Here is a 144,179-nt window from a genome sequence, read left to right on the forward strand (position 1 = left end):
TAAGAAAACTCGATAAATTTCTTTAAAATATGTCATTGACTGATCCAATGCGTAATTGTTAGCATTCCCTAGTGAATGTTAAATGTTAACAATCACTAAATTTCCGAATTTCATTGTAACACTGTATACATACATATACATAGAGAATTTTATTACTGCTGTTTCGCTGTTTGTCGTCAGCAAAGTTCTTTCTGCTGTGTAACAAGTCGGGTCCTGAGCTCCATTAGAAATTCATTGAAAGTATAAAAATTTTTATACATTCAAGAGTTTTAGATCCAGACTGGTGTTCTGACTCTCCTAACGTGAATAGATGTAGCAGGTTAAATGAAAATTTGTATAAACAAGTGAAGATGAACAAATGTTACTGAATAAGCTGTGCTCAGGCTCATGCGTGTCTGACAATTTAATATGCATAGATTAACATTAAGTGGAAATATTATTGAAATAATAATCTTGTTATAAATCCAACACATATGCGATATTTAACAATAAAGTTAAGCTATGGTTGACACACCCTTACAAATACCATGTTTTTATTATGGTAATCCAAAATGAAAACTATGGGTTTGTAAAATTATAAAAGTCAAATAAATTTTATAATAAAAAAAGGAAAGAAGTATTGGTATAGTTCACTAGAGAGTAATAACCGCAGACACGTTTTTCCGGCTTATAACCTTCATCAGTACAGTGTTTCGAAGCGTCCAGTTTGGTAACACCACTGTGCGTAATAACAAATATCCAAAATATCTGGGGATTACTCTAGACCGTAAACTCTCATTTCGAAAACACCTAGAAATTGTTGCTGGTAAAACCAGAACACGAAACAAAATTATACAAAAACTTTGTGGTACTTCTTGAGGTGCAAAAGCAACAATACTTCGGATCTTCGCCCTTGGCCTGGTATTCAGTGTGGCAGAATATTGTGCACCCGTGTGGTTGAACAGCCACCGCACAAATCTTGTAGACAGACAGCTGAACAACACCATGCAGCTGATTACAGGGACACTCAGATGCACACCTAGTTACTGGCTTCCAGTTCTGAGTAACATCCTACCTCCAAATCTACGCAGAAACTAGGCTCTTCTTAGAGAATTTGATAAAATACTAGCTAACCCAACGCTACCTGTTCATGAAACACTTCATGCTTTACAGGTGAATAGACTGAAGTCGAGAAATCCACCTTTGCGAACAGCTAAACAACTAAAAATCAGTAACTACAATTCTCGAGAACAGTGGCTTCAGTTATGGAGAGAAGTGGCCAATGCGCACCTATACTCCTGGTTCAGAAACAACTATTGCCAGACACCGGGTACCGATCTAAACCGGAAAACATGGTCAACTTTGAATAGGATATATATATAGGCTCTGGCCATGGAAGATGTGCGGATTCTCTTTATAAGTGGGGTAAAATACCTTCCCCAGAATGTGATTGCGGATCCCTCACCAAACCATAATCACATAACTAGAGAGTGCAAACTACGCGCTTATGGTGAAGATTGAAGGGACTTTCTGGAGGCTTCTCCAGCAGCTTTGGAATAGATAGGGCATCTAGATGTTAATATGTAGTGTTCGTAAATACGTTTTTTTTATTGTCTTTTTATCATATACTTGTTTTTTTATATTTACATTGTAATGTTTTCACTTACATTGTAGTTTATTTTATGTCTATGTTTGAGAGTCTCGTCTTCTTGCATGTATATGAGCCATACGATAAATAAATAAATAAATAAATAAATAAGTACAGTGTTTCCAAGTTAAAAGATGATAACTTGAAGACGGAGAAAAAATTGGGAAGAATACATGGAAAAAACAGGAGCTTTTAATTAAGTATTAGTTCTAAAATCAAAATTTTGAAATAGATATACTAATATGTAGTAAGTGTTGATAAATAATTTTTTACATACCTCATTAATCATACATTAAGCAAGACTCTATAGAAAGTCACAAAAAAAACAAAGTTGATAGTAACACGAAATACCTCATTGCCACCTATTTTATAGTAGAAAAAATAAAACTAATATAAAGTTACATCAAAGAATTGAATACAACAAAAAATTACACAAACTGAATAAAACCGTCTATTGATGAACTATTTTTATATATTTCTCTAAACAGGCGTGGGTTGTTTGTACCTAGAGTTGCAATTAAATTGCCGTTGTCTCTGTTTACCTCATTTTAATGTTTAATTACCATGAACAATTTTATTCAATCCAGTTTAATTTTCACAATATTGGCGATGTAAAGTTAATTAACAGCCGGCGAATTTATTATTAATTAATAGCCCAAGTAATCACTGCTGCTCTAAAATGCACAATGTAAATGAATAAATGTGAAAGAAAAACTCACGATGTGATTAGTGCTGCATGCTTCGCTGCAAAGTTATTGAATTATAAAGAGTTATTCCTAATTATAACGGGGGTTACTATTATTTACTCACTTAATATACAGTTTTGATGTAATCTGAAATAATGAAGACGGTATATTTTTATTTACTGTTCTATGTCTAAAAAACTGTAGAGGCAACGGGTAGACGTTATCAGATGCTGATAACGTCGGAGTAATATATATGTTAAAGGCGGTAAATCCTAGGATAAGCGCGGCGAAACCTAGGATAAGCGCGCTAAACCTAGGATTTACCAATGAATTAACACCCCCCAAATAACCACGCTAACCAACTCGAAATGCGGTGAAACCTAGGATTTACCGCATTTCGGACATTTACAGTGACATATACATTTAATATACAGGATGGTGCGAACTGTATTCCGGAAACGTCGACAGCATATTCTGCAGATAAAAATAAGTAAAAAAGTTCGTATAAATGCTTAGTTTTGGAGATACAGGGTGTAGAAGTTTCATTTTTATTTCGATTTTTTCCAAATAATTTATGAAGTAATAGCTATAATAATTTTAAGCTTAAACATGCTTACTAGCAGACCTTGCAATCGAACATTATTCTTTTTAGAACCCCTTTTAGTGCGAAACGTACAAAATAGCTTAATAGCCGTAAAAGCTCATAGCAACTTTACTAGAATATTTTGAACGAAAAAACGGTAGTAATGGCGTTTTATGTACCTTAAGTGCTGTTAAAAAGATTAGTTTTGTTCATGTAAATAATAACAGTTTATACAGGTTACCACATACGACACGGAGTATTGTAACTAAACGACTAGATTTTTACAAATTGTAAGTTTTGGGTTCGTTTAAGGACTATTAGAACTACAATTCAAAAATATTTTTACAAGATACAGAGTGTCCCAAATAAGTAAAAAATATCAAAGTTGTATTTTTTTAAATGGAACACCCTATATATTATTACACTTTTAGTTCCTACGATTAAAATAAAGGTAAATTTGATTAAGGTTTATTACACTTAAACCTTACCGTTTTTGAAATATTTTTAATTTTGTGAAATTGCAGTATAAATTTTAATGCTTAATTTCTCCGAGGGTATCAAAGTTTTTAATACTAAATATTTACTGAAGTTTATTTATTGATTAGTTATTGTGTTGCAAGAATAAAAACTTTGCTACCTTATACAGAGTGTCTAAAAATTTATTTTAAATAATTAATAGCTTGAAATGGCAATAACTTGTTTAATTTGAATGGAACACCCTGTATATTTTATGAGAATCAGATGCACAATTTAATTGTCTATCAAATTGTACTATACCATTTTTACCTATCTCTTCAAGTTTCCGTAGAAAATGCATTTTCTTGTAATTTAGAACTCATTTATCAATATACCCATGGAATACTGACATTTTAGATTATTTTTAAAGATGTACCAAATTTTTAAAGAGTACAGATACTAATATTCTCGATATAGTTTGTTTATTTTATTAAAAAATAAAAAAAAACTGTTTAAATATTTGTCAAAGAGGACCAGTTAATATGATTCCAGTATTCAAACTACATTAATTGACTGTTTGCGTTGATTAATAATAATTGCTCCAAATACTAAAAAACTGAATTATGTATGTGTATTAGAGAGTGTGGTAAAAAGTAACACCTTAAAAATAATGATATTTAATTTTTTGACAAATGCTTATTTATAACAGAGACGTTCATTTTCATAACTTATTATTATATTGATTTCTGATTCAAATCCACATTTATTTAGAATAATTTATTAACGAACACAATTAAGTATGTAGTTAATTAATATTTGGGCGGAAATACTGGTGGTATATTTAATTAATGGTATACTCTTTTATAAAGATTTAAATAGTTTTCTTTTTGCATACAAATGGGCTAGTAATATTATCGTTTTACTAAAAACGATAGTATTACTAGTCTGTATATTTTGTACATTTGTTGTTTTAAAAACAATCTAAAATGTCAATATTCCATGGGTATATTGATAAATGAGGTCTGAATTATAAAAAAATGCAATTTCTACGAAAACTTGAAGGAATAGGTAAGAAGTGGCATAATACAATTTGATAGACAATTAGATTGTGCGTCTGATTCTCATAAAATATACAGGGTGTTCTATTTTAATTAAATAAGTTATTGCCGTTTAAAGCTAGTAATTATATAAAATAAATTTTTAGACACTCTGTATAAGGTAGTATAATTTTTATTATTGCAACACAATAACTGACCAATAAATAAACTTCAGTAAATATTTAGTATTAAAAATTTTGATATCCTCGGAGAAATGAAGCCTTAATTTATACTGCAATTTCGCAAAATTGAAAATATTTCAAAAACGTTAAGGTTTAAGTGTAATAAACGTTAATGAAATTTACCTTAATTTTAATCGTAGAAACTAAAAATGCAATAATTATACAGGGTGCTCCATTTAAAAAAATACAACTTTGATATTTTTTATTTATTTGAGACACTCTGTATCTTGTAAAAATATTTTTAAATTGTAGCTCTAATAGTCCTTCAACGAACCCAAAACTTACAATTTGTAAAAATCTAATCGTTTAGCTACAATACTCCGTGTCGTATGTGGTGAACAAACCTGTATATTTATAATTAATTTATGTTTGATTCATAAAATATTTTGATTAAAAGAAACAACGCTATGCCGGTCAAGCTTAATCGTGTGACTAAAAGTTTGTCTGGTATGAAATGTAGATAATTTTTCTAAAACTTTTCTATACGTTTAATTTACTGTTGTTATTGTAAATTTCATTTTTATAGTATTAACTTTAGAATTTTCATTACATTCTGATCTAATTAAATTAAACTTCCCCCGAAAACAACAGCAGCCCACATTTGTGTCTTCGCTTCCTACTTACACACTTCCCCACTTTATTCTTTTTTCCTTCCGTCCTCCCTTTTTCTCGCAACTCTTTCGACTTTTTGAATTGGCGGGCGCAGACGCATTTTACGGATTTTCTTCATTCGCGTCCGAGCGTTCGAGGGCGTCCGGTGCTGTTGTTGTCCCTACGACGCCAGTCAGCGTCCTATTGAATCGAAAATAACTTGCCGAACGACAGCCGACGACTCGCGGCGTCCTTTTTGCGTTCCGCCTGTCCTCTGCGACGACGCTCCGTCGGAAATGTACCGGGTGCTAGGTGTGAACTTGTTCCGTGTGACTATTTGGCTTTGGTTTAGTACAGGTGAGTCGTATATTGTTAAGTTATGTCAAGAGAAATAATTTTCAGCTGAAACAATTGAAATTGTGTAGTCGTGGTGTAGTCGTGTTCGGCTACTAGCTAGGTTATGATTTATGATGAGGCAAAAAAAATGTTAGAAATGTGTGTACCAAAATCTGCTTTATCTTACAGTTTAAAAGGGAAAGGTAAAGATTTGAAGGTACCGTCTCCTTTTTGCTGCCAGGGCTAATCTGGACGGGGCCTACTTTGTTTACGCGGAATACGAACCGCGGTCCTCGGCCATATCATGGTCAATGGCCTACCGACTTGGCAAGTGTCTAAATCGACTCTTACTCACGAGATATCCGATCTCATCCGGCCTCGAACCGGCGTGAGTGAGCAGTGTGTATCAATAGATTTTACACTTTTGCCTTTTTTGGACAACAGCACGATACAGAGTTTCGAACCGGTTACCCGTCCATCCACTAGTATCGCCTTACGTCGCTTAACTTCGGTGTTCTATGGGAACCGGTGTTTCGGCGTAGCTAGGCCGTTGCCCTCTTATAGTTTAATATCCGGCCACATGATTATTACGCTCATATTTTTAATCAAAACCTAATTTTTACTTATATCTTTGAATAATAGTAGTATTCCAAAAAATTCGGCAGCCTATTCTGGCAGATAAAGATAAGTAAAATAGTTCGTATAAATGTATGTCTTAAAATGGTTAGTTTCGGAGATAGAGTGTGTATTGTTGTATTTTTATTTCGATTTTTTCCAAATCATTTCGGAAGAAACGTCAATATTTCGATGAAAATTGGTGTCTGGGAGTTTGTTGACATGATATATTTTATTTTGATGTCAATATGATTCCAATTTGTAGGGGGGGGCCACCTAAATGTGTGTTAACTGTTTTAAGAGTAATAACTTTTCGTCCGTACCTGTATAAAACTACTGAGTGAAAAAATATACATCTCCGTGACTTTTTAGGTAAAAAATGTCTTTTGGTAAAAATCGCTGCGAGCAATCGTTCTCAAGATATTTAGAATGGAACCAGTCATTACATGTCATTATCAACAAAAAAAAAACACGTTGAGTAGATGAAACTTCTACACCCTGTATCTCCGAAAATAAGCATCTTAGGACGTACATTTATACGATTTTTTTTCTTTTTTTAATGTGCAGAATATGCTGTCGAAGTTTCGGAATACAGTTCGGACCACCCTGTATAAATAAAAAAATATTTTTTTTAGCTTTTTCTAAAAAAAATATTACAAATCAATAACACATAAACAAAAAATAAAAAAAATGTCCTGAAATGAAAATTATACTAGGTATTTATTATAGTTAGTGTGTACTTACTTTGTGTGTGCTATAAATATAGAAATCTTAAACTATTAAGGGTGTTCAAAATTCTATGATAAACTTTTTAAAATATAAAATACTTTTTCTTCGTTTTTTTTTAATGAAACACCCTGTTATTATCTTCTAGTTACATAGAGAATTAAAAAGGAACATTTTTTTGTATTCAAAGCATTTAGAATTTTTAGCGGTTTCATTAAAAAAATATTAATACTTAATATTATATTATTAATGTTTAATATTATAAAGTAGAATTAGTATCATCCATTTGACGCGAAATTTAAATAGAACGAGCATATAAAGAAAAACCCCGTGAAGAGCATGGTATAAATTTTCGAAATATGTGTTGGTTCATACATAACGCCACCAAATATCGTCGATACACAATAAACTAGAAATACATAACAAGGCCTTTAAATCCGCTTAGACTTACTGCATTCATTTATAAGAATAGACGATATCAGTTGTAAGAGATTTGAAAACTAAGTTGATAGTTGTTCATAGGTTTGTTCCAACCCACCGCAGAATCGTCACCGAATGATTACGCATGTGCGCAGTAATTCAAATGTGTTCCAACCGAGATTTGACGGTTATCGGACGATCCTATTTGCGTACCAACCTAACTTAGGATCATTTAGCTACGATTTTAGAATGGCAATTTCGGTACATGGTCCAAATTGAGAACTGTTTGGGTTGACTTGCGCATTAAAGCATATTGGCAGGGATTATCGATTTTTAACAGCTGATTCTGGTCCGGCGTCCGGCTGATGCTTCTGACTTGGTTATTTTTTACAAATTCGAATACGTGTGCATTATACTTTGGCTTGTGAGTTTGTGTGGTGTAAATCGTTCGGAAATGGATGAGTGACGATGGTATGACTGATTTCTTTACTTCCTCTTCAGATAGTGACAATTTGGAGTTGCTGCCTAGTGAAAGGGTGAAAAATGAACAACATTTAGGTAAGCTTTAATCGTATTTTCTTTTTTTCTCGAACAAAAATAAAAAACCGATCAATACACGCACGCTTAACACTTTTGACAATCCCGAAAACAACCCACAAAGCGTTCCAAGGTTGGTACTTTTTGCACCGTCACGAAACTATCCGAAGTCCGCGCATTCTAAAAAGTGCGAGAAAATGGATTCGAGTACGATTTCGAAACGATTCCTATATGCTGGTTGGAACAAATCTCATATTTTATAAGTTTTAGTAACAACATTTTTTAAATTTTTTTAAAAAATATAATTTGTGTTTTCATACATGATCCTTAATATACCGGGTGCGTCTCAAAAGTGTTTACCCCTATAACTTTGTATTTTTTTCAGATAAACGAGATTTGGTGTGTTAGTATATGACATAAATTAGGATTGCACCGGAAATGACTGCAAGTTTTAATCTTTAAATGACACTCATGGTATTTTTTTACTTCATTTGATAGAAAATGACATTGACAAATGAATAGAATGATATATATACACTTTCGACATTTTCATTTAAAAAAATAGCATTATAAATTTTAATTTAGTGTGCCATGGTCATAAATGTAACAACAATTTGACTCAAAATACTAAGTGTGTGGTAACAAATTATTTTTTAAAAAATATTTTTTTCCAAATGTGCTAATGAAATACTTTCGTTCCATTTGAAAAAAATTATATATGCAATTTGAGCATCTTTTAACAGGCCAGGACAAGATACGAAAAACATTAGACGATCAAGTCTATTTTTCCAAGGCTCCAATATTAAAAATTATTGTTTTTACCTAATTAAATAATTAAATAGTACTAATTTTCCATTTTTTTAATCGTATTTATTTAGTTAAAAATTTATTTTAACGGTTATTTTTTAAGCGAGAAAATGTTAAAAGTTGACATGATATGTCATTCCATTCAGAGTGTCATTTTCTATCCAATAAATTAAAAAAATACCGAGAGTGCAATAAGTTATAGAGGTGAGCCACTTTTGAGACGCACCCTGTATAAGTACCCTTATTAAAAATGCACATATAATAATTTCTCAACTTAACAATTCTTAACAGTACTGAAACTTACTGGAGGCTTTTTGAAGCGACAAAATAAAATTCTATAAGTGCTGCTAAAAATTATACCAATATACATATTTAATATATTTGTTCTTATTTATAATAATATTTTTAATATTCATATGACCATTCACGTATATTTTCCAAAGCAGTCCTATTACAATTTCATTTTGTAAGTGGTATATTACAGGCTATTTGCTTGTTTCGGCTATATATCAACCCCTATAATACTATCGGTAATATCTGTAGAGCATATCTATATTAAATGGCGGAAATAAAGCCTAGGAAGGACCCAGAACTAAAGTCGACGATTTATTGCTTAAACATAAATTGCCCATGTTTTCAATGACGCTTATATAGAAAAGAAAAATGTTTCAGAAATATAACCTAAATACATTTTATATTATGTTAAATAATTAGCTTATAATGTTAATAATTTAAATAAAAATATGATTTAATATAATATATATTTTACAGTGAAAGTAGGAAATTCAGTGATTGTTAACATTCACTAGGAAATGCTAACAATTACGCATTGGACCAGTGAATGTGGTATTTTAAAGAGATTTGTCGACTTTTCCAAATAATTTCTAACATTCACTAGTGAAAGTAACATTTACTAAAGGTTGCCAGTAAAAATTATTCTATTGTACAGGCCGAGTGTGGTAAGGAAGAATATTGTTGGAAGTTAGAACAAATAAAACTTTTAAGAATATTGGATCACCTCAATATTATTAAAATTATAATATTGTTATTAATTATTGTATTATTGATATTGCAAAGAATGAAAAACAAGCATTATTACATTCTTGCGAGTGCTTAGTATGGCTTAGTTTTTCACAGAAAATTTCTTCCATAGGGAAAATACCGCACAGCACTTTTTACAACGATAACAAAACAATTATAGATAACCACAAAAAAACAACGCGAGTTTACGCCATGTCCGTCAACGTTGCCAACGTTTAGCTTAATTTAATGTTATCCTTATATTGCCTATTATTCAACTTATCCTTATTTATCATTATATTTTTTAACATGTGGCAACCGCGCTAACTGAATCTTTCAAACTCACTGCTACTGTCCAGGAAATGCTAACATCACACTAACGTTCACTCGTAAAAGTTGATTTCAGAAATAGCTGTTGAACTTTTACTGGATGGCGTAGTCTTAGCAAATCAGTGAATGCGAGCTTTTACTAGTAATTGTTAACAATCACTAATTTCCAACTTTTAATGTAACATATATAAAATTCTCGTGTCACAGTTTTAGTTACAATAGTCCTTAGAAACGGCTTGACCGATTTTGATGAAATTTTATATGTATATTCGGTATGTCTGAGAGTAGGTTGTTATCTACATACTTTCTAATGATAAGGGTGGTCTCCTTAACTTTAAACCTAACCTAACTTAAACAAATTTAAATTTTTTGGGAAAAATTTTATTTTTATTTTTTTATGAGATGACATTTAAAAATACACACAACCCTAAATTTTCACCCTTCTACCATCAAACCCCATTTTTTTAACTAGGAATAATTTGTATAGCAAAATCTATTTATATTTCTTACCATACTCCTCCGAAACGGCTGGACCGATTTTGATGAAATTTTATTTTTATATTTAGTATGTCTGAGAATAGGTTGCTATCTATTTTTTATACCCCTAAGTGATCTTATGATGTGGCATTGAAAAATACATACAGCCTTAAATTTTTACCCTTATACCATCAACCCGTATTTTTTAATAGCGATATTAGTAATTCAATAATTTTAGTTTAACAATAAAGTTTTTTTAAAAATTGTTAGAATACCTTAAATTGAAAACAAGGGTATGATTGGGTGTATACCGAGTGCAAAAAATAATTTATTAGTTTCAATAGACTGGGTACTTGCCCATCATTGACCTTAGCCACAGCAACGCGTGGCCGGGTCTGCTACTATTATAATATTATATTCATTATGATGATAAATTTCATACTAAAAGTTTTTATACACTAAATATTTAATATTTACATGACATTTTGAAGTGTATAAATTACTAGTCGTTATAAACTTAATAAATGCTTAATTATTGAAGCAAAACTGTTTGTCAATTTTAGCTAATAAGGTTTTTTATATGTAGCAGTGACCAGATAAAAAGTCGTTTACATATCTAAAATTAAAATTCAAAATATTTTATTAAATAATTTACCATGGCTTTGTATTTCAAAAATATATTATATTTTATTAGTTTCGTAAGTTGATAAAATGAAATATTAAAAAGCGGTATCACAGATTTTATTCATATTAATAAAATGAACAGTTTATATTAATATTCCTCCCGCTAAAGCTACATTAAATTTAATGGATAATAGATAAACTTTATATGTTTATTACGTTACGTAAAGTAAATGAAAATTATAATTTAAACTAATTAGCCTTCAGCGTTCCAGGCTAAGAAGTTTATGACGGTTTAATTACTTCTTCACGTAGGTTATAACTTATAACTTTACTAATTTTCGTACGCCCACTAACACCAATTTCCGTGGTATTTTCAATAAATGTCTAATACATATTTTGAGCATTTTCCTTTTCGGGCTGTTGTAAGTGTGTTTGATATCTGAAATTTAAATTATGCTCACCTCCATCAGAAGTTTCGCTAAGTTTTGCTGTTACCCAAATATATGCTTATCTTATTTTCGGTTCCCACAAGATAAAACTTTTGATTAAATTTATAGAACTTGACGCCTTGCAGCAACATTCACAATTTATGAGAAACATGAATATATTCAATTTTAGTTTTTTATTGCATGAGTTATATTGTATAGGTGTGTGTGTGTGTATAAGTGCTGAATAGACAACAATAGACCAGCATTTTTCCAAGTACAGATTCTATTTTTACACTCTGTCGCACGAGCTCTTCAAGCTAGTTAGTTTTTAAAACAGATGTCAATTTTTTAGTTTTTTTATATAATTAAATAAAACTTAAATGTAATTCATTCAAAAATAAAAGTAGTTTTTAAAGAAAAGGTGACTTTGACATTCAATAAGTTAATTCATGAATGGAAAGTTATTTTTATTTTGTTGTTTTAAATTAATTTTATTCGAGTTATGTTATTTATTGAAAGGAAACTTCTTTACGCGAGATGGGAGTAAAAATTGTTCCGTGAGGCGGCCGGGACGATCGTGACACGAGACGCGAGAATAAAAGTGGTAACGTTGATTTTTAATCTTGGAGTGTTGTAACTTGGGCCCTACGTAAGTTAAAGGGCTGAAACTCGAAATATAGATCAGAATCGAAGAGCCCCATCTTTTATGATATTTTGAAGACGTTTTGTGCACTACGAAAGCCCTTCTTCAATGAGTCAAATCAAAAAATCGATTTAAATAAAATTGGGTATGTCGATAGATTGGAACAAGACCAACTTTACTATGTATGACACGTGTCACTGTGACAGTTAGTTTTGACGTAAGAAACGTCAAATATCAATCGCGACCAAATTTGGTGGGTAGGTTATATGAGCGACGCGACGGTGCCCAAGGTCCCATCCTTCAAAGTTGGATACGACGACGTTTCGTTTACATCTTCATCAGGGCTAAAGATTTAATATTGAAGGAAAATGTGGGTCGATTTCGGCATAATTGGGGACGGGCTACAGGATGACATCCTCGACGTTTCAAACCGATGCTGTGAAATGGACGAAATCTGAGTTTTTTTGAGTTTTAACGATATTTGAGACAGATTTATTAAAACAGTGCTAAACATTACGTTTCGGAATTAGCTCGGGAATTAGTTTTTTTTTCAATTTTTATTACTAGTAGTTATAGCTGAGCGTTATAGTCTGCTATACGATCACATTATTCTATGCGTCAATATTGAGTTAAACGTTAGTAGAAGAGCAGATATAGAGCAGTGATTGCAAACCTTCAAAAATTAAAACATAATTTTTGCGGCTTGGCACATATCACGAAAAACTAAAAAAAATGAAAAATAAAAATATTTATAATTTTGAATTTGGCATTTTCATATTAATATAAATAATTAATATTTTTAATTATTAATATTTTTCGATATTTTAAAATGTTTTTAATATGTATATTTGTTATACAATACTATTGTACTTATACATGCACGTCTAGTGTCAGAATTAAAATATTAATTATTATTCACGTAAGTAATAATAATAGTATTAATAACCAACTCTGGCCCTTATAAGAAACAAATCAAAAAATCAAAAAAGTTATGAAATTTTTGACGTTTGAAGATCCGTGTCAATAAAAAATATCCCTGATATAGTATTGTATTATATACAGATTTCCTAAATATCTAGTAATTTATACCTCCCTATAGTGAATTATCTCTTGTCAAATTTATTTAATTTTGACATTGTCTCACTGACACATTATCAAAATTCTAAGGTACCTCTAGATGTGTTACAAACTTCATATCTTAAAATTTAGGTAGCTAAAATATATCGAAATAACGTTAGCTGTCTAGCCGCTACCTGTAACTGACTTTCCAGTCGAGACTAAGGTAGAAAGCTAGAATTAATAGATTTGATCCCGTCTGATTTTATTTTTATATGAATGTAACGACGATAATTCAGGGATTATAAATTATTGCTAGTCAAGCTTCTTTAACTTCCACAGTGACTCACCCAACGTCATCAAAATACTAGAAGTGTTACAAACTTCAAATTTTGAATTTTAGGTAGAATTAAGCTTGTAATGGAAGGAAAAATTGAAAAATCTCAAAATATTCTTCTGGGTTAAAAGTTAACTCTCTAGTCGCTACCGGTAACTGGATTTCCGATGCGATGGTAATAGGTGATAAGATTGTTTTGAAAATTTGGATTCTTATATATAGGCACCTGCTCTGTCTATCTAAAATATTATAAGCGTTACAGTGTTGCCGGATCATTTAAAAACTGATAGCATCTTTGCTATTCTAAATTGAACGCCAAGTATATTCTTAGTTTTCTATTATACTAACGTAAAGCTGTGGAAGGTACCTTGGAGGATGAACAGTTGTTGTCAGAGGAGGATGGGAAATACCCTGTCCTCCCTACAACAGAAATATCCCCATGTATAATAAGTTATAGACTGTATGGTTATGGTGAGTTATAACTTAAGAAAGAGGAAAAAGCAACCCCCTTCCATTCATTATACATTCGAAAATATCTAAAATATTAAAAATGTGTACTAAAACTGAGTAAGGAAATGTTATTTTTATAGATTTTCATTAGGCACATAGAACAGAATAAACATTTTATAAGATATCTAATAAAGATTTTTTCAAACACCAACACGATAAATGGCTTGAAAAGACTAAAACTAAAATAGAAGTAAAATTATCTTGCTCTTAAGGTGGATTTTCTCCGACTAAAAAAAAACACGGAGCAAGTAAGACACGCCCCACGTTCAGGGAACTCGAACACCGACCGCACAAAAAGCCGATTTGAATTTTAAATTTAATTTAAACAAAAGAAACTTTGGCAAAGTCGTTGCAGTATGCTGCGCTGCAATTAGGATAGAAATGCGATAATGGAACGGCTCTTACTAACATTTCGCCCAGTTATTTTTAATCCTTTTTTTGGCAGTTTTAACACGAATAATTGAGCTTTTAGTGCTCGTAAAAATAGTAAAGGTTTACTTTAATTCTTTTCTTCAAGCTCGGTTCATTTTTACTAATTAAAAATGTACTCTAACAAGAATTTGAAATAATAGAGTTTTTAGTTATATAGCAGTTCATATATTTAGGCTTTAAGATAATTTAGTGATTTAAGATTAAATATACGTGATTTCAACTTTCTTAAATAAATCTTTAACGGATAATTAATTTAATAATGAATATTATTCAATTAATTATTTACTCTTACGTAATTACCGGTCTTAAAAATAGTTATTAAGATCTTAAAATATGAAATATTAAAATTGCACTCGGCGTAGTTTCTAATTTATCCAAAAAAATTTAAATGAATTCAAGAATAACGAATAAAGTGAAAGTTATGTTTATATATTTTCTTTTATATGCTTTGTTTTCCTTTATTTTCATTTCTGTGCACTACAGATTCAATTTTCTACGTCATATGCAACCAAATTACCTTTAGAATTTAACGTAAGATGTTTGATAATCACTGAGATGCAAAAAAATGCAACGAAACATTTTTTCGTCAAGTTTAAGGTGTTATATGTTCTTACTTTTAGCCCTATTTTCATGATTTTTTCAGGAAACTGTATATAATTCTGTCACCTTTAATTCGTAAACTTAGTTTTTAATAAACTTTAGTATTTGGCTTATTATACAAGGTTAATTGGAGGGTTGTTTTTTACCCTAATTTTGAGACACCCTGTGGAATAATTTTGTGAGTAGCTTTCCCTAAAACATTATTTTTCGATCAAAGCCATGTCTCCTGCATTTTGGTTTTTGACTCATGTCAACACATGTCTTGGTTAATTTTTTAGAGGAAAATGAACTTGCCACCAACAATTTGCAATCTTTTCCACTAACATTACTTCTAACATTACTTTATGATGTTATTTTTTAATATCACGAAGAGTGGCTTTGATGACTATTGTCGTAATTTCATATCAACACTGATTAGAACTCGAATAACTAAGTGTACAAACAAACAAAAAACTTGTAAAAAATACTCCAATACTGTGTGTTGCCTCCCCCGGATGCTATAACTGTCGCTTTATACTGTTAATGAGTTTGCAAATATATTGTGCTATGTTTTCCCATTCTTTTTCAAGGACCAAGCGAATATTCATAATTTCTGCCATCTTCAACATAATCAATGATTTTTGCAAAAATCTTCGACACTAAGAGCTATATTCAATTGTACACATCAATAATCACTAAAGCTACCTCATCATTATGAAGAATAATATTAAAAAGTAAAGTAACAATAATTGAAAACATTGCAAAATGTTTCTGATAAGTTCATTTTGCTCTTAGAAATTAACCAAAACATGAGTTGAGAAGGTTTTTAGTAAAATTTGCTCACGAAATTATTGCACAGGGTGTTTTAAGGATAGAGTAAAAAACAACTTTCTATTAACCCTGTATAATAAGTCAAATACTATAGTTTATAATAAACTAAGTTTAAAGATTAAAGTTGATATATTTATATACAATTTGCTAAAAAAATCAAGGAAATAGTGCTAAAAATAAAAAAATATATAATATTTTAAACTTTAACAAAAATTTTCCCGTTGCATTTTTTTGCATCTGAATGTAAATAGCTGGTTTTCATCTTCTGAATCGTTCAAGAACGTTGCGCCGTTCTTAAGTAGTGAAGATACCGAATTTATATTATTACTTCTAGCTTAAACAGTATTTTGGTTAATTTTTGTATTTTACAACAAAAAAAATATGTAGCATAATGTTGTGTATATATTCCTGAATCGATTTTTATTAAATGGTAAACAAAATTCTATTTATTGGTAAACAATTTTAATTTATACTAAATTTAATCTGTTTTCCATCTATTCCAGTTAAACTAAAGTTATTTTCCAAATCCACTTTATACCATTTTCTAATTTTCTCTGAAATAACTTTTTAAATACAGGGACTAAAATTCTAATAGCGAATTTTATTAGAAAATGGAGCAGAATCAAGTTACTAACTCTTGAAAAGCTTTTATTAAGCCAGACCAGTAAACACTTTTATTCCTTGGATTACTTCTTAAATACACTTTTTTATACTTTATACAGAGGGCCAATTAGTATAAAACTGTATGAGTTTTAAATGCTAACTCCTCTCTGTAAACATTTAATGAACTTAATATGAATTAGTGTTAAATCAAATATAACCAGGTATAATTTTTTAAATTCCGAGAAAAAAAAAGAGCAAAGGAAAAATACATAAAAGATATGAAAACTGTAAAACAATCAAATAAATTAATATTTAAATAGGTATTTAGAATATATTACATATAATATAATCATAAGACAAAGTTGACATTAAAAAGTTGCATAAATTATAACTATTAATGGTCATTCTAACACTTATAACATTATTTATTTTAAAGTTGTATTAATAAATTACACTATACACTCTAATAATAAACATATCATCATACATCACAATCTGTAATATGCTCATGTCTATAATAATAACAATGCTAGAAAATGCATAATGCAGCAATGCATTATTGTGAATGATCACCGGATTAGACCATTCGCATAAAGTAACAAAATAATCCCATCATTCAATAGACAGAGAAATAGGATTTAACACATAAAATAGGTTATGGAGACATAGGAGTGTTTTTATATTAGAATTAATTATTGTTTCTTATACTTTATTATTATAATTTTAGAATTTTATTGCAAATTTTTCATTACAGGTATAAAAGTTATTTTTAAAATTCCCGCATTCCCTTTTTTTTAATCTTTATATTTTTATTTTTTTTTTGTTTCTAATTAAAATAATATAGTTTTATACACTATTATATATATATATATTTTATATACTACTATAAAACTTTCAGGTTTCTAGTAAAGAATCTTGAAGAGAGTAATATTCGTAAAAATATTTTTACTGTCGGCCATAATTTTGAGAAAAAATAATATTTCCAAAAGAAAATCCGGCTAAAGAGGTTTCTTCTTTTAGTAGGTATGTTGAAAATTTTAATTATAGTAGTATACTACTGTACTACTGTATGATCGAAAAAAAGTTCCAGTTGGCTTGAAAACGACGATCGATGACATTCCTCGTATATTATTTTTTTCGATAAAATTGTATTACTATTATATTATTTTTAAATGTGATATAATTGTTAGATATATAATATTTTAACATCGGTCAATCCAACTATCATCAAAAACATAAGAAAAGCAACAAAAAACATAGGAGATTGGACTGGTCTAAACTCACACGCACTGTTTCGAACACAAGACAATGTTTGGACAGACTTTGTTGCTAACCTTCATTGAAGATGGCACCATAAGAAGAAGACGAATCTATCTAGTTTACATGTTACAACTTAAGTACAAATACAGAAATTAGATACCACCGTCGCGTAGCCGCGCCGCGCCGCGCGCCGTCGCCAAAATGGTCGCCAAAGTCGTACGTATAGACCTATCATCAAATCCTTCTTCATCTAACCGATGTATTTAGAACTATTATTATATTAGTATAAAACCGAGTATAAAACTCATATTTTTAGTATTTTTGATTGAGGCAATTATGAATTCTGACTTGAAAGTCACATTTCATGTGTTCTATATAAGGTCCTGGTCACTTTATCTCCATCGTCTGTATTTGAATGCATACTAAAGGGATTGTCAAAATAATAAGCGGCAGAAGGTGTTGCCGGTTTTCACGTGTGTAGGCAGGGATCTGTGTTGATAAGTAATAAACTTTGCATTTTCCTCTCCGACTTACAAGATCACCGTAGCGATTCACGTCTAGACATGTAAGTAAACGCCAAAAAATATTTAAATGCAACTTCCAAGAACACTTTTTTTTCAACAGATACGTCTATAAAAACCATTGACGTTCTGTTAGAACGGCATTATATCAAGATAAACTTCAAAATTATCAATTACTACCTGATAACAATTACTTAATGATGTAAAACCAAAAAACCTTTATCTTTCTGTATGATTATTTTTTAACTTAATTTTAATTTTTATTTATGTTATGATCATTAAAATCAAAGAGATGAATCCGCTACTGAGGTATAGACATTATATTACATATTTTACAAGACCCTTCTCTTGTCGACCTGCGGTGTAAGTATATTATTATATACTTACTTTTATTAAAAAACTTTCATGTATACTGAAATAAAGCTAATATATCTAAGCTATATGTAATCTATTACAGCTGTAGTAAAATGAGTAATTAATTGTGAAAAATAGAGTTTCAACCCTAAATGCTACATTTTTCGTAAACGTCTACTTGTGCGGTTTAAAATTTTGATGTAAAATCCGGCAAACCAAATAGGAGAAATGTATCAACAAATTTTTTATCTCTTTTATCCATCCGATCGGTATACATAGTAAGAAACTTTTCTTTAACTGTTTAAACTTCAGTTTACTGTTAGCTTATCCCATAACTAATCTCAGCTAGGCCATGGACAGCTAAATTTCTTTAGCAAGGTTCAAAGGTTCCTACATTCCTCAAATCTTTATTCAAATGTTCGTAAGCTTCGCTCGCCGGGCTTCTATTTGCCTGTTCTCACTTGACGGCAAAGCTGGAAGCAGTTAATTTACATATAAATGCACAAATTGTTCTGGGGGAAAACCTGGCATAATAGGGAAAGAAACGATTATTAGGTTTTTCATCTCTTTGAAATGATGTTTACTGGCAAAATTATATTATTTAACGATAACATTGTCTTCTCCTACGACCTATCAGGATGTGTTAAAGATAAACATCTAATTTTCTAAATTTGCTGCCATGTATTTTTACTTCATTATGAGTACAAGAGAACGGCAGTTAAATTCCATTTTCTCTTAATCTGTTTAGGGCATTAAAATGAGTAACGATAACTTGCCAACAATGTGGCGTAGGTAGTTTTAATGTTTTCGTTTCATTGTAATAAATGACATTTTTTTTGAAAAACAAAAAAGTTTATCACTAAGTTAAATAGGTAAGTGCCGCACAGAAAGTACGAGTTAAAGTTTTACCTAGATTCTTGTCAAAACCATGCTCTTCAGCTCGTCAGAAGCAAAAAATTACTAAAAATATAAAGAAAAGATAATAGAAATATAAATGAGTAGATTTTGCAATGCAATTTAAATTTAAAGGAATAATTTATTACTAAACGTTTGCTAACCCATTGTGAGTACATATTATCAAAGCAAAACCTTTGAAGGCGGGTAAAAGGACAAATAACTCACAATATTTAAGTTGTTTAATTTAAATTTTAATGGTTAAAAAAGCAAGGGGGCGACATGTTTCGGGAATTTAAAATATTCCCATCATCAGGCCCAAAAGCTAAAACAATTACAGAGGCCAAATTTATAAAATACAATCACAACAAGTTAAAAAGTCAAACATTTTTTGACAAAGTCAAAAAGTTATATCTATCACAAAAATTGTTCAATCACAGATAACAATATAGTATGCTAAATTTGAAAAATTAAAAACAACTAGACCAAAATCATAAGGTGAGGGGAGCCGTATAATCAGCTATTTTTCTTTCAATTTATCTAATTATAAGTTGGCGAAAATATTGAATTTTATGTTAGTATCACAAATTATATTTGAGAATAAGGTTTATAAAAAGCGTTAAACAATTATAATAAATTTTAAATTAACGTTCGGGTTAATTTTTGATTGATGCCCTCTAACGGATAAACAAAACACTTTTGTATAAAAGTAAATTATGTGTAATTAACTTATTTTTATTCAAAAAATATGTAGTTGTCCTCTGCCTATGGAATATTGGAACTCTGCCTATGGAATATATGGAATATTGGAACTGCTTTAGAACAATAAATTCTACAAAAAATTTCTCAAAAACTATGCGATTTAACTTTACATGCATATTATAGAGACATAAAATGTAGTAAATACTGGAAGAACCATTTTAAGAAAAGAAAATCTGTCGTCGGTGAAATGGGGAAATATTTATACTAAAATTTATGTAGGGGTGGAGGTAGTTTTTACCCTCCCCGTATTTTTTCTTCATTTTTGTGAAAGTCAAATGTTAAAGCACTTAACAAAACATAGACATCAAAGATCTTATTCAAATCGGAATAACGGTTGTTAAAATAACTGAAAAAATGCGTTTATTTTGATGCCCTCTCGCGAATCAACGAAGCACTTTTGTATAGAGGTAAATTATGCCAATGAACTTATGTTGATTCTGTAGTAGTTCTATCTCTACGGAATATTGGGACACACTGTATATTAGAAAAAAATAACTGATTCAATTTAAAATCTTAATATTCGATAACATAAAGGAAAAATATTAGTTCAAGGAAATAAATTTTTATCTTTTTAAGTAGATATTTTTCGATGACTTTCTAACCCATATAGTCGCAGTATCGGTGATCCCTATCTCTTTTCGCTTTGAAATATGCATTATCGCTAAAGATTTTTCGATTCCGAAGCACTGCATTCTTGGCAGTTTATGAATATTTATCAAAACGAATAAAAGGGATGCCCTTCATAAATAAAGTGGCTTAGAAATGTTGCTGTGCCTTATTTGCATATTCTCAAAAGATATTTCTCGACTGCTATATGATTTTGCTTTAAAATTCTCAATTTCTAAAGAAATAGTTGAAATTTATATAGGTTATTTATTGATTAAAGACCAGATTTTACATATTTCGAAGAATTTCTAATATGCGCTGTGTTAAAAAGATATTTCTATTTTCTATTCATATACACGTTACTTACTATAATTCAGACCAAATAAACTTTTAGACTTTACACTTTTAAATGAAGGGTTCCATTCCAAAACTCGCCTTATCCATTTGCAGTAGCTATAGCATCTTTTATTAGCTATCTATGCCTTAAAGCACCAAAGGCGTCAAAACTAAAAGCATACAGAAGTTCAAGCATCATTTCAAAACTTGCCTTATCCGTCGCTTCTGTGATATCTTGTAGTTCTTATACAAAAGTTTTTTTTTCTGAATTGCCGGAAATTATGTTAAGTAGACAAGGCGAGTTTTGGAATGGAACCCCTCATATTTTCTTTTAATCTAAATATTTTAGGAAACAAAAATAAATTAATTATAAATATATTATTATAAACAATTAGAATTTACATCAACAAAACACACCTTCTTAACAGTACTACGACATAAAGGACCATTACTACCGCTTTCCCGTTCAAAGTATTCTAATAGAGTTGCGATGAGTTTTTACAGCTATCTTGTACACTTTGAACTAAAAGAGGTTCTAAAAAGAACAATGTTCGACTGAAAGATCTGCTATTAAATATTTTAAAGCTTAAAGTAAAAACTCTTAATCCAAAACTAAAGTGGCAAAACGAATGATAATTTCAGGAAATAAATAAATAAATGTGACAACTTGACATTTTTTACAGCAGAGCTACCACCAGAATCCCGAGCGGAAAATTTAAATTCCAGTTAGTAAGTCCGGATACGAATATGTCCACGGTTAGCAACAATGAATTTAAAAAACACGCTCCCGATTACGTAACTAAAAGTTAATTGGTATGAAATATATACTATATAGTTTATCGATATACAGGTTGTCTTAAATAAGTGCTAGTGTAAAAAAATACGTGTTTTTAAGGCTGGTAAATCCCGATGAAAGAAATATATATTTCTCTTTACCATTTTTCAATTAAATCCCAATAATTTCCAAAATATTCTAGTTATTTGGCTTTAAATATTATTGAAATTAAAAAAAAAACATGATTTTTTTATTAAATTCTGAAAACCACCACAAGTATTTTGGTGTATTGTGGTGATTTATTGTTTTATTTTGCTGTTGTAACACCAAAGGTTCTAGCCCCCAAACTGTAACCGAAATATATCTCTCTTTATACTACTCCTCAAAATGTTTGCACTTATTTAAGACTCACCCTGTATATAGATATTCATATATTCAAAAACTGCTTTCAAGGACCAAACATTGCTTTTGGTTTAAATATTTTCAATTGGAAATATATTTTTTTTCTATTTCTTTCAAATTTCATTTTTAAATTTTTTGAATTTTATTAATACATTTTCTTTATTTTCTCTATATTTAAATAATGATAAACAGAATGAATATACAATATATTGGAATATTAGACTGTTTGTCATAAAATACGGTGTTTTGGCATTACTTTTTAGTATTACTAATATATCCTAGCTAAAGCTAATTTTAAGCTCATTTAAGTTAATTTTTTAAGCCTGCTAACTGCATTCCATGGTCAATTTCTCGCACAAAAGACAGACTAATTGACATTTTTGTTAAAACTTAATGAATATCCTTCCATGCGAATTAGACTCGGAAGAAATTCTAATTGATTTCCTCAAGAACCCAACTTAATTCTGTAAAATTCTTTCAAAGTAAAGTTTCTAGGCGAGCGAAGGAATTTTTAGTTTTATATTTTATTAAAACTTTGCCTATTCGGAGAAACCTCTCGTTCAAACTAATTAAAACATGTGAATTGAAGTACACAAAACTTTTTTTATTATACTTTTTTTTTAATTAAAATTTAAGAGAAATGTTTGTTAAGGTTTCATATACTTGCGGTAAACATAGCTCCGAGAAAAATAATCTCAGATTGCTAAAAACATTTTTTTTGTAAGAAAACTTTATAAATTATAATTGTGTTAAGTGAATTTTTCATCGTCAGGCCGGGAACTTTTAAATATTATATATATTTCTGTATAGTATACTGATAAAACCGATAATATTTTATTATCCATTTAGCTTATTTTCATATCACCCCATTCCATATAAACTCACTCAGAAAAAATTAGTAAATTTTAAATTTAGTAAGGAAATAATGTAATATTAATATATAGGGTGAGTTTTCTACAATGTTTTCTATGGGTGTCTCGGAAACTACTGGAGATAGAGAGTCATAAATATGCGGCTTTCAGATTTTTGAAAAATTTCATGGCTTACTAGATATTTCGAGAAAAACAAATTTTGGCTATTTTAAAAATGGAATTAGGGCCAGCTTTTTCAAAAATCTGAAAAGCGCCTATTTATGACCCAATAAAACTACAATTCTTTCCTCATTTAGTCGACTCTCTATCTCCAGTAGTTTCCGAGATACCCATAGAGAACATCGTAGAAAACTCACCCTCTATTATCTTACTGACTATAATTAATAGAATAATGAGTAAATTTTGTCTCACTGCCATTACTAACTTATACATAAAATTTACTTAGTTAAAATATGTAGTTATCGTATAAAAGTTAATATTTTGTTATCAAAGCAGCATAATTTCAATCTATAAAAAAGTATGTGTATCCGTGACAAAATAGTCAATCAACCAACCTTTCCTTCTATAGTAGTATTAACATTAAGCTAAATAATTATTCGATAGTTTTACACGTATTTTTCTCTTTGAAAACTGTTTCAAACAGAAGTTTTTAACTGTACATTAAAACTAGGTAGTTTCTTGACACATTGGTCATGATAAGAACTGTTAAAAGTTCTTTTAGTAGTGTCTTATCTTCCTTTGAATTTATTTGGAAAACTTCTGTCCCTAGAACTAAATTTCAAGGTAGTTTTCCATCTAATATCCTCAAAAGATTAAAGTTATTCTCTAAATAGACAAACAATGTCTCAAGAAAAGATTTTCAACTTTACAAACTAATACTTAAAACAAAAATTTAACTTACATATAGTTTCTAATAATATACATTTCTGGTGTTATAATTGTGTAGAACTTTATATTTAACTTTGATAGGCATAGCTTCAATATTAGCTTCAATACATAGCGAGTATTTATGAAATTTCGTCTAGAGATTTTAATCAGAAATATGCTGGGCAAACTAGAAAATCAATATTAACTAGATTTGAAGAATATGACTCAAATCAGATGTTGTAGACAAAATTAATCTTGCGTTGCTCAAGATATTGTTGATAAAGATCATATGTTAATAATTTAAAACTAATCAGACAATTATCAAATTACAAGCAATTAGATAACATGGTTAAAACACGCGTCCACTGTTTAAAATCAAAGTGTTTTGGTGTATTATGGTAATGTGTAATTGTGGTATTGTATATTCGTGATTTTTCCGTTGTAACATTAAAGGTTTCAAACCCAACTGTAATAGTATGGGATATCATGAGTGAATGACCAGTTTACCGCATGCTTCGAAACAACTAGCGACACTTCGTCACGAGATATAGTTAGCATAGGATGAAATACCCCAAGTGTGTGAGATAAGTGTTTTTTCAGCTCTATGCAGAATGGCATTACAAATTAAAAAATATTAAGCCACCAGCTTATATTTTGGTTAATTAAGTGTTTTTGCAACCTACATTTTTGTACAAAAAGAAGCAAATGAAATTAAACAACTATTTTATAGTCGGTGTTTAATTTTTTCATCGCTTATTGTAAGTAAATTTAAATGAGTGTTATAGTTTTTGGCTGCTTAATCTTTCAAGCTATATAGTTACTTACTTTTCGTCAGAAGCGGGATTTACGACTCGATGCTGGATGGAATATTTATAAGGCCATATTTGCTGTATAAAGCATTTTGGTTGAGACGGCTGTTTAAAATTCAAAGTCAAGATATCCCTAAAATGAGGTCTATCGGTGAGTTTAAAGCAGTTAAATTTAGCATAGGGCGAATGTTGGTTTGGAGGGACAGCGGAGACATAAGAGGGCTATCAACTCGTTTTTAATATGAAAAACCTGAATTTTACTAAACCGTTTAGTCAGCTAAAAATAATACTTTGTCTGACAAGATTATGCAAATATGTATTTACACATTAAGAAAAAAAAAATTACCGAATTATTTAATTTTAATGTGTATTAAAAAAGTGTTGATCATGTATTTAAAAATTATGACTATTGAGATAAGATTTTTTTTATTTTTAAAGTTACCGGTACCCAATATTTTTTATTACTAAAAAGGTCTTTCAAGTCAAAGATGAGTTTCAAAACATGGTGGGAATAAAACTTTTCCCGACCTGTATACCGGGTGTCTCAAAAAACATGTGCTCTCGTAAAAATAATATTTATTTTTCATATTAACATAGACTCGATTCTGCCTTGTTTTGCAGCTACATGGGGTTAAAATCTTCATCTTTTTTCAATTCATTATAGTTCTCTTCCCAGTGGTTTTAGCGATTCAAATGAAATTTTGAGGATCCAAGTTACGATAAAGGCCTCATATTTTAATGCTAAAAAATGTCGACATATTCACCAGGGACGTGCACATGGGTTATCACTGGAATATTTTTCTAAAAGAATATGCGCCACTGACTTTTTTTGTTAGTAAAATTGTGTAGACCGTTATATGCTGATTAAAAGTTGTTTTTTTTTATTTTTTGTCGATTTCGGTCTCCTTGATGGGATAAAAGCAATTAATTAATTGCCATAATCCAATTCTAATAGCAACATATAAAAAATGTTAATGTCATTTACTTGCAGAAATGCATAGTTTTAAAGTTACAGGATGTTAAAACTTTTTAAAAAATAGGCCTTTTGTAACTATTTTAAATATAATTATTTTTTGGCGATTGCGCTGTAAGTAGAATTCTACATCTGTGTTATAAATTTTAATAAAATTTTGTTAAAAATTACATCATTTATTAATTTTATTTTAATTTGATTAAAGCTTCATTCAGAACCTGGAAATTAGTAGAATTAATTAGTGGTTTTAATTAGCGCAGAAGTTTGTTTCTCTAATTTGAATGTAAGCATTCAGAACGTCAAAATTAGTGGTAGAAATTTTCAGCTAGTGGAAAACTTATACAAGCTTTTGACTTTTCCACTAATTATACTTTAAAATTTGCGAGGAATATCATTTTGGCCTTTGATTATCATCCGACGCGACAAGAGATAATGTGGTTAGAAATCAAAAGTTTGTTGTTTTATAAGTTAAATATTAGGTTTTCTCTATGGATACAACTGCAAGCTGTTGCTAGGATATTCTATTAATTTTAATTGTGTATTTTAGACCTTATGAACGACCGTAAACTAAAAAGTATAAAGTGGAATTGATACCACTAATTTATTCCACTAATTGTGAGTTCTGAATGAAGATCGAGGAGATCGAAATGGACAAAATATCAAGATATAACTTCTGATCGGCATTAAATGGCCTATAGACTTTTGCTAATAAGAGGGAAAAAGTGAGTAGCGCACATGTTTTTACAGAAAAATATTCCAGTGATAACCCATATTCACGTCCATGGTGAATATGTCGACACGTTATATAGCACTCACAGTAACTTTTACACACCAATTTTCATTGGAATCGCTAAAAGCAGATTGGAAGAAAGTTATAATATATCGAAAAAAAATGAAGACTATAAGCCCCTGAAGCTACGAAACAAAGCAGGAAATCGGACCGATGCAATGTTGATAAATTCTATTTCTACGTGAGGAATCTCCCCATGAAAGATGACACATGTTTTTTGAAACACCCTGCATTGCGGGTGTCTTTTATTGGCTAGTCAATAATAAGAAAACCAATATATTGATTGAACAAGTTTCATACAAGCCTACTTTATTATATTCTGTAATTACTCTTTAATCAGTAACCAAAGGCTGAAAACTTCACAGATTTCTATAATTTTCACTAAACAAACAACGATTTGATATATTTTCTTCTGATAAATAAATACAAACTATGTTTTTATTTCCTATCAGTTTAGCATAATAGACAACGCCTCTAAATGTTAACAGTTCAAACATACAGTCGTTGGCAATTTATTTCGCATCAATCCTCCTTAGACGTAATTTAAACAGATCTTTCACTGTCAAGATCTTTTCGCCTAATCTTTTCGCAATTTTATGGTTAGTTGCCCGTTGTAAATACTGTAATTCAATCCGTTTTTATCTTAAAGATTGCTACTCCTCTTCTTTGTGATAAAACTAATTTTTATTTAATTATCCAGCTTGCTCAATCAAAGACACAGCACGTACGATATAAATTGGGGTAGGATTAAGAAGGGACTATGGAAACATTGGAAGTTCTATTAATTTAACATTACTGTCTTGATTATACCAAATATAACTTTAATATAATATTGTTAGAATAGAAGCAACACTTCTTGTAAACTTTATTTTAATCCCTAAATTAAACTTCCTAGTTTAATAGTACCGTATGATCGAAAAAAAAAACGGCGTCAGCGATGTCTATGAAATGAAGATTGCTGTCATTTTATATCGAAATTTAAATGCCTGTCATTTCCCAGCTAACTAGACGCCGTTTTTTCAATCATACGGTACTTTGTAATTTGCTTTGAATCTTCCAATAAATTTTCATATGATAGAAAAAAATCTGCATCATGTTGTTAGAAATGGCACAACAGCGCGACAGCGCAACGTGACGTGGTATTTCAATGCTTTCATAGCCACCTTCGTTTTTTATTTTGTGCATACAATCGTATTCCAAGCCGGTTTGGATCGGGCACAGTTCTTGTTTGGAGTTTGGATCAAGATATCCGTGGAAGCGGTGAATAATGAAACCATTATTCACTAGTGAATAATAAATATTATTATTATTTTATAAATTGATATATAATAATCAAATTATAGACGAGTCGTGAATAAATAATTTTTAACAATTCTTTTATTATGATGGGGGAGTGTCATAATGAAAGTCATGTTGGAACCACTCTATTGAAGCGCAAGTATCTAAATACCGTATGATCGAATAAAAACGGCGTCAGCGATGGCTGTGAAATGAAGATCGCTGTTATTTTATAAGTAAATTTACATGAGAAATGTCATCGATCGTCATTTCCCAGCCAACTGAACGCCGTTTTTATTCGATCGGTATAACTATTCTAAAAGGCGCTCGAAAAAACGTCAGTAACGTTCACCGGTCAACGTATCCTCGAAAATGGCCAAGAAGAGTTGAACGAATAATCCTACATGCTTTTCTTCATTTGAAATATTCATATTTACAATTTACAAAGTTTGGATGTGACCGTTTCACATTTCTGGGAACAATGACGATTGAACTTGTTCCCATGGCTAACTAAGTGAAATTGTTTAAAAATTACAAGAATTGGCTATAAATATAAAGTAATTTTTCGAAAGAAACATATTGCATAGCTTATATCGCTGAAAAGCTTAAAAGATGGCGCTTTTTATGAAGTCATGTCTCCATTTAATTTTTATTTTTTTTTATTTTTCTTACTTTCAGTGAGTATTTATAGTTTGTCTCTATTCTATTGTTTTAGTACTTTAAAATCCTATAACAAAGTTTAAAGATGTTTTTCTTCGGTAAATAAAAGAAAATAAATAAAATATCTCTCTATTTGTTTTAAAATAAAATCTATACGACAAAATAGATTATGTAGAATTTTCAATAACGTATAGTCCTAAAGTTTTGGGGAAAAAAATCAGAAACTGACGACTCTTATAAAAATAGTTTTATATTTTTATCATATTTTTAAACAACCTATCTCGGAATTCTCTCTAGCTGGGTCTCTGTATATTTTGGAGCTTTCCTCCTTTTTCGGAAGAAAATATTGTTACTTGATAGGGTCCTAAACATCGTAGTCTTTCCAATATTAAATCTCATGGCCAGTTTTCGCTGTGAGATCCCAATTTTGTGTTTTGCTGCCTCAGTTAGTCCAGCTTCTCTTATTTGGTTCAAAACTCGCGGCCGACCGGATTTAGGCAAATTTACACATGGTATCCCTTCTTCACATTCTTTGATTGAGCGATAAATTGTCGATTTGCTAATTTTTTGATCCCGATAAATGACGACAATATTTTTTTTTTCGCCATTCGCCCAACAAGATTATAAACTCCTGGACGAAGATCAATTTTATAAGACATTTTAAGAAGCAGAACCCAAAATATTTTGCTTTGTTTATTTATGTAACATGACTGATGACATTTCATTACCATGACTACTTCATTAAATGCATTTTATTACTTAACCAAACCAGATGAAAATGTTCCCAAAACTTTAGGACCATACTTATTTGTGATTAGAAAGAATAAGTGGTAGATAGGTACATAATTTGAAATGTTTATTAAAGGAGACAGTGTCAATACATATCGTATAATATAAAATAAACTTAAAATATTGTCGAATTTCGTATTTTTCTAAATTTACGTGCATAAATAAATTATAAGAATTATTTGTTCAAATGTTTCTAAGCTGAGACATTATTTACTTTGCAAAACTATTAACTTTGCAAAAAAACAAATTAACTTTGCAAAAATATTTGTTCATCAATGTTTCGCTGTTATATCATCCAATTAGAGACAACCGAGGAGACAACTTACTTCAAATACATGGTTATAAGTTTGTTAATATGACTAGTGTGACAGTTGAGATGATTAATAGTTCTGAAAAGTATATTAAGCCAAGTTAATTTGGAAGATATATTTCCTAATGAGTTATTAAGGAATGTCTATTTAGCAAAAGTTATAGGATGAGATGATACATCTGTTCCAAATTTACTGTACATACCGAATACGTAATTCACAGTATATCATATTTTTGAAACCTTTCGGTCACCTAAATACATAAATAATATATTGTGGAAATAAAATAGCTTTATGTAGTTATAAAGAAAAATATTAAATAAATTATATGTGTGTAATAAATTGTGCAATTTCATTTCATGTAGAGAACTAATATGTGTTACAAGTCAGAACAATCAAATATTTTAATGCTTCAGTTTATTTTAGCGCTACAGAGTTTTGGCGTGATCTATAAATATAAATACAGGTTTCGGGTTGCATCTAAACATTTCTTTAAAACCTGTTCAAAAAAACACATTTCTTTAAAACCTCGTCTCAGCTTATCTCCGTTTGTATTAGCTTGCCTCCATTTGGCTCTGCTTATTTTTATTTCTTAAAAAGCCTCAAAACAACTCGTAAAATAGAAGGGCGTGGGTATACTCTTTTAGCAAGATTCGGTTGCCTCGATCAATTTCGCTTTGTCTCGAGCTACTTCCACAACGTGTCGGTTTCTATACCCGAGACAAAAGACCTCTTTTCATAAATCTCATTGAAATAAGTAAACCTAGACAATTCTAAAATATCTGTTGTTACTATGATATTTCTTTAATTGCATCTCATTTTATGTTGATATGTATATCTTGGAGGCAGATGCCGAAAATTAGAGATGGCGATTATAATTAAATATACCTACCTATATCCACAAAGTTACGCGGAAGAGTTTTGCTTGCATTGGTTTCAACTTGCGGAGGGTGTTAATCTTTTGTTGTTATATACCAAACACCTATATACTGCCACTACAAAGTTTGATCTTGATTATTTAGCAAAGAATACGCAGAACAAACAACATGATACAAAATTTTTGTCAAAACTTGTCGAAACGTTTCTCGAAACATTTCCCGAGACAATTATAATAGCAATAAAGAACAAAAAACAAACAACCAGAATAGATTGTCTCGGGCGGTTTTGATCTGTTTCGGAGTTTGCGACCAAGGCAAGCCAAGATTCCCCGCAACATAAGAAAAGCATGAAGTTTACTTCTGAAAGTATTTCGAGAAATGCTTCGCGAATTTTGTCGCGAAATATTTCTGCCGTAATGTAGAGGGTGTTTTAGAGATGATTCCTTTGTTTTACACATTTTTTTAAAGCAATTAAAAATTAACTTTTATTTTTTTAAGAGAAACCTGTAAACGATACTTTTGTTAGCACCCAGCATGGTTTCATATAAACCCATTTAAAAATAAGAAATAATTAGACAATTGTTTAAATAGTTTAACACCGTGAATTATAGCCGGTAAAAGGCGGACCGCCATGCCATGCCTGAACGGTTAGTCACTGTTGCCCTGCTGTTTTTACTGTTTAATATATTTTTTACTATATGGTAATTAATAATATTAAACAATGATTAAAACTAAATATTGTGTAGCCTTAGAGTAATGTTCAATTTAATCTACCATCGGTAACTGTTTTCTAAATACACTGTTTTTAATTTTTCATATCAGTTTAATATAGTCCTATTACATTACACCCCAATACAAACTAATGATATTTATTTATACTCCATGTTTATTTATTTTTCTGAAGCCACTACAAAGTTTGATCTTGATTATTTAGCAAAGAATACGCAGAACAAACAACATGATACAAAATTTTTGTCAAAACTTGTCGAAACGTTTCTCGAAACATTTCCCGAGACAATTATAATAGCAATAAAGAACAAAAAACAAACAACCAGAATAGATTGTCTCGGGCGGTTTTGATCTGTTTCGGAGTTTGCGACCAAGGCAAGCCAAGATTCTCCGCAACATAAGAAAAGCATGAAGTTTACTTCTGAAAGTATTTCGAGAAATGCTTCGCGAATTTTGTCGCGAAATATTTCTGCCGTAATGTAGAGGGTGTTTTAGAGATGATTCCTTTGTTTTACACTAACAACAACACAACAATAACATGACAAATTACGTCTAATTTTTCAAACATTTAACATCGATATTTATCTGAAGAGAAAGTTTTTGGTTTTCAATATCTCAGGGCTTTTGTTGTACTCCATTGCAAACAATTCTAAACTAAACGATACACATAAAACTTCTTTATGTCGCATCGATTGCGAATGGGGGAACTATCGCAACGTAAAGCCGCCCAAAATGTTGGGCCATAAATTACAAGTCGTTTGTTAAAGAGAGGGGAAAAGGACTGATAAAGGCGTCCCATAGAGCTAGAAATATGAATCTGTCTGCGTCATGTTGAACGGTATTTTTTATTAGGACGTCGGCCCTACCGGCTCCGCTTTTCTCATCAATATGAATGAAATATGGATGTTTCTAAGCGGAAATCTCCAGATTAATAAGCATTTTCTTGTATCCATTATTGACTTTCTCGTTTTGAATAGAATCGGTCATTACGGTGAGTGGTTTTCGACTGTTCCTTTTTTGGTACCTTTGTGTAAGATATCACAAATTGAATGAAATGAATTGTTGAGAAATAAGCTCTGATAGAAATATTAGACCATATAAAGCTATATTATTTGTCAATACTTTCGAATAGGGCATTACCGTAAGTAGATTTTAAATGATTATTTTTATTCCCTTTCTTGATTTTTTTATTATCAAAAATAATTAGATTGTTTCTATTTTGATATCTTTATTTGATATATAAAAATTAGCGCCGGGAGGCACGTATAGCCGCCCATACTAAAATATGTTAATAAAAAGTTGGTAGGCACTTCTTTTAGTTTCAAAGTAAAGAGTTTTTCCAATTTTGGTCCGCGGTTATTTCCCCTATTCGCCACCTGGGGTCGCGTCCGATGGGAGTTTGGAGTTCTCCACACGGATTTTCTCAAAAACGGACTACGGAAACGCGGAATATCTCAAAAACTGGGACTTTGACTGATTTTGATGTTATTACAAATTTTGTTGCAAATATTATTCCTAATCTTAAATTGAAAACCGCGTTTCGCTAACTACTGTAATTTTGGAATTACGATTTTTTAAAATTTTTAACCCCCTCCCATACCCCCTTAACAACCCCCACCACCAACAAAAACTAATAGCCAGATTCTCTGTCAGAAAATGCTGTAAACAAAAATTTCAGAGCTCACTTCGTTCTTCTTGATCCCCCGTATCTCTGTTATTGTGAAAACTATCGAGAAAGTGAAAACTGTTTACTTAGAATAGTGTATTCTACGAAAATATATATAATATTTTTGAACATATAAACTAAAGTTATGTTTTCTTAAATAGAACACACTGTATATTTATAAATCGTATGATCTGGCTTGCCCTATGAGCTTCTTAATAATATGTATCAATATATTTATTTTCGCTATTTACTGCAATATTTAATACTAGCGTGTACCAGCGACTTCGTTCGCGTCGAATTAATCATTTGTAATGGTGATGATAAAGCAAAGCAAGAATTTCCATTAACATACAAACTGGATAAAATTTTCTCACATTTATGTCAGCATGAGGAAAAACAATATGGCGATATTATTATATAACTTGGTAATATTTGAGGGGTAGTTTCATCTCATTGGAATTTGACTTTCGAAAAATCCGTTTGCCAGAAATAAGCTTTTTACGTCAAGCAGTTTAAGCAGAGTCGTGGTTTAGAAATTACCCAACTTTTTGGAACACCCTATATGATTTTTTAAAAAATTTCAAAATATGTGAAAAAAAAATCAAATAAATTATGCTTGTACAAGCGTTTTCCCGAAAGACTAACCGTTTTTTAAATAACAAATATTAATATAGTAGCGAAAACGCCCCTCAAATAGTAATATTTGAGGGCCGTTTTCACCCTCTTGGAATTTGAGATTCGAGAAACCCCTCCTTATCGAACCTCTACACCCCACAGTCAATCCGTTTGCCAAAAATAAGCTTTAAACGTCAAGCAGTTTAAACAGAATCGTGATTACTCAATTGTCATATTTTATGAAACACCTTGTATAAATTTATCAAAAATCTTAAAATATGTAAAGCAACAAAATAAAATATACGTGTTTAAGAGTTTTTCCGAAAAACTCACCGGTTTTTAAATAAAAAATATTTTAATATTTGAGGGACAGTTTCACCCCCTTAGAACTCGAAAGTTAGTTTCGAAAAATCCCTTCTTATCGAACCTCTACACCCTAAAGTCAATCTGTTTTCCAAAAATCAGCTTTTTACGTCAAGCGCTTTAAGCAGGATTGTGATTAATCAATGACCAGATTTTTCGAAACACCCTATATACATTTTTAAGAAATCTTAAAATATGTAAAAAAACAAAATAAAATATACGTGTTTAAGCGTTTTTTCGGAAACGACCGTTTTTTAAATAAAAAATATTGTAATATTTGAGGGGTGGTTTCACCCCCTTGGAACTGGAATTTCGAAAAATCCTTTCTTATCGAACCTCTACACCCTAGAATCAACCTGTATGCCAAAATTGAGCTTCTTACGTTGAGTGGTTTGAGCAGGATCGTGATTAATCAGTATGTCAGTCACTTAAGGATTTTATATATTAGTATAGATTCACAATAATACACAATATTCTTAAGAAAATATTAAAAACAATTTAAACGACTATTTTACAAATCATTGAATTGGACCCGTACACCATGGGAAATAGTTCTAATTGACCCATGGACCAAGAAAAAAATTAATAATATTTTAAATAACTGCGTCATTTCACAATGTAATTTGAAGCACTTTCTTGAAGTTTGCTACCGCTTGTAATATTTATGTTAATTTGCATCTTTCATAATTAATTCTAAATCTTCTATTGTTTGAAAGTTAAACTGAGGTGTTAGAAGCAGGTCAAACGTTCACACAAAATAAGAAAGTATACATATAAATCCTAATATATAAAACGTAAAATTTGACAAAAATATTTACATTACAACTATTCCAATTTCGAAACCGCATTTCCTTTATCACTTAAACTTTACCACTTTCAATCTTACATCTTCTATATTAATTTCTAAATATCTTGATCTTTTGTGGTGTCAATGCCGCCCGTGCAAATCGAACTTATTGGAAAACTTGTTTCATTAAATCCGAGAGCTTCAGCGGAAACCCGAGAGCATTTACTCCACTTTACCTCAAACACTTTTCCACTCCATACGAACTCTCGAAACTTTTTTCAATAGGAAATCACCTCAGCTTTGAAAGCAAAATGAAAGAGATAGGGTCTATAAAAAAATCTGCTGAATTAGCTAGAGCCGATTAAATGTATTCAATGTAGGATTACACAGCTTAGGAGCTTATACTGATTGAGGAAACTAATTTTCGTTTATTAATTTGATTTCTTAGGTGCAGGACTAAGTCAACCGCCTATTATTACCTCAGGATTGTGAATCTTAAGTACTCATTTAAGGCTGAGTCGACCTAGGTGCCTAAACTATTTTATAGCGAAACTTCTTTACGCGCGATGGGAGTAAAAATTGAAGGCCGCGAGTCGGCCTTGATTGACGGCTGCGGGACGGGATGACCCTGTCATATGACGCAAAAGTCATGCGAAGCATCAGATCAAAGGAGTAATCGTTGACGGAGATATGCCTTATTTTGATTATTGTATAGGGTTATGGCCATGTTATGGTTTGTTTAATTTAATAATTTGTAAAACCAGCAGTTCCAGAAATATATTTAAAAAGAAAAGATAAAAATCCAAAATATTTATTATCGATTACCATAGATTTGAACGATAATAGGTAAGAACACGAAATTGATTCGAATAACGCTAACATTTGCCTAAGTAGTGTCGCTATCTTAATTTCTATGAAAATAAGACACCTGGTTTTTCCCATGTAGTCTTCAAATGGTCTAAAAATCAGCAAGTATGACCCATTTTTCAGTAAATACACTATTGTTGAATCATTGGTAGATCTTTTGTGGGCATTTCACAAATAAAGTCAATTTTCTCATCAAAAACTGAAAATGCAAAACAGATAGTAAGCTTTATAGATATCTATACAAATAACCATACCATATTTTAACCAATATTTTAATATCCTAGCCCAAGTAAATAATGAAAAATGCACTGTTTGTATCAAGAATAGTAATGGGTATACCCAGTTTCCAAGGATTTCTATAAATCTTTAATATCCAGGATTCAAAAAACATGATTCTTGATTTGAGGTTAGGTCATTCATTACATGTTCATTACCAACATGACGTTAGCGACGGGCCACAGGTCATTGTGCCACCGAACTAGTAAGGGGCTTTCTTTAGTATATCGATAACATATTTTTCTAACAGAGAAAAATGCAAATACGCGTGGGCTAAATCTCGCTTTTTCCTTGTATGGCAAAATAACTAAGCTCTCATATCTCTGGGACTAAGCGTATATTGCTTTCTTTGATGGTGCCTCGAATAACGCTCAATCAACTATCAAGTAAAAACTTTGAGAGAAAAAATTACCTAGTTTTCGAAGGAAAGGACATTATATAATCTTAATCATCTTATCTACATATTAACATCTAAAACCACTTAGACGTAACCATTATTTAGATTAGAAAGTGCCAGAGTTCCGATTGATACAAACGCGGAAACTAATTTGCGTTTATTAGTGTAATTTGCAAGGTGAGGGGTAAAGCTAGTAATGCGCTTTGTTAAAGAATTAGGCAAACGAAGTAATTTCCCTGATTGCTTCGAGATAATAAATGTAGAATTGGCTTGATAAGTGGGTAAATTCAGTAAAAAATATCAGAGGCTGATACCAGAGGGAGATCTAAAATGAATAAATAAAATTCTTGCTCTTTTTATCATTAATTTACAACTGCTTTAGCGACTTTATTTATGGTTTATATTCTTTTTTATTTTATTAGTCATATTTGATATTTATTATTTTCAAATATATTTTCCCTCAGTAACTTATTAATACCGTCTTCAAGCCATCATTAACAATACATTTTAAACTATGCAAATAACTAGCACTATTATCACTTGGAAAATGCTTTCCAAAATATATAAAATAAAAAATTTTCCAAAATATAATTGATGAGATAATATTTACAGAAACGCTGTTAATTGCTAGCTGTTTCTTTTTGGTGAGGGGGTGGTAAAAAACATTTTGTAAGCGAGTGGTGCTCGTTTCCATTACCATCTTGAGATGGACGATTATAGAGAAAAACTCCAAACAGTGTGGGAGTCGAATTATTACCCACTATAAAAGTCCACAATTCCACCTCTGAGGAGTCAGCTTTTCTTCTTCACTTCCCTTCCCCGGAACCACCGTATGCTATTACTTCGGGTTTATACGTATTCTTCGGGTTTACATCGTATCTATTATACTTTTTTATTTATTTAGTTTCGCTCTATTTTTAAGATACTTCCACATTTCTTGCCTTTTCTTCCTTTTCCTTTCTTTACCTATTATTATTTGTTTCATAAATGGCCCTACTTTTCTCCAGATTTCGCTGGTTTTGGTCATTGTCATTATCAAGGTGTCAAAAGTTAATACGCCTACATCTGTCAATAAAGAAGATATTTTGTTTTTCCATGTTGAACAATAAAACAATATATCCTCGGCATTAATGATTTCGTCCAATACATGCAGTTGTCACTTGGTCTTTTATTTATTTTGTGCAAGAAAACCATGAAAACTCCATGCCCGGATAGAAATTGTATGACGTAATAGTTCACGTCTCCGTGTTTCCTACTCGTACAGCCCTCCTCGTTGTGGATTAACTTTCTAGTCTAACTTTTCTTTTTGGATATACCCCACTCCTCTTGCCATTTTTGATAGGTATTTCTTCGTTGCCGTTTTCTCATCTCATCGGTAATTTCTGCTTTAACAAATAAATCTCCCTTTTCCTCGGCTACTAGATGCAGCAGGATCAGCCCTGCTATAACCAATACGGCATGAATGACAGGTAATGTGGAATATATTTATTCAGTATTTAGTTTAGGATTAAGATCTTCTAAGAGTTTCTGGAAAATAGTAAAACAAATTGGCAATAATGACTTTAATTTGTAAGGTGAAGAAGGGTTAAGATAAGCAGTAAAGTAATTTGCCAATGGGGGATTAGACAGTTGCAGTAACAGCTATAAAAAAACGTAAACAATTACTAACAAACGTGATTTATTATTTTTATACTAATATTTTTTTATTCTCGTACATATAATATATTGTTCCTATATAGATATTTAAAATCTTTGCTTGTTTCAAGAAAATTAACTTTCAACGGCAAATCATATTCTGTTTTGTTTTCAAGTTACTAGAGCCTTCAAAGAAAGTTCAAATAAGACATTAAAAATATATCACAAATTTAAAAAGAAAGATTTTTTGAGGTGTCAATACCTCTCGTACAAATCGACCTTATTGGAAAACTTGTTTCATTAAAACCGAAAAATTTGACTTAAACCTGGTAGAATTTATTCAATTTTACCTCAAAACGTTTTATAAACTTCGTACGATATTTTCAAACTTTTTTTCGACAAAAAATCAGCAAACTTTTAAAGAAAACAAGGAAATTATTTAATGTTATTGATAAATAAATCTGTTAAATTCTATAGGTAATATATTAACAACTTAAAGTTATTTATTGTTCACAGCTTGAGAAGAAGATAACGCCAGAGTTTCGATTAATGGTAAACGGCGGCAACAAATTTACGTTTATTGGCTTAATTTGTAAGGTGAAGGGTAAAGGTAGTAAAGCGCTTTGCAGAGGGATTAGACTACTGGAATAATTTCTCTGATTGCATCGAAATAATTAGTGCAAAATTGGCTTGAGAACTTTTAGCTTCTGACGATGAGGAGAGTTATACCTTTTGAACTCTTACAAGGAGTTGTTGTGTTGGTTAGACACATTTATATAGTAGTAAGAAGCCTTTAATAATCTGGTTAGATTAATATTCCAATCCAGAGGTAAAAAAGAAAAAAATATATTTAATTTTCTAGATCTTTGTTTCGGTAGTTATAGCTGGTAATACATATTATTAAAGTATTTTTCTACAAGTTTTTTTGTTTGTTTGTACACTAAGTTATTACAGTTATTTTTTTTAATATCCTTAGTTCTGTTAGTGTTACTAATATTTTTCAAAACGAAGCCTGTAACGCTCTTTTTAAAAAATTTTAAATTTTAATATAGAGTTATAATCAGTGTCGATATGACATTATGACAATTGTCACCAAAGCCACCAAAAAATAACATCATAAAATAATGATAGTTGAAAAAATTGCAAACAATCGGTGGCAAGTTCATTTCGCTCTTGGAAATTAACCAATGCATACGTTGACAACAGTGAAAAAACAAAATGCTGAGGAGACATGGTTTAAAATTGTTATAATGTTATTAGAAAAGTATTAACTAGTGTGTATAACATTATAATTGATAATTTGAATATAAATAAAATATAACCTATATAAAACATAGCAGTTAATACCAAATAGAATAAACAAATAATAGTAGATTGAATTTTATTTAATTTAAGCTCCGAATAGGATAAAAATAACTCTTCGATTAACCCTAGATAATAAGTCAAATACTAAAGTTTGTAATAAACTGAGTTTACGAATTGAAATTGATTTATTTATATACAGTTTACCAAAAAAAGTCAAAGAATTAGATCTAAAAATAAAAAATATAACATTTTAAACTTTTTTAACCCAAAATTTTTCCGTTGCGTGTTGTCTCAGTAAAATGATGCTCTCTGGATACTATTATTTCGCACTTTTATTTATGCTAATATTACTTTAATTATGAAACCTTCAAATGTATGATAAATAATTTTTTAAAAGGGCTTTCAGCAATAACGGTACGGTTGAAAAATACCTGTTGAAAAACACACCCGCCTTTACATCAACTTAAAATTTCTCGTCAAAGGTGGTTTCTAAATATACCTACCCGACTCAAAAGCGAATTGCAAGCACAAAACCTAAAAGGTAATTTAAATTAACAACCTAAAAGCCATATATCTTCGCAGTTTAGTTTATAGTCAAAACTATTCTACTTAACGCCGAAATGCTTCGGTACTCCATTCAATTACTTTCTGTTGATCCGTTCCCATTCCGCTGCTATCTCTAGCATTAATTTAATTCATAAATAATCTCTAATTACTCCGAGCGAAACAAAACTCCTTTACACTAATCTCCAGGTAGTCCCGAACTAAAAGGCCCGACGTTTCGACTAAATTATCAGGGGACAACAGCGGAACAGATGATTTATTAGTTGGTTTAGCGTCGGGGCATGTATCTATTGTGTTAATTTAATAACAATATAAGGTACCAGAAGTCATTTGTTACTTATACTTAGAGAGTTGTAAACAAGTAATTATTAAATAAGATTAATTGTCTATGTGCACTGATGAAACTTCATTAGAAAGTGTATTTCAAACTTTGAATAAAAATATTACGGAAGGAGTATAATGCTATCTATGTATTCATGCATGGTAGACGGGGTGGGGATTTTTGACGGTTCTGTTTGACGATTCATTTGAAACATTTGGATTTTATTTGAAATTATGTGGATTCGTCGGTCTTTGCTGAGCTTATTTTATGTTATTTAATATTTATTCTACAACTGGCAGTTGTTTAGAGGTAGTAAATCTTGAAGGAAAATTTGTGGCAGAACTTAAATTAACAATGTTAAAAGACTGTAAATTACTTGATTGTGTAGGGTGCGGTAGATCTTGGTCAAAAATCGAAGGAAATAATGGAATTCTTCACTAGTAAGTAACTATATAATATGAATACGTGGAGTAAACCGATCATTTATGAAACTCACTTAAAATCAACTAAACTAATTATTTATAGTTTTTGTTACATATTAGCTTTTATTTACAACTTGTCAAAGATTAGATGTCAAAGAATTTAGATACGTCAATTTGACTTACCTGCTTCAGTAGCGTATCGGATGTTTATGTTAATAAGTAATTATTATAACTTATAATAATAGCCTTTATTTCCAACAGGCAATTAGAGCCCACTTACAGGAAATACAATCTAAACAATAGGTTGTTACTAAACATTAAATATCAAATTTACAAAAACCAAGAAAAAAAATACAAAAAGAGAAAACTAAACCTAAATCTAAACCTAAATGAATCAATCATAATAATAACAACAATAACAAATTATTAATTATAAATTACTATTATAAACAATAGTTAACCATTAATGCCCCCCACCCACCAGTGAGACCAAATGACCCACAGAGCAGTCAAACACATCACAGTCAACGGAGACAGAGTTAAGGTTGCTACACATGGTGAAAATCGGATCCCGAAACCTAACGTTAGTTCTGGCTCGAGGAAGCACAAAAGTGGTATTCGCTCTGGAGGTAGGTCGCGGTACCCGGAATGGTATCGTTTCCAAAAGAGTTGGGGAATCTATAAGACCATTCAGCAGTTTCCACAGGAAAGTTACTGAGTGAATGATCCTTCTCAAGGAAAGTGGTTGCACATCGAACCGAGACAACATCTCAATGTGATCCACACCTCTAACAGGGTAAACCCCCTCCTCCCTGAACACCAGTTGCTTTAAGAAACGCCTCTGTACTGATTCAAGGGATGCAACATGACACTCATAGATTGGACACCATACCAAAGATCCATACTCCAGCCTTGACCTGATCAACGAAAAATAGAGCTGCTTGAGAGGTTCAGAACCTACGAAGAGTTTACAGTTACGAATAATAAAGCCAAGAAGTCTTGACGAACTCGCAACAATTTGATCAATATGAGTTATAAAGGTTAGTCGGTCGTCAAATACGACACCCAGATCCCTAAACGTTGTCCTTCTAGACAGTATATTGTTGGCAATACTGTAATCAAACTGCACGGGAACCTGGGTTCTATGATATGACATGACACAGCATTTCGAGACGTTGAGGTTCAATCGATTCTGAGTACACCACTGGTTAATTCTATCAATATTGCTTTGCAAGAAAAGACAGTCCTCATGCCCGTCAATCTGCCAGTAGATCTTCAGATCATCGGCATAAGCCAGTTTTAAGCTGGAAATGCTTGTTAAGAGGTCATTTATGAATAAATTGAATAGTAGTGGGCCGAGATTGGACCCCTGGGGAACTCCGGAAGTTGGAGTAAATGTCCGAGCGGTAACCCTCGACCTCAACAAACTGAAGACGATCAATGAGATATGAGGACATGAGTGCTGTCAGTCTGTCAGAAAAATTGAATTGACCACTTAACTTCACTAGCAAGATCTGATGATCGATTTGATCAAATGCTTTGCTGAAGTCAGTATACACCACATCAACCTGACCCCTTTCATCAAGAACTGAACTAACAACGTGTGACAAGGCACAGAGATTAGTAATACATGATCTTTTAGAATAGAAACCATGTTGGTCATTAGATATTCTGGATCTACACTGCGAGAACAAGGACTTATAAACGATAATTTCAAACAACTTGGAAAAATTACAGAGTATGGAAATAGGCCGATAATTGTCAACTCTCTGGAGGTCGTCCTTTTTATGAACCGGTAGAACTTTAGCTGATTTCCAGGCAACCGGAAAACAGCCATTCTTCAGAATTAAATTAAAGATGTGGCATAGTGGAAGGCATTGAACAAACGCGCAATCTTTTACAATGAAGCTGGGAATGCCATCCGGGCCCGCAGTCATTTTGTTCTTAAGGGATCTACTCGCTGTGATAACTTCGTCGGCGGTTATTGTTGGGGAGACATCAACAAGATCAGAGGAGGACAACGAAGGAAAAACATCGTCTGCTTGAGCAGAATTCCTATACGCACTCTGGAAAAAGTTTGCAAACGCTGATACAATTACCTCTGGGCCCCGAAATGAAGCACCAGGGGGCCGTACATAGTGGCCGGCAGCAATGATTGACCACGTTTAGCCTTAATAAAGGACCAGAAGGACGAGGGATCAGTGGCGATGTTCGCCTCTGTACGGGTCACATAAGCTTTATAGGCTTCTCGAGCTTGAGATTTTACTAATTGGCGGAGAGAGCTATACTTGCGGAAATGATAATTAGTACGATAGAGTTTAAAGTCACGGTATGCCTTTTCTTTCTTAAAAATGGTGGTAATTAACAATTTAGAGTACCATACCGGAAATCTGCGGCGCCTGGGACGCTTCAATGGAGTTGACTCAGAAAATATAGTGTTTAGAATCCTATAGAGTTCGTCGCAACTAGCATTAACATCCGCGCACTGCAGAACAGAAGACAGTCAGCCTCGAGCAAGGAATTATACATCAGGGGAAAATTGGCTTTCCTGAAGTTAAGGTGGGGAACACCATTCCTGGTAACCGGCAGATCGGATGAGTGAGGCAAAGTGGTACGAATCGATATATCGAGAGCGGGATGATACAGGTCCTCAGGCAAAAGCGGTACATGGCTTCTGACAACATCAGTATCGAAGTTTGCAAAAACCAAATCCAGAAGACGATCGTTGTGATTAGTTACACTGTTGCGCTGAGTGAGGCCCAATGTTTCACAGAAAGTGGTAAGAATTCTACTCTTGTTATTGGACACCTGAGAGTGGTAGGACGGAACATTGAAATCGCCAACAACGACGAGCCGGCCTGACATAAATAAATTAATTGAGGCAATTGCCTCACAAACAGTTTCAAGGTCATTAACGCTGGTGGTAGGAGGGACGTAAATTACAATTAAATAAAAAACAAAATAGCTTACAGTAATCTTACAGCCTACTAGGTCAATCACAGGCGTAGTATCAGTTATGTCGACTAGATTAATACGTTCCGGCTCCATCTTGCTGCCGACTGCCACCAGGACTCCACCACCACGGGTTGTGGGAACTTATCCAGCTGTCTGTCAGATCTGAACACAATAAATGATTCAGGAAATAATTCGGCATCGAAAATATCAGGTTGGAGCCACGTTTCGGTAATAGTGATAATGTCGAAGCCGCACACACTGACAGAAGAGAAAAAACGATCAGTTTTAGTACGTAAGCCTCTTACATTCTGATAGCAGAGGGATAAGTGCCTAGAGGCGACATCCTTTAGTTCAAGTCAAACTTATCTGTTTTTTCAAGAATTATATATTTTCATAACAATTTTAACTACCAATATTTACTGACAACGCAAAAAACAAATTATTCGCCTATTACTACCCTATATCATATTTTTACACGTTTTAAATAACAATAGAACGGCACTGATAAACCGGAATTTAAGTCGACCAGGGCAACGGCCTAGGTACGTTGAAACACTGGTTCCCATTAGAACACCGAAGTTGAGCGACGAAAGGCGATACTGGTGGATGGACGGGTGACCGGTTCGAAACTCTGTATCGTGCTGTTGTCTAAGAGAAAAATGTAAAATCTATTGATACGCACTTCTCATTCACGCCGGTTCGAGGCCGGATGAGATCGGATATCTCGTGAGTAAGAGTTAATTTAAACACTTCCTAAGTCGGTAGGCCACTGACCATGATATGGCAGAGGACCGCGGTTCGGAATCCGCGTAAAACAAAGTAGGCCCCGTCCAGATTAGCCCTGGCAGCAAAAAGGAGATGTTAACTGAAATGTTTACTTTACTTTTAAGTCGACCATTTTAAGTCCCCGTAGTATGGGTACCAACCCACCAAGGGATAGAAGGTAATGAGAAAGGAAACGATCCATCTAGAAAAGGAGCGATCACTTCACTATCTGGACCAAAACCGTTCTGCTTCCCAAGTGGAAATCAACACGGAACTCAAGAACTTGAAAGACTCCCCCCGTAACCTGGAATGGGAATCCTGCAAAGATCTAAGTCACTCGAAGAAGTTTCTCAGCACTTACGATCGAAAAAATCAAACATTTTCCTTGATTTAAATAAGAAAAATATTCGGATTGTCACGGGGTTGTTAACAGGACAGATTGAAGCAAGAAGGAATGGCGAATGCAGATTCTGTAGGCAAAATTGGAATGACCACCTTATTGACAACACGACCTTAATGACCTTAATGAACACCTTATTGACTACACGTATATTGAAGCAAGAAAGAATGGCGAATGCAGATTCTATAGGGAAAATTGGAAAACACAAGAACGCCTCATCACTGAGTGTGCCGAGACATCAACCATTCGTGCCAGAAACTTTAATATGACTGATATGGAAGATGGAGAACTACTCTCTGTAAAAGAGTGTCGGATTCCGGCTTTTGTTAAAGCCCTGAGAGTGTATGATATGTTATAACTCAAAAAAAGGAGACGCAATAGATCTATAAGGTCGCGGTGATTAACTTCTCCTTTTCTATACAATCTAAGTATTTTCCCATTAATCTTTTTTCTACCTTACACGACGAGCGGATATAACCCTGTATTATTAACCATTTTTCTTTGACTACGTAAATTTTGTTTATGTATTCCATATCATACCTTTTACTTACGTAATTGAGGGCGCGATTTTTACATTCATTCTTGCCAACCATGGATGTATTCGGCGCCGCGCTGACTAACTGGAATTGAAATTTCCCGATGTGGATTCAGGTGGTAGCTCTGCTGTAAAAAATGTCAAGTTGCCACATTTATTGATTTATTTCCTGACATTGTCATTCGTTTTAACACTTTAGTTTTGTAGTACAAGATTTTGGTTTAAATGAATTGTGTTGTGATAGTTTAAGCTTCAATTTCTTTACTAGAAGACCTTGTAGTCGAACATTGTTTGCAAGCTGGTTAGCATATTATTCTAAGGCAATTATATTTTACAAAAATTACATTTTTACTTTTTAGATTTTTGATTCATTGAAAAACCAGCCTTTTTACTTGAAATTGAATGTATGACCTCGAAATTATTAAATTCGTCTAAATTAATCGCACAGAATATTAGACATAATTATTTGCGTTCCTGTTAAGTTCTAGTGGAAATCAAGCACTCTACACCGTCGGCTAGTACTTACGTATTCGCACCGTATCTGCAATTTGTGAAGACTTCACACGGGGAAACTTTCCAACTCGAAATCGCTCTTATTTAAATAAATTACCTCGCTAATGGAAATTCTGTTATATTATCCATACAGAGAGTTTAAGTGAAGATTAAATGCGTCGACATTTAGAAACCGGTCGTGGAGTGCATCCAAGAATTAACTCTCTGAGGATTATGAAAATGAGGAGATTTAAATTGCGAATACATTTGCGAAATTCGGAGACGTGTAAGCGATCTTTCGCAATAATCAGATTACTACCAGGTCTTCGTTTCTAATTATGTAACGTTCAGTGTGTATGCGCATGGAATACGTATGTATATCTAATTAATTTCTTATTCATTAAGAAGCTATTTACACACACATATGTACATTAATTTGCAAGCTAACTATAATAGATGGAATAGAATAAAAAATAGAGTTTCACATATTGTGTTCTAGTGGACTAATGTTAATCATTTTTTAAGCCATTTGAAGCTAAATTATTTGACTTTTTAATAACTCTTACTATATTAAAAATGAAAGCTGCCATCTATCAATTATACGAGGGAAAACGAAATGTTGATATTTTGATAAAAGTTCGAAACACCTTGTGGAGTACGCTAACAAAGCAAAGAATTTATAATTTATTATCTAAGTGTATCTTTTATCGATAGTTTGTTTTTTGATTTATCTCTTATGCCGGGTGCGTCTCAAAAGTGGCTCACCCCTATAACTTTTTTTATAATTTTAGATAAAAAAGCGAGGTTTGGTATGCTAGTATATGACATAAATTAGGATTTATTGACATATTCAGTTGTTTTTTTTCACTTCCTGTTTCACCGTAAATGACTAAAGCTTTGGATTTTTAAATGGCACCCTCGGTATATTTTTACTTTATTCGATAGAAAATGACACTCTGAATAGAGTGAGTGATATATCATATGTACATTTTTTGACATCTTTGTTTACAAAAAACTTGTATTCTAAATTTCAATCTCGAGTGTCATGTCTGTGTTAAAAGCCATTATATATTTTTAATCAAGGAGCCTTGGTAAATAAAGTTGTCCATCTATTGTTTTTCGTATTTTATCCTGGCCGGTTAAAAGGTGCCCATATAGTTTTTTTAATCGTATCTCAGTTTTTTTCAAATGGAACAAGGGTAGTTCATTAGCATACTTGGAAAAATAATTTTTTACGTATAATTTGACACCATACACTTGGTATTTCGAGTCAAATTGTCATTAAGAACCGCATGTTACAATAAACCATATGCGAAAATGTCAAAAGTTGACATATGATATGTAATTCTATTCAAAATGTCATATTCTATTGCATAAAGTAAAAAAATACCGAGGGTGTCATTTAAAAATCGAAAGTTGTAGTCGTTTCCGGTAAAACAGGAAGTCACCAAAAACAAATGAATATGTCAATCAATCCTAATTTATGTTATATACTAACATACCAAATCTCGTGTTTTTATCTGAAAAACTAAAAAAGTTTGGTTTGGTTTATTTGGTATAAAGTTTATTTTTTGGAGATATTTGCTTTTAAAGAAGACACTAATATTTTTTCGTATTTTTTACATTAAAACCATGCCCTTACTTTTAGTCCCAGTCAACAGGCCTATAAAATAGAGTTTATGATTTATTTATTGTCACTGTCTTTGAAAAGTCATACTATTATTCTCTGTTGGGCAGTGACACTAGCAGATATGGTTTTAAGTCCAAAAGTTGGTCTCTAACATATCAATTAAAGCAACAATAGCCGATACTTCATAACTTAAAATCGTCTCTACTAGAGTATACATCAATAAACAATAATAATATGACTTTTTAATAACAGTAACATTACAAAACAATAAATACTATTTTATAAGTGTGTTGATGAGGACCCAAAATTAATGCTAAAATTGCTATAAATAGTTGTCATAAATAACTGTCATATTCAAAAACAAATATCTCTAATGAAAATAAAGCTAAGTAAAAAAAATAAGTCAAAAAACACTAACCTAAGATTAACTACTAAACTAAGTATTGAGAAAATAAGTACCCAGATAATAAATCACTAAAGAGGAAATATGTTTCTTTTATCGAGATCTACCAGCTTTAAATATATTTGCACTACTTTAAGACTCACCCTGTATAATAAAATAAGGACGTTATACTAGTTACTACATGATTTAGTCTAAAATACGTAGACCGAAAAACTATAGATGCCAAAAATACTCAAAAAGTGTGTAAAGAAAAAAACGTTAATCATACTCTATTGAATTATGATTCCAATCAAATAAATTTACACTTGTTATTGAACTTTGTTTTGTCGATTTTGGGTCAATCGTAATTTATATCACCAGGCTTTCTATGTACATTTATGTCGCTCAACATCGGTAAATTTATAGTCTTGTCAGTAAGTGCAGTGGGAGAGGCTACTGCCAAACGGTTTTATACCGTGCATCGTATTTCAAAATCGAATTAAAATGTATTATAAATCGGTAAAATCCTTTTAAGAAAAAATATGTTTTGTATTAATCATAAATACAATTCTCATCTTTAAAACATATTTTTTTAAAACCTTTGCTTTTGCAATAATCAATCAGAAAAATATCCCGCACTATTAAATATCTTTTTTAAGAAAGAATGAACAAAGTACTTAAAGTGTAATAGATTATTTATTTAAAGAATATTATAATTTAAAAAAATATACTTGCTAAACAACCTACCTCAAAAAGTGAAAAGTATGTAAATAAGCAATGAGATACAATTTATAATAAATGATAAAAGACGATATAGTATAGTTACTACTAATCAACTTAGAATACGTAGATCGAAAACCAAAAATACTTAGAAAGCGTAAAAGAGACGAAACGCAAACCATACTCCACCGAATTACATTTCCAATCCACTAAATTTACACTTTTCTTATTGGATTTTGTTCTGGCAATTTCGGGACCAATCGGAATTTATATCGCCAGGCCTGCGACACACATTTATGTCGCACTGCAACGGGAAATTTATAGCCTCGTCACTAAGTGCAGAGAGAGAGGCCACTGCCCAATAGTTTATATCGCGCATCGTATTTTGAAAGCGAATTAAAATGATATATAAACAGGACAGTGGTGCAATCCTTTTAAGAAAATTTGAAGTCGTTAATTCGGATTTTATTACGAATGTTTAATAACGGAATTGTATATTACATTTCAATAAAAAAAATTATTAATAGAAATATCAATCTGGCACATCCCAAGTGGAGGAACGTCAGTTTGACTGAAAATTTGCCGATGTAAAAATTTGACAGATTTTTGAAATCCCTAACCTTATTTTCCCATGTTTGAAATTTAGCGTATTATTTTATAATACCATAAACTATTATCCAAAGGAAGTCTGCCTGATTTACGAAATTGACAAATGAGTCTGGCGTCATCCTGAAAATTGCAAAAATTACAACATTTTTGCTCATATTGTTCCGGATTTAAAAATTTGTCATGTAATAAATAACAAACAAACAAAATATGTTATCGTGGGAATTGTAATAAAAAAGAAGAATGAATTTATCGGGCAAGCGCACAGTAAGATTAGCCATGAAACATGACTAAAACATGACTACCCGTAGACACTCAGTGTTTCTGCCTTCCGGCTTTATCAATACAGGAGGAATCAGCAACGATGAACTAGTGATCATGAAAAACGAAAAAGGGAAGCAAACGAGGTACCAGGCAGCATTTGCAGCCTGGTTAGTCAGTAGCTCACAATTCGCAAGCGTTACCACCAAAAAAATCGCTGCGGAGGCATTCCAACACACCTCGCTGCTTGGCCCAGAAGAAACATCAAAAGCAACCTTGGCCCAGAGGAAACAATAAACAAAATGCCTCCGCAGCGGTTTTTTGGTGGTAACGCTTACGAATTGTAAGCTACCGCCTAACCAGGCTGCAAATGGTAACTTGTGCCTCGTTTGCTTCCCTTTTTCTTTTTTCAGGATAACTAGTTTATCGTTGCTGATTCCTCCCGTATTGATGAAGCCGGAAGGCAGAAACACTGAGTGTCTACGGGTAGTCATGTTTTAGTAATAAATAACACCATAATTTCAGAAAAAATACACGCCTTGCTGTCATTTACAATAACGAAAACTTGGCTATTCTTACAAGTCAGGTAGTTAAATAAGGAGAGGAATCGGCACATGCGTATATAGGCAACGACCAAAGATATTAAAAATCAGGTTGTAGGGACGCAAAAACATCACTTTTTATTTCAAAAATTGCTCTAGATTCAAGCATTAAAAAGCGTTTACCGTATCGGAATAAATAAAGGGTATCTTTTTTACGTAAAAAAATCTTAGCTTTTTATGCCATTTGTTGAAATGACTCTATCTATAAGGATATAAAAGTACGACAAGAAGTATTCTCTACCCTAATGTAAAGTACCCGTTCAGGGCTGTTACGGAATTTTACAATAGGCCCATTCGCTTTGGCATTAAAATGTTTGTAAGAGTACGAAATTTTAAGAAAAACTGTTCACCAGTATTCTTAAAAATTAAAAAAATAAATTTTTCGGGACTCATTTTAGGGCATGGTCGGTAGAATGGCTCCCCGAAATTAGATACAGAATTTTTTGACACCCTGTATAATTGTTCAATTTGTGAATATTTACTTTTATCATCGACTGATTACGACGAATATATTTTGGGAAATGTCTCTTCTTCTTCTTTTACTTATTTGAGATCTTTCGATCTGTTAATTTTAAGGTTACCTCTGTAGGAGTTCTTGGGAGATGGACTGCCAACTGTCTTTCCATCTTTTTGGAGGTCTTCCCGGCTGTCTCTTACCCCTGGGTTTCCCTTCAAGGGCTATGCGTGGTAGCCTGTTTTCTTCCATGCGTTTTACGTGTGCGAACCATTGCCTTTTTCTTTGCCTACCCCATCTCACTACGTCCTGTATTCTACATTGTTGTCTGATATTTGTGTTTCTAATTCTGTCTCTTCTAATCTTCCCCATTATGGTTCTTAAGTTCTTCATTTCAGTGACTCTTAACATGCTTTTGGTCTTGTTTGTTTCCTCTCGGATTGCTATGCCATATGTCATTATTGGTCTGATGCAGGTCTTATAAATTTTAATTTTGCTGTCTATTCGCATAATTTTGCTGTTTGTCCACACTATTTGTCTCAGACATCCTGACATGGCCGTTGCTCTGTTTATCTGGTTTCTTAGATTTTTCTCTGGATCATGGTAGTGCGACATATCTATTCCTAGGTATCTGAACTGTGATACCTGCTCAATAATTTTGTTTTATACTACCAGTTTGCATCTTACCGGCTCTTTAGAGAAAGTTAAGCATTTAATTTTTTCTGTGGAGATAATCATATTTAATTCACGGCTTACCCGATAGAATTTATGAAGATGTCTCTGCTTATCGTCCTCTGTCTCCGCGATAATGGCTGCATCATCAGCGTAACACACCATGCTAACTCTGTTGTGTCCCATTCGATAACCGATATTCAACGAGACATAAAAACGAACATATTTTGGGAAATGTGAGTTTAGAAAATTTAAAAATAAATTTACGTGTTCTATCGTACAAAACTAGTAATATTTTACTGAAAACTTTATTAAATAAAGACATAATATAAAATTTACCCGAAACTTAAAACCGCAGCAAGCATATACTTATTCGTAAAATGTCTAATTCTGTTGAGTTGTACTAAACTTTTAAAATTCCTCCTTGCACCTTTATGCGACAGCCAGACTGCCGACAGCTACATTCATAAAACTACGCTAATCAAATTTGTTTACAGCGGCGCCGCGCCGCATCCAGGAAACGCTCCCGGTCCGCCATTGTCTTCCGGCTTTTCACGATCCAGGTTTACGGCAATTTCTATCATGGAGACTGCAAGGATTACGAGTCTAGAGAAGAATGCTTGTTATAATGAAGTTATACTTTTGTTTACTGCAAGCTAATATTGTTTTCGGTTTCATAGTGTATCTAGTTCATTTAGTTTTTTTTTGTTAAACGTTTAGTTGTGTTTGAGTAGTTTGTAATTCCCCTTTCTAACCGTATCATAAGTTTTGTCCAAGTACAGGTGATATACAGTTCTCTTGTTATTTAATCTATTTAATAAGCAAGCTGTTTGTTATAGTTATCTAATATTTATCGGCCAACTTTTTGCATAGTGTAACCCTTTATAATTGACTGATATTTTAACTTTATATGTATATTGGCTGATGACTTGTTTTTTATAACTCTGTTTTGCTACGTTTGAACTACCCACATTTTATGGATAAAGATCCCGTAGTCAAAAATGCATCAAATGGAATCAATAAGACCGTTAAGTTTCATAAAATCTTAACTGGCCTATGTATAACGTAATTTAAAAAATGCGTCCATTCTTCTCAAATAGACCTGGTTTAAATTAAAAAGAAGCCGAAAGAAAACTTTGAGTCTTTTTTCGTCTTCTTGTTACTGTGTATAACGGATGAATTAAAGAGATATATTAAAGTTAGTCTTAAAAATATTTAGACTGTAAAAATATAATACTTACTTAATTACTACTACAATAATAGTCAAATAAAAATGGTATATGGCGGGAAAGTAATTGTTTTAAATAGGAGTAAACATTTTTAAAAACACTTTTGCTACTGTCAGTAGTTGGCTCCATATTATTTCTGTGATCAATAATTATTTACATAACACATTGCGATATGAACAACGTTTCTTTTATATGCAATATAAATATATAGCTTATATATAAAATCAAGTATATAGTGTATAAAATCACGTTTTAAAAAAATATTTTGGGAAACAAAAATAAATTAATTATAAATATATAAATAGTTATCATTTACATCAACAAAACTCACCTTTAAACAGCACTTAAGAAACATAAAGGTCCATTACTACCACTTTCCCGTTCAAAATATTCTAATAAAGTTTCTATGAGTTTTTTACGGTTTTTAGTCTTAACACTTTGCACTCTAAACAATGTTCGACTGCAAGGTCTGCTATTAAACATTTTAAGCTTAAAGTCTCACAGCAAAATAAAACACTAAATCAACACATTACACCAAAACATTCTTTCTTTTACAATCGACGCGCGTTTTGCTAACCATGTTAGCATTGAAACTGATAGTTTCAATCATCTGTTGATGATGCTAACCTGGTTAGCAAAACGCGCGTCCGGTGTAAAAGAAAAAGTGTTTTGGTGTATTGTGGTGATGTAGTAGGAATTTTGCTGTTGTAACATCAAAAGTATCAACATCTAACTGTAATTAAGGTATCACAACATAATTCATTTACACCAAAAACTCGTAATACAAAACTGAAATGTTAAAACGAATGAAAATGTCAGGAAATAAATAAATAAATGTGGCAACTGGACAATTTTTACAGCAGAGCTACCAACTGAATCTCTAGCGGGAAATTTAAATTCCAGTTAGTCAGCCCGGCGCTGAATATGTTAATGGTTGGCAACAATAAATTTTAAAATCGCGCCGTCGATTACGTGACTAAAAGTTTAATTGGTATCAAATATAAGTATAGATAAGTATAGGGAAATTAAAATAACTTTGGTTGCACACACGGTTGCACATCATAACACGACCACCAGGAAACTCCATAAGACGACGCATGATGTCATTGATGATGTGCAACGAAAGTTGTTTTAATTTCCCTTTAGTTAATAATTATACAGTTATTAATGTATATATATTATGTAATTATTATTAGATTTTAAATTCTATAAGACTAACTTATGTTTTGTAACAAATATTTGCAAAAATAAAAATTGGTTAGATTTTTTTTGTAATAAACTATTATTTTCAACCTTTCAAAATGAGAAAAAATAGGCTGCCATGTAAATATAAACTTATTGCGTATAATGTAATAGAGCCATAAATTCAATGATGAATACAACAACATAAATCTTTTAATTGTACCATATTTACTAATATTTAGTTCTAGATATGTATTTTATTTGTTTTCCGTTTTTTTTCCTGATAGTATAAATCTCAGCAAATTGTACCAGCGTAGGTAAAATTGAATTTCCTGGTGATTTTATGTTGCCACATAATGGTATAATTTTTTTTGGAATCTATTTACAATATTTATAAAATTACAGACGCAGATCTAGCGAAAATCATAAGTAAAGTGATTATCGCCAGTAAAAAACATAAACAAAAAATTTCTGTAATTGCTGAGTTGAACTAGCGTGATTTACATAATATTATTTAGTAGTTTTATAATCTAAATAAAATTATATTTATTAAAAATTAAAATGTCAGCACCATTTTGAGTTTTTATTCATCTACTATGGCTGATGAAATGAAGAACACTTCCACGTTATATGTAAATTTCTATGGAAAATGTTATCGATTGTCGTTTCCCAGCCAACTGGACGCCGTTTTTTTTTCGATCATACGGTATATATTATTAATTAAAATAATTTTCATAAAATAAAAACCATTTTGTCATATTTGTGCCAACTAAATATTTTTAAATAAACTACTTTTCAACAATAACATGATCGTTTCGTGAAGCGTATAGCCTTAGCCATACGCTCTCCTAATAATGACGGTCTTTTTTTTCTTTACAAACAAACGACACACTGACAAATTTCAATCAAGTCCCGAATAGGATCCTGTCGTAAAAGCCATCAATTCGTTTTTCAACGTTCCGACGTTAAAGAAGGGCGGAGGGTTGAAGGGCGAAGGGTTCGGGTCGTTAATCCACGATCCCTCGAAACTGTCCTGATCAACAAGAAAGTTATAAGGCCGTTTAGCAAAACATCACGTTCGGGAAAGCTATCGATCTATAACATGGAAAACGTGACTTTTTGAATGACCCAAGGGACGTGAAGGGTGGTCAAGCGGCAATAAGTTTGCTAGATTGGGATATATGCTCGATAGGCATATGTAAAAACAGACAAACCCTCTATTCAATAAAAGTTTTTTTGTTTTACCCTAAATCTGAAAATATTCCGTGTTCACTTTTATTATAAATATGTAATAACTAATAACAGTACTACACAAATAAAAGAATATTAAGATAAAATTATATGTTCAATAAGTATAAAAATATGTATATTAATTTTAAGTCTCTACGGAGTGTTCCAAAAACATGTGCCATCTCTCATGGGGAGACTCCTCACGTAAAAATAAGATATATTTTTCATATCAACATGGGTCCCATTCTACTTTTTTTCGTAGCTACCGAAAGTTAAAGACATTTTTTCGATTTATTATAATTTTCTAAGTGCTTTTAGCGATTCGAATGAAATTTGGAGGGTAAAAGTTACTATGAGTGCAACATATTTTAATGCTACAAAAATGTCGACAGATTCACTAGGATTCATATGGGTTATCACACATTTTTCTAAAAAAGCTTATACGCCACTGACTTTTATTCTCTTGTTACCGAAATAGTGTAGTTTAATGCCTATTAGAAGTTGTTTCTCGATATTTTGACGATTTCGGCCTCCTTGATGATATAAACGCAATTTTACTAATTTGCCTTGATCCAAGTCTAATAGCATCCTTTAAAAAAATTAATATCATTAACTTGTGAATGTTTTATATAAGTGCTCATCGATTCCTCATTAAAAAAATATGAAAAAAGTTCCTGTAAGCATGGGTATGGAAATGCATAATTTTAGAGCTACAGAATGTTAAAACTTTTTAGAATTAGGTTGATTGCAATTCAAAATAAAACAGTAAATCACCACAATACTACAATTAAACTCATTAATCCCCAGTTTAATCATCTGCTGATTATGCTAACATGGTTAGCGAAACGCGCGTCCAGTGTAAAAGTAAAAGTGTTTTGGTGTATTGTGGTGATTTAGTGTTTTATTTTGCTATGTAACACCAAAGGTTCCAACCCCCAACTGTAATTATTGCTATTAACTTAAATATCATTATTTTTTATTTGAAATTGTCGAAATTGTCAAAAAGTGTAAGTGTAATTGTCAATTAGTTTCAAAATATCATTCGTATCACTAAAAGTACTTGAAAGAAAATTATAATAAATCGAAAAATTATCAATACTTTAACACCCTGTAGCTAGGAAACAAAACAGAATCAAACCTATGTTGATATGAAAAAGAAATCTTATTTTTACGCCAATCTCCCCACGAGAGATGGCATATGTTTTTTGAAACACCCTGTATTGTTTTAAATCATAATCCTAAAATGGTTTTAATTAATGGTTTTATTAAATATTATAGGTAATACAATGTTACTTTCTTGAATATTTTAAACAAGATAAATATACTAGTTGCATTTAACTTTCTTTAAACTTTCAACTTTTTGTAAGATAGGACATTAGTTCTTATAAACATCATTAATAATTTAATGACATCTTTTGGATTGTATTAAATCTACAATATTTACGTTATAATTTTTTATAGATAAAGAATGTTATTAAATTTGAATGATCTTTCTATCTTTAAATATTTGACCAATAGCCTAATCAATATTTTTTTTAAATAAATATTCCGCCTATGTCCTTTTAGTGAAGCATGTAATGATGTTCATTATTTAGTTCTTAGCTAAGAGGTTAAGCTTGTCTCGAAAAATAACTGCTAATTATAGACATTACTAGAATCTGCAGTTCTTATCACTATATTGTATATATGTACATAAGTACATTTAAATATCACATTTATTTATGTATTTTATTAAAGAAGATTTCTTCTACGAATAGATGAGTTATTCAAAATTAATTTGTCTTTTAACATGGGAAAAACAAAAGACGAGGACTACTTCAAATAAAATTAAATATTTGACGATTTTTTGCACGATTTCGAAAAAGCAGCACGTTTCGACAGCAATAACAATCGGAACGTGGCGGTCGGAAGCTTTATTATCTCGATGGCACGTGTCTCGGGGGTCAGCTCGATATATCAACATAATAAAAGAACCACCCTGTAATATCGGGCGGAATTGCCCTTTACTCTCTCGAAATTAAATTGTATCGACTCCAGTTTCCTATTTTCTATTTATATTGGGGTTTCGGTAAAGGAACGAACATATTTTACAACGTCAAATTAGACAGATTCTAATTTTTTTCTATAATTTCGATATTTCTATATACAGGGTGAGTTTTCCACAATGGTTAAATGGGAAAAGAAAGTCTTCTGGGGTCATAAATACGCGCTTTTCAGATTTTTGGCTTAAAAAAAGATTATGACTTACTAAATATTTTGAAAAAAACAAATATTGGCTCTTTTAAAAATGGTCCCTAGTTCCATTATACCCTATTTTAGACAAAAAAGTTTTCAGATAAAAGTGGTAGATAATCACATCCTTAATAAGGTTGGGTTCTCCATTTATTTCTAAAGCCTATCATTTTTGACATACACACAACCAAACTTATATGGAATCATCTATTATTTTTCATAATTTTTGAGACGTATGAAAATTTTTGTGTTTAAGAATAAAAAACTCAGTTCTTACCAAAAACATTTAATGAAAAATCATCCATATAACAATAGAAAAAAAAAATCAGTTCCCAAAATAAACGCAATTATATTTTTTTGGTTTCTGCAAGAATGAGATTTAAATTTTTAATAATCCGTTTTGCCACTTCTGGCCCCTATGCAAGTTTCGATCCGCGCTGGAATGCTTCTTGTTAAATTATCAACGTTGTTTTGGAGTATGTTTTCCCATTCTGCTAATGATCCATCAATAAGCTGTGCGAGATTTTCTGGATTGTTTCTAATATATTTTTTTTTAAATGGAAACCATAGTGGGACCCATTTTGACGTAAAAACTAAAGAAATGGGAAAATATAGCTTCGTAGAATTTTAGGCTTAATATACCTCAAAATGAGTCATAAGATTAAGGACGAAAACAAACTGAACTCTACAAATAAAGGAATACAGTAACTTTGTTTATTGAGAAGAGAAACCTTGTTTTGTTTGTCTCTCTTTCTCCATTATTCTTTTCAGCTACTCCGAAGAAAACAATTTTAAGGACCAAACAAAATTAAGTTGCGAAGGTGGAAAATGTAGGAGTTTTCAGGACAACATTTTTGTTGTTTGGGAAAGGTCAGTAGAATTTATAAGGCGGTGTGTTGCCGGTGATCATTTCCAACTCTAAAAACAGTATTGACAAAGAAGTATTTATCTATACAAACATTTTCAAACCGTACCAATTTTCGTAGAACACAATATAAGTTAAACTTACTAAAAACAAAAAAAAGTAAATAAACTTAGGGCAGTAGTAACATAACTTTACAGCCAGAATTTTATTGTTAATCAAACTTTATATTATCCTGAATGACATTTTAGTTTCGAACACATTACAAACAATATACAGGGTGTCCCAATAATCCGTGGATAAGAACAGCTACGTATTTCTAAAATCAAAATAAGTTCATTGAACACAATTGTATCTAATGAACACCTATAGCTGGTTCCTAGACTGTATTACCGGTGCTTTGAGCATGTGAGTGTTTTACCTTAGGCAGGTTGCTAGCCTTACCTAAGAACCCTCCTCCTTTATCCGGGCTTGGGACCGGCAGTGACAACTGCGAGCTACTCAATCCACCCACAGCTGCCCCAGGCGGAGTTGAGTAGCGAAATGGAGGCGGATATGTACGGAGCACAAAAACGTATTTGGAAGATGTTGAGGGGTTTGAACCGAGAAACAAATGAAACAATACAACTAAGAACAATTGCAGAAGATACGTTGGAAAAATATTTCAGAGACTTATATAATACGCAGAAACAGATGAACCAATGGAAGCACAAGAGACAAGCCAAAGAGATAATACAGAAGATCATGCGCAAATCACTTACAAGCAAGTAGAAGAGAAAAAAGGAAACTTAAAAATAGAAAATCTCCTAATCAAGATAAAATACCAAACGAGCTAATAAAAAACGCAGGCACGGCTATCATAGAGGAATACACAAAACTGTTTAACATTATATTACAATATAAGAAAATACCAGAAGAATGGAAACAAAGTATAACAATACCCATTTTTAAAAAGGGAGATAAAACAGACCCAGCAAACTATAGAGGAATGACATTACTGAGCACCTCGCTAAAACTTCTGACTAAGATCATTGCGGACAAAATCTCCTCAATAGTGCCAATAAGCGAAGAACAACAAGGATTCCGAAGAAACCGATCAACTACCGATGCACTATTCATACTCAGGCAACTAGTTGAAAAATCCTTAGAATATAACTCTCCAGCCTATCTATGTTTTATAGATTTAACAAAGGCCTTTGATAGAGTCCAACTAAAAGACATCATCACCATCTTGGAAAGCAGTAATGTCTCGAAAGAACTCACAGAACTTACCAAGGACTTAAACACAAACACAACAACCCAAATAAGAACAAACTTTACCTTAACGCAGCATCTTCGAACTACAACTGGTATTCGCCAAGGCGACAGCCTCAGCCCTCTCTTATTTAACACAATCATGGATCAAGTAATAAAAACCGTCAAGAATACTGGATTAGGATATCGAATGGAAATGCATAAAGTAAACATATTATACTATGCCGATGACGCAGTACTTATTGCAGAGTCAGAGGACGACCTCCAAAGAATGCTACAAGCTTTTAACAGACAGGCAGAAAAACTTAACATGCAAATTTCCACAAATAAGACCAAATGCATGACCATTACAAAGGAGCCTCTACGGTGCAAATTGGTAATAAAAAACAAAACTATTGATCAGATAATGTCATTCGAATACCTCGGATGCAAAATTACAAGCTCAGGATTCCTGGAAGAAGAAGTAAGGAAACAAACCAATAAAGCTGCCGCAATATCAGGCCATCTTAAATATCCCATATGGAGAAACAAACATTTGAGTACAGAATGTAAGTCAAGAATATACAAAACCTGCATACGACCAGTGATGACATATGGTGCGGAAACCAGAGCTGAAACATCAGTAACAAAGAGAATCCTACGAACTACTGAAATGAAGACCTTAAGAATGATAACTGGATACACATTGAGGGACAGACAGAGAAATGTAGACATAAGAGAAAAGTGCCAAACAAACGACGTTGTCAGATGGATAAGGCAGAGAAGAAGAGAATGGAACCAGCATGTCAATAGAATGGGCCCCGACAGAATGGCCATAATAATTCGCAACAACGTACCCCATGGCAGAAGACCTACTGGACGACCACCTAAACGTTGGCAAGACAGTTGGCAGTCAACCTCGCAAGAGTTGCTTAGACGAGGAGGAAACCGGAACTAAACAGGCGATACGCCTTCTAAAAGAAGAAGAACACCTATACAAAAGTGCTTCGTTTGTCCGCTAGAGGGCATCAAACTTTAAAAATTTAGACACATTTTTCAGATATTTTAAGAACCTCTTTACAATTTGAATGAGATTTTGGGTGTCTATGTTTTGCTAACTGATTTAACATTTGGCTTTCCCAAAAATTTTCCAAAACAAGAAAAAGTACAGGAAGGGTGAAAACTATCCCCACTGCTACATAAATTCTAGTATATATATTTTCCTACTTCTCTGACGACATATTTTCTTTTCGTAATATGATCCTTTTAGTATTTACAACATTTTTTGCTTCTCGGAGAAAAACGCTACATCGTATAGTTTTTGAAAAAAAAATGTTTTTAGAATTTAGTTTTTCAAAGCAAATCTACAAAATATACAGAGAGATCTGATATTTCCTGGACAATTACGTATTTATAGGATCAAAATAATAATTGCACATAATTTCCTTTTAGAGAAAAGTGCTTTATTGTAAGTTAGAGGGCATCAAACATTAATTAATTTAAAAATTATTATTTTTTTAAGCTGTTTATGAGGCTTATTGTCAAATATAATTTATGATAGTATCATAACATTCCATATTTTCGCCAACTAGATTATTCGAGCATAATAGATTTTATACGCCTCCATAGCTTGATGTGACAAAAACATTACTTATAAATCAGCTTTTGAAAAAACATTTATTTCCTCAAAAATTATGCACGTTGGCGTTTGTTACAAGAGACAAAAATGTAGTACATACTAGAAGGACCATTTTACGAAAAGAAAATCGGCTTTCGGTGGAGTCGGAAAATATTTATACCAAAATTTGTGTAGAGGTGGGGTTAGTTTTGAACCTTCCCGTACTTTTTCTTAATTTCTGTGAAAGTCAAATGTTAGAGCACTTGGAAAAACATAGACACCCAAAATATTCAAATCGGAATAACAGTTAATAAAATATCTGAAAAAATGTGTTTATTTTTAAGTTTAATGCCCTCTAGCGAAGAAACGAAGCACTTTCGTATAGAGGTAAATTGTGCTCAATGACCTTATCTTGATTCCAAAAATAGGTAGAATTTCTATGTCCACGGAATATTGAGACAACCTGTATTTTATTTTAAGAAACAGTTATTGAAATGTGAGTTTTAGATATAGATAAGTATACGCTTCTATACACGTTGAAGATACTAGAGATATTAACTATCTCTTCTCTAGTATATTTAATATCGAATTAATAATTGCAAGTAAACTATTATAGAATGTCCGTAACCTTAACTACGGCTATATTTAATACAATTTCTTCTACGTCCACTTAATTTGCCGGTGCCTTCGCCAAAATCGAATTTGCAGATGCCGGGCCAACGTGACTGCTTTTTCTCATGCAGGCCACGTCTTTCCACATATGTACACACGCATGCTTTCGGCTTAATATGCCCTCAAAATTAGTCTTCCGTCCAAGTACGAAAACACACGGTCACACCAAAAGAAAACAAGAAAAAGAGTTACTTTATTTACTTAGAAGCTGTTCTATTTACTTTTTTCTTTTATTCCTTCAAACTATATGGACGAAAAACAACTTATAGTGAAAACAAAATTAAGTTGGGGAGGTGAAAGATGTAACAAATATTTTCACGACCGCATTTTTGTCCATTAAATTTTCATGAGAAAATTGTATTTGTAGGAATATTTTTATAGACTGACAATTTCTAAATTTTCAGTTTTTGATAGTCCTTGAAATATAATCAAACCAGCCAAACGAAGTATACAAAAATATAAATATTTCTTACTTTTTTGTTAATTGCTTTATTTTTTAAACGTATATAAAACAGTGTGTCGATCTGCGGTGCGAGAGATGTGATGGTACTGGGTTCGATCCTCAGCCAGTACGGTCGCTTTATTTATTTAAATAAAAATATTGATTTATCTAGAGCGACGAGCGAGCCGCCGCGGCCGCCTCAATGAAGGCAATGGCAAACCACCATAAGTAATTTACCTTGTACAGCCTCTCAAATAGTGCCGTTCGGATTCGGCGATTAACTGTAGGTCCCGTGTACTTGTGAAACCCTGATGACACACATCACAAGGACTTGCGAGAGGTAGCAGAGGCTCTATATAGAGTAGGGAACTGTAAGAAGATAAAAAGCGAGTAAAAGTATTTTTTCAATGTTCTTAAAATATAGTATTATAATAGTACAGAAATGAAAACTAGTATTAATCAAGAACTATCGAAAATAGGAAATAGCTATCTGATCTGATAGTCAAGCAGCACTAAAAGCGATGAACTCAGTAACCATCAATACGACGTTGGTTAATGAATTCTTAGAGAAGCTGAACAAATTAGGTTATAAAAATAAAGTCTTCCTACTCTGGGTGCCCACTCACCAAGGGATAGAAAGCAATGAAAAAGTCAACGATCTAGCTAGAAAAGTAGCGAACACTCCACACTGACTGGACCAGAACCGTTCTGCTTTCCAAGCGGAAACCAACTTGAAGCGGAACTGAAGAACCTGGAGGACTCCATCGGTAAGTTGGAATGGGAATTTTCCAACGGTCTCAGACGTTTGAAAAAGTTTCTCAGAACTTATGAGAAATATCAAAGATTTTTCTTGATTTGAGGTTAGCTTCGGATTCTCACGGGGTTTCTAACAGGACACTCTCTCCTCAACGAACACCTCAGTAGATTGAAACTGAGAAACAACGGCGAATGCAGATTCTGTGGGGAAAATGAGAAAACACCTTATCACTCAGTGCGACAAGACTATAACCGTTCGTGCTATAATGGTACGGCTGATGTTGAAAATGGAGAGTAGGCCTCTGTGGAGATACTGGCCTTTGTCTCAGATACTCACCTTTGTCAAAGTCCTGAGACTGTAGGTGAGTTATAACCCATAGTAACTCAAGAAATGTGAACACACAATAGATATGTAAGGTCGCGGTGATTAACTCCCCTCAAACCTAAACATTCTACATTCTACTATTAGAAAAGTATAAAAATATGCTATATAATAAAACTGACAAAAATGGCTTTTTTCAATTTTTTTTTCAATATAGCACTAGATGGATTAATATTGTAAAACCACGGAGCATCTATACTTTTTAATAGGAATTAAATGTAATACAGGGGCAGTAAATTCTATTCTTTGGCAAAAAATATAAATATCGCAAAGCATGATATATGATTTATAGTTATGAAAATGAAATTTTAAATATGGCGCTGAAGTATGGCAGATAAACATGCCCCTAGAAGGAAAGGTTTTAGCAGCTGAAATGGAGTTCCTCAGAAGATCGGAAAGAAAATCAAAATTGGAAAAAGTGCGGAATGAAGAAATAAAGAGAATAACATCGTAGAAAAAAATTAAAAAAAAAAAGAATTAATCTGATATGGGCATGTAAAGAGAATGGGAAAAGAAAGGCTACCAAAAAATATCACAAAATGGACCCTAAATGGAAAACAAAAGCAAAGAACACCCCGAGAGACATGGTTAAAGGGGGTAGAAATAAATAATTTACAAGCCGATGACTGGATGGGCAGAAGGCAATGGCAGATAAGGCGGATCTATAACCCGATAACCGTAAGGCGGATCACGCTGTAGAGATGGACTATACTATATATATATTAAATGTAATACTACATTACGGGATTTAATAGAAGAATAATGTTAATATAATAATCTTACTAAATATGTAAATTAGAAATAATACTGGTTCCCATTCACCTTTGCAAAACCATTTTAGCAAGTGAATCTAATTTTTCCAGACTTATATGCTATATGATATGCATCATCCATTACGGAGCTCTAATATTCAATAGTATATTTAATATGATATTTCTATGGCTATTGAACCACGTCAGTCTGATGGCATACCTAATTTCTTAAACAAGTCATATAATTCTCTAAATACGGCCTCAGTAATCGGCCTCAGATTCTTCTCAGAAATGTTCTTTTAAAGCATGTAAGCTTTGCTGGCATGCTTTGGTTTTGTCACATTTTAATATTTTGTGTTGTTGATAAGTTTTTCCATTTAAATATTTCATCCACATTGCTCAATGAGAATAGGCTTCGATTTTTAGCATGAAACTTTTTGATTCCGATTTCTTTTGCAAAGTCGTCATCCGGGTTATTCAGTCTTTCGTATTATGGTTCTCAAATATTTGAAGCATTCTAACTTTTGGAAATTGTATGAATTTCCTGAAAGAGTTTGCTCTCCTTCAAAGTTCACAAATCACCAAACAAACCAAGGCTTGTCATAGCGGATTAGATTTGTCTATTTTTTTTTTGATTTTCAGAAATAATTTTTGATCTCATTATAATGAATCCAGAGGGACTACAATATTTTGTCATTAAAAACACATAGAGTTTATTATATAGATTAAACGAAAAAGATAAACAAATTTAAAACTAAATTAATTCAACATATTTTTATGTCCATTGTTATATTTCGTTAAATGGCAAAAATAAATTAATTTTATTTATGGTCGAATTTCCAATAAACAAAACACAGCAATCCGTTAGGGGATGTTTCTGCGGAATGGCAATTTCGACTAACTGTGTTTTTTTTTCTTAATGCGAAAGGAACATCCGTTACAAAGTTTTTTATTTATAGTCTGGCAGTTAGAAATTTACGATATTCCCAGGAAAAAAACGAGTCAATAAACTGGCTTATCGGAAAGCATTATTTTTATAGTGTTATTAACTATGTTGGGTGAAAATAAAAAAAATCCGGTATGAAAACTTTAAAATACATAAACATTTTAATTGTGACCGTTTTTCGTGTCGGTGAGTGTATTTTGTTTTACTGGCAATATTTCTAAAATATTGTAGTCCTGAATGTACTAATATATTAATCAGCATAAATATAATTATTAATCAAACTTGATATTTCATATAGTCAACATCAGGGGCAACGGCCTAGCTACGTTGAAACACCGGTTCCCATTAGAACACCGAAGTTAAGCAACGGAAGGCGATACTGGTGAATGGACGGGTGACCGGTTCGAAACTCTGTATCGTGCTGTTGTCCAAGGGAAAAGTGTAAAATCTATTGAAACACACTGCTCATTCACGCCGGTTCGAGGCCGGATGAGATCGGATATCTCGTGAGTAAGAGTTGATTTAGACACTTCCTAAGTCGGTAGGCCATTGACCATGATATGGCCGAGGAACGCGGTTCGGATTCCGCGTAAACAAAGTGGGCCCCGTCCAGATTAGCCCTGGCAGCAAAAAGGAGACTTTAACTGAAATATTTACTTTACTTTTACCTTTATCGTCAACATCAAGTTGATTTCATGAAATTCAAAATAAACAAATGGAAATAAAATCATTGCTTAAATGAAATATCATTTCAGTCTACGGCACTGGTAAAAATCATACGTTAAATTATTCAAATATTTATTCGGGAAATGATCCTTCCTCCGTTACGGCGAACTTGTTTTGCATCCTTATGAGTCGTAAGCAACTGCACGGAGATTGAAATTTTCTCTTGGAAAAATTCTCAGTTTTAAACGGTTATGGTTATTTCACAGCGATTTTATTTAATAATCTATAACAATAACACTTGAATAGAATCATTTTTATATAAAGCTTTTTATTATTCCGTTTGACTATAGTCACAATAACTCGTAATTTTTTTATTTTGGTTTTAGGTGTGTTTGGACTACGTGATGTGAAGATTAAAGTACCACAAGCGGTAATTAAAGGTCGTGAAGCTAATTTAGAATGTTCATTCGATTTGGAGAATGAAAATCTTTATTCAGTGAAATGGTAAGTTCGAATAATAGTAATTTGCATTGGTAATAATTATCGAATATGTGTACTCATTTGTGTATTCTCTATTTAGTCGTGCACATTACAATGTTTTAAACAAACCTAGATAATTACAGTTGGGGGTTGGAACCTTTGGAGTTACACAGCGAAATAAAACGCTAAATCACCACAATACACCAAAACACTTCTACTTTTACACTGGACGCGCGTTTCACTAACCATGTTAGCATCATCAGATGAAAGGTGATGTAACTCCGTATTAAACAAATTTCTTGTTGTGCTGTTTCAATATATAGTTGTCAGCAAATTTGGCTTGATTTTGGCAAAATAAGCTATTATGAAAAGTGATTTGTTTGCAAAGTTATAAAAATATAGTAAAATTGTCTAGATCATATTGTAATGTTTGAATTTAGAACAATAAACAAAATAAATTGAGTCGTTTTAACAAATTACTATTTTTATTGCAAAAAAGACCTTGTCCCAACATATAGTTGTTAGGGCTCGTATGCTACATCGCATTTTTAGGAATTCCTTTCATCAATTTATTTATTATCATTTTTTTTATCAGGTACAGAGGAGGCTTTGAGTTTTACCGTTATACACCTACAGATCTTCAAAAAGTAAAACTTTTCGATGTGAAAGGTATTAAAGTGAAAGAATCTGAATCTACCGAAAGGAAAATTATTCTTGAAGACGTATCAAGAGACATCAGTGGTCCGTTTAGTTGTGAGGTTACTGCAGATAAACCGAGTTTCTTTACCGCTATTCAAACAGCCGAGCTTCAAGTAAGTTTTACATTTTATTCTGTTAATTTCCGTGTCATCAATTTACTGTTGCAAATTGCCAAGTATAAACATTAAATTATAGTAATTTTCTCTATTCGATTCCATAACAAATTGTATCTTCCTAGTTGGCTTAATATTGTTAATAAATAATCAAGTAGTAAATAAGCAACATACTAATAAATAATAATAGTGACAGTTTACTAGTCCATCTTTTTTTTATTCATTTATTATAACATAATTTATATATACAGGGTGGTCGGAACTGTATTCCGGAAGCTTCGGCAGCATATTCTGCAGATAAAAATAAGTAAAAAAGTTCGTATAAATATTTGTACTAAAATGCTTAGTTTCGGAGACACAGGGTGTAGAGGTTTCATTTTTATTTCGATTTTTTCCAAATACTTTCTGAAGTAACGTCAATATTTGGATGAAAATTGGTGTCTGAAAGTTTTTTGACATGAGAAATTTGATTTTGATGTCAATATGACTCCTACTAGTAGAGGGCGCCACCTACATATTTTCAATTGGTTTGAAGCGTAACTTTTCGTCGATACCTGTATAAAACTACTGAGTAAAAAATATACATTTACGACGTTTTATACGTGAAAAAGGTCTCTTGGTAAAAATCGCTACGAGTAATAGTTTTCGAGATAATTGGAATCGAAATTATCAATACCTGTCATCATTGACATAAATTAAACATGTTGACTAAATAGTTATTAGACTGATATCATAAATGTGAAATATTTTTATGCTAAAAGTTCAACAGAAACTGTTTTATCATCATTTTTTGCAGAAAAATTTATGATTAATTTAAAAAAATAAGTATCTACTCAACATGTTTTTTTTTTCGTCAATAATGACATGTATTGTCTATTTACATTATAAATATCTTAAGAACGGTTGGTCGTACCGATTTTTACAAAGAGATATTTTTTACGTAAAAAGTCACAGAGATGTATATTTTTTCGCTCGGTAGTTTTATACAGGTACGGACAAAAAAATATTACGCTTCAAAACAGTTAAAACACATGTAGCTGGTGCCCTCTACTAGTAGGAGACATATTGATACCAAAATCAAATTTCTCATGTCGAAAAACTCCCAGACACCAATTTTCATCCAAACATAGACATTACTTTATAAATTATTTAGAAAAAATAAAAATAAAAATGAAACTTCTACACCCTGTATCTCTGAAAGTGAGCATTTTAGGCCGTACATTTATACGAACTTTTTTACTTATTTTTATCTGCAGAATATGCTGCCGAAGTTTCCGGAATACAGTTCGGACCACCCTGTATATTATAACATATTTACTGAACATATAAAACTAAATAAATAAAATTGTCATAGTGTCAGCAATAACTATTAATACAAAATAAAAACTTTTTTTCTCCTATATTAGGTGAAACTAAACCTAATTTTATCATGAAAAATACTGATCGTTATATGGTGAAGCGAGTGGTGTAGCTATAAAGAGGAATATGGTCTCAATTTAAAAATCTAAATTAAAAAACAAAAAAAAGCAAATTTAGGGAGTTCAATTTTTCAGTTCATTTATTTTTTTATTTACCGATATAAAATGGCAGAAAGTTACTAAAAACAAATGAATAGCTGGATGGAATATTTGTTGCATAAATATAACCAAAAAGTAATTGTTCGAACAGCATGTATGAAGAGTTACGTTTATACCAAAAAAAAAACGCATTTTAACAAAAAAAATCGGTGAAATAATAATATTCGGAAAATTGCAATGTCTAGAAATGTTTTATTTGGTATACACAGATTTGTTCCACATATCCTTTTTAAAATATTTTGTTTAGCTATTATGTTTTTCGTCGAATTTGTTTTAATTTATATCTATTATATTTTTATAACCTGTAGTATAACATATCCAGGGTCGTTAATGAGGTAAAATTTGGTCAATTGTATAACAGCTTTCCGGGTTCTGGGAATACTGACATTGTCATCTCTTTATATTTATCACAACCTATACTAGATTTAAGGAATAAGATAGACTCATGCACAATTTACAGCTTACAAGTTTATGACTATAATACACGAAACAAGAATAATATTGTAACAGACTACTAAGAAGGCATCTAAGAAGGTGTCAGGATGGTCCGGGGTAATGGTAAAAAATATTTTTTTTCCATAGCAACTGTTAAAATTACCTTATATCTATCAAAAATAGTAGATAAAATAATGGATAAAATACTACTTTAACCACAAGAGTAGATTAAATGATACTTTAACAGCGAGGATAGGTTAAAAACATTATTTCTTCTCGCACGTTTTTTAATTGCTTCTATTTTTGAAAATTTCTGTATTCCTTTTCATAAGTTATTCGGGATTTAAATGGAAGTGGTTTGGATATGGCGTTTGTCGCCTCAGCCTGAATATCTGTTGGTAATTTACTTATTTTGTTTTGAGCCATATCTGGCTCCAATTCAATCAGCAATCGACACGAAAGAGAATTAAAAAATATTGACTCAAAATTGACAACTAGTAAGACAGCTTTATTCATTTGTCAAATTACATAGACATAGTGTTTTTGCTTTGTGGAGAACTTCTTAATGTGAATATTTTACCTGTAATATTCTATTTTTATTATATATTATGTATTAAATATTTATTTCATTTTACTTTGTATCTTGAAATGAATGATATATTGGCGATTGTAAATGGTAATTTAAAATAAATAAAGAATTATAATTTGAAAATTTGAACAAACAGTTCAAATGTAATAAAGGAACCTATGTTGTGTTAAAAATATTTTTTATTTACATTAGGGAAAATTGAGGAGAATAGGTTATGTAAATCAAACGCTAAATTTTTGTGTGTTATTAAAAGTGCCGTACTCTGCCTGGAATTCGCAAGTAAAAAAGCACGGAAGAGAAAACCTTGATCACTTTTTTAAAGAATCTATGTTGTTTGGGACTTACATAATTCTAAAGATATAATAATAATACAAAAACTGTCCTCATACCAAGGTTTGTAGATCTGAGCTGATCCAAGCTGAGCAGATCCCCACCTAAAGTACCAAGGTCCCTGGATTCAGGACAGCTATAGTTGACCTGTTTGGTGCCATTGCCTTTAGACTATGAGTTATACCACTCTTTGGTTTTGACTCCCCATTTGTTTGCTAATATATTCGCCCAGTCACGGTCAGAAAATATTAGTACTCTTATCAACGCCTTTATTGTCACACTAAGTCATACTGAACCTACATCGGCACGAATAGACAGTAAAGGGTTGTATTTAGATTTAATTTTAAACTAGAAATTATTCACAGCATAAATCAATCCATTATAAATACATACAATATGTTATACAATATAATTTTCAGATGAAGTAAATTAGGAACAGCTTTAGCACAGAATATTACAACAGTAAAATAAAATATATGCTTTAGTTTAACACTAGTTAAATAATAAGGAAACTTTTACTTCACCTTTAATAAAATTCTTTGTCTCAATAGCCAAAACTTACAAACCAAGATAACATCAGTGTGTCTGGAACGGTAGTCTAAAAGCTATTACCTAACACCTATCGTTCTCTCTTGATTGTCTAATTTCTTTCTCCCTAGTTTGCGAATAAATATTTTTTAAATCAATAATGATTTATGTATACAGATTGTCTTAAATCTGAATGATATGTGAATGTGTATAAACTATTTATTACAAAAATAAATATATGTTTATCTTTATTAGAAAATACTGCTAAATATTTAACTAAATTCTATATAAACGTATAATTAGAATTGAATATAATTTATGTTGAAATGTTTCGGAAATATTTTCATTTTAATTATTTTAATATAAATTATCATTAATATACTTTCTACGCAATGCATGTTACCATATTATTTAAAAATGAATTAAACATATTCTTCAATATTATTTTATAATAGATTTAATGGTCTAGTATAATTTTTTTATAATTATTAAATTTACTGATTTTTTAGTATATTTAAATTGAATAAAATATATTACGCTTTGTTAGTTTCTATAATATTTATTTCATAAAAAATTGTCAATGTTCGTTTTTTTATTATAAAAAAAATTGTTAGTGGTAACATTTTATTTACAGTCACTTATATGATAATATACAGGGTAGTCCAAACTGTATTCCGGAAACTTCCGCAACATATTCTGCAGATAAAAATAAGTAAAAAAGTTCGTATAAATGTATGTCCTAAAATGCTTAGTTTCGGAGATACAGGGTGTAGAAATTTCATTTTTAATTTGATTTTTTCCAAATAATTTATGAAGTAACGTCAATATTTGGATCAAAGTTGATATCTGAGAGAAAAATTATTTTAATTTTGCTCTTAAAAATTGAACAAGACATGAGTTACTATAAGTAAAGAAATAAAATATTCAGGAGATATGGTTCTGAGCGAAAAATAATGATTAGGAAAATATGCTCGCGAAATTATTGCACAAGGTGTTTTAAAGATAAGTTAAAAATCAACTCTTCGATTAACTCTGTATAATAAGTCAAATACTAAAGTTTATAATAAACTGAGTTTACGATTTAAAGTTGATATATGTTTGCTAAATATTTGCTGTTGATACACAGTTTGTTAAAAAATCAAGAAAATAGGGCTAAAAATTAAAAAATATAACATTTTAAACTAGACGAAAAATTTTTCGGTTACATTTATTTTGCATCTGAGTGTAGTTTACACTTGATAGCAGTCATCCATAAAGACATTAACGTTGTGTAACTTTAAAAAATATACAATGGAAGCCCAAAATTCGCTTAGAATCATTATAAATTAATGTTTAAAAAAGTCTTAGTGTGAAAATGCCAAGGATGGCATTTTCATTACTTATTTAGACCGACATGAAAGGCACAGCACAGGGTTTTATTTCACGAAGCCCGGAAAAAACTAATTAATGCAAAAGGTCAGTCTGAGGCCTTAGGAAGTTCGTTAAAAGTTAATATACATGAACCGCAAACTGCCTTTCTGTTTAAGCTTTGAGCACTGCAGATATTTATAAGTTAAATTACTTTGTTTTTCTATTTCTTATCAAGACCATAACAAGTGCGAGCTAGTACATGAAATTTTGCCACCATAAAAGCAAAATAAAACACTAAATCACCACAATATACCAAAACACTTTTACTTTTACACTGAAGTTTTTTTCAGTGTAAAAGTAAAGGTGTTTTGGTGTATTGTGGTGATTTAGTCTTTTATTTTGCTGTATAACACCAAAGGTTCCAACCCTTAACTGTAATCACCATAAAAGCATAATATATAGTGTAACAAATTTTCAGGGCTTTCTTTTTTAGTAAAGAAACTAGACATTTGGAATAAGATAAATATTTAAATAAGAGAAAATAAAATATTTTTTCTACGATTGTGCAAAAAGTTGTTAATTATTTGAATAAATTTACTGAGAATTTTAATTTATTATAGGAGATCTCAGTGACTTTTTTAAATATAAACGTATTATACAATATTTTGAAAGGTTTCGACGCATCACCCGCATTAATGGAAGCTTCGTTGCTGCGTTATAACCTAATAACCCGAATACTTTCAATCGTTATTTCATCACTAATATTCATTTAAAAAAATCAGTCGGCTAAAAATAATTTTTATTGAACTTATTTGCGTGTGAATGTGTGGAGTTTATAGATACGTTATATTTCTTTTTTGTTTAGATACTTATTAATTTTGACCGAAATATGCATGTAAACTTCAAATAGATAACAAAATTAAAATTTTGATATTATTTCAAATGGTTTCATTTCTGAAATACATACATAAAATATAATTTAAATAATGAATATTTTTATTCAAATAAATTATATAAAGACCAAGGCTGATGATAAAATATGCGCCCTAGAGGGAAAATTTGCTGCACTAGCGAATCGACAAAAAGCAAATAAAGACATTCGATTTTTTTCATCGTGTCTTGAAAGAGAATTACTTGGGAAGTTTCCGCTTCTCCGTTTTTTTATCAGGAAAATAAATGAGTCTGGAGCGATTTTCCAAAGAGAAAAGCAAGCCTGGAAAGCTTCCAGATACTAAAAACTTTTAAGAGATATTATATTTTAATAAAATTTGCTTTTCAAACTGGAAACAAATAGGTACATCAAGTGTTTACTTTAAGCTTATTAAGATAAAAATTGTAAAAAATGTTTCTTAATTTTATTTATCTTTTTTAGTGTATTATAAATTTCTTATAAATTATTATTTATACTTAATTACTGCAAAATTGTTTCTATTTAATTTTATATAAATTCAAGGCATTCAAGATAATTAAAAGGCTAAACTTCTAAATGAATGTATTGTAATTAATTGCATTGTTTGTACAATGCAATCTATACTAATATAGGGTGGCCCATTGAAAACGTTCCGCAAGGCATAACGGCCAGGGTATTATTTTTTTCAAAAGATCCAAAAACACGTCAATTTTGTTTGCGAGGGGGACAAATTTTGCCCCAAAAATGATTGAAAAATCTTCAACCCTCTGAGCGGGGGCGTCAACCCCCAACTTTTTTTAAATGGGAGGGGGGGTCAAGTGGCGCCGCAATGAAAAGACCTTTCTATTTTCTATGTTTCCCCGCCTCGTTTTTGAAAATCGGTCGAGTCATTGAGAAAATTTGAAGGATTGAAATTTGAAAAGCTTATTTAAACATTTATCAGAATAAATGATAAGGATAAATTCCTTCGACCAATTTGAGTTTTTTTCTTATGTTTACGCATTTTTTCACTTGCCACAAGGTTGAACGATCAGGTGCGGTAGTTGCTAGATAGCTGTTCTGTGAATTGTGCGTTGAAGTTTTTCTCAATATCGTTAAAGTGATCCACAATAGAATTTCCAAAAATACCAGCCCACACGTTCTATTTCTGAGGGTTTTGTGTGTGTACCCCGTGAAAAACCCTGGGGTTGTCCTCAGCCCAGTACCAACAGTTGTGCCGATTAACTACATCGTTCAAAAAGAAAGTAGGTACACTTATCCGAAAAACACACATTAAATAGGAAATTAACAAAAAATAGGAAAAAACGCTTAAACACGTATATTTTATTTTGTTTTTTTACGTATTTTAAATTTTTTTAAAAATGTATACAGGGTGTTTCGAAAAATCTGGTCATTTATTAATCACGATCATGCTTAAAGCGTTTGAAGTAAAAAGCTGATTTTTGGAAAACGGATTGACTTTAGGGTGTAGGGGTTCGATAAGAAGGGATTTTTTGAAACTGGAATTCTAAGGGGGTGAAACCACCCCTCCCTCAAATATTAGAATATTTTTTATTTAAAAACCGGTGAGTTTTTCGGAAAAACTTTTAAACACGTATATTTTATTTTGTTGTTTTACATATTTTAAAAAAATTTAAATATTTATATAGGGTGTTTCATAAAATACTTGATGAAATATGATCATTGAGTAATCACGATTCTGCTTAAACTGCTTGACGTTTAAAGCTGATTTTTGGCAAACGGATTCACTGTGGGGTGTAGAGGTTCGACAAGGAGGGGTTTCTCGAATCTCAAATTCCAAGAGGGTGAAAACGCCCCTCAAATATTACCAAGTTATATAATAATATCGCCATATTGTTTTTTTTAATGCTGACATAAATGTGAGAAAATTTTGTCCAGTTTGTATCATCACCATTAGAAATGATTAATTCGACGCGAACGAAGTCGCGGGTACACGCTAGTATATATATGAAAATATGGGTTGATGGTAGAAGAGTGAAAATTTAGGGTTGTATGTATATTTTAATGCCACATCATAAATAATAAAAATAAAAAATTTTGTCCAAAAAATAAAAAAATGGGGTAGAACACCCGTATCATCAAGTGGTATAAAAAATAGATAACAACCTGTTTTCAGACCTACTGAATATAGATATAAAATTTCACCAAAATCGGTAAAGCCGTTTCGGAGGAGTATGGTAACTAAAACTGTGACACTAGAATTTTATATATTAGATTAAATCTTATATAGGCAGTAGAATAAATTATATTGTCAAGGATGGAATTATTCGATATATAAAATAACATATTTAATATTAATATATTTCGTAAATTAATAATTCGATTGAAAGGAAGTATAAAATAATTAAAGTTCATTGGCATTTACGCAACAAAAGTAAAGTTTTAAAAATCAAAGTTATAAGCATAATTGGCAATTGCGAAAATATTTCCTTTCAATACTACGAATTTGTAAAATCATCAAATCAGCACTAACGCGGTCATCGCACCGGTCATCGCACCGATAGACCAATAATGCTGATTCGATGATTCGACGTAACGAACCAATAAATACAAAAATGTCACCTGTTGGGGGGACAGTCGACAGTCGACAGTCGACAGTCGATAGTTGATAATAAGTTCGATAAGGTCGCGGTCGAGATTCCGGCATTGGCGTTACACTACCCTGACACTACCCCCGAGCCAGTGATGATGTTCGTCCATAAATATAATATGTAAGTACACATTTAGTTTTATAATTATTGTATTATTCGTAGATTAATTAAATTGATTATTAAGTTAAATTGAAGTACTTATTATTTGCTATGCCCCTAGTCATAACCCACAAAATGGGCCGTGACATATGTGGTGGAGGCGCCAAGCTCTCTTTTTGAATAATTATAATAGAATACAAATTATATAATTAATTAAATAAATATTATGACTATTGATGTTAGTTAATTTACGAATAATAATTATGTTTATGTTTATTGATTTACAAATGCTATTCTTTCCAGATTATAACTATAATGTTTTAAGATAATTTAATTACAGTATACTACTCCAGTTTTTCTTATTTATTTTTTTTAATTTTATTTCTAAACACGTATTTATAACTTCATATTATCTATGGCAAAAATAAATAAAATTAAGGCTTTAGAATATCTCCGAGATAAAATTACCTTTTATATAAATCAAGGGAATGAAAAAAGAATAGTTAAAATTCTCAAGAAACTCTTAAAAATTAAAATAGATATACAATGTTTAGAAAGAACGTTAATAGGAAAGACCGTATACAAACTGAGAAAATTAAACGGAGAAATTAAGTATTATGCTGACATTTTAATTGTAAATTGGAAGGAAATAGCACGAGCCGACTTCGAGTTAGAAAACTTCATTAATACAACTGTGCGAATCAGGGTATAATATCTTTTTTAGGTTCCTCGAATCTTATTTTAATTTTTTTTTTACTCCATATTTTTACTGTGTGTCTATTTTACTATGTTTCTTGAATATTTTTTACTGTTTATTTTTTACCATTTATAAATTCAATGTGTAGGAACATTTTTTTTTATTAAATGTCCAGTATTTTTTACACTATTTAGAGAGAAAATGCTGTCGAATCCTTATTGTTTAATTTTTCTTTTATCACTGCATATGGTAATAATTTTTGTGAATGTTGAGAATTTTTATTATTGAGAATAATTTATTTATTTTTATTCTATAAGGACACATAAAACGACATCCAGTATATTGATAGACAGTATATTTTAAATTATTTTTAGTGTTGCCATGATAAATATATAATGATAAATATAATTTTTAAATGAGAATTTTATTATTTCAGTTATTTAAACTGTAGAATTTAACCTGTTGGTTGAATATCATTATCAAGGATGACACTGACCTAGAAAATATTATTCTTGTTAGGAATATTTTGAAATATGAGTGTTGAAGGAAGCGACCATATTTATTTAATTCGTGTTACAAATACTGCTGACTTAGTTAGAACTGCATTGTACGTCTGTGTGTGTTGAAAAATGTATTTCATTACATGATATACTGAGCGATAATTATTTTAATGATAGTTTAGAATTTATTTATTTTATTATTATTTAAATTGATTTTTTTAAATATATTTTAATGTCTTTTGTAAAAGCACCTGTTCTACCGGAATTTATACCGCCACCTACTTTTGACCCTACAATCGACTGCCCAATTTCTTTTATTCGAGAATATGATAAAATAACTAGTAAGAATGGCTGGAATTATGCTTTTAAGATAAAATATTTAGAATGTTACTTAGAAAACGCTGCTTTTTTTGGTATAAGGAATATGTTATGACAAAAATAATTTTAATAAAGTCTGGAGCGATATCAAAAAAGATTTTATTTTAGAGTTTGGAAGTGAAATATCACTACGCAAACTAAAATCTAAATTCCGTACACGGAAACAGGGAAAAAATGAAGATATAAAATCTTATTATTACGATTTACTATCAATTGCACATGAAATCTATGGTAAAATAAATTTTGAAATATTTAAAGATCAATTCGAATATGGTTTACATGAATCGTATGATTATCATTATTATCTTCTGCTTACTGAAAATATGAATTTCCAGAGTTTGAAAAATATAATCTATAAAATAAGCGATTTAAAAGATATATTATTAGAATCCAAAACATCAGCATATTCCAGAAATTCTTATCATTCTCAAAATTCTAACATAAATAAAAGACAATCACAGCAAGTAAATTCAAATATCAGTCAGAGGCGCTATGATTTTCAATACGAATATTTTACTAATCATTTAGATTCGAACTTAAAGGGCAGAACTAGTTTTATAAATAATAATAATAATAATAATTATGGTTCAGATAGAATAAACAATGCAGGTCAATCTAAGTACAGTAATTTTTCACAATCAACTAGGTCGTCAAATAATATATGTTGTGATAATCAGGATACTCTCCCATACGAAATGTATAGTAACCAGGAGGAAAATATTTTAATGATGTCAAAAGAGGATATTTTTAAAAAAGAGGATGATTTTGTAAATGACTATAAAGAGGAAACGTTGGATTTCCTCACTTTAGAAAATGCGCAGGCAGAGGAAGATGATAATACCCTCCCTGTAGCGTTGAAATATGCACAGGCAGAGGAAGACTATAATACCCTCCCTGTTGCTGGAGAATATTTGCAGGTAGAGGATGGGGATAATACCCTCCCTAGCAAAATAGAATGTACGAAAATAGAAAATATTCAGAATGAGCTCTTAGAAGTAGAATGCAATTCCTCAAGTTTGCCTATATTAAGTAGAGATAAGGCAAAAAATAGATTTATTTCCTCTGACAATATTCCTGGAAGAAGAAGAAAAAGACAGTTTCCTGAACCTCAATCGATAATTGAGTCAGAAAACATAAATGAAGAACTACCATTTACAAGAAAGCGAAAGGTTTTAGAATATAAACCTGAAACAGATAATACAATGCCATGGAAAGAGCATACATCGAGAAGAAGACATAGGACAAAGATAATATCTAGGAAGCGAAACGTCATGATGGCAAAGGATATTATTATCCACCCTAGCCACCCTCCCTGGAATTGCTGTAGATAGTCAAATTTTACAGTCAAAATTAAATGTAAAATGCGAAGAATAGGTACCCGAAAAAGGAAAACCGATAAAAGTAGAATTTAAGTTTACATTTTCGTTCTAATTATCTAGTCAAAAGTCTGAACATACACAAAATTTTTTTTAGATTTCTTAATTCAATATATAAAATAGGTAAAATCGAGTGATATATTTCTAATTTCTATATATACCATTAGCTGACACAGTAATTTTATGTGACAGAAGTATAAATAATTAAAAAAATCGTAATTTTAATCGTAATTATAATAGGTATAATCTCAGGTTTGAAGTAAAGTTTTATATTCAAAACCGTTATACCACAATTTATAGCAAAAATTAAATTTAGTAGATGAAACTAGGAAACGTAATTCAAATGATTTAAAGTTAAGCTGTGAAACATGATAACGATACGTCTCATGACATACTTTATGTGATAGTTTGCACTTTTTTATTCTTTTCTTTTTATGTTTAATTATTTATAGTATTTGGAATCACTTTATAAAGTTAAAAAGACGAAATAGTAGGCGTTTAAAACATTTAAATAGATGTAATTTTTAAAATGAAAATATTTTTTTTAACTTTCTTGCGTGTCTAACTAATAGAATATTTCACACAAATTAGGTAGGAGTGTTCATAAATCCTACAAATTTGCAACGAAAATATAAGTTTATTGTTTGTTTTACGCCCAATCATATAAAAAAGTAAATTATTATAAACCCAAATGTAGGTAGGAGATAGAGGGCATACAAATTAGGTAGGAGTGTTCATAAATCCTACAAATTTGCAACGAAAATATAAGTTTATTGTTTGTTTTACGCCCAATCATATAAAATTTTTATATTCTCCCTTGCCGTCAAGAACAAAAAAAAATGATATTCTGAACTAAGTTGAAAAATGAAATTAAACAAACAAACTTAAAATAGGATTAAGTTTGATATACTTTAAGAACTAGTTTATAAGTCATAATAATTGAATACAATAAGCTGTAAGTAAGAGCACATATTTACTCTTTGTTCTCTTTTTTTTCATGTAATTACTGGTCAAAACTGCCAATACCAAGCAACAAGTCAAGGAACACCACTGAGAAGAATCGACGTATGGACTCAACCCCGAAGGAGAAAGAAGAATGTAGTACCACACCATCATGCCTATACGATGCAAACTGCCTACCCTTGTTTATGAAGCTTTGTGAACAGTACACCATGGTAATGCAGTCCGAAGCAAGTAGTCCAATTCAAAATGGGTTCAGAACGTGCTGTCAAATTTGGTTTGGCGATATAAGCAGCTACAGGAAGAGTTATTGTCTTGTCTAAAAACTGGTCTCTTCTTCGAAAGATGAATTCGACGCCAATCCAGATGACAAACAAAATCATACTGGAATTTTGTTTCCATTGTCAGCCTACACCGATATCAAGAAACAACTCCCTAAGGACGCAAGTATTGAGAAACAGCTTACCAAAACAAAGAGCTTTTCAAAGTGCAGGGAACGGGAGGCATGTGTGCATTCGTTAGGTTTATGATGTGAAGGTGGATACTACAATCAAAACTTCAGTTTTCAGCCTCCGTGAGCAGCCGACGAGATTTGTGGGTGGGTGTTTTATGAACGAAGTCAGTGCAAAGTATTGAAACTTAAAAACTATATAGGTATTGTGCAGTTCACGTTAGTGCCAGTATTAAAAGACATTTTTATTGTCTATATGTAAACGGCTAATCGCCATCGTTAAACTTATAGAGAAGCTTTTTTTATATTTTTTTTAAGTTAGTTATTTCTTTAAAAACATTTTTTTTAAATTTTTTTTAATATTGTATACTTAATACATTTTTTTATTATGAAACGTTAATTATTAAGCACAATTTAACTATTGCAATGTATAATTATTGTTAAAAGTATAATTTCATAAATCTTGAATTATCGCTGGGGTCCAGCTTTAGAGGTGCGGGGGAAGTGTCAAGGATGGAATTATTCGATATATAAAATAACATATTTAATATTAATATATTTCGTAAATTAATAATTCGATTGAAAGGAAGTATAAAATAATTAAAGTTCATTGGCATTTACGCAACAAAAGTAAAGTTTTAAAATCAAAGTTATAAGCATAATTGGCAATTGCGAAAATATTTCCTTTCAATACTACGAATTTGTAAAATCATCAAATCAGCACTAACGCGGTCATCGCACCGGTCATCGCACCGATAGACCAATAATGCTGATTCGATGATTCGACGTAACGAACCAATAAATACAAAAATGTCACCTGTTGGGGGGACAGTCGACAGTCGACAGTCGACAGTCGATAGTCGATAATAAGTTCGATAAGGTCGCGGTCGAGATTCCGGCATTGGCGTTACACTACCCTGACACTACCCCCGAGCCAGTGATGATGTTCGTCCATAAATATAATATGTAAGTACACATTTAGTTTTATAATTATTGTATTATTCGTAGATTAATTAAATTGATTATTAAGTTAAATTGAAGTACTTATTATTTGCTATGCCCCTAGTCATAACCCACAAAATGGGCCGTGACAATATTACAGAACAGATTTAAAACTATTTCAATCTCGATTTCAATGGTAAAAAGATAATTTTATATCGGCAACTAATTGTTGAGTTTGAGATTTGTTTGTATAATTTTTATTGTTTTTAGGTTGTGGAGTTGCCAAAAAAAGAACCCTATATTACTGGTCTGAAACATCGCTATTACACGTCTGAAGATAGAACGTTTCACGCTAATTGTACATGCGAGGAGTCTTACCCTTCTCCGAATATTACTTGGTTTATTAATGATTTACCCATTAGAGGACCTCACGTTATGAAGCATACGTTTAATAGGGGAAGTCTAATCACGTAAGTAACGTAGTATTATTAATCGTATATAACGTAAGTAAAAAGTGTCTTTAAAATTAATACTTTTGTGATATTAGTAAAAAATATATTGTTATTAGGAGTAAAAATGACACTTTTTACGTTTGAATTGGTTTAGTTTGGTTTGTCGACATAAATATAGCCGAGGCACAAAAACTCATTTTTACTCCGAATAGAACATTTTTTTTTCAAACGCCACAAATAAGGTTTTAAACCATTTTTTCGTCATACTATATTGTTATATTATTATAACATAAGCAAAATCAGAATGGAAAAGATGCATATAACGTCCGCCGGACGTTATCATAACGGTCGGCGGCCGTTAAGTTTCTAAGGTAATCGTAACGTCTGTCACCTGCAACAATGACTATTTATTGTCAGTTGGACTTTTCAAAAATTGGGAAAATAGACCATAGCGAGATGTCGCGAGAAATTCCGTTGGAAATACAGGAGGAAGCGGCTGCGGCTACTCAAAATTATACTTCCGACTATAACCAGAGAGAGATATCAGCAGGAATATGACAATTTTTTGAAGTGGCGGCAGGATAGAAGTATAAACAGCGTAAATGAAGCGGTATTGCTGGCTTATGCTAAAAGAATGTCTGAAATGTATTCTCCTACATCACTGTGGACAAAGATATCCATGCTGAAGCTTGCGTTGAGAGTATATGAAAACATCGACATATCAAGGTAAAAGCCATTATATTCTTCGATATTTAATCATACTCATCTAAATTATATTTGTTCATAGATTTGGTAAACTGTTCATGTTTCTGAGGCGCAAAAACGAAGGTTATTCACCAAAAAGCCAAAGTTCTGTCGGAGAATGACATAAATAATTTTCTACTGGATGCCGATGATTACACCTGGTTACTCGAAAAAATTGTATTGGTGCTTGGTATTCTTGGAGCTTGTAGGCGCAGCGAGCTTTGGTCACTCACAGTTGATGATTTCGAAGATTCGGAGAAAAATATTCTTGTCTCATTAAGAAATACTAAAATAAGAAAGATAGGAAATTTCTTATTCCAAAACGGGCCTTCCGTTTGATGCCTATGGTTTATACAAAAATACATCAACCTGCGTCCTCGTAACTTTGACAATCCAAAATTTTTCATTGGTTACAAGAAAGGCAAGTGTGTTAAGCAAATCGTCGGTATACATACCATCGGGAGCGTACCGCAGAAAATTGCAAAATTTTTGAACTTGGAGAATCCAGAACGTTATACAGGGCATTCATTTCGTAGATCATCAGCAACCATGCTCGCCGAAAATGGTGGTGATTTACTATCGCTAAAGGAGCTAGGAGGATGGGAGTCTTCAACAGTGGCAGAAACTTACATAGAAAAATCAGTTTCCAAAAGAATGAAAATAACAAATCAACTTTTTCATGATAGCTCCAAAATATAATGTGTCTTTAGTGGATACAAATATTTGCCATTCTTCAGTAGCATCATCTTCTTCTATAAAATCTGTAAATCCCTGGGAAGGATTACAGATTTCTAAGAACAACAAGTGCACTTTTAATTTCCATGTTCATTATCATGAAAAATGAATTTTAGTATAAGACATTATGTATTTTTATCCTTACTTGTGTTATTGTTCAATAAAATTTGTTATTAAATAGTAGTGTTTATTGCTCTAAAAAATCTGCAGTATGACGAAAAATCTAGAACGCAACACGGCCGATAACAAATAACGGCCTTGGCTGCTTATGATCCTCGGCTATCGCCTCGGATCACAAACTTCAGCCCGGCCGTTATTTGTTGTTTATCGGCCTTATTACGTTAATAACTATAAACGTTCCAAATAATATTTAAAAGTCATACCTGGTATGTACTTATATGTATATCGAGAAACTATGGTTACGCTCGTTCAATTTGAAACTTTATGTCACTTTAATAACATACTCCCGTGCTTTACTTATATGCCTAGGCGTTAAAATTACTTTTTTATATTGTCAGTCATGTCGCAAAAATTAACATTTTTGTGACGTTTCAAAAAAAATATATTTTTTTTAAAATGAAGTATCGAAAAACAGACGACACACATCACAAGTTAATAACCCCGAGAGATCGTCAACGCTCCTTAAAGAGCATGGCATTACAAGAATAAAGTCAAAAATATAAAAGCAAATAAAGTGTTACGTGAAAGGAAAATTATGTCGAAAACCTTTAGGGAAACATAAATTCTTTTAATTTCAGGAATTGTGCATTACAAACTGTTTTTTATTCTTTTGAAGTTTGTAAATATAGGTACAATATTTAATTAGAAATACTATTTTACAATAATTAAGTTATAAAATTACTTGACAGGTTTAGCTATTATTAGTATTCGTTTTTAGTGTAATTTTAATGTGGAGTTGTCTGGTAAAATATTTAAATGACATTAAGTTTTACGAATTTAATCTTTAATATAATATAATAATGTTGTATAATATAATACGGAAAATTAAAAATGTTAAATTTCAGACTGTTGATACACTGGCATATCGATGGTCATTTAATTATAATTTGACTACCTCTAATTTGAATTGCAATAAACTTCAATAATTATGTAAACTAGACAAAGTGATTCAAGTGTCTACAAAACAATCGTTTTAAGAAATAGGCTTATTACATTGAATTTCTTTGAGTTAAAAAAAAATACTAATTCATTATAATGGTTCAGAAATTAGATTGTATAAATATCCAACCAAAATACATTTTGTTAATCTTTCTTACTTGTTGGTGAGCATCATTGATCCATATCTAATAATAGATATGTACCAATTACTGTGTATGTAAATTTGAATATGTTTGTTCTAGAGTTGTATCCACAATACGTCATCATCTTTCAAAAAAGTTTTATATTAACGGTTATATGAAGGTAAAATGTACTGTGAGTCTATTTGATGTGTACCTCAGGAGTGTAGAGAAAAATGTAGATTTGTTCAAAAAACGACGTAGAAATCATCACCCGGACCGTATGGTGATATCAACTCTTCCACCGCCAAAACCAGAAGATCTTTATTACGACGCTGAAGATGAGAAACCTGAAAAAGAATTTCCACGAACTATACGTAAGATTTTGGTTTAAATTTTAATACTTATGTAATATTTAAAATAACATAAAATTTTCTAATGCATGTATTTTTCTTTTAAGTCAAACCAAACGTCTAACTGCCAGCTTGTTAAAAGGCTTAGTTTACTCTCTTGTTTATTACACTGATAGATTGCATATTTTTTTCTCAATCGTTCTTGCATTCTCTCTCTCTCTCTCTCTTGTATTAGATATGAAAAATAAACTAACCTCTCTTAGATTAGGTTGCTGGGGTTTGAGATCCTGTTTGGTCCCTTACTCGGAGACCTTGGGCCAATGGGCCAATGGGCCAATGTATAGTAATATTGTAATGACAATACCCCAGTTATATTATGCCAAACCTTCCTCTCATTCTTTCTTTGCGTTAAAGTACTTCCAGGTCTTTGCAAAGTTCCCGATGTCGCTGATATTGGCTTCTGCTGCTTCCTCTAGTCCCTCCAAAAAATCTTGACCTAAAGTTTTAAAGGGTCGGTATTCCAGTGCTGGACAAATGGCAAAGCAGGTGCTCTATGGTTTCTTCTATCCCTCCTCATTCACCTCAGCAGTCGTCGTTGGAAACCTTCCATCTCACGAGGTTCACTCCCGTGAGGCATTTTCCAGTGATGACACCTACAATTATGCGTACTAGGCTCTTTTTGTAGTTGTTTTGTTTTTCTCTCTAGTAGTTGTTTTGTTTTTTGGATATCTATCACTGGCCAAGATTTTCGAGCTGTAGCGCATTCCTCACTGACTTCTATTAATAGCACAACTATTTTAATATCACCTTTGGCCAGCTTTACGCATGAATGTTGATGGTTCAGATAGATGGCCCTAATCAAGCCAAAACTGATGTTTATCAAAATTTGCATTTTTCTTCAACTTTTATGTCATAATCGACAGTTTTATAATATACAGGATTTTGAACACTTCACGTAGCATTAGTGTTGACATGCAACACCCAGTTGACTGTGGCTATAGAGCTCATTTACTCTATCTGATAAAATCCTTTATTTTACCTTTCCTTAAAAGTAGTTAACATTTTTTGAAATTAAAATTGTGTTAACAGTTTGGCGTTACAAAAACAAAATAGTAGTTTTTCCACAATACACTCATCATCAGCAGATAATTAAAACTGTTTTAATGATGCTAACATGGGTAGGGAAACGCGCGACTAGGGTCAAATTTGACCGAGAAAAAAACGGCGTCAGTGATGGGTATGAAATAATAATCCCTGTCATTTTATATATAAAATCATATGGGGAATGTCATCGATCATCATTGATAAGCCAAACTGTACGCCGTTTTTTTTTTCGGTCATACGGTAGTATTTTAGTGTATTGTGGTAAACTAGTGTTCTATTTTGCTGACTGTACTTGGTTTGTCGTTCTGATATTTTTTAATTAATAGATTTGATTTGATTATTAACTATCTAAATGTCAATTTAGCCTAATTGAAAATTCATTTTGATCTAAATTTAGATTGGTTCTACATAAAACAGTATACACAGATCGGTGTAAAGTTTTATATCTATCTGGAGATTTAGTTTAACACGTCTCCTGTTAAATTTACAGGGTGACAAAAACTTACAGACTTACAGCTGTTCTAATAAAATGACCGATGTCAGGTTCAGTATATACATAATCAGTATATGTATAATTTTAACATTGAAAAAGTAGTTTTTAAAAATATATTAAATTATATTTTATTTATTTATTTTGAAACAACCTATCACGAACAAACATCTACAAACCAAACCAAACGATATACTTTTTTTAACTAAAGATACTTTATAATAACGAATTTCGTCTTCAAAGTTGAAAAATAACCTCCAGTTAAAATCTCAAATAGGACACCGAACTTGTAGTAAACAGTGTGCCACTGATATATTTTACCGAAAGGATGTATTTTCATAAGCTTTAATTATGTATTTTCTTTCAGTGTCCTTCTTCTCACCTTCAGAAGCATCTTCCAATCTGACTTCACTACTGTTGACAACACTATTATTAGTAATAATCTTCTTCAGTAACTGTAGATGATTTGTATATTTACTTAGCCAAATAACCTGCTTTAAAATGTGATACACAAATACTAATTGAAATATTTAGTGTATAAATAATTTAGCATAAATTATTTCTAAAATATCGTTAAATACAGATACTAAATTTCGAAATAGAATAGAACAGAAAAGGATATAGATTGTTTGATCAATACCCTCCAGCATATGTGTTGCTCATTTGTTCATATAAACAAAATAAATGTTGAATAGTATTTAAAGATGTATATTATTGTTATTATCTAAAATTAATATTAGTTGCTATTAAACTGCAGGGATGCCCATAAAGTTAGGCAAGATAAAAGTCAACATAAACAAAACATAATATTTTTATGGTTGATTTCTTCATTTACTGTTGTTAATGAAATATTTATAGCTTCTACTAAGTATTTTTATCCCTAAACAGCTAAATAAGATTTTTTTAATATAGATAAATTTATTATAGAAGATGTAACAGTATTTTCCATATTTTTAGATTCATAACTATCCCAAATTCCAAAAATTTAGATATAATTTTTAAACTTATACAGTTTATAAATCTTAGGAATAATTAATTTGTAATTACCATCATTAATTTTCAGTATTTTTTTAATTAGATTAACATAAATTTATAAATTAATTCTAGCAATTAAATTATAACTACTCAATTATCTATAAAAACTTTATTGGTGTCGCTGTACTTAGTTACTTTTGTTTATAATATTTAGTTATTTAGTTCATATTTTGTATATAGCTCAGTTAACACCACGTTCAAAGTACAGAGAAATTATTAATGTAAATATTATATTATTTTTAAATGTAGTTTATTTATTAGGATAAAATTGAATTAAACGGTTCTATTTTTGTAAATGATTAGTTCTTATATAAACGTAAGTAGTTGTTAAGAAATTATGTGCCAAGCTTTTATAAAATATTGTAAAATAAAGCTCCTATAAATTAATTAGTGTTTTCATGTTAATAATTAATTCTTTCAAATCATGATATGATTAAACTAAAATATTAATGACAATAATTGTTAAAATTTTGTTAATTTACTCTTCCTTTGAAAAAGTTTTAATTTTAGAAAGTTTGGGTTTTTCTTTTAACTGTGAAACGTTTAGAAAAATAAATACATCTTTTTTCTTATAGCTAATCCGTTATACAGAGTGACAATTTGAAAACGAACAGTATTTAATATTGCCTCTACCGATGATAGTATGAAAATTTGGCGAGAGAAACACGTCAATTTACATATCAAGGGGGACAATTTTTGAGGCATTTGTGAGGCGAGTGTTACTTTCAACCTTGGCCCCCAGGGCACCTAGCCCTAAAATTTTAAATAGCAACCCCTATTTCTTTTACCATTTTTGTGTTTCTTATTGAATTCTACATAAACTGCATTATTTTTTTGAGAATTTTATAAGGAACACAAAACTGGTAAAAGAAATAGGGGTTGCCATTTAAAATTTTAGGGGTAGGTGCCCTGGGGGTCAAAGGGTTGAAAGTAATACGAATGCCTTAAAACTTGTCCCCCTTGATATGTAAATTGACGTATTTCGCCAAATTTTCATACTAACATCGGTAGAGGTAATATTAAATACTGTTCGTTTTCAAATTGTCACCCTGTACATTGTACATGTTATATGTAAAAAGTTCTTTTACGTTGCTGATATTTAATAAATAATTAAACGGTATACAGAATTGCCATTCTGTATTGATTAAAAGTTACTATGCTGATTACGTTCAATTTCTAACCTTGTTTTAAATGCTGGATGTATATTGTAATTAACAGCTGTGATTATACCGAGTGCGTCTCAAAAGTGGCTCATCTCTATAGCTCTATAATTTATTTTTTCAGATAAAAAAAACACATTTCGTATGTTAGTATATTATGACATAAATTGGGCAATCAGTCCCAATTTACGGGTATTTAATTGTTTTCGGTCACTTCCTGTACAACTTTTGATTTTTAAATGACACCCTCTGTATTTCTTTTTTTCAGTTTATTCGATGGAAAATGATACACTGAATAGAATGACATATCACATGTCAACTTTTGCTATTTTCGCATATGGTTTGTTTGAAATTGTAACATGTAGTTCATAACGACAATTTGACTCGAAATACCAAGTATGTGGTACCAAAGTACCAAATTATTCGTAAAAAATGCTTTTTCCAAATATGCTAATGAATCAACTTTGTTCCATTTGAAAAAATTGAGATATATTCAGATAATTGAGATAAGACACAAAAAACATTAGACGATCAAATATATTTTTCCAAGGCTCCTTGTTTAAAAATTATATTTTTTAACACAATCATGGCACATTGAAATTTAAAATACAAGTTTTTAATCGAAAATGTCAAAAGTTGACATATGTCATTCTATTCAAAGTGTTATTTTCTATCGAATACCGATGGTGCCATTTAAAAATCAAAAGTTGTCGTCATTTACTGTAAAACAGGAAGTGAATAAAATATAAAATACGAAAATATAGATTTAATATTAAGTAATTTGATTCTCGGTGTTAAGTGTATACAAAATGATATTATAAAGATATTAAATGCACTATGCACTTTATATTTTTACTCTGTTTTGAAGACAAATAGAAACATATGTTAACAAATTTTTCTAAGATGGATGATAGTGATTGTCCCTTAAACCTAACACTAATCAACTTCAAGTTATTTAGACTAATAAATTAAAAATACGAATCTGAAAATGTATGTTTTGTATTTCAGAATTATATTTCAAATATGTGATATATACTGACCATCTAGTTTACATCATTTCAGGCTCTTTAATCTTTAAAATTAGAAAACTAAAAGAGGCGCCATCTATGGGAAAAATATCCAGTCATCGGGAAACTCAATACAGTTTCCCTCGATATAAACGCGATTGTAAACGTCGCGTCGCTTCCTTTTAGTTCAATTTTTCGTTTGACTACAAAATCGTCTTGGGTCATTAATTTTCTTCATATAACACTCCAGAATACACACCTCTATCTAATATAAAATTAAATTATAGGGCTTCTTAAAACTACAACTAAAAATCAAAACCGATTTTCTTATTTAATCTTTAAAATTGGAAAACAAAAAGGGCGCCATCTATGAGGGAAATGTCCAGACATCGGGAAACTCAATACAGAATTTCCCTCGACATAAACGCGCAGGAAATCTATTTTAAAATTTCCAGCACGCCGATGACCTACATCCGATTGTAAACACCGTTTCCTTTTAGTTGAATTTTCGGGGTTTCCACAAAATCGTCATGGAGAGATCTGATAAGTTTTCTTTTAATTTTTCTTCCTCTAACTTTCCCGAATACATATTCTCATCTAATATTAAATTAAATTATAAGGCTTCTTAAAACTATAACCAAAAATCAATACCGGTATTCTTAAGACCGTTTAAACTGTAAGTATTATAAAATGATTTATTTTAAGTTTTAAAATATATTGAGATGTCTTTTAGATTTTAAATGGATATTTTAAAGTCTCTTATAATTGCCTCAGAAAAAGCTGCCAATATAGCAAGAATTCTTCGCCAAAATGACAGATTACTTAACATACTTACTGAGCAAAAGGATTCTTCGGAAGCAAACCCTAAGTTTCATGAAGATTTTAAAACATTAGCCGATGTTTTAATTCAAGAGATGGTTAGACATGATGTCAGTTTGAAAGTAAGCATGATTAGTGAAAACCTTAACAGTATTCTAAGAAAATTTAGGTGCATACAGGGTGGCACCTCTCATAAGACGCGGAGGCTCCAAGGAGAACGACACTTTGTAATGAAATGAAATTCTGTGAGCATGTGTAGGTTAATTTAGAGTATTTTTTAAACATAATGAGTTCTACAGGGTGCCCTCAAAAAAGTTACACATCAAAGTGTACACATCGTATCTTTTTTGTAATGGAACACCCCAGTGAGCATTTTATTTCTTTAAGGGAAACCTGTTCTAGATGACGTCGTTGTTACGTTACCAGGCCCTTCTTGTGCCTTATATGAAGCAATATGAAGCAGATATGTAACTGTTCCCTAATGTTCCCTAAATGTGACACAACTTTGCTCACTGGGACACTATATATTAATTAATTAATTTTGGATTCTAGGACAAAAATAAAGGTGAGTTTTATTAGAGAAGTATATGAGTATAATGTAAGATTTTTGACATATTTAACATTTTCGTAAAATGAAGAACAATTTTTAATTTTCAATAAAAGCTACCTGAATTGGAACTTATCAATATAGGCTAATATGTAGTTACAATAACTATTTTACTATATTATACTTTAAACCAAGTTAAAGTTTAACCCAAAAAGTTATACAGGGTGATACAAAGTTAATATTGAACGTTGGTCACCAAAGCAAGCTACTCTTTTATTTTAAATAGAACAGGCAGCATATTATTTCGATATTCAATGAGGAATTCATCTCTTCAAATTACTGTTAGGGTTGCCTACCGCACAAACAAATATTTTCCTAGATATCTTAAATTTATGATTTAGTGTCATTTCTCTTTAGAATTTTAAATTGTGATTTAGTAGATTATTAATATTTGATAAAATCTAGGTGGCTGTGATTTGTCTGCCGTTACTTCAACATTGCTGTCAGATTAGTAACTTTAATAACTAGCTATCATTTAGTGTCAGTTAAAACAAAAAAAAATCTCAGAAAATAAAAAAAAAATATTTCAGTCGATAATGGAAACTTATCCTACATCAGAAAGAATTGATATGATTCTAGGAGTTGGTGAATGGCAGTGTGCATTCAACAATTAATAGAATACGTAAATATGATCGTGATTTATCTAATCTGGACGTTTTTATGGGGATATTAAAGACGGTTGTTTAAAGAAGTGGTTGTCTTTTGAAGTAGAACTCCACATATGCTTTTTATCATGAAAAGAAATAGAACCATTTTATGCAGTGAACAGGAAAGGAAGCATTTTGAGCATTTGATTTCATCTATCTATTTTTTTATCACATAATTATATGTCTATGTCTCGTTTTAATTCCGTAAAAATTAAAATATATTTTAAACGTGTATATTTTTATTACCGTTCAATATTTTACTTTAGATCCTGTAATTTTTGTTAAATTAACAAAAGGTACATACAGCCATCTAGATTTTATCAAATAGTAAATATCTACTGACGCAAAATCATAAAAATTAAAATATCTAGGAAAATCTTTATTTGGGGATAGGCAACCTTAATAGTAAAGATATATAAATTCCCCATTGAATACCCGAATTTTATATTAGATGTTTCATTAAAATAAAGGAGTAACTTGCTTCTAGAACTGACCAATGTCCAATATTAATTTTATCTCCTGTATAACCTCGGGTCAAATTTTAATTTGGTTTAATATTCAAGGGGTATTGTAATTAAATATCAGGTTATACAGAGTAAATTACAATTTAGATAGCTGTTATTTGAAATTTGAAATTTATTCTTTAATTTCACAAAATGTGAAATATGTCAAAATCCTTACATTTTAGACATATGGTTCGTTAATGAAACTCACCTTTATTTTTATTCTAGAATCCGAAAATAAATTAACATATAGAGTGTTCCATTACAAAAAAAAACAATTTTGATGCGTAGCTTTTGTTGGGGACACCCTGTGAAACTTTGTATATATTTATAAAATGCTTTCAATTAACCTACATATTATGCTCCCAAAATTTCATTTGGATATAAACTGCCGTTCTCCTTGGAGCCTTCGCGTCGTATGATAGGCACCACCCTGTATAAGGAAAAACTATATTTTAATTTTCTTTCTTAAAATTTTCTACATCTCAAGAAACCAAAATTTGGCTAGTTACAATTTGTATCGTGTATCATATACGATAGATAGCAATTTTTTTATGCAATTACTACTATATACTAATACAAATTACTTGAACATACTGTATTTTCCACCGATCAAATTATTTCTTAATATTTTTTTTAGTTTCCAGAAATCAAAACAAAGATTGAGGGTGAAGAAAATTGTCACTTCTGGAATCGGTTAGGTGAAGAGGTAAATATCGAAATTAAATCGTCTGAAGAGGAGACAACAAAAATGCTACTAAATATTATGGATGGAGAGACTGCTGCAATATTAGCAGCTGAAGTGCATAAAAATATATCATTTAGTGAAATTGACACCAAAATGCCTGAGTACGATTTTGATATAAATATTGATGAACTAGGCATATGGATTGATCCAATAGGTATAAATATATAGATATATTTTAATTTTTGTGTTAATTTAATGCAAAATTTATTCCCAGATGGAACAAATGAGTATATAAAAGCCAAAGAAGATGTCAAAGACGGTGAAATATTTTTAAAAGGGTTGAAATGTGTTACAGTATTAATAGGAGTTTATGACAAAAATGGTGTGCCAATAATAGGTGTAATTAATCAACCGTTTTTTGAGAAAAGCAAGAGGAACAGGTTCGTATTCTGTAATAATTTATATTAGAAATAAAGAATTTAGAAGTGGAATTTTATATAATTAGTGTATTCACGGTATAATAAATTATAATTAGTATGACTATTATCTCTTTAATATAATAATAATAGCTCCCGTATATAGCGTTTAACGCCCTTGGGAGTAGCAAAGTACAGCTTGCTATACTAGAGCCGTTCGGTATACAAGGAAGGTAATGTGGCTAGCACTACGCTTCAACGGCCTATTATTACCTCAGGATTGTGAATCCCAAGTATTCATTTAAGGCTGAGTCGACCTAGGTACCCAAACTATTTTTATTTTAATAAAAATAGTCGGCTGACGAAATGCCGGGTGAGGGAATCGAACCCACACCTTGAGATTGGTAGACGAGAGCCTGTACCTCTACGCCACCTGGTACCTATCTCTTTATCTAATCTCTTTAATATTCATCTAATCTCTTTAATATTCATTCAAAAAAATAATAACTGTTTTCTATACATGTTATACCAAAGAATATTATAACTTTATAACATTTCTTCAGAGAACATTTTGCGATCTTCAAAGCCTTATCCTATGTCATCGAGGAATATAGTCAAACTAGAGTTTTAATTGTTTCTGACTCTTTAGAGATCGTGTCTAAAATTAATGAATATTTATCCAGCAAGAGTGCAGCGAATGGGTCCATTTGTATGGGTCCCAAGCCACACTAACATATTTGGCAATAAAATGGCAGATGAAGCTGCTCAGCAAGCTGCTAGAAAAGATACCATTGATTTCCCTTATATTAGTAAATTGTATTGGGCATACTGCGGGGACTCGTGCATATTTGCTTAAAAGAGAAATACCTCCAATGTGCATAATCTGTGATGTTGAGTTGGCAGTAACTCACATAAATGTTAATGTCCTCAATATACGATAAAAAGAAGTAGATTCGATATAAGTGGTGAAATCCGTGAAAATTTAACTGAAGAAGAAAAAAATAAAAATATTTTGAACTTTATAAAAGATACCACCAACTGTGATACTCTAATCCAACTGTGATAGTGTGATGTAAATAATTACCTATTTTTCTTGTTATTTGTTTTTGTTTCTTTATTTTCTGTTTAGTTTTTTGATCTTTTTGTCACTCAACTTGAAATGTTTATGTCAATGTAGATTTTTAAATTTTGAATTGCCCTTGTAAGAGTGATCCCCTTGAGGATATTGAGATAGATCCCTGTAATTGCATTGTTAACAATAACGAGTTTGGCTAATGATCCTGGTGATCGATGCCTAGGAAAAGAATATTATAATTAAATATTCTTTGGTTATACCTACAATTTAAACGAAGCACGGGCATATCCTAAAAATATTTTGTTGTATGCAGGGTGTGCCAAAAAAAGTTATGATGAAGCTTTAAGTTTTGTTTAAATTGCTCCCTTTATTTTTCCTGTACAGATTTAGATTACACGGAAATTGGAAACACATAAAATTCTGCATATACTAAGCTATTTTTATTTCCAGTGCTATGCGGTGTTGTCATTTTATTCCATATTTACTGAAACTTTAGTTAACAGCACTATATCAGTAAAGTAGTCAACTGTAGTGAATATACCTTTATTAACATTTATATTTTTCCAACATTATTAACGCTTTATATTTTCGTAACGCTATATTTTCCTAAAAACCTAAAAAGTTACTCTCAATAAATTTGATACCTCTAAAAACGTGTTGCATTAAAATAGCGATATATTAAGTTTTTTTTCTTTATTTTACTAGATATAGAACTTTTAAAACAATGTATAAATAGAATATAAACTTTATACAACAAAACATAAGAAAATAAACTAAATAAACTTGGACGTATTTAAATCCGCTTTACTCTTATTTCAAATTTTCTGCTTCTCTAAATTTAAATTCGAAATAAAATGGAACATTTTTCCACTTTATATCAATGTATACGTTTTTGTTATCTACATTTTCCTAATCCTATAGTTGAACTATAAGCTGTGCTTTTCGAGAATGTTGAAAAACTTTTTATTCTTTATAAGTTTTTACAGCAAGAAGAAATTCCACGCCGGTTTATACAAGTTTTTTTACTTGGTTTATAAACTTTTTAACTAACTAAAAGTCTCTGATTTCTATTATATTTTGCTTAACTTATAAGAACACTTTTATATTATTTTTACCTTCGTACATATTTAGATAGGAATAACTTAAATTAGGGACTAGCTTTAGTATTTTGTTTATGGTATGTAACCAAAAGCTAAAGAAGATCAATATTACATATATTACAATCTACAACCAAAGTTATGAAAACATAATATTTAAAACAAATTGTTATATGAAACATCATTGATGATATAAAACGCAGAGATTGATGACCATGATGTTTTGTGCAATAAATACCACACGATACTTACTACATTCAGTAGCTAGATACTAGAGTTGTGCAGAGGAAACCGAATTCCAAGAAACAAATTTTAAAAGTTTTATTTTGTTCAAAGCAATGATAATATGTATCATATAAATTAGAAAATTAAAGTTTCATTTCAAATAAAACTATTAAAATGTTTAATGTTCGTTTTTTTAGCTACCAATGTCATTGGGGAGTGTGTTATCAAAATGGTAACAGCCAAATCAAAATGTCTACAGTTAATGATACCTGTTCGACAAATAATAAAATTATTTGTGTGAGTAGTAACGAAAACGAAGAAAACTTGAAGGTTTTACGGGATGGTGGCTATACACTGGTGTCTCCAAGAGGAGCTGGTTATAAATTACTGACAGTGATTATAGGTGGGTAGTGGGTATTTTGAAAAGAATTTGAAAATAACATGAGTCAATTATTACGCGTTATTAATATAAACATATAACCTGGAATAAAACCGATAGAAAATTGGATTCTTATCTTAATCATCTCAATTTACAAAGTAACTTTTCTTTAATGATTTGCGATTGAGAAAGAGAAACACTTCTGTCTACCATTTCTAGATGCCCTTGTGAGTAGAAACGATGGATCTCCGAACTATTTAAAAACCCTACACGTAGGGGCGAGTATTTAAATTCTCAATTGAACCATTCTAAACCATTCTGAAACAAAAGAGGAATAGTAAAGATATTGTGTCATCAAACAATCACTATATGCAGTGGCCAAGGATATTTAAATTGCCCCTAAAAAGTCCCTAGGCAAGATCATATCCAATTGCATAAATGATTTATTGGTGTGCTAGCCTGAGAAAGTTGCTCTCTCTCTCTCTCTCTCTCTCTCTCACTTGACGATTTCATATTTAAAGAAACATTAGAAAATATCATGCGAATAGCCCAAGCAGCATCAAATTAAAACTATTTCTTAGCCTAGGGCTAAGAAATAAAAGAAGAGAAAGAGTGCATCTACAAGGTACCTTGCGAGTGCGATGAGTCCTATATTGTAGAGACAAAAAGTCCTCTAAATGTACGACTTTTTTGATTATATGGCTTGTCAAAGAATTTATTTCCAATTTGTCACAAAAAATTATTTTTTTTTATTAATATAAATGATAAATGTTATTTTTTTGAATACAAGATCACAACCTAATCATGGAGCATTATACAGGGTGAGTCTGAAAGAATTGCAAATATTTTCAGGGCAGGTAGAGATTTCGATAAAAGAAACATATTTTCTCTTTGCCATTTACCAAACGTAAATTTAATCTACTACCTATGTTGCTATATTAACTAAAAAGGTAAAAAGGTTTTTAACTGAAAATTTAAAAAAAAAACAATTTTTTTTTCAAAAAATTCCAAATTTTATTTTTTTTTCCCGAAAAAAACTCATAATCGTGTTTCTGGGGTCGAAATATAATACCACTAAAAATATTTGCACTTATTTAACACTCACCAATAATAAAGTCAAACAATAATAGAGTCAAACAATAATAAAGTGAGAAGTCAAACAACATTGGAAAAGCCAAATCAATAATCAAAAAAAAATACACTGAATAGAATAACACTCTCAACATAGATCTTCATGCTAATCAAAACTAAAGTAATATACCGAACATATTTAATAAAAAAACAAAGAGAAATCTTTAAAAATGTTCTTCCATACTGAATGCATACTGTATACTTCACGAAACGACTGTTTACAATTTGTAGTCATCGTCCTGAGCCTGCTTGCGTATAAAACATTTTATCAAACTACCGTATAATAGAAAAAAAACGGCGTCCAGTTGGCTGGAAAATGACGATCGATGATATTTCCCATATAAATTTACATATGAAAAGTGATAGCGAACTTCATTTCATAGCCATCACTGACGCCGTTTTTTTTCGATCATACGGTATAAGTCAATAGAATATTTTTAAAAATGTACCAAATTTATACTGGGTGAGTCTTAAAGAAGTGCAAATATTTTCAGGGGTAGTATATTTCGACCACAGGAACACGTCTATGAGGTTTTTTTTGCTAAAAAAAGATGTTAAAATCGTCCATTTTCTTTTAAATTTTTCTGTATATTTTTCGAAAACTTTTTGGAACTGCCTGTTCACTGCAAATTTTTCAACGGTATAATTCCGTAATCTCAGATATTACCATAGTTACGGCTTTACTCTATGGCTACGACAATAAAAGGGATGCAAATACAAATTTTTAAAAAAAAAATATATTTTTTTTTTAATTTTCAAACTTAAATTACTCGGTTATTTTCGACTTATCTCAAAAATGGTAAAGAGAAAATTTGTTTCTTTTATCGAAATCTACCAGTCCTGAAAATATTTGCGCTTATTTAAGACTCACCCTGTAAATATATTTTTTTTAATTTCAGGTTTATCAGACGCATATTTTCTGTCAAAACCAACAACTTACTTTTGGGATACGTGTGCACCGCACGCAATCCTTCGAGCTCTTGGTGGTAACGTTCTTCACTTAGACGATATACTACACCGCCAAAAAATGGCTGTTAAATATGAAAGCAAAGATAGATCTAGGACAGACAACTATAAAGGAATTTTAGCTTATAGAGATGAAAATGTTCTAGAATCGTTACTGAAATTAAACTGGACCAATTAGATATTGTAGAGATATTTTATAGTACATATATATTTTATTGTTATTGTTAGACTGAGTTACCATCAATACTATACGAGCAGCTCTTTTTCTATTTCTATTAAAAATAAAGACTGTTCAGTTGAAATTAATGGTTACTCGTGTTCAAATAGTTACATGTTGTGTAGCAGATTGTGCCAAGAAAACAAATGGGTACACTTAAATTATATCCTAAAAGTAACGATATTTGTTTTATTTCTAGTGGAAATTAAATACCAGACTGAATGTTTTCCCAATATGTCATTGAAGAGCAGAATTATTATTTTGTTATTAAATAAATGATTTAAAATATAATAAATGATAAAAAAAAGTATCGAAATATTGTTGTATTAATAGAAATTATTAGATCCTAACGATATAAAAAAAATATTCAGTGAAAATGTTTATATTTAATTATTTGATATACAGGGTTAGGCAAGAGTGGGTCGGGCTAGGGATGTTCGGTCCTAAGATTTCAGTACCGGAATCCGGTATCACGAAGTACCGGTCCTACAACCGGTATACCGGTTCCAACAGTTAATGGGACCGATACTGAATCGGTAAACCGAAGGGAAGGAAAGACCGGATGGACCGGAAGACCGGATGAACCGGAATAACAGTTTTGTTATAAATACGGTATTTTGAGGGATAAATTAGATTTCTCGGAATATATCGTAAATCTATCCGTTACCGTTATAATGTTATTGATATAACTTAAGATTCTCATTGTTTATGTTCACATTTCCGGCATATTCTTGATTTCTTGTCCAACATTCTCTTTACTTATGAAAGATGGAAAAAATACTGGAAGCTGCTATTCTTGGAGATATAAATGGAGCGGTAATAAGATGCTATTTTACATATGTTAAATAATAGAGTAGACGCTATTGAATATCGGCCTGAGTTTTACGAACATTTTAATTTATATATACAGGGTGTCCCAGAAATAAGTGCAAATATTTTAACTGGTAGTATAGTTCAACCCCAGAAACACGCCAATGAGGTTTAATTCGCGAAAAAAAAAATTTGAAGATTCGAAATTTTTTGAAAAGTTTTTTGGAAATTTTTTTTAGTTTTTAGTTAAAAACATAATTTCTTGATAATATGGCAACATAGGTATTAGATTAAATTTACATGAAAGAAAATCCAGAAAAGATCCAGTGGTTCTCAAAATTTTAGCACAAAATCATTTTTTTTGAAAATTTTCAAAGCAACATAACTCCGTTATTTTGGATTTATTTGAAAAACGATAAAGAGAAAATATGTTTCTTTTATCGAGATCTACCACCCCTTAAAATATTTGTACTTATTTCTGGGACACCCTGTACAATATACATAAGTGATCCATGAGTAAGATGCTTTACTTGACCAAACTAGACTAGCAATGCCTTAACCATACATCAAAATAAATTACATTGTATGTACCTGACCGTATTACACCGAATGATAAAAAAACGGCATCCAGTTACCTTGGAAATGAACATCGATTACATTCCCCATACAATTTTACATATAAAATAACAGCGATCTTAATTTCATAGCCATCGCGATCTTAATTTCATAGCCAGTTTTTTTTTCGATCATACGGTACCCCCGGAGTAGAGATCTGCACGGGCCGGGTAGCCCGAACGGGCCTCAGGCCAGGCCCGGCCCGAACCCGGGCCTCGGGCATTTTTTTTTTCGTTTTTTTTCATTTTTTTTTCGGTTTCGCACTGTCAATAGGGGTCGGGCCTCGGGCCGGGCCAGTTCCGCACTTTAAATAAACACAACTTTGCTTCTGTACATGTCTTTGAGACACCCTGTATTATAATAGGTGTTTTTAGGCTATGTTTATGTGAAATTGATAGATTGTCTGGAATCGACAAAGAACTACTTGGAATAATTGTAATTGAAAGGATTTTTGTAATTTTATTTTGATCATTTTATTTTAATGGTTCGGGCCGGGCCGGACTAGTTTAAGTTTTAACTTTCCACAAACCGGGCCGGGCTTACAAAACCTACTTCTCTTCTCGGGCCGGGCCGGGTCGGGCTACAAAAAACCGGCCCATGCAGATCTCTACCCCGGAGTAGGAGAACCCAATCAGCTTTGCACAAAAACCGGTACCGAAATCGTTTTTTACAGGATTTTTGATTTTCATATTATCATGAATCTATTTTTCTGTACCTATTGAAAACGATCTTTCGGAACCGATTTAGACCAGTCTTCCGGTACCGGTTCCGAAACCGGTATACCGGTCTTGAAAAAGACGATACCGATACCGGAATATTTCAAAAGTACCGGTCCTGGTACCGGTATACCAGAAGACGGTACCTAGGTCGGGCATATGTAGCTCCTATAATAAAAAAATTTGTTTAGGTGCAAATCTAATGTACGAGAGAGGAAAAAAAATCAGGAAAACATTTTAACTTCTATAGGGTAGCTCAAAAAAGTGTAAGTGATCGGGATGTTTTTTTTTTAAATGAAACACCCCGTATATAGCATTTTTGGCTTCCTTTTAGATCACTTTACATAATCCGAAGATATGGATGCAGAAAACAGCTATTCGCGTATTAAGTGGTGCTGGTTTTCGTGACCATTGTAAACCACTTTTCGTAAAATTGAAAATACATTAATGTCTTTATATATTCTTCAGCAACTGTTGGAGATACATAAGAATGAATCTTCTTTTACCCATAACTCGGACATTCATAACTATGGCACAAGATTAGCAAGTTCAATAAGATCAAATAAATTTCGATTGTGTAAATCAGATAAGAACTCTCTGAATGTAAAACTTTACAACGTATTACCACCTCCAGTAAAAAATCTAAACAATAAAAAATTTAAAATTATTATTAAAAAGTTCCTCCCAGAGCATGCGCTATAGTATGGATGAATATTTTGAGACTGTAAAATCAACTACCAACATTTCCACACTAATGTAAATAGTTGTGATTGTTTGTATTTAAAATATTTGTATGTTTATACATTTTAATCTGGTTATGTTTGTTCTATTTGTTTCTTTGTGTTTTTCTTTACTCTAATGTAATTTCCCCTTGACTTGCTACAATTGTAACGTTTATGTACAAAAAGTAGTCAATAAAGATTATTTATTTATTTATTAGTTATTTATGAGTAAAAATATATTTCGATAATCTCAGAAATATTAATAAATAAATAAAAAGATGTATTTTCAACCTTCCTTATTTTTTTTTAAATGGAACAATCTGTATATTATATTTTTATTAGATGGAGAGTTAAAAAATGATTTTTTTTTATTTAAAGTATTTCAAAATTTTTAATGGATTCGTAGATACACGCCGTATTATTTCATATGACTTCATACGACGGTAAAATACGCAAGGAAAATCATAAAAATTTATTGTAGAAAATGCAATATGAAATGTAAAACCGCGAATATATGCGAGACCGTTAAAAATTTTGAAATACACTAAAATATATATAAATATTATATATATATATATATATATATATATATATATATATATATATATATATATATATATATATATATATATATATATAATAAAAATATAATAAAAAATGTTCATTTTTTAATTCCCCACCTATTGAAAAATTAATATACATGATGTTGGCATTAAAAAAAACGAAGAAAAATTATTTTATATTTTTGAAATTTTGCCGTAGAATTTTGTATATTCTGTATGATTTACGATTAGCATATTTATAGCAAAGTAAGTATAGACTATTTAAAGTAAATACCTAATATAGTTTTGATTCCAGGAGAGTTCGTGTGTTTATAATATTTTTTAAAGGCTTGCAGGCGAAGTATGTCTTGAGCGATACGAATACGACAAGTAAATTCTCGGACTCGTCTGGCCTCGGATTGTCTTAGCGAGTCTCTGTGTTGACATAATAAAATGATTTTTAATAAAATTGGTTTTTTTAACAAATTTTTAAATTATTTGTTTTAATGTAGATAAAATCTATGTTTAATATTATATTTTATTAACTATTATTAAAATTAATTAAATACCATCCAGTTGGTTCGACAAAAACAACATTTATTATCCGCGCTAATTGTTAATTATTCTAAAAACATAGATCGAAGTTGTAATGGTAATATTTAATATGGATGCTTTTGTAGGTTTAAACTTGCAAAAAATTGCGTTAGTGAATTTTATAATATAATTAACATGCCCTTGGGACCACTAACTATAAAATAATTAAAATTTGCATTTCGGAAAACTACATTTGCATTTAGATAAAAAAATAATTACCTGATCACCTTAAAATACTTTTGCTTGATTTGCCTAAACGTGATTAACACACTGTTTATTAGTTATTTAGCTTTATACTAAAAAATAATTAATTAGGTAACCATTTAAATAATTTAACCAATTATATCACCCCTATAACTTTTTAATTTTTTTAGATAAAAAACGAGATTTGGTATGTTAGATATAATACACAAAATAGTTGGTATATTAGACATAAATTAGGATTGACTGACGTATTCAATTGTTTTTGGTCACTTCCTGTTTCACCGGAAATGATTACAACCTTTGATTTTTAAATGGCACCCTCGGTATTTTTTTACTTTATTCGATAGAAAATAACACTCTGAATAGAATGACATATCATATGTCAATTTTTGACATTTTCGCATACGGTTTATTTGAAATTATAATTTGCGGTTTTTAACGAAAATTTGACTCGAAATACCAAGTGTGTGTATCAAATTCGACATCAAATTATTCGTAAAAAATGCCTTTTCCAAATATGCTAATGAGCCACCGTCGTTCCATTTGAAAAAATTGAGATATGATTAAAAATACGATTGAAGCATATTCTAACTAGCCAGGACATGACATTAAAAACATTAGACGATCAAAAATCTATTTTTGCAAGCTTCTTTGACAAAGAATTAGTGTTTTAACATAGCCATGGCACTCTAGATTGACTTTTAAAATACGATTTTTTATTAAGCAAGAATATCAAAAGTTGACATATTATATGTCATTCTATTCAGAATGTCATTTTCTATCGAATAAAGTAAAAAATACCGAGGGTGTCATTTAAAAATCAAAAGTTGTAGTCATTTCGGGTGAAACAGGAAGTGGCCAAAAACAATTGAAGACCGTCAATCAATCCTAATTTATGTCATAAACTAACATACCAAATCTCGTTTTTTTATCTGAAAAAATAAAAAAGTTATAGGGGTGAGCCACTTTTGAGACGCACCTGGTATAGAAACGCATGTGCAACAGGTATTTTTTTTCACACAAAAGAATTATTTTAATTTTTCTATTCATTTTCAGTTTCACTGGAGATACACCTTAGTTTTGCATTAGTGGGTTATCTGTCAAGTGAAAAAAAAAATGTTAAAACTGTCGGAAGAGTTCAGCTAAAAGCTTTTTTTTTAATAAAATCGAAATTTATTACCACAAAAAATGGAAAACCCTATTATCCTTCAAATAAATTTTCATTATTGACCATAAATTTACTCTTATGTTTCGGCAAGTGATAAATTTGTTGCAAACAAGCTCGACCTGTTTAATTGCTTTCAGCTTTCAATGATGTTCTCGTATTGCTGACTCCTGAAGCATAGGAAATGGAAATGTAAAGCATGAAGGGATTAACTTTTAACAAAGGAGCATTAAAAAACCATACCAACGCGTTACTTGTAGAGCTGAAATGTCAAATACTTATATGAGTAGTTATGGGATAAATCTAGCGAAAATTCGCATACTTCGCATAAATATATAAACAAGTTTTAAAAAAAAGGTTTATATTCTTAGATACTGAACTAAGAGTTTTGCTGAAGGCAATATATAATGTCTATTCAGTGATCTGAAAACCCATTCATAATTGATAATCTTAATCCTTCCAGTTTGAATTTAGCAGCGATGCACTTAAAGATCAAGTTAGCTAAAATTAGGTCAAACAACCGAAACTTTCAAAGTTACCATTCAGTTCCTTCCCGGAAGGTGTATATCTGCAGTTAACTAAGACTAAAAAACTAAAATTTAGTGTCTGTAAATTTTTAAATTCATCTTAAGACGAACAGTTTAGAATCTAAAAATTAATAAAAATTGTTTTACAGTTTATTTCAAATACATATTAAAACCAATAAAAAAATACGATTTTTTTTAAATCATTAAGGTTGATTGTGTGTACGTATCTAAAAACTAACTGATTTAGCTAACCCTAACTTCACCCGTAAGTAAATGTATTGGTTCAAAAAGCACTTAAAAAGCACTTTAAAAAATCAGGTTTAAAACTGTTCAAATGCATCCTTTAGAAATGGATCTAAATAGGTCTATTATGGATTTTAAAACTACCTGGTAAAGTCCAAAGAGTTAGTAGTTATAAAAGTAGTATTAAAATTGAAGTAAATGGCCAATTCCCAATAATGGTTCGTCTGTGTTTAAAAACAAATTAGATACAGATACAAATATTTGCACTGATATATACAAAATTTTATGGAATCAATCCATAATGAATAATATAATAAAAAAACAAGTGTCAGTGCAACATTTTAGACACTTAATTAATTAATTTAAATTTAAATCTATAAGTATCAAACCATCTCAAAAAATACAAACACTAAAGCTTCATTGAGAACATCGCAATTAGTGGAATAAAATAGTGGTTTCAATTACACTTTATACTTTTTATGTTACGATCATTGACAATATTTAAAAAACACAATCAAAATTAATAGAATATTCTCGCAATAGCTGGCGTTAGTCAGTTGTATCCATGGAGAAAGCCTAATATTTAGCTTATAAAACAATCAACTTTTGATTTCTAACCACAATTTCTCTTGATGGAAGATAATCAAAGGCTAAAATGACATTTCTCGCACATTTTGAAGTGTAATTAGTGGAAAAGTTAAAACTTTGATAACTTTTTCTACTAATTGAAAATGTATACCACTAATTTTGACGTTCTGAATGCTTACATTGAAATTAAAGGAACAAATTTCTACGCTAATTGAAACAACTAGTTTATTCTACTAATTGTGAGGTTCTGGTTTGGTTTGGTTTGGATTTTGAATCGCGGTGTGATTAGTGCGTAAAAAGGTGTCTCAATGGATCGATTATTGGAAGAACAGGCACTGCTCCTTGCAATATTATTAGATAACAAAGAAAAATGCAATAATAACAAAGGTAAAAAAACTTTTTTTTTTGCACATTTTTGTAGTCCGGATGCGACATATCATACAACACATAATGTTTTTTCACATGTTCAATTTTTCTGTAAAATCGGCCATTTTTCTACTTACGATCTGCGATCAAATGCAACCTGCTGCGTTTGATCGCTAACGCCGAGTACCACGCGATTGAACGCTGCAGATGTCTACCGTATCGCCAACAGGTCGCTACCAGAATGTGCGGCTTATTTCTTTGCGATGGACGCAATTGATCGCGATCGCCACCGCTGTCGCGATTGTGGTCGCGATCGCGTATATGTGTTCTACGCTTAAAGCGACTTCAATTTTATGAAACCAATGAATTATTGTGAAAAATTTATGACAGCCCAAGGACCAATATACGGACATTTTTCAGCATACATGTGGTGTTTATAATACGTGTATGCTATACTCTGTTTTTTTTTCTCAGGTAAGATTTCGACAAACGATGACAGAAAAGAAAACAACTGACGTCCACACCAATCTATTTATCTCACTGAAAAAAGTTTCTAATGTTTTTTAAGTTAACTATGGATGGGTTTAAATATAAATCCGTCATACGTCGTCTCTTGTTATTTTTAACCAGTTTTATTGGTTTACTTCAAAAATGACATATTATATTTGAAATATTATTGACGTGAATGATGCAAGGAGGCAAATTCGTATGAACTCGACTTAAGATTTTTGAGGCTTGTCAAAGTCATGCCAAATTAAGGGTGTTATTAAATCAGAAGTTTAGCGGAGGAAAAAGCGAGGGAAAATTAACTGTAGATCCAGTTTATAGTTAATAATCGGTGCCCAAACTGTCCCCAGACAGAAAGTTTTATACACCAATACAGTTACCATCAATAAAAGTTTTTATGTCATGTCGTATATGGTACTAAAATCTGGAGTAGTTGTAAAACAGCATCATAATAGTAAAATGTAAAGTATGGTAAATAATAGATTCTAGTACTGCAGAAAGATAATGTCAAAAGGTACTTGTTTAAGAAAAATTAAGATTAAAGTTTATTAACCAACTTTTAAGGTATAAAATTCAGCAAGTGTTATTATTAATAAAATATCTTGTTTTATTTATTCCAGTGCAATATAATTTTTTTTATTTGTACATAAGTTATTTTAATAAATATAATAATAAAAGCAGGAAGTTTCTTGAAGCTCGAAAGTAAGAATTCGTTAGTTTTTATATTTTTTCGTATATGGTGTTTTGTTTAAAATACACCCTTGTTTGTTTGGTATTAACACATTCGTTATTTTTTTAAAATAAAATATCTCGATTAGATTTTTTCCGTTTTATATAGGTTTCTCAATATTTTGAAGCAACCACTTGTCACTCAAATTTTAAGCATATATTAATTTCCCGCTATGCGTTTCAATTGTACCAACTTATTTCCTTGTAAAATAGAACGAACTAATTTGAAATTAAAATGACAGACACACCTATCACTGTCAAGGATCGTGTTGAACAGACTATATCTAGCTATAAAGAAGCTCGAGTTGGGATTTGCGCTTTTGGTACATTACATATATGCGTGAAAAAATCATATTAAGACTTAGCCTGCAATTATGTTCTCATACATGAATGTCATTCATGTTTACGCACGTGTATGCCCCGCTCTAGGCAGTTTAATACTAAAAATTACTAAAACCAATTTGATTTATTTTTACCGAATGCCTTAATAAAGCACAAGGAAAAAATAACTAAGGTTTTCTTCATCTCTCTAAATAGATATTAATAGAAACAGATCATATAAAATGATTCTGAATTTGCTCAAGTTTTTGTTCACGGTAGGACATTGCAATAAGCTGGGTATTTTGCAAAAATTACCATTTTTTCATTTCAATTTATTACTAGAGAGTAAAGAAAAATTGAGACATTTCGAATTGTTTCTCTCAAATCTCTTTTATTTTAAGTAATTTGAATGAGAAACAGATGACTTTATATTTTCGGAAAATCCAATTTTGAATAACTTTTGCAATATTTTTAATGTCGCAGTTTACATATTTAAAAATTATTGTTTTTTCACATCACGTGTCCACGCAATTGGTAATTTTTTAAAGGTTTCTATTTTACGCAATATTTAGCACAACGTATCCCAAGTAGCATAGGAAGGAGAAAAGAAACATTGACCACAGAAAATTAACCACTATTTGGTTGAATTTTACTTATACTTAACTTAACAAATTTCTTGTAGGGAATAAAGTGCGAGAAATCTAAAAATGAGGTCGTAAACTAGTTAATGTTAACCTAAAATTATACCTTTGAAAAGTAGCAACGTTGGAGTTAGCTGGCATTGTTAAAATCTAGTTACTGATAACCTATTGAGGGCATTAAGACTACAGGGACTTAAAGTAGGTCAAATGTTACTTTATTATAACCTCAAATTTGTCTCGGGGGTCGAAGGCATTTTTTGGTTTTCAAGTTAGGTTAAAATTTAGTTGTTAATAACTTTAAATGAGACCTTATTTGGAGGAGTTCAAATTAGGTTGAAAATTTAATTTATTTCGACCTCATAAGTCGCTATTATGCTTCAAATGTAAAAGTAACTTAGTTTTTTGACTCGGAAAAAAGTCAGATTTCCGTTTAAAAAAGTTTTCGAGGGATTATTACGTCATAGCACATAACCTTGTTCCCACTGGTGGGGAACGAAAGAATATTCAATGTCTTTCTTTTTTATGCACAAATGGTTGTCGTCTCGGTGCACTCAGTGATTAGGGCAGAATCTGCATTTGCCGTTTTTTCTTAGTTTCAATCTACTAAGGTGTTCATTGAGGAGACATTGTCCAGATAAAAACTCCGTAACAATCCGAAGATTGTTCTTACATAAATCAAGGGAAATCTTTGATTTTTCTTGGTAGTAAGTCCTCAGAAACTTCTTCAAGTGTCAGACCGTTACGGATGGAGTCTTCCAAGTTCTTCAGTTCCGCTTTTGAACTACCACAACGTATATTTAAATGTATGTACATACCTAATAATTTTAAACTTAAAAAAGTCAAAAAAACTCCTTAAAAAACTAGTTATTTTAAAAAAGAAATACCGTAAAAATATATATTTTTTTCTATTTACAGATGCAGTGAAGACTCCTCAGTTAGTTTTTACAGAAAATGTTACACGTGCTGAATAAAATTTAGATGCAAGTAATGCACACTTTTATTCAAACGTGAACTTTTCTATTTCAATAAAGTGTTACTGAATATATATGGGTTAAATTTCCGAAGCACGTTCAAAGTCAAACCGCTTTTTCAAACTTGCTGTACAAGCCCTTTTTGTAATCTAGCCATCACATGTGTAAAGATCCTTCATTTTGCTTTTAGTTCAGGAACTGAGCGTTAGTTAGCAAAACAACGATAACAAACTTGTTACAAAGTAATATCACTTATCTAGATTATATTATAATATCACCTCTCTTGGATACTGAAGGTAACTTACACACAAAGTAAATGTTTCAAGATGTATTTTTCAGCAAAAATTATTAAAAAGTCAATATACAGTATATCCCCGGATTGTCTTTACAAGAGGAAAAACGTTTTTGTTTTTGATATTTAGAGAAAAATGCATTCTTCATAAAAATTTTTGCTTATTCTAAAATGATTAATCCCGTTCATACTTTTCCAAATCTCCATCCAGTTTTAGAGATAATTTAAAAAAAAATATGATAATATTGTTCTAAAAAATCAAAACGCATCTTTCTATGGTAATATAATTTCGATTTTATTCTTTGATACATGGTTCTTATTAATTTTGATTAACGTCACATTTGCTGATGTTACTATCACATTTTCCGATAACTATTATCACCCTTTCCGTAGCATTGAACTAAATAAATGTTGTGCCTATTTAACATTTTAAAACAGCTAAAAATATGACATTAATTAAAATTCTATCAGTAACAATATATCAATGAATGAAATCGGAATGATATTACCATAGAAACGTTTTTTGATTTTTAGACTAAATTTCAACTATATTTTCATGTTTTTTTATTTTCCCTAAAACGGTGTGGAAATTTGGAAAAGTATAAACGAGATTAACTATTTTAGAACAAGCAAAAATTTTTATGAAGAATGCATTTTTCTCAAAATGTCAGTAATAATTTTTTTTCCTCATGTAATTACGAGTACAATCCAGGGAAATACTGTAAATATTTATCGCTTAAAATTAAACGAGGCACCATAAAGGTTATTATATACTTTATTAGAAAAAAATACTGTCTAAAGTTCAATTATTTAAGATTCTGAACGATTCATTATACTATGACAACTTTTATTTCGTGCTAATAATAATTAAAAGTAGATTATTTTTTTAGTAGACTTTCTCTGGTATTATTTTAGTATTATATTCTGCGTGCAATTTCAGTTTTAAATTAAGGAACAAAACATATTTTTCTTGCTAATTAGAAACCATTGGTTAACAATTATTAATAATATCAAATTTTAATGTTATCAAATGGAATACAAAGATTTTGCACAAACTAACATTATTTGATGATTTATAAAACATATAATCTAGATAAAATAAATAATGCCTTAAATAACTTTAGAATTGCCAGTCGATAAAACTTTTTGGGTAAAATTAAATCATGTGTATCATTAATAGTCATTTCTAACGAATTTTTTTTCGATTATATGTTACCTCTTTTCTTTACAATTAATATTACTCAATTTAATAATAATTATTAAATATATGATATCATTTTAATTTATTTTTGTCTTATAATTTTAGAAAAAAATCCAGAAATAAATAAACAATACAAATATTGAAGATTGAGTCTGTAATAGCGTATGATCGAATAAAAACGGCGTCAGGGATAGCTATGAAATGAAGATCGCTGTCATTCTATATGAAAATTTATATGGGAAATGTCATCGATGTTCATTGCATAGCCATCGCTGACGCCGTTTTTATTCGATCATACGGTATATTTTATATTGCAACATTTGTGCTCTTTTAATTTTTCTTTGATGTCATAAATAAATGGTGCTATATACAGTATGTCCCCGGATTGTCTTTACAACAGGAAAAAACTTTTTTATTATTGATATTTTAAGAAAAATTCATTCTCCAAAAAATTTTTCCTTGTTCTAAAATAATTAATAACGTTTACAATTTCCGAAATTTTCATACCGTTTTAGAGAAAATTCAAAATAAACATGAATATAAGGTTGAATTTTCCTATAAATCAAAAGGCATTCCTATGGTAATATAACTTCAATAACAATTTCATTCTATGAAACCGTAAAACCGTAAAAATTCAACTATATTTTGATGTTGTTTCAATTTTCTCTAAAAATGTATAGAAATTTGAAAAACTATAAAGGGGATTACCCATTTTAAAACAAGAAATTTTTTTTATGAAGAGTATATTTTTTTCAAAATGTAAATAATAAAAATGCTGTTTCTATTGAAAAAACAATCCGGGGACATACATAAATATTTTTATAAATAATATTTTTATTTTTATGAAATATATGTTTTATACTTCATAGTTATTTCTTTTTTTTTGTGCACATAACAATAAAAGTAATATACAATTACGTACAAAGAGCTTGAATGAAAAAAATCAAAAAACATTGCCTATAGTGTTCCCGAAAAAGGTTTCTGTAAACAAAGGTTCAAATAAAATCGGTTCAGTGGTTTAGAATATTAACCCCAACAAACAAACGGACATAATATAGAGACAAATACTTTAAACGGGCGTATTTGAGTATCTGTAGCATGCAAATAACAATACAGAGTTCAAAAATATTTTATTTCAAGATACGAGAGAAACAGAGATTATTTATTATAGGAGTATTTACATGAGATTTTTGACTGTCAAAGTCAAAGCCCACATGATTATAGAACTTTTTGATCATATGATATGTAAACAGAAAGACAGTATTAATAATCGTATAGAATTTAACAGTTTCAGATATAAACTAATTAACGGTTAAAGTTTGACACAGTTCAATATTCCTACATACTGATAAGGTTAGATCTATGGTAAACTTTACCAATACATTACATAGTCAGTAGTATTATTACCACTCAAATAGTAAGAATAATACTAATTATTTTATCAACTTTAACAGAATTTGAAAAAATATGCATGGTAATATCTTATATCATAAAAAGTTGTTTTATGTCAAATTAAATTTGAAATCTAGATAAATAAATATATTTTTTCGTCACAAAAGTATTATTTTTTGCCACTTGATTGACAATATAAAAAAGTCATTTTAACGCCTAGGCATAAAAGTAAAGCGCTTTTACGCCTAAGCATAAAAGTACAAAAATATATTATTAAACTGACAAAAAGTATCAAATTCAACGAGCGTAACCATAGTTTCTCGATATAATATAATTACATACAGAGTATGACTTAAATTTTTTTTAAATTATATAGATCGCTTGAAATTTTTTAAAAACTGATTTGTTGCGTTGGAAAAAAATAGCATGTTTTATTCGGTGTAAAAATGACTTTTTGTGCCACTGCTCTATGTCAAATGTACAGCCTCGCCGTAAGAAGTGTCATTTTTACTCCTAATGAAACAATATACTATTGTACCCCTTAAGAGCTTTTCTTCAGATCGGAGATAAATTTGAAACTATATATCTTTTTCCATGCAAGAAAAAAAAAATAATAGAAATATTTCAAGAAATGTAAATTAATATTATAGAGTATACAGAGTCTGGTAATAGTGCGTCGGGCACCTGTAGCTCCTAGAATAAAAAACTTGGGAATTTTGTTTAAGTGCAACCCTAAAGTCTAATACATACTTTAGGTTTGCACTCAAAGAAAATTTCCAATTTTATTATAGGAGCTACAGATCTCCGATGCACAATTGCCAGACCATGTATATTCTATAATATTAACTTAATTTTTTATTTAATTTGTATTTACTTAACTTAATTTACATTTCTGAAGTGTTTCTATTTTGCACATTAAAACGCAAATGTTAATATTATAGGGTCTACAGGGTCCGGTGTATAGTGCGCCGGGGATCTGTAGCTCCTATATTAAAAAACTTGGGAATTTTGTTTAAGTGCTAACCTAAAGTATGTATTAGGATGTATTTCAGGAAAATTTTAACTTCTACATGGTGGCTCAAAAAAAGTGTGAGTGTATCAGAATTATTTTTTTTAAATAAATCACCTTGTATATTATTAAATTTTTGGCTACACTTCTGATCACTTTACTTATTCCTAAGATATTATTAAATATGTTTTGATAGTTTCAGAGATCTTATATATTAGACTAAATAAAACAGAAAAAAAAATATTTTATACACTTTTTTTAAGTGTTTTGCACAGTTTTTTATATATAAACTTTGTTATAGTATTTTGTATCTTAGATGCCCATATTGTTAATGCAACTAATTTAATTCAATAGAATAATTTTAACATACATACATTTTTAACACATATAGGCAAATATTTGAACATCTATATTTTTTATCATAATTCGTCTAATCATGATTGGCCATTACTTTTGCAAAAAAATAAAATAATAATTTATCGAAGATTTTATTAGCAAATATTTAGTTCGAAATAACTCTTATTAAACAAATATATTATATTAATTAATATAAGTATAATTCTTTTAATTAATCCAAAATGTTGATTAAAAATATTAAAAAATATTTTTTGTTTCTTTATATTTAATTATTTTAAAATTTTAGAACAAAATAACAAAAAATAGCCTAAATATATCTATTATAACAATAAAGACTTAAGATACATATTAAATCCAAAGATTATATGCGTATATTTTTAAGGATATCTAAGAGCTACAATTTATACTTGTAAGTAAATAAACTAAACTAATCTTTAAGTAAAGTAAACCGTAAGTTATCAAACAATGATGAGTATTGTCTTAACAAAATTAAGATCATATTATCATATTTAATAAATTAGTTTTATAGCTAAACCATAATATGTATGAGAAAACAATATTTTCATATAAAATATTATTTCCCGTATTAAAAAAAATAAACTATAAGAGTATATTAAAAGCTCCGAATAGTTGTTTAATCAAACTTTGAAAACGAAAGACGCAGGAGCCGAACCTATAAACGCAAACTCCTTGTACGTTGTTGCCCATCGCAAACAGTCTGGTTTCAAGCTTCTTCTGTCGAGCTCAGCCACCCAGCAATATTTTAACCATCAAGTTTGCGCGCTTTAACTCGCGCCTTGTTTTGTGATTTGTCATTCGTGAAGTTAATGTAAGTATTTTTTATTGTGATTTTAAATTGTCATTTTAGTTAAGAATGTTAATTAATTAAATTTAAAAAAAAAAATTAGTTAAATAATAATAGTAAACAAAATAACAGTAAATATTAGCTATTTATTTATTTTTAAGTAACATTTGATTGAAATCTTAGTAGAGACATATTTTAATTCTTAGAATAATTTTTGCGAAATAAATATTTTTAAAACTTTTTCTATATAGTTATATTTGTATAGTACTTTCATGTTTGATCCTTGATCTCTCTAATTTGAGAAGTTTAGAGTAAACTACAAAATTATAAATGTGTAAATTATTTAATTTGGTATAATATATGACAAACAAATTAAGTTATTTATATAATATATTTTTATTTGTATAATAAGTGTTATGCTTTTAATTAAAACATTAACTTTTAAACAGTAAATGATGTATTTATTGCTAACTAAAACAGGTTATTTACTTGATTTAAGGTTTACTTTGATTAAAATATTTAAAAAATTAATATATGAATTATATGAAATACTATAATTTGATTAATTATATTTAATCAAAAAATATTAGATTAGTACTGAGGACCAAGAATAGGTAGTAGTATATAATTACCAATATCCTCAAATTAATTTTAAATTTATGCTCTTGTGTTATTTTATTAAAGTAATCAAATTTCGAAAATACTATGTTTGATTTATTATTTATTTATTTATTTAATAATTTTATACATGTGTGTTATATACAGGGTGGTCCGAACTATATCCCAGAAACTTCGGCAGCATATTCTGAAGATAAAAATTAGTAAAAAAGTTCGTATAAATATATATCCTTAAATGCTTAGTTTCCGAGATACAGGGTGTAGCTGTTTAAATTTTTATTTCGATTTGTTCCAAATAATTTTTGAAGTAACGTCAATATTTGGATAAAAATTTGGGTGTTTTTTGACATGAGAAATTTGATTTTGATATGTCAATATGATTCCTACTTGTAGAGGGATACCACCATATATTTTTAACCGAGTTGAAGTGTAATAACTTTTCGTACGACGAAAACCTCGCGCCCCCTACAAATAAGAGTCATAGTGACATCAAAATCAAATTTCTCATGTCAAAAAACTTCCAGTAAACAATGTTCTTCCAAATATTGACGTTACTTCAGAAATTATTCGCAAAAAATTGAAATAAAAATGAAACTTCTACACCCTATCTCCAAAACTAAGCATTTTTGGACATACATTTATACGAACTTTTTAGTTATTTTTATACAGTTTGGATCACCCTGTATAGTTTATTTATAATTCGAAAAATTAATTGTAGCATCAAATTTCATTTAAAAAAGCCTAAAAATAATTCATTTTATATACTGGGTTATTTTTAAAAGTATACCTTATAACTTTTTTCTTTCTTTAGATAAAAAACGGGATTCATTGATATATTCAATTAGTTTTGGTCACTACCTATTACACCTACCGGAAAGGACTACAACTTTCAATTTTTGAAGTTAGTATTTTTTTTATATTTGATAGAACATGACATTCTGAATAGAATGACATCATGTGTCAACTTTTGGCATCTTTAATTAAAAAAAATAGTATTTTAAAAAAGTTCTGTTATAGCCACTAATGTTTAATAAGGAAGCCTTGGTTATCTAATGTTTTACGTGTCTTTTCCTGGTCGGTTAAAAAAATGCCTAAATCGTATTTTTATTAATAACCCATTTTTTACAAATGGAACAAAGGGGGCCCATTAGTATATTTAAAAAAGCATCTTTTACGAATATTTTAATATCACCTACTTGGTATTTCGACTTATAATATTGTAGTATTTATTGTCGTGAAACTTTAGATTAAAAGTTAAAATAATATTTCTTTAAGCAAAAATGTCAAAAATATGAGATGTCATCCTATTCAGAATCTCATTTTCTTTCATAGAAAGTATAAAATACCTATACTACTATTTATAAATTAAAAGAGAGTTGTAGTAATTTCCAGTGAAACAGGAAATGACGTAAACTAATTGAATACGCCAATCAAACTTGATATATACTGACAAACCAAATTGTAAAAGGTTTCCAAAAGCTACTATTGAAAAACACCCGGTATAGATTGACTACTATTTATAAATTAAAAGAGAGTTGTAGTAATTTCCAGTGAAACAGGAAATGACGTAAACTAATTGAATACGTCAATCAAACTTGATATATACTGACAAACCAAATTGTAAAAGGTTTCCAAAAGCTACTATTGAAAAACACCCGGTATAGATTGATAATATAGAAAATAATTTAACACATATTTTAAAGTATGTATTTTATAAATAAAAACTTAAGTTTAATCTCAACAAACTAACCGAATGTTCTCTGATCTGGAATTTAATGAAACTTGGAAAATTTTGGATTTTAGATGCACTCTTGCAACTTTGTAATTTGAGCACATACTTCGAAGCGGTAAATATCCTTGAATCGCCCTCAAGTATTAAACTTACCCTTAAAAATACTGTGATAGAATTACAAAACAGAGTGCAATATAAGATCGCTTTATGGTGAAAATACGCCCTTTAAAACTATAATTTAACATCATAAGCAAATATTAAATAGAAAACAACAAAAAATTCAAGACTATGTTTGTGATGTAATTCAAATTATAATTAGAAACTCATTAAGATTTTGAAATTTTAAAAAGGTTGTATTAATTTTATTGGTAAAGTTAAAATTTTGGTATTGACATTTGAAAGTTGTAAGTAATAGACAAGCTATTTTAGGAAAAGCGATTTTTCAAACTTTATTTTTAGATACGCTTAAGGCTCTCTATTTGATATGTACTTATTTTATTGATTAGTTTTAAATATGCTTTTCAAAATATTTATTTAAAATACTATTGTAATTTTTAAAACAAAATAGTGACGTACTAAGTTTATTTTTAGATGCACTTATATCTTTCTATTTGATCTATATTTGTCTTATTGATTGGTTTTAAATGTGCTATTGGAATTATTTATTTATAATACAAATTATAGTTCATTAAAAACTACAATGACGTAGTAAGACATAAAAACTTGTTCGGAGGAACATTTATAGGAACTATTTTAGTCAGTTTATTTTTGGTAACCTGTAAATTATTAATATGTTACTTAGGTTTATTTTAAACCTATTATGTTTTAATATTTTCTATACAATAACTTACGAAAACTTTAATAGTTATCAAGAAATTATAATTGTTAATGAATAGTCTATTATTTAATTAAGAAATTTCATTTTTATTTCGAGATTTTTTCCAAATAATTTCTGAAATAACGTCAATATTTGAATGAAAATTAGTGACCGAGAGTTGTAGAGGGCGCCACTTACATATTTTTTAACTGGTTAAAAGAGTTATAACTTTTCGTTCGTACCTGTATAAAACTACTGAGTAAAAAAACATTTACGACATTTTTTACGTAAAAAAGGTCTCTTGGTAAAAATCGCTACGAGTAATGTTTCTGGAGATATTTGAAATCGAAAATATCAATACCTGTCATCATTGACATAAATTAAATTTGTTGATTAAATAGTAGACATAGTAAAATTTGAAATGTTTTTGTGCCAAAAGTTCACCAGAAACTGTTTTGTCGTCATTTTTTCGCAGAAAAATTTATGATTAATTTAAAAAAATAAAATTTCCTAAATTTATTATTTCAGTCAAATAACTATCTACTCAACGTGTTTATTTTTTGTCAATAACGACATAATATATTGACTATTTCCATTCTAAAAGATTCTAAATATCTTGAGAACGGTTGCTCGTGGCGATTTTTACCAAAAGACATTTGTTTACGTAAAAAGTTACGGAAATGTATATTTTTTTACTCAGTAGTTTTATACAGGTACGGACGAAAAGTTATTTCTCTTCAAAACAGTTAAAACATATGTAGGTGGCGCCCCGTACAAATAGGAGTCATATTGACATCAAAATAAAATTTCTATTTGTCAAAAAACTCCCAGACATCAATTTTCATTTAAATATTGACGTTACTTTAGAAATTATTTGGAAAAAATCGAAATAAAAATGAAACTTCTACAACCTGTATCTCCGAAATTAAGCATTTTAGAACATACATCTATACGAACTTTTTTACTTATTTTTATCTGTAAAATGTGTTGCCGAAGTTTCCGGAATATAGTTCGGACCACCCTGTATATAAATGTATTCTTCAGAACATAAAAAATATATAAATTACAAGAAGGGTATAATAATCCTATGAATTTAGATTAAAATACTTATTATAATAAAATCATTTTAAAATATATTATACATTATTATAGTTGGATGTTAGAAACAGCAAAATTAAACACTAATTCGCTACAATACACCAAAACACTTTACTTTTGCACCGGACGCGCGTTTGGCTAACCATGTTAGCATCATTAGCAGATGATTACAACGAATTTTAGGGCAATTCCTGCTCGTACTTTATTTAAAATATAATTTAATTAACAATCTTATACATACCTCAGCTTGAACAAGATACGCCCTACTCGCATAAATAAATCATTGTCATGTTTCTTAATTTTGTCTCCCTCTTTCTGTTGCCATGTAGTGTAGAATTTGGAACCCTATATCATTCTGTAGCCTATTTGAAACATTTTAGCTTTGCTAATATAATCCAGTATGTAATTTAAGTTTATTTTATTTTAATTGGCCAAAAGGTTACGGATTTTGTTTTTGTAACAAAATATTTACTGTATTTGCTTTTACCCCAACTTTTACCAAATGAATTAAAAAAACACGTGTATTACAATTTTCCTGTAAATAATGAAAAACATATTTACATTTCTACTTGATAATCTCCGTAAACTAGTATTTTAGTTATGTCATTATTTCCCGCCAGAGATAATCTGGGGGTACTTTGCTTACCGGGGGGAGTCTAAACCGCGGACTTTCCTATATAATGGCCTACAACGTTATAGTCTAAGAGCTGGCTACATAAAAAACCTTATCATCGTTACATGGCTAATTTTTCTTGTGAAGTATCCTTTTGTGTAGCCATTATGAAATAATCATGTCTCCCAGCGCGATCCCGGGGCTTAAAGCGGGGGCGGCCAATCAAAAGGGTGAAATTTTGACATAAAATATATTATAAGGTACACGAGTTATAATTGCGAAAATAGCTTTTATTTATTATTAAGAAACGTGGAAAATTGTTGGCAGGCATTTTTGAAATTTTTGAAAAAAAAATCATGACATACATGCATATCGATTGGTAGAATATCATTTATTTTAAATGCCGTATATAAAAGGACACATAAAAAGATCGTGGCTAAATCCGTATAGAGTAATCATGTATACGATTATATTATAAATATATTTTTTATGGTTTCAATAACAGTTATCATACATTTACTATTCTGTCTTACTATTTGTATCTAACTCGTACTGCAGATCCTCGCTCTCACAAACGAGTTTTCCTCTGAGTCGATATCTGCATTGTAAAATTTTTCGACTTTATGTATTATGTTTCTATTGATAATTTGGCGAGCGTTTCCGAAAAGCGCTTATACAGGATGCGTCTTAAATAAGTGCAAATAGGGGTGACATATTTAGATCACAGGAACACATTTATGAGTTTTTTTGTAAAAAAAGATGTTGAAAATGGTGCATTTCTTGCATGGAGAGTTTTCTAAAATACAAAATGCGTTTTTTGCAAAATGCATTTCGTATTTTAGAAAACTTTTTAGAACTACCTGTTCACCGCAAATTTACCCACGTTATAATTATTTCTTAATCTACCATGCTCACGGCTTTATATGTTATGGTTACGATACTTAAAACATGGATGCAAATACAGAAAAAAACAGGTGGCTCGCAAAATTATCTAAAAATAAATCAATTTCTTTTTAGATTTTCTAACTTGAATAACTCGGTTATTTTGGACTTGTTTGGAAAACGGCAAAGAAAAAATATGTTTCTTTTATCGAGATCTACCAGCTCCGAAAATATTTGCACTTATTCAAGATTCACCCTGTAGAGTAATATCGGGCTTTTGATAACTTTCTACCACTGATTGAGCCACCATTTTTTTGTTTGCCCTTTTGCATGCGGCTTTTTAAATAAATAAACATGACATTCCACCAATCGGCACGCATGCATGCGATGATTTTTTTTGTCAAAATTTCATACCTCTTTCGCGTTGTCTGCCGGCATTTTAGCTACGATAAAAATATCCGCCAACAATTTTCCACATTTCTTAATAATAAATAAAAGCTATTTTCGCAATTATAACTCGTGTACCTGTAATATTTTTAGTGTCAAAATTTCACCCTTTCGATTGGCCGCCCCCGCTTTAAGCCCCGGAATCGCGCTGGCAGACATAACTATTTCATAATGACTACATAAAATGATACTTCACAAGAAAGACTAGCCATGTAACGATGATAAGGTTTTTCATGTAGCCAGCTCTCTCCGTCTATTAAGTGTCTTAACCTTTCGGAGGTGGCGCTATGCTAAATTCAATTGATTTAAGCGTTGCTAATTGTGTAAAGACATAAAATAATATGATAATCAAAATAACATATATATATATATATATATATATATATATATATATATATATATATAACATTGGCTTGCTTCATTATAAATAGCAAACGTAAACATAAAATATATAACATAAAACACGCAATAAAACAAATTAATAAATATTATTCAAAAACAAAAATAATTAATAATAATGAAAAAATGAATCCGTATAGCAGTGATTACAGAATATTTGTGTGTGCTTAAAACATACGAAATTGTGACACTGTACAAAAAGTAACGAGTTGGTCTGTTTTTCCGCCTATCACAATTCTGTAGTGCCGATCCTCTGGTAATTCTGTATTCAGAGCTTCAGAATCTGAGATTTATTTTTCAGTATCAGAATTTATTTTGAGCCCTTGCCTTTCTATAATATCCACTTCTCGTTCTTCCTTTTCATCTGCATGTTCAGTAGTTTATTCGTCATGTTTGTTTAGCTTTGCATGAGCTGTTGTAATCTTTCTTGCAGAGTACATCTAAAAAATAATACTTATTTAATAAAAAAGTCGATTATTCGCGTTTTTGTATCAAAATTTGCTCGTTTTCAATTAAAACAAATCAGTAAAATAACTTACCTTGTTCGACATTAAAAAATTATTGGTGTAAAATTAGTATCACTCCGCATATGAGTATAAAAAGTTACTAACTACCCTAAGCGACGCAGCATCTGATGTTTCCAGATTTTCGAATTATCGGGAAAAATGGGTACCTGGGACTGTGGTCCGCGCGCAACCTCCGGAGGGTTAATCGACTCTTACGAGATATTTGATCTATTCTTTACCTTCGAAAAATTCAATTATTGACGAAAAGGCTGGTGTTTTGGCATAGCTGTACTCATAATCTGTTTTTATCACATTTAAAAAATTTAAATAAAAACATACCTATTAGTGAGGTTTGTGTATAACAAAGTTTATTTGTTTCTACTCCGGTGTATTTTAAAATTTCTAGAAAATACGCGATTTATGTCATTTATTTTAAAGTCTTCAAAATAAACCAATATTAACAAGACACAAGCAGTCAGAAATCTTATTGAAAACCAAAATATTGAATATAAATCACAGAAATCGCGGATTTGCGTTTTCTATAATATAAAGGACAAATTGAAAATATTAATAGAATGTAATGTCTTTTCTTTATTTTATTATCTATTATTTGTCTTTTGATTCAAGATTGCTTCGTACACGAGTCAAGCCGCGTTACTCAACGGCTTATTGTTTCTCTTTCTCAATTTTCTATAAACGTTAGATTTTTATTTAATTTAAAACTCACTTTCTAATTTTATGACTTGTCATTCGCGTAGAAGAATTTTTTGAATAACGATATATTATAATTGTGTTTTTTACAAGGTTTAATAAAAAAGAAACAATTTTTACTACTTTAGAAAATTAAGTTACAACAGCTGCAACATCTGATGTAAACAGCAAACTTTATCAACAAAAGTAAGAGAGTATACAAAGAGAAGTATACAAAATAATAAAATATACAGGGTGGTCCGAACTGTATTACGGAAACTTCGGCGACATATTCTGCAGATTAAAATAAGTAAAAAAGTTTGTATAGATGTATGTCCTAAAATGCTTAGTTTTGGAGATACAGGGTGTAGAAGTTTTGTTTTTATTTCGATTTTTTCCTAATAATTTCTTCAGTATTTGGATGAAAATTGGTGACTGGGAATTTTTTAACATGAGAAATTTGATTTTGATGTAAATATGGCTCCTCATATGAAAATATGTAAGGGCTCCACCTACATATTTTCTAAATAGTTTGAAGGGTAATAACTTTTCGTCTGTACTTGAATGAAACTAGCTAGTAAAAAATATACGTTTACGGCAATTTTTGCGTAAAAGGGTCTCTTGTTAAAAATCGCTACGAGTAATGGTTCTCGAGATATTTTAAATCGAAATTATCAATACTGTCATCACTGACATAAATAAATTAAACATGTTGACTAAATAGTTAGATTGAAATCATAAATTTGAAATCTGTTTGTGTTAAAAGTTTAACAGAAACTGTTTAATCATCATTTTTTTGCAGAAAAATTTAAGATTGATTTAAAAAAATAAACATTTATTATTTCAATCAAATAACTATACACAACGTGTGCTTATTTTTGTCAATAATGACATGTATTAATTATTTCCATTCTAAATATCTTCAAAACGGTTGCTCGTGCGATTTTTACCAAGAGACAATTTTTACGTAAAAAATCAAGTACGGACGAAAAGTTATTACTCTTCAAAACAGTTAAAACACATGTAGGTGGCGCCCCCTATAAATAGGAGTCGTTTAGACATCACAATCAAATTTCTCGTGTCACAAAAATCTCAGACACCAATTTTCATCCAAATATTGACGTTACTTCAGAAATTACTTGAAAAAAATCGAAATAAAAATAAAACTTCTACACCCTGTATCTCCAAAACTAAGCATTTTAGGACATACATTTATACGAACTATTTTACTTATCTATATCTATCTTACTTATCTACAGAATATGCAGTCGAAGTTTCCGGAATACAGTTCGGACCACCCGTATATTTCCGTTGAATCCAAAAGGAAACTAGCTTGCCAGTGGACTTTTACTATTAAAAAAATAGATTAATCGACAAAAAATGCCTAACGTTTTAAGAGGTATATCTCCTCCTCCCGTTATCAAAAGAACACGGACACTAAGATAAAAGAAAAAGATATATTTAAAATATCTAAATTCAACTATTTAAAGAACATTTTAGTAATAAACTATACCGATATGGTCACTGAACTTGCGTCGTCTATAAAAACGATAACAGACGTCATAAAACAAAACAACTTATATGATTTGGTCATGTTCAAAAATGTCAAAAAAAACAGAATATCAAGGCCAATTTTATTATGGACACCACGAGGCAGAAATAAAAAAACGATGCCAAGAAAGTATAAATCTAAGGTGTAGGCAAAGAACTAAAAGAATATCGAAGGGTGGAGTTTAGGTGTCCGAAAACGGGGGGGGGGCGTAGAAAATTTCCTACTATCATGTATACAGATTAGAAACTATAATATATTATACAGGGTTGTTCACCACATACGACACGGAGTATTGTAGCTAAACGATTAGATTTTTACAAATTGTAAGTTTTGGTAAGGTTTTTAAGTTTTGGTAAGGTTAAAAAACGGTAAGGTTTAAGAGTGATAAACCTTAATCAAATCTACCTTTATTTCAATCGTAGAATCTAAAAATAGAATAATATACAGGGTATTCCATTTAAAAAAATACAACTATAGTATCTTGTAAAATTATTTTTAAATTGTAGCTCTAATAGGCATTCAACGAAGCCAAAACTTACAATTTGTATAAATCTAGTCGTTTAGCTACAATACTCCGTATCGTATGTGGTGAACAACCCTGTATAGGTAGGTATATAAACTAGAAAATAAAAATTAATATTTAATCATCAATCCAATTTATTAACTTTATTCTTAATTTCAAAGTTGTCACTGTATGCATTCGAAAAAGTACATTTCAAATGTCAAATACGACAAATTTTAAAATTAGTAAATATTACGTGCTACATATATTGTTATAAGTCCTAACAATAGACTGTTCTACCTAAATGATAGAAGAAAATTCCAACATAAAAGCGAATAAATATAGCACCTTTTAAAAATTCAATATATCGTTAACTCAAAGGGCATAGCATGATAATTAATATTTAGTTTATTATGATGAACTATTTTTGTTTTCGAAACCTTAACGTTCTTATAATAGCCAACATATCAATTATTAATATAGTATTTAGGGGCATGTATGCATAATTTATTACGATATATATTTGGTATAAAAGAATAGAATTTATCAAATATTTCGTAATTAACTATCAATTGAATTTAACCTCAAATAAACGATAAAAATTCCTGCCATGAATAGTATTGTGTTTTACAGTATCTATAAAATAATATGTGTTAGTAATAATAATGTCAAAATATATAGTACAAGGTGTTTTCGATAATAAATAACCAGTTTAAATACCATACTAATACGATCAAAGAAAAATGGTGTCAAAGACAGCTAGGAAATGGAAGTCGATGATAATTTTGGCGAGGTCTGGTACTTTACGAGGAGAAGTCATTTACTTGACTCGTACTTTTCTATATTCTTTGGGGCTTACTGCCAGTTGGCCTTAACAAGGTTGTAATTTATCTTTATATTGACTAAAAATATTTTAAATGGTATAGTTTAAACCTCAAAAAAAACACTTTTTTGGAAATAGATGTGTGTGTCTTGTAAACATTCTATCCCCCTTTTTTAATATTCCATAATTATTCTTCATTTTTGACAAATATTATGTCAATTTTTAGTTAATGTCATCTAGCGATTCACCGCGTAAAAATTATCAACGATTGTCAATCTCCAGCCGTGTTGTATGGTATAATAATACGTGTTTGCTACAGTATCTATGTATCGTTACTGTAAGAGTTGTAACTTTGTAAATAAAGATAAATTATAAGAACCGAAAAAAGTACTTAACCACAGAGCGACATGGTCTACAAAAATTACGTTCAATTGTGACCATGGTTTCTCGTATATCTTTCTCCTTGTTCTCTTTTTTTTAACAGCCCTAGTTAAACATCATAATATTGAGTAACTTGCTCAGGACATTAATTGCAAGTTGTTGAATATTTATTAAACATAAAACTAAAATATATTTGTCTTCTAGGCCAATTCTTAATCTAATATTATTTATCTCAATTTTGCTATTTGTTCACAAATATTTTTTATGAACAATTTAGACAAAAATTTACAAAAAAAATACTAGACTTGATTTAAGTACACTCGAATGCAAAAAGCGCAACGGAAATTTTTTTCGGCAAATTTGATGTGTTATTTTTTTATTATTAGCCTTATTTTACCTTAGCTTAAAAAACAAAATGCTGGGGAGACATAATTCTGAGCAAAATATAATGTTTTCGGTTAGGTAGGGTCTGTTTAATTAAATTTTTGTTTAAATTTGCTGATGAAATGATTCGATAAACCCTGTATAATAAAGCCCAATACTAAAGTTTATGAAAATTTGCGAATGAAAAAATTTGTGAATTAAAGTTGATATATTCATATATCAACAGTTCGCCAAAAAAATATTAAAATTGGGCTAAAAATACAAAAATATTAATTATTATTATTATATATTAATTAATAACGCTTTAAATTTGACCAAACATTTTTTCGTTGCTTTTTTTGGAATCTGAGTGTATATGCATTTATTTTAAATTAAATACTTTCTTGTTTTTTTTTAATAAATCCATACACCAATTATCATAAGCTTCTAATACCTCAATTTCCTCAACTTTTTCCCTAACTTATTAATATGTATTTTCTTTAATCTGCAGCCGAAACTGCATCTTAATACTATTAAATTTTCGGCTTAACTAACCAGAAACTTTTCCTTTGCGGTCCTATTTTATTACTCGACTTTTTAATTTAGCTAATTTAGAATTTCCAAAGAATTCTATTAAAAGTAAAGCTTGCTATAATTTTATTGAGACTTCTCTATTTAAGACAATAAAGAAATTTAAAACATTTGAAGAAAACTGTCTATTTTTAAAAATAAAAATTTAGATATTCTTATACTTGTCGAAACATGACACCATATACATATTTCTAGTATAATTCTGATAAAATAAACAAACATCCAGTTTAATATCTAATACACAAAGTTGATGTATGTACCATCTGGAAAGAGGAGGGTTGTCATAGTGACCTTCGAAACAAAAAGGATCATTTGTTAATGTAATATATTTGTTCAGGATAATTTTTAGAAATGAAGGAGGTTATGTAAAAATCTAATAATGAGGTAGGTTTTAAAAATATTAAAGATGATTAAACCTAATGAAACTGTTTTAAAAAACATAATACAGTAGCATAATGACTTAATAATTACTGGCATCAAAGTTGCTCATTATATATAATTGTATAGCGGTGTAACGAAGCTACTGTCTACACCGGTAATGACCTAACTTACATATTATTTTATAAGATTTTCCATAATTGCCTTTTTAACACATGTAGACGCTTTAAACCTTAAACTTTTACAGTACCACCTGATCATCTTTCCATGTTTTTTTATATTCGCATTTTACCTAGTTCTAATATAGTTTTTCGTACACATACCAGTGTCGTTAGAGCACCAATTTCATTTTTTTAACAAAGCTTCAGTGTAGCCGACATGGTTGTAACTTAATATTAGATAATCGAAAATCTAGGTAGGTCGGAAAAATTACAATACAAATTAGTCGTAAATCGAGATAAAGGTTATAAATAAGCTGTACTTTAAACTATAACTTTCTTGGAACATCAAAACTACATCAGAAAGTAGATTTAAATTAAATTTTTAAACTATTAGGTTAAAATTTTATACGATAGGTGCAATATTGTTTGATATACCGTTTTTACTCTAAATTACTAAAGAATTAAAAGCACAATGTACTTTCGAGTGCTTTATATAGAAAAAGGGGAAAAGAAAGTTTTTATGTTTATTTATATACTGACCAGGCATAATAGCAATTGCGAAATCAATAGTCAGGTTTCATCGGTTTATAGTCTGATTATAAGATCGATTTGCCATCTTTTTTAAATAAAATTAATAAAGTACTATTTGTTTATGAAACAAACATGTTTTATCATAATTCCTAAACGTATGAGACACGTTATCTTTCAAAAATATATGTTTTAGAATTTAGATTTCTTTAAAGATGCAACATTTTAATATAATTAATAATTATTTTAGGGTATGGTAAAATTCTGGAAATATACAATATGCTTTAGTACATTTTGTATTATAACAGAGAGCTACACAAATCTGCAGTACATTAAAATTCTTTATTTAAATCTCTGGACGCACATTTCACTAACATTGAATAATAAGCGGATGATTAATACGGACATAGATTTTCTTTGGCTATTTTAGTTTATTTTAGAAATGTGTAATTTTAAAGTATTATAATAAAAAAATTGCAACGGTGTGATTTACTTCATTTTTGTATTAATTAAATGTTATTATTTACCTACCTATACTTTTTTGCAAATATATAATTCAATTAAAAAAACAGTGGAAAAACTTAATGCAGTATATTTCTTTCTTTATTTCGCTTAAGTAAATACTCTTGTCCTAGTTCTGGTTTATTAATTAAGTACAGTATAGTAATTTATGTGAATCATAAGTTTAGTTTGATATATCGATTGCTTACTGTGTTAATGATATGCATATACCATGATTGACCTAATCCGACTTGCCTTTAGACAAATAATATATCTGTTTTCCTGTATGTTTCCCAATTATATTTATTAACATGAAGCTATTTATTAAAATTTGTGAAAAATTTCAATTAAATTGTGTTTACATATTAGAAATCAAAATGAAATATTTCTAAGATTATATTTTCTTATATTTAAGTTTTTTAAAAGATAAAAAGGTCTGTCCATTTTTCTAATAAAGAAAGCCCTTATTAAATACGAAGATCGTAAAATTTAAATTGCCTTAAAAGGGTGAGCCTTAAATAAGTGCAAATATTTTTAAGGGTAGTGTATTTCGACTCCAGGAACACGATTATGAGTTTTTTTCATGAAAAATTTTTTGGAAATTTTTTTTTTAGTTTTTAATTAACCCTTCGGAGGACTCGCTTTATTTGTTACATCAAGGGTCGCGTGCGGTTACTTTGCTTCATTACTCAATTACACTTGTTTCATTACAAATAGCAAACATAAACATAAAATATATAACATAAAACACGCAAAAAAAGCAAATTAATAAATATTATTCAAAAACAAAATTAATTAATAATAATGAAAAAAATCAATCCATATAACAGTGATTACAGAATATTTGTGACACTGCACAAAGAGTAACGAGTTGGTCTGTTTTTCGGCAGAATTCTGTAGTACCGATCCTCTGGTAACACTTATTTAAGTGCTTCAGAATCTGAAATTTATTTTTCAGTATCAGAATTTATTTTGGGCTCTTGCCTTTCTATAATATCCACTTCTCGTTCTTTCTTTTTATAGTTATGTTCAGTAGTTAATTCGCCTTCTTCCTTCAAACGGTCTTCCATGAGTTGTTACAATCTTTCTTGCAGAGTACATCTAAAAAATAATACTTATTTAATAAAAAAAGTCTATTATTCCCTTTTTTTATTACAATTTGCTAATTTTCAATTAAAACAAATCAGTAAAATAATTTACCTTGTTCGACATTATAAAACTATTGATATAAATAGTATCACAAACGGTCGAGCGCAGTCTGACCCGAACATAATTTCTTGATAATATGGTAACATAGATAGTAGATTAAATTTACAAGAAAGAAAACCCCAGAAAACATCTAGTGATTCTCAAAATTTCAGCAAATAAGAACATTTTTTTTAAATTATCAAAGTAAAATAACTAGGGCTATTTTGGTTTTATTTGAAAAACGATAAAGAGAAATTATGTTTCTTTTATCCAGATCAACCGATCCCGAAAATATTTGCACTTATTTAAGACTCATCCTGTATAATATATGAATTATAATATAAAAACCATATAAATAAATGTTAGGATACCATAAAAAATATATGTTTTTTTAACAAAATTATCAGTAAAATCTATTTTTTATGTTACAAAAGATGTAAAATTATATTTCTTAATATATTACTGATAATGTTATAATTTAAGTAATACGCTTACTGTTACTAAAAATACCATATGATCAAGAATAATATAAAATAGAATAAGAATAATAATAAATCAAGTCACCAAGGAAAAAAATTAATGTTTAACTTGTTTACTTTCAGTTGTCTACACACTTGTTTAATTTCAATTGGCCTGGAAATTAGAATTTATGTAAATTTATAATTTTTTCATGTCCAACCTGCACTTTTTACTTTATCACAAACAAATATGAATATTAACAAACATAACAAATCGTGTAACTAGCTTCGATATTAATTCTATAAAGTAATTTTCTGTGAAAATATTGTTTTATTGCTGCTTTTATATAATTACGTTTCGGTTATTTGAAAATTAATTCTGCCTAATGAATAAATAAAATAACATAACGCATAAATCAAATCTGAAATTCATATTTATTTTAAATAAAAAATAAATTTACACATATACAAAATTATTGCTTGAAAGTATAAAATTATTGCATTTTTTTATTTGTATTTGCTTAAAAAGCTTGTAATATTGAATTAACATAATTTTTTATTTGCAACTTTTTTTAATATTTAATGCTTTATTAACACACTTTCTATTATTGTATCTTTTCTGGTATTAAAAATATACTGTAGAACAATATGTTTATATTTGTTTTAAAGTTCATATATAGAGAGCTTAACAAACAACCCGGTAGCACACAATGTAATATCGAGAGGCTATAACACTAAATATGGCGTTATTAGGAAGTTTTACGTAGTATAAAATATAGCTATTGACAAAAGACGTACGAGTATTATAGATTCTTTTATGATAACATTTTTGTTAATTAATTGAGATAAAAATTAAAAACTGATTTCGTTAATTTTTTTTTTATTTGTATTGGATTAAAAAAGGACAAATAAATATTCTGTGAATTTTTTATCTGACAAACATATATATCTGTCTAATAAATACTCGCAAAAAAATGTGTAATTAACTTCTAGTCTAGTTTAAGAAAATATATAATTAACAAAGATATTGTATTTTTAATAAAAAGTAATAAAACATCAATTTTCGCGCGGTATTTTTTTATTACTGTAATTAACACTGTTTTTTGGGCCGCTCAATGGTTCAGCAACTGATGCGGTTTATATAAAATCCTTCCTTCGGTATTTTTGTTTCACTTTAATCAATAGCTCCCTCAAATAAGAAGAAATAACTGACAGTACACGTTTCAAGAGAAATATGCCTCTAGTGGTTAGTAATTTTCAGTGCGGGTCGCACACTTAGGCAACAGACAATAAGGGACATACGATAGACAACAGGAAATAATGTTGTATGTTTATCTCACATCAAAGAAACACAGATCAGGAAATAGTATATGTTTTGTAAATACGTAAGACAAGAAGAAACGAAGACCTTAGATTCACCCAAACGAATTATTAGAAATGAAGTGTCATAGTGCAACCATAAGGATAAAAGAACTAGAACAACTTTCAGTTAAATTTCAAAGTTGTGTAGTCAGAAGAAACCCAATCATATTTAAATATAGAATGCTATTTTATCTAAAGAAGAAAACATTTGACCAATGTGTACTACCAGTCATAACCTATGCATGTGAAACCTGAACTCTTAAAACGGACATTATAAGGAAACTGCAGGTCGCACAACGCTTAATGGAATGAAATATGTTGGGAAAAAGCAAGAAAGAGCGTAAAAAATAAGAGTGGATACGACGAAAGTCATAGGTAATAGATATCGTCCACAGAATCAAATCCCTCAAGTGGCAATGAGCAGAACACCTGACAAGAAGAACGCACAACAGATGGTCCACAAAAATTACAACATGGTACCCACAAGGAACTAAGAGACCTAGAGGAGGACCAAATCTGAGATGGGACCATGATATTAGGAAATTAGCAGGGGTAACTTAGGCCCACGTAGCCAACAATAGACAACAATGGGCCCAACTACAAAGAGAGTATCTAAAGATGTAACGGAGGCTGCACCGCAATATTTTTATATTATTTGGAAGGTTTGGAATTGTTTAAAAAATTATTTATGGTGTTCTATTGGTGTATCTAAAAAATAGCATGTTCTATTCGGAGTAAAAATTACTTTTTGAGCGCAGTACGTCAAACGTACAGCCTCGACACGAAAAGTATCATTTTTAGGCCTAATAAAAAAATATATTATATTTGTGTTTATTTTACCTGGAAAATAACAAATTCTAATATATATAATAAATCCCCGAAAGCTTTATCTTATATTTCTTTATAAATCTTAAACTTATATTTAATTTTAGCTAAATCATTTGAAAATTTGATTAACATTCTGAAAACAAAACAAAATGTATACTTTAAAAATGCTAAAATTCCCCTATTCCCATTCACCTGCGGCAACACTAACCAAGTTTTTACATATTTTTGAAAGGATTAGTTCAAGGGTATTTTAGGGATGTTATGCAAGAGACCGGAATTAAGCCAAAATTAATTTCAATTGCAATGGGACTAGTTATTAAACGCTAAGAACAGTTACAACATCACTTTGGACCTTAATCAGCTTAAGAGCAATTACATGAATTTAAACATGACCCATTTATACGGGTTTACATCTTGATAGGAAAAACAAGTTAGTTATTTTATCTTAGCAAAGAAAAACGAATAAATGGTAAGTATTGCATTTTAAAACCACAAAATTTGTTGTACATGTGTATACAAACTGTTTGTAACGAAAAGTAATATTTTTATATAAATTTAAATGACTCACGCTTATCTGTGCTTATATGTTGATTGAACTATGGGTAAAGTTAGTTAAATTACATTTAACTTGTACAAATTTTAATTGGAAAATAAATACAAATATCAGTAGATGCAAATATAGTCTAATATAGGAGGTAGCCATACCTATGTGGTAAAAATGTCTATACCTATGTGGCATATTCATCTCTCCAAAAGGATCCTGTATGGGTATTTCGCCACTGCAAGAAAATCTACAAAATAAAATAATTTACAATAAAAAATAAACACTGCTGCGTTAATCGAACGGAAACTACTTGTCAGCAGTTAAGTTCCAGGAAACCGTTCTCTAAAAAGCGTATGTAACGTATCCTCGAAAATGTATGACCAAGAAAAGTTGAACTAATAATCCTACACGCTTTTCTTCATTTGAAAAATTCACATTTACAATTTTTGGTTATTTTAATTTACAAATTTTGTATGTGACAGTTTGACATTTCTGATAGCAACGACGATTGAACTTGTTTCCATGACTAACTAAGTGAAATTGTTTAAAAATTAAAAGAATTGACTCTAACTCAATATTGTTTCGAAAAAAAAAACATTTTGTAGCTTATATCGCTGAAAAGCTTAAAAAATGGCGCTTTTTATTAAGTCATAGCCAACTATGGTTTCCATTTAAAAAAAACATATGTTTGTGTCATATGTCAAAAATGACAGACTTTAGAAAAAATCGGAGAACACAAACTTATTAGGGATGTAATTATCTAAAACTTTTATCTGAAAACATTTTCTCTAAAATAGATTATAATGTTAAATTAGGGACAATTTTTAAAATAGCCAAAATTTGTTTTTTCGAAATATCTAGTAAGCCATGAACTTTTTCAAAAATCTAAAAGGCGCATACTTATGACCCCACAAAACTGCAATTCTTTCCCCATTTAACCGACACTCTATCTCCAGTAGTTTCCAAGATACCCATAGAGAGCATCGTAGGAAACTCACCCTGTATAGTATTATATATACAATTAGTATTATACCGGGTGTTTCTCAAAAGTGGCCGATTTTGTAGCAACTAGCAGGCTAGCAACTACTTTATATTATTTTAGATAAAAAAGCGAAATTTAGTATGTTAGTATATGACATAAATTAGGATTGATTGACGTCTTGTGATCAAAAACGTCTTGTTTTTTATCACTTTCTGTTTCACCGGAAATGACTACAACTTTCGTCAAAATTGTATTTTTAATCATATCTTAATTTCCTCAAATGGAACGAAGATGACTCATTAGCATATTTGGAAAAATATATTTTTACGAATAATTTGGTACTATACGCTTGGTATTTCGAGTCAAATTTTAGTTATTAATCGCATCGCATGTTATAATTGCAATATGTAAAAATATCAAAAGTTGACACATAATATGTCATTCTATTCAGAGTGTCATTTTCTATCAAATAAAGTAAAAAAATACCGATGGTGTCATTTAAATACCAATAGAAATCATTTCCGGTGAAACAGGAAGTGACCGAAAACAATTAAATACATCAATCAAGCTTGATCTATGTCATATATATATAAAAATATGAAAAAGTTATAGGGGTGAGCCACTTCTGAGAAACACCTGGTATACTATTTGATATTTAAAAAATTACGAATTATGTTATTAAAATTTTATTTTTATAAGGTTTTTGAGCACAGTAAAAAATGTATTAACAATCTATGACAGTATTTTAAAATAATATATAATTTTATATCTAAATATGTTATTAAAAAAAATGCGTCAAGTATCAAAGAAGAAATACTTAATCTAAATTTAGAACACAACACAAAATAAAACTATGTTGTGCTATTGACGGAGTACAAAACAAAGTGTAGTTCCTGATTATCATTCAAAGAGGCACCAGAAATATCTCTTAATTAATTTCTGTTTAAACAGGCCGAGCTATTAAATGCTGGAAAGGACAGGTACAAGCTTAATCAGTATGAACGTAAGGGTTCTTTTGTGCTTTATTTACCTACTCCTACATTTTATTGAAGGACAAATTTAGAATTATACTTTTCGAAAAAAACTTTCCACGACTATAAACAAAAAGTAAAATAAATCAGATAAAATGAGTAAAAAAGTTATTTTAATATCGACTAATTTACTAATTATCTTTTTAAAAAATACCTACATCATGTCCTATTCGGAGTAAAAATGATTTTTTGTGTTTCGCCTACAATAATTGTCGTCAAACGTATAGCCTTGTACCAAAAAATATCAATTTTATTCCTAATAAAACAATATACTATTATATTATATTTGCAAGTATGAAACATGTAATTATTAGTTCTCCAAAAAAATCCTGTATGGGTATTTAGCCACTGCAAGAAAAACTCCAAAATAAGATAATTATTTTTTGTAAACACTGCTGCGTTAATCCAACGAAAACTACTTGTCAGCAGTTAAGTTTACAGATAAACAAATTATATAGGTATAGACATTTTTTAATTATTATTTGTTCATAATAAATTCCAGTGCTGTTTTCGCAAGAGTTTCTTTATTTAATTTTACTTTAATCGTTAAATTTTATACTTTGAATTGTGTGTACCCTAGGTGCTTTCTAAATTTAGTTTTAAAGTTTCAAAATTTTAAATTAATTGTTTTATTAAAATTGTTTTAAATTTAATATTAAAAAATATTTACAATTAGTAATATATAAATAGGAACACAAAAAATTTACCATTTTGCACTTTACTTCAAAAAATTAATGTTTACCGGTTGTATTTCAAAACTCCTAAAACCTTTTTATTGTCAAAAAATAATTCAGATAAAAAATGACAGTTGGTATGTGAGTATGTGACATAAACCAGGATTGATAGACATATTCAATTAATTTTGCTTACTTTCTGTTTCACCGGAAATCACTACAATTTTTCATTTTTAAATGGTATCTTCAGAATTTTTTTATGTTATTTGATAGAAAATGAGATTCTAATTAGAATAACATATCATATTTAAAATACTATTTTCTTAAGCAAACATAAATGTGAACTTTTGACATCCACACATATCTAAGAAAATAGTATTTTAAATTTCTAGAGTACAACTACAATAAATATTACGACAATTTGACTCAAAATACAAAGTAAGTGTTACCAAATTATTCGTGAAAAATGCTTTTTCTAGTTCTGCTAAACTCTCGTTTCATTTGAAAAAATTAAGTTATGATTAAAAATGCGATTTGGGTATCTTTTAGCCTGCCAGGAGAAGACACAAAAAGTTTTGACGATCAAATTCATTTTTCCTAAACTCCTTGATTAAAAATTAATGGTTTTAACTCAACTATGGCACTCTAGATATAAATTTAAGATACGTTTTTTTTAATTGAAAACGTCAAAAGTTGACATATAACAGTCGTTCTATTCAGAATGATATTTTCTATCAAATAGAGTAAAACAAATACCAGGTTCCAGTTTAAAAATCAAAAGTTGTAGTCATTTCCGATAAAACAGAAAGTGACGGAAACTAATTGAATACGTCAGTCAATCTCGTTTTATGTCCAAATTAGGTTTTTTAAATACCAAATCTCGTTTTTTTTATTTGAAAAAAATAAAAAAATATATAGATTTTGAATCAACCCGGTACACAAGTTTGTTTTCTTTATAAAAATTTATTATTTTTGAACCTCCTTGTTACTTACGGATGTGTGCTATGTGCTCTGGCTTCAGTGTTGTCTGTTAAAAGAGTTATTGTGGTTAATGTTACTTTTTAAGTTCGAAAATGTATGACATAATTGTTATTTTTCGAATTCTAGCACAACATTACTAATACAAATTTTAGCTTGATGATAGTATCAGACTATATATCTTTTAAGACTTGAGAATTTTAAGATCTCTAAATAATAAAATTTTCTAATGATGAATCCCAATTAGGTGAAAAAACTAGTCATATCTCTAACTTTTGTTTCTTAATTAATAAGGAAATAAAAATACCAAAATAATATTTTCATTATTTATTTATACAATTTATAAATCCCAAAATTGTATAGCATATTATCCTAGAAAAATGGTAATTTGGCGTTTCAATTTTAGTAGGAAACAACCTCGATAATATATCTAAACGGCAATATGGCACACCTGTTTACGACCAAATGCATGCTAAGTCTTGCTTAAAATAACTATAAACCTACACGTTACGAAAAAGAAAATCAATTTTAGATGAAACATATGGTTAAAACAAATTTTCGTGCTCAATAATCACAAATTACCTCTAAAAATTATTTGGGCTTTAAAACAGGTGTGTTTACTCGGCCTCGAAGGTAAAATTATGGAGCCCAATTATCTCAAAGGTCGGATATTACTTAAGAGATATTAGAACTTTCCCATGGTTTATGAGGATAGCTGAAGATCAGAATTAAACTTCTTAGTAAATTTTATGCAAAAAGAATAAAAAAGATCGGCATTGTTTTTTGTAAAGTTACAGCCGCAGACACGTGTTTCTGGCTTATGGGCTTCATTAGTATGGTACGTTCAAGTTATTAAATAACATATTTGTCATGAAAATATGGGAATATGGAAGAAATGGAGGCCTAGAGGCTAAATTTGTAGTCTAGATACAAAGCCGCCTAAGATTATGGGCTCTATACAAGACAACTGCAGAAATATCCTAAAGCAACCCACCTCAATTTTTTAGCCGAGTAGAATATAGAATGTATGGGGGGATGGTTAATCACCATGGCCTTACAGATCTATTGTGTGTCCCCTTTCTTGAGTTATAACTCATTATACAGTCTTAGAACTTTGACAAAAGCCAAAGTTACAGAGAGTAACCATCGATTCGAGGTCAGTTGACCAACTTCGAATTGATAGTTACTGAGTTGATCGCTTTTAATGCTTTTTTCTTAATTTCTTTTTTCCGATAGCTTCTGTCTGGAGAATGCTGTGGTAGGTGCCCATTGGTTCAGAATATTTATTCTTCAGTCCTTCAATACTCTATCCCTGTTTTGGAAGCATCAGGGCTTTTACCTGCTGAGCAAACGTTTCTCTTTTCCAATCCTTTTTATTGCTCAATACTAGAGTTGTAACATATTTTTAATATAAACTTTTAAATAAACATAGCATGAGCAGGTTTAATATTTCTTATTCATAAAAAAATCGATATTATGTTAACTTTATTTAGAACACCGCCAGAAAGTGCACCTGCACCCTTCTCGGAAGAGAAAGCAACCAAAATAAAAAATGGCATAAACATGTTTTTAATACTGACTAATGTTTGATTATAAACTAATAAATAATAATGTTTTGTCACTTTGTTAACTTTGTTAATTTTAGTGTCCTTCTTTAACTCCTTTCCTATAAACACTAAGCATACACAGGCTGCAGATGCACAAAAGAACAATGTATATCGTTCGATGTATATCATGTGATTGCTATAAAAATTCATGAAGTTAAAAATATAAAAGCCCATACCATTTCTTAAAGTTTTTTGTTAGGGAATTTTTATCTGTTTGATTCATACTTCATATTTTTCAAAATAATTAAGATATAGCCTCTTTCTACTTTTTCAAGTAGAGAAAAGAAAATATTCGATCCTCGAAACACTCTTTTGACACACAAAGACAAAAGTTTCTCTTATCTTTAAATAACCCAACGAGCAAGTATCCCAGATTGCCATAATGTCTAGCCGTCCCCTATACTGTCCATTACATTATTCTGAATATTAACACGAATAAAGCTAATATATACACTAATATGTAAAATTCTCAGAATATATTAAGGACATAAGGTCAGTTATTTAATATTAAATACAAGCCATTATGCCTCTGTTTGAGTGGTTTGCCTATGAATAAACATAATACAGGCTTACAAGATCCCCTCTATCAAAAAATATAAAAATAGTTGCCTGAAATAGTTTATAAAAGTATGTAATGTATTACTTAATCTCGGTAATTTCCAATGTGATTAAGATCGACATTAGTAGAGATAAGTGCAGTTTTTTTGGTACTAATTTTATCAGGATTTAACATTTAGAGAGATAATATAGGCTAGAACATTATTTATTAATACAATAAACAAATATAATTATGAATTTTTAACACTATTTTAATATGCATTATCGAAAATTGGATAAGCCGTCAAATGCTACTAAGAAATTAATTGATAACATTGAAACTGTTTAAGCTTAAACGCGTATTTAACTTCAAAATCAAAACCAGGCTTATGTAAAACCAACCTTAAATGATATTTATAGATTTACCTCTACTAAACCTTATTTCGATAATAGGCGATATTAATGTAAATAACCTGTCAAACAAGTTGCTTGACGTAAGTTAAAAAAAGTGTTTACTACCTAATTACTTGAGCAGTCTTAAACAGAACAGTTAAGCAGGGCAATAGAAAAGGTCAATAAACTTGAAATGAAAAATTTAAATCTATGAAAATTAGTAATTTATTTTCTAGTGACGATTGTTCTGTATTTGGAAAGCTTGTGTTCTCATTGTTTTCTCAAAAAATTATATTTCCATTTCTTCATAAATTCAACATTAACTCAGTGTACTCGTCAGTGGTACTGCTAAAATATAGAAAATTAATAAGGGTTTTCATCTTTTATTATTAAAGAAAAATATTATTATTACAAAATTATCTTCTTGATTACGAATATCAGATTACCGACACATTAAAAGTATTTATGTTTACTTTTTTATAATTCTACTGTACTGTTTGTAAAAATATATCTATATCTATTTTCTCCTTCCGTCCTATTTAATATTTAAGTATTAAATAATATTTAATGTATTTGCAAACCCTTAATCCATAAATTACATACATACTATGAATATTTTATATTTTGAGTACCCTATTCACGTAAATTTCCATGTTTACTAGTAACTTTTATGTTATCCTTTGGTACATTTTTTTTCGTTCATTTATATTGTTTTTCTCTTGGCGTACGCACATATGTCTGTATTAGAATATTTGCTTGAAGGTTGTAGAAAACGAATGGTGAACTAGAAAATGAAATATATTCTAGAACTGCATTGTTTTGGTCAAATGAGGTAACTATGACTGATTGTTATCAAATGTAAACTAGTCTAAAACTTAAAACTACTGAATAGTAGATACTACTAAATAGTAGAGCAAACCATTAATTCCCAATGGTATTAAGTACAGTTAACCACGAGGTTGTTTGCTAAAGACGCCAGCAATAGTACGTTTTCATGTAAAAAAAATTGCACAATATAGCAACCTGGTAGCAATATGGTTGCCATATTGAAAACATTTCTATACTTGAATCATTATACAAAATATAACGGATAGAGATAAAATGTCCTCTAAACCAACGATTTAACGAACATAAAAAACTTATACAAAAATGTAAAACAATGAAATCAAGATAGTACTTTTGACTTATTAATAATATTAATAATTAATGGGTTGTATACAAAAAAAAATGTTGTAAAATTTATTTTATTGAGTTTTCTCTATAATTGGCTATAAAATAATTACGTGACAAGTAGCTACTAGCAGAACAAAGTAGTAGCAAACGGATTGCAACGCAACGATTCACAAAAGGTCACTGCCTTTCTGCCGAGGAGCACGGGGAAAATCTATGAAACACCACCTACCTGCTGACTGCTGATCCTTTTGGCTCAGAACTGTAGAATAAGGAAATCGAGTTGGCGAGTCATCAACTCGAGGGAGGAGTGCCATAATCAGGTCCTCACAATAGAAATTGACCTCATATTCCAGGAAGCAATAAAGGAAGAGGGATATATCCTCTATTATACATTTGGGACAACACTGATATCAGGTCTAACGAAAGCTCCACCTCACGAGTACCTCAACCAGAGACAAGCTTTTTGATTATAAAGAGCACGGAGGCTTAAACCCAAACCTTGAAAAAATGTATACACCCGGATAAAGAACATCTGTTATATCAGAGAAGAATGAGAAATCCCTGCTCCCCCTACAACATGAAATTTCTCGTGTATATTGAGTTATAGACTGAATGATGAGTTATAATTCAAGGAGAGGGGACACAATAGATTTTAAAGTAGCGGTGATTAACCCCCCTCCTACTCATTCTACTCATTCTAAAACTACCAGTACAACAAATATTAGTAACATTTTTAATAATAAAATAGCTATGTAACAATATATAATATATATTTTAGAAACAAGGTTCAAGAATATCAAATTTTCCAAGAACAATATATAATTATCTAGACATTACATTACTTAGACGACGGACTCAGTTTTGCAAAAAAATTATGCTATCTAAGTTTATTTTAAAAAAACTAATTTGATTATACCTAATTCCAAAACTGACAGTCTGAAATAAAAAAAATATTTTCATGTCACTCTAGTTAAAACACATTTTAGAATTTAAAATTGTTCAAACTAAGGGTATTAAAAATAATTGTTATGGCCGATTCAAGCTTAATTAAGGTAAATGTACCTCTACAATTGTTATTTGCAACATTAATCGTGTTTATCCTTTGCTAAGCCTCCATAACGGCAAATTTTTAGATTACTGAATTTGAAAATTAATCGAAATCGAGTTGTTAAAAGTTTCTAGAATTAAGTTTTTTACAATAGCTTAATTAATATAAAATAAAAAACGTAATATAGTCTTTTACTGTTCTTTAATTCTTTTTATATACAAAACTTTCGACGAAAAAGTAAGTGCAAGTAAAATTTCAATTCAATTAAATTTAATTTAATTCTTTTTAAATGGTAGTCATTGTTAAAACGCTAAAAAATCCACTTTTCGGAAATTGTTATTATTAATAACTTATTACACACACCTTATTGAATATAAACCGTCTCATTTTATCCCTTTATTTAAGTTGGCAAGAAGAAACGATGAATTTGCCGGTAAAACTTGATGAGTATAAAACTGTATTACCGCTTAGGGCTTTTCCGAAATAGCTATCAAAATATTTCACGCTTTTTAAATTCCGTGGAAGCGTTTGCTAAGACCATTTTTTTCTCTGAAAGATAAATAATAGCTTCCATAACGCTAATAGAGTTTAAAGTTTTTGTTTCAGAAAATACGTTTAAGTCGTCTCTCTTTTCAAACAAAAAATATGTATACTGAAATACTTTTAATAGTCAGACATAAACTTAAATTGTTATTAAATCATTTATGCATTAAGAGAAGGTAATAAATGAATATTGTTCTGCCAAATGCGTTTATAAGAGGATGTCTCAATGAAAAGGCAGGCTGCAATAAAAATTACTAAATTTATTAATAAAATTTAAATATTTCTTGGATACATCTACCTATACAAGTCTAGGAATGCAAATTTAGTAATATTTGAGGCAGCTTCAACGACGTAACCGTAAATACAGCTAAAAACAAAGTAGGGTTCTATTATAAAATAAAATAGTATACTTTTTATTTTAGTAAAATATTTAAAAATATATGACAAAATTACTGTGCTGAAAATACCGAATATTAAAGAATTATATTAATTTAAATAGAACTGATGTACATGTAAACGTTATAATTTATTTTCATAATGAGTAAAATGATTTTGAAATTGGTGTTGTTTTCAAATTCGCAAAAAATATTTTTTTGAAATAGTTTTCTGTGTGTTCTATCCTTTTTTAATCTTTCTATAATTAGTGTTAATTTTGACAATTTTAATGTCAGTGATCTCTAGAGATAGACCTCGCCAAAATTATTATCGATTGTTATTTTCCAGCCGTCTTTTTTTCGATCATACGGTAATTCTGTATGTTATAGAAGAAGTGTGGTTCATATCTAAAGAAATTATGAAAATGTTTTCAATTTTGTTTTAATCAATAAATTTTTCTATTTTTGTAAAGGTATTGTCAATATTTGATAGAAAATGTATTTTTAGATAGATGCGAAAATATAAAAAATCAAAATTTATTAAAAGAATATATTATAAGAAACTCGTGAATATATTTTTTTTTAAACTCAATTATATTTGCTACTCTTTAAACTCAATTTACTTACTACTCACCTTTGTTCTATTTCTGTATATTTTCTCTGGATATTCCTGTATATAATTTAAAAATATGAAAAGTATTTACATGAATGTATATCCATAAAAAGCAATATAAAATTGAGGTATTTACGAATTTCATTAATACTTATCTTGGTTATCATACACAAAGGTCAATTGAATGAACAGTGGTTCAATATTTACTTTGTGATTTATAGTAATATGTTGAATAGTAATTCTATAGATATATTTATTATATTTATTTTCTCTGATAAATGTAGTTTGTTTTTTCTAAAAATAAACAAAGCTCTATTTTTAAGATATATATAAAACAATATTAAAAACTTTAAATTGTAATTAACGGTATTTTAAAGTAGTCAGAAACTTGGCAATTGAGTTTCCTCTAGATACCATAATCGATTTATAATTAACGTTAACAGTGACATTTATTGAATTTTTAAGACGATTGATTGCATTCGTCACAAAGAACAAATGTTTTATTACTATAAATATTTTCTATCTAGAAATAACTTGTCAAATACAATTTAAAGAATTTAAAAAATATTTAAATTTAAAACAAATATAATACAGTTTTTTTTTTATTTTATTACGAAAGATAATACTACTGAGAATAGAATAATCAAATTATTTAAATCAAAATAAAACATTTTAATAGTTGGTTCTTATGCCCAGAGAATCTTCACCATTAAATATATAATAAGTAACAAGTATTCAATCATATCTTTCCTGCATTATTTTTATAAATGGGGATTATAAACGTTTATTATATAACAAATTACAACAGAAACTAACTAATTAATAATTCTATTGTTTAGATATGTATACGCTATTATCAAAATGTAATTTATCAAAATATTATTTAATAATTTTTAAAAACATCTAGCTTAGTTGGTAAATTAATGTCAATATACCGTACCATTATTATAATATTTTGGAAATATATTATAAATCAATGCCAAAAATTTCAAATTGTCTCTAGTGAAGATACCATTAAAGACACTATATGAAATTGTGATACATCATATATTATTTTTTAATTATTTTTTCTAAATAATGCATAGTACAAAATAATTACCAAAAATCGTTATTAGAATATATTTTAATTTTTTCTATATTTTATCATGGCAAAGTTAAGTTCAGTTCACATAATTAAGGATATTCTATATTGAAAATTTGAATATATTATAAATAATAAAACTTCCTATACATGAGTGAACGTGAAATGAAAGAAATCTTCTGTATAAAATGATTTCCTAATCCACTGAAAAAAGACTTCTTCTCGTTCTTTATTTAACTAACATATAAGTTTTAATCAATATTGTACGTAATAAAATAAAAATTTTTGTTGTGAATAAAAAAGTTGTCACACATCTACAATGTTCATTTTGCTACATATTTTCTTCTTAAAAATATAAAATTATGCGAGGGTATTAATATTGTCCAAAAAATGAACGTAATAACACAGCTATGATATATTTATCAGGAATATCTTATGTGACAGAACGTCTTGGAATTTTTATTACACTAACTTAGAATTTATTGGCTTTAAGGAAATTTTAATTTAATTGACAATCTAACGTTAATATTAATGTATGTAATAATCATTTTGATATTAATATACATAAAATAATACATAAAAATTGTTATGTACTCTATAACAAAGTCTCTAAAATATCTAAATTATAGATCAAAATTACAGTTCAAAAACTGGTTTTACTCTGAATTTTTTCCAAATATCTTTTCCACGTGCCTGAATTAATAACAGGATAATTCCCCGCATATGATTTCACAATTCTTCTTTATAAATTATCCTTCTTCCTTATGCAAGTCGTGATATTTTTAAACTGGAAAGATTATGTGTATTTTCCTTTGTTTTTAAAAGTAACAGCATTATGGTCTTTCTGAGATTAAAATTTTCATCAGGGCAATATCGCTAACAATAGCATTGTATGTGCTCAGGTAATACTTAGACATAAAATTAATATCTGAAATTATTAAACCCACATCAAAAAATACGTGTATTTTTTCGTAAATAATAAAACAAATAAAGTTATTTTTCATTATATTCTTGTGTTATCTTGTTGGTTAGCAGTTTTTGCTTCTTACTTTTCTTACTTTTCGATTGTTACCTTTTTCCTCAACTTGTGTATGTTAACGTTTTCTAAAACTTTTCTATTTAACATTTTTTCGTAGTTCGCAAATAAATGAGATAATAAAGGTTGCTCTATCGTTGCCCTACCTTTATATTCGACGGAATATAACAAGGTATAACTAGTTAGGTATTTTTTAAAAGAACAATTATTTTGGAAACATTTCTGATGGTTACAACTAAAATATAATATATTTTTTGCTTAGGAGGCAAAAATTAAGTTCATAATATTTCAAAACAACTAAGAGTAGATCACAGAACAGGAGGAAAAGAATGGTACAAAATTTACAACAGCATTTTCGGCAATAAAAGTAGTAAAGAAGTATATCCTTTAAAAACTTATTTTGCAAATATTAGTTTATTGTAAGTGATTCTTGTTTTTCCTTAATTGTTATTCTTATAGTTCCATACTTTGTACCTTGCGCAAGCGATCTATTAGTATCGGTATGTTCCTGTGATATATGTCACAAGTTTTGTACAAGTACACAAAATCTACATTTTAGCACCATATCTCAAGAGCATTATCTGTGAAGCCAGTATTATCCGTATATTCAATAAATCAATATTAGTCTTTTAATTTTACTCTAATATATTAAATGAGCTGTGCTGATTGAAATCCAATTGTGGTTACAATATTTTTTTATTTACAGAAATATTTTCAAAATCCTACTTCATATTTAAGTCTTCTTTGTGAATTAGGCATATGAAATTAATAAAGAACAATGCTTACAAGGACAATCACAAAATACTTTATTGTTAACTAAAATATTTGCCTCGTCAATTAGATTATTTTATAGTTTCATGGTGTATGTGTTACGCTCAATAGTCGAATTCGGTGAGGTTGTCAAAAGGGTTGTCATATCTAGTTTTGAGCAAGGAATATTTCCCAAACCCCAAAAACCAACTAACCAATGAATTAACACCCTCCAAATAACCACGCTAACCAAATCGCTAAATAACTAAACCAATCCAACCAAAAAGAGTGAAACCAATGCAATCAAATCACACTATAAGCAAAAAAATAATCGAATAAAATTAATTTTTCGGGTTTGGGAAATATTCCTTGCCCAAAACTAGATTTGCGTATTTTTCCCGGCCATTACCCGAATTCGACTATTGAGCGTAATATATGTACCATATGATCGAAAAAAAATTGTGTCAAGGACGACGGAGAATTGATAGTCGATGTTAATTTTAGCAATGTCAAGCCATAGACGTAATTTACGTAGCCCATACTCTTCTTTGTTTACTGATATATTGCTATTTTTTTTAATAGCGCTTATCATCAGATGGCCTCAAGAAGGTTGTAATTATTTTTATATCGAGTAAAAATTATTTTTAAATGGTGTTTCAAATTCGAAAAAAAAAA

At 30.2% G+C, this 144,179-nt stretch overlaps 2 protein-coding genes across 3 annotated transcripts; both read left to right on the top strand.

Moving 5' to 3' along the window:
• Positions 1–5,379: 5,379 nt before the first annotated feature.
• On the top strand, positions 5,380–86,511 carry LOC115891509. Its single transcript, XM_030911976.1, has 6 exons — positions 5,380–5,579; positions 65,678–65,795; positions 66,367–66,583; positions 80,588–80,787; positions 83,610–83,863; positions 85,801–86,511. Exons 1-6 carry the CDS (start codon positions 5,519–5,521, stop codon positions 85,896–85,898), a joined length of 948 nt encoding a protein of 315 aa, XP_030767836.1. The 5' UTR covers positions 5,380–5,518; the 3' UTR covers positions 85,899–86,511.
• Positions 86,512–89,098: 2,587 nt separating this feature from the next.
• LOC115891502 (inositol polyphosphate 1-phosphatase) lies at positions 89,099–97,645 on the top strand. Of its 2 annotated transcripts, XM_030911966.1 has the most exons (7): positions 89,099–89,311; positions 89,369–89,576; positions 91,852–92,113; positions 92,174–92,339; positions 94,910–95,115; positions 95,882–95,912; positions 97,122–97,645. In XM_030911966.1, exons 2-7 carry the CDS (start codon positions 89,376–89,378, stop codon positions 97,210–97,212), a joined length of 957 nt encoding a protein of 318 aa, XP_030767826.1. In that variant the 5' UTR covers positions 89,099–89,311; positions 89,369–89,375; the 3' UTR covers positions 97,213–97,645. The 2 variants fall into 2 exon arrangements, with proteins under 2 accessions (XP_030767826.1, XP_030767825.1); XM_030911965.1 differs by lacking the exon at positions 95,882–95,912.
• The last annotated feature ends 46,534 nt before the right edge of the window (positions 97,646–144,179 follow it).

Source organism: Sitophilus oryzae, unplaced genomic scaffold (assembly GCF_002938485.1).
Source record: "Sitophilus oryzae breed Bouriz unplaced genomic scaffold, Soryzae_2.0 scaffold_1184_pilon_pilon, whole genome shotgun sequence".
Taxonomy (NCBI): domain Eukaryota; kingdom Metazoa; phylum Arthropoda; class Insecta; order Coleoptera; family Curculionidae; genus Sitophilus; species Sitophilus oryzae.

Excerpts from the sequence above, each read along its gene's own strand:
- LOC115891509 (XM_030911976.1), top strand. The coding sequence starts at position 5,519 with ATGTACCGGGTGCTAGGTGTGAACTTGTTCCGTGTGACTATTTGGCTT. Across the intron at positions 65,796-66,366 it reads AATCTTTATTCAGTGAAATG|GTACAGAGGAGGCTTTGAGT; the intron begins GTAAGTTCGAAT and ends TTTTTTTATCAG. Across the intron at positions 83,864-85,800 it reads AGAATTTCCACGAACTATAC|TGTCCTTCTTCTCACCTTCA; the intron begins GTAAGATTTTGG and ends ATTTTCTTTCAG.
- LOC115891502 (XM_030911965.1), top strand. The coding sequence starts at position 89,376 with ATGGATATTTTAAAGTCTCTTATAATTGCCTCAGAAAAAGCTGCCAAT. Across the intron at positions 92,340-94,909 it reads GAGAAAAGCAAGAGGAACAG|CTACCAATGTCATTGGGGAG; the intron begins GTTCGTATTCTG and ends TCGTTTTTTTAG. Across the intron at positions 95,116-97,121 it reads ATTACTGACAGTGATTATAG|GTTTATCAGACGCATATTTT; the intron begins GTGGGTAGTGGG and ends TTTTAATTTCAG.